The following is a 144179-nucleotide window of genomic DNA, read 5'->3' as shown; positions in this document are numbered from 1 at the left end:
AAATCGAGGGACCGCCGCTGTACCTGTCCAGAACTTATACAGTCAATTATACCTTGCAGCGCATCTCGTTGTTGAGCTGTCAAGGCAACCGGTGCAGCAGGGTCTGTGCCCTTCAATAAGGGGCGTAACTGCTCCAATAGCTGATTGGGGATCCCGACTATCGGTTTTAGCCATTGTAATTCTCCAAGCAGCTTCTGAGCATCATTCAGTGTCCCTATATGAGTAGTGAGTTCCAGCTTCTGAGGCCTAATAGTCTGCTTGGTTAAGGTCCATCCCAAATATCTCCATGGCGCCGATCGCTGAATCTTTTCAGGAGCGATTACAAGATTATGCTGCAGCAGCACTGTACGGATGAAATCCACCTGATGATCCGTAATTGGCTCGGGCTGTGCAAACAAAATATCGTCCATATAATGATAAATCATGCACTGGGGCCATCTCTGGCGCAAAGGCTGTAGCGCAGCGTCCACATACAGTTGACACAAGGTGGGGGAGTTCCGCATGCCTTGCGGAAGGACGGTCCATTCAAAGCGACGATCTGGCCCATGTCGATTGATAGCTGGTAAAGTAAATGCAAACCTTTTTGTATCCTGCGGATGTAGGGCAATTGTGAAAAAACAGTCCTTTAAATCCAGTATCAATAATGGCCAACCCTGGGGAATCATGGCTGGGTTTGGCAGGCCAGGTTGTAAAGCTCCCATAGGTTCCATTTGGTCGTTGACCGCTTGCAAATCATGCAAAAGCCGATATTTCCCGGATTTCTTTTTAATAACAAAGATAGGAGTATTCCATGGACTGGTAGACAGTTTAAGATGTCCCTGTTTAAATTGTTCTTCCACCAATTGATGAGCATGCTCCAGACTTTCCCCTTTTAATGGCCACTGCTTAACCACCACAGGTGTATCAGTCCTCCATGTGAGTGGAATGGGGAAAGTCCAAGCAATGGCGATTACCCCAAAGGGTGTTCGTTGGTCAACACCACCCCTAACTGGGCCAAAATGTCCCGGCCAATAAGGCATTGTACCGTCGGTGGCAAAGTGACCACCGAAAAAACCGTGGTAAGCCGCTGTCCATCCACTCTCACTTGCAAAGGTGGCGTTTTACTGGCCAAGGTGAGGCCCCCTACTCCAGTCAAGGTGTCTGCAGAAGGGTAGAGTGGCCACTGATGAGGCCAATTCTCCGGGCTAATTACACTGGAATCAGCTCCAGTGTCCAGCAGTCCCATAAGGACAATAGTCCGTCCCTGAAACTGTAATTCCACCTTTTTCCGAGGTCTGTCCCCCAAGTTCATAGTTAGCAAGGTGATTCCCGTAGATCCAAACCCTGCGTCTGCTCATGTCCTCCTTTCACGTGGAGAGATGCCAGTAGTAAGTTGTGGCAGTGGTACCAATTGTGCAATGCGCTGGCCTTTTGCAATAGTAACCGGGGGAAAAGGAGTATGTACAATCACCAGGATCTCCCCCGTATAATCAGCATTGATAACCCCTGGTAGCACAAATAGTCCCATCATCGTGACAGACGAGTGCCCCAGCAACAAGGCACCAACAGATTTGTTTTGAATTTGTAATGGTCCGTGAACTCCTGTAGGTATTTTGTGCGGCTGGGTGGTTAAAATAGAAACGTCTACTGCTGCTTCCAGGTCCAGGCCAAGGCTCCCTGCTGTGGCTGGCAGGAGACTGCAGGGGGTGCTGACGTCATGGCGGCGATTTGTGTCTGGGCGCGGCCACACCTCGCGCTCCTCGATCCGTTTCCCGAGCGGCAGCGACAGGCATTTGTATTATGAGTATCCGAGCGGCAACGTTGGCACCAGACACCTGTAGCCTGACAATCTCGGCGAAAATGACCGTTTCTGCCACATCTGTAGCAGTGAGCCGAGCCCTTTTGTGATGCCGAGGCTTGGAGGGGTGCAAGAGCGGCTAAGACCTGATTCCGTGAAACTTGAGCTGTCTCTCTTACTGCCTCTTGTAACCCTACACCAATCTGCTTAAGAGCATCCACTAAAAAAACTTGAGAGCCAGTGGGCAGCAACGCTGTCCTTTCTAAAGCCTCCTCAATAGTCCAATTAGCCCCCAATGTGCTTAGCAGCCTCTGAGTGGCTGGATTACTGTTCTGAAATGCACATTGCTTTAAAAGGGCGCCTTTCATATATTCCGGCACAGCCGCTCTGTCTATAGCCCCCGCAGCTCTATCGATGAACGACCCAAAAGGCTCATCTCTCCCTTGTTTAATACCCATGTAGGTTGGTACCCCTCCCGGTTCTTTCACGCGATCCATAGCGGCTCTTACGAGTCGCATAGCCTCCCTAGTCTTATCCGCGCCTACGAGAAGCTGCGCTTCCGTGCGGGAAAATGCACCGTGGCCCATTAATTCATCGATCGTAATGCCATGCAGGGGGTCCCCAGGAGGATGCTGTACCCCCACGCAGTCATTAACAAGGGCTTGCCAATGAGCATTAAACAGCAACTGCTGGTGCTGGGTGAGAATTAGCCTAACAAGTCCTTTCATGTCATTTACTGTTAACAAGGACATGTTAAAGATATAATCTAACATCTGCCGTGCCGGCTCGCTCTTAAAACCAAACTGGCTAACCGTCGACCGCAGTTGTGACAAAAGTTTCCAGTCTAAAGGGGTATATTCAGCCTGATCCTGGATATGCTGGCCTTGGGCATCATAAACCGGTGTATAAACTACCGGGCAGGCAAGGGTTACAGCATCGAGCATATCGGCATCACCTTTCCCTATCGCCTCACGAGCAAGGGCAGCCCATGCCTCCCGCCTTTGCCTGGCCAGCTCCTCCGCCACGGCAGCCCGCGTCCCAGAAACAGCTGTCGGGACGGCTGTCGGCGTGCCGGCGAGGGGGGTTTGTTGTGGGTTTCGAATTGCCGGCCCGGGGGGGCGAGGGTCCCTGCGCAATGGGGGGGATTCCGGCTGTAGCTGCTCGAGCTCAGAATCAGAGCTACAACATTCCTCTACAAGAGGCGGTGTTGATGGAGGGCAGTCGCCTGAGCCGGCTGTCTCGGCTGCCTCATCCGAGCTGCCTGCGACCTCTGGCTCCTTAGGCAAGATAACCTTTGACACCGAAGGCGCCAGCGGCGTGTAAGGATCGTAAACCGCATTCCGCTTGTGCGCCTCCGTAGCTCGCTCCGCTGCCTTCTTTTCAGCTACAAACTGCAGCAACTCATTATGCACAACTCTCCAAAGTTTCCCTAATTTCTTAGCTGTTTTATCACCCTCCAAAATCTGCTCATACAAGAGGTCCCCGAGCTTACGCCACTCGGTCAGCTCATGGACTGTATGGGGGTTGAAAAACAACCCTCTAGCGTACCCGTAATCTAACAACCCAGGTAAATCCTTTTTCAAGTCTATTCCCTTAATCTGCCTTTTACGCAGAAAATTAGTAAAAAGATCATATGCTGCTTGCCTATCCATATCTAATCAGCGCTGTTGCAAGGCTCTCAGGCTCCGGCAGCACGTAGGCTGGGACTATCTATATAGCTCCCAGGGCCGCGAACTCGCAGTGGTTCGTTTGCCGTCCCACCCCTTGCTTCAGAGGGACCCGCTCCTACTTCTCCGATCCGTGGCAGCCGTGTCCGTCCGTAGTCGTCTTACGGGTCGACGTTGGGGTCAGCCATTTGATGGAGAAGGAAGACTCGCTCACCAGATGATGATCTACAAGTCTCGTCTTTATTCCCGAATCACCAATTATTATACACCCTTTAATTAGCTCATGCATAGTGCAAAATCCCAGCTCACCATTGGCTAATTAGTTATCAGCTATCTACGTGCTGTTTTAGTGCAACTATCACTACTTTCCCAAGCTGCTGCTTTACCACCTGTTCTGTGCATTACCTCATCCCGTGGGACAAGGACACACAGTTTAACTGGAATGGCAACTCCCCTCATTCTCTATCTCGGTCAAATTAATCTCACTGTGACCTTTAGCTCGGAGCCAGCTTGTTACAAAGCTCTCAACACACTTGGCCTGTTATTGAGGCAAAAATAAGGTTTCAAGGCTATTTGTTAGAAAACTGGAGCTCACTAGACAACAGATGTTCCTGGGAACACAGTGTTTCTAATAAGCCCAAGAGGCACGTAAATGCTCAGGTGCCATTAATCAAGCCCAAGGCCTAACAAGCATTCCTGTGATCTTGGTGCAGCCTGAGAAAATGATGGGGCTGATGCACCACTACAGCTGGAAGGGAAAATAGCCAGGACAACTGACTCAAGGTGATCAAAGAGGTATTCCATACCATATGACATTACACTTAGTGTTGTAAACTGGGGTATGGCAATTCAGTGAGGGTGTGGCAATGCTGCCATTTGGGTTTTGCCTTTTTTTCTATGTTCTCTGTATTCTTCGCACATATATTTGTAGCTCTGTAGCCTATTGTACTAGTAGCTAGTTTTCCCAGTACTTTTCTATGTCCTTTCCTTAAGCAGAAAAATAAAACAAATTCCAGAGCTACAAGCACCAGGGGGTACAAGTCTGTGCTGTCTTGGTTCTTCCAGGGAGCCAAGGCCGAGAACAACTCTTTGAGATACATTCTCATGGACAAAGCACAGCTAGTGCTGAGGGGGGGGGACTCCAGAGAAGGGGCTTGACCTGTGGGGGAATTGCATCACCACTTGTCCTCCTAATTGGTGCTTTTTATGAATTATGCTAATTTCCTAAAACCTATAAAAATGTACTCACCCCTGGGAGGGGTAGACTTCTGTGGACATCTTTCCATAACTGCCCCTGAAGGCCTTCAAATAAAGAACCACTCTTATATTACCTTATTACTAAAATTATCTTGAGTTTCATTTCCAGGATGGGAGAAAGGCAACAGCACAGTAGGTTGTGTGGCAGTTTATCGTAGCAGTGAGCCCCTGAACAGGGAATAATTATCATTGACTCCATGATTGCAGAAGGCTGATCAATGGCTTTATTGTACTATACTATATTACTATACTATTAAGAAAAAACATTGGCCTTGCAGGCTCCAACACAGACAGACAGATCCAATTGGTCAATTGAAATCCAAACACCATCACCAGTGTCCAATTAAGAAATCACCCTTTGGTAAACAAATCTCCATAACACATTCCACATGTGCCCAACAAAAGATGCAGCAAGTGGACTTAAGGATTGTTTATCATTCTTTTCTCTGAGCTTTCTTACAGCTTCTCACAGCTTCCCAGGAAAATCCTGGGAGAGAGCTATGTCTCTCTCTGTTCAGAGGATATGTGATTACCACAGCAGTTCACACAGGCAGGATGAGCAGCCACTCCCCTTGTGTGTTAGGTGGCTATGGTCTTTTGACTGGTTGTGGGGTGGTTTTTTCAGCAATGGTTTACAAATGATCAAAAGCCATTGGTGGTGCTGCTGCCAGCAAGACTGTAGTAACCCAAAGAGAATCCCCTAAGAAAGACGCAGCTGTCCAGGTCACTGGCTGCAGGGTGTGTCTGAGCCAGGTGTTATTACCAGAGGACAGTGCAAAAGACACGTTGGGGGTTGGGTTTGTTTGTGGTTTTTTTTTCTGTTCTGATTTGTGGAAAGAAAACATACACAACTTGTAAAAGTTGTAAAGCTGATATGATTTATTTCAGTGCTAGACGCATGCTCCCTAAGGATATGCGCACCCCCGAAAATTCCCGCGTCTACTTTATCCCCTAACCTGTTGCATATGTATAAAAGACATATGCATATGCATTAAACTGCCTTATCAATTTTATGAGCCTGCCCAGCTTTTCAGTCATGTAGTTGTAATGTGGTGTTTGCAACCCAGATGCACTTTTTCTGTCTGCTTCAGCCCCGAGGTGGGTGGGGCCTCTTCTTATCTCTCTTTAGCTTGGATGTTTGCATTCCTAGTCTTGAATTTCCTTTGTTCTCTCTGCAGGCCTTTTTGTGACCACACAAGTTAAAAGACTAAACAAGCAGACTCCAGCTAAATCCAAAATTGGTTTCTACCCTGAGTTAAATTTCCAACCGCCTGTTTCATGTTCCTTACTTGTTATTTGTGGAATTTTGTTCCCATTGAGTTGCTAATTAGCAGTGATGGCACTGTGAAAAACGCCAACCACTTGTTTTTAAAATTTAAAAAAAAATTAATAGTAATAAAATGGTTATAAAAATAGTAATATAATTACAGTAATAAAAATTTGGACAATTAAGATTTAGGACAATACCAGACAATAAAAACAAAGAGTTACAGACGGTCCGGGTACCTCTTTCTGGGCAACAGAAGCCCGAAAAAGGACACACGCTAACAGAGGATTAACCCTTAAAAACAATAGCCTGTTGCATATTCATACACCTCATACATGATGCATAAATTCCATTCAAACAAAGGATTCTGTCTGGTCCGTGTCAACTTCTTCCTCTTAATCCTAATGGCATCTTCAAGGCTGAGCAAGGTAGGAAGAAGTTAGTTTTCTGCTGATAATGGAGCAATAAGTTCTTTTTCTCTGAAAGATTTAGGTGTCCTGTGGCTACTATCTTGGTGCGAGTACCTCATTCCTCTCTTTAAAAAATATCCCACATACATAGTGTTAGGGATATGATAGAAATTCGTGCCAATGGATTATAGATATATGTGTATCAAACATGCTATTAAAGGGGGGACCAAGATTTAATCCTAGAATGACACCTCGGCTAGCTGACAAGGGTGGAACTCGGCATTAACATATGAAGGAAACTCGGCTGCACAGGAGATGGTCGTTCACGGTGGCATGTACCAGAATGCCACCAGATACCAGAGGACGCCCAGTGATGACGGCCCATGAAGATGCACATCTGAGATAACCAGGTCCATCAACACCTTCCACCTGAATACAGGATTCCGGGAATCAGAGGAGGAACATTTGTTTCTTCCTGGACGATGTTTTGTGCAGCTTTGAGTGAAAAAAGAAACCAACATGAATATGATGAACTTTGAAAGGAGACAAAGGGACTCTGCTGAGGGCAAGAAAAAGAGTATAAGAACTGTCCCTGCGAAGCAGCAAGTGTGGACGAAGGGGGGTTCGGTGCGATAGAGGCCGGATCTGCATCCACCCAGCCTGTATCCCTGGGGGTCTGTGCTGTCATTTTTTATTCCTGGTTGTTGGGACTGTAATACGGTCACTAATAAATTTTTTTGTTTTTATTTTTATTACGATTGGGTCAATTTTTATTTTTACTTATAACATAACATAATGTTAAAATAGAAATTATGCTATGTAGTATACATTTTCTTAAGAAAGGACTCGCACCAGATAGCATCCACAGGACACCTAAATCTTTCCGAGAAAGAGAATTTATTGCTCCCTTATCAGCAGAAAACTAATTTCTTCCTGCCTCGTTCAGACATGAAGATGGCATTAGGATTAAGAGGAAGAAGTTGACAATGACCAGACAGAATCCTGTGTTTAAATGGAATTTTGCATCATATATGAGATGTATGAATATGCAACAGGCGATTGTTTTTAAAGGTTAATCCTCTGTTAACGGGTGTCGTTTTTCGGGCTTCTGTTGCCCAGAAAAAGGTACCCGGACGTCAGTATCTCTTTGTTTTTATTGTCTCATATTGTCCTAATCTCAATTGTTCAAATTTTATTACTGTAATTATATTACTATTTTTATAACCATTTTATTACGATTAAACCTTTAAAAATTTTAAAAACAAGTGATTGGCGTTTTTCACACAAGGACCTGGGAAGACCGCGGCTATTGCCATGCAGCTTGTCGGTGTTTGAGAGAAAGCAGGCAGGGAAGTGTAATAAATGTATTAAATCAGTGTTCATATAAATATGTTAAATATATTCACACTTAGGGAAATATATATCAAATCACGCTTTAGAATATGTTACAGAAAGCATCCAGGTTTTTAGAAATTTTACACAAGGGTTGGGAAATCGGTTACCTCACTAGATTGTAGCACACACAGATGTTCACTGAATAAGAGTCCAAATTAGCAAGGGAAGGGAGTAGCTCCTACGGAAATTCTGAGCGAGTCTCGGAGCACCCAAGCCATCATCGGCCAATAACGACCGAGTACAGCTCTGGACTAGCATGTGAATGCTCAGTTCCTGTAACTCGAACTTTATATGTATAATTTTCTGGACGCGGTATTGTTTGTCCCAAAGCAGCTTTGTCGGAGCAGGAGACGGGATTCCTCCAACACCAAGAGAGGACACATGAATATTCGAATCCTTCCCCGGACACTGTTCTGTCTACTCAAAGACAGAATTATTCTAACACCAGACAGGGGATGCGGACGGCATGAATATTCGGAGAAAGAGAAAGCAACAAAGGAAACCTAGCTCCGGGAAAGAAAAACAGTATATAACCGCGGCTCACCAGACGGACTTAGTGAACTCCACAGGTCTGATGCGTGAGGGGATCAGAACTGTGTTCACCCAGTGTCGAGTCCCGGGCTAGACACTGTCCCTTTGATTGTGGCTGACAGACTGTATTTCGATTCGCGAAATAAAATCTATTTCTTTTTTATTTTAATCTGGCTTTCTCAAATTATTGATTTGGCCTGATCTGGTTGTTGCCTATAACAGAAGGGAGATTCCGCGCCGCTGCTAAGGACATTAGTGAAATACCGATTGTGATTTCTGGGTCTGTGCTTGCAACCCCCGGTCCGGAACCCAGACCGTGTTCCCGTTCGCTCGTTCCGAGCGGTTTCTGTTCTCCCGCAACCTCCGTCTGCCCTCGGCTCATCCCCGCCGGGCTCTGCGAACTTGCTGAAAGCAAAGCCGTGCTTGTTACGTTTAAAAATTGCCGCGAAGCCGCCGAGCCCGCCCCGCTTGCACTAGATGCAATTCCACCCGCACCGGGCTGAGTTACTTCCGCATTTTTCACTGTTTGCGGTGGCTGCGCACTTTGCTTAGCCTGATCTGTCTGTGCAGTTCTTGGCTGCGCAGATTGCGTATCTTGCGAGCTTTTCGCGGTTTTAAACTGTTGCGCGCCGGGAAGCGATCTGCCCGCTCTCGGGCTGGTCCCCAGTAAATCAAGGCGTCCCCTGTCTATGGGGAGCGCTTCCGCAGGGTTAAAATGTCCCCTGTCCCTGGGTGGGCTGTGGTGAGCGATTTCTCAGGCTCTGCCGATGCTGCTGGAGCGGGAGCAGGGGGGGGATCCTCCTTCCGCCGCTTTTGGCTGCGCGGGCTGGAGTAAAGGACCTGCCCGTGCAGGCTCGGAGGCTGCACAGTTTGGAGAGGAGGGGCTGCTCCAGGCCGCGGAGTGACGCCCGACCCACTTGGTCTGGGTTCCGCCATTTGTGCCGCGGCCTGAGGCTCAGAGGCGGGAGGGGGCGGGACAAGGCTGACGTATCTTGGGTGCGGGGCCGTCCCTGCTGACCGAGGGGGGTGGAGAGACCCTTCTGACGTCGGTTTTGGGGCATGGACGGGGGTAGGATCTGTAAGTGGACCACCGGGTAACATGGGCGTTGCCACCCAAGCTCCGGAGGCTGGCTCAGCCCATTGGAACTGCCCAAAGGTGTGAAGAGGTATGGAGAAAACGGCCACTTCCCGAGCCCCCCCCCCACTCCTGTGTCCGAGACACGCGCAGATGCAAAGAATCCGAAAAATGCCATGTCTGCTTCGGCCGCCTCCCACACCAACAGTTTCAACTTTGGAAATCCCCCTGGATCCCTTTCGGGCTTTGCCTGGGCTGCATCACCCGCACCGCGCACCTCCCCCGGACCAGTGGGTGACTCCATGCCAGCATTTGCAGGGATAAGACTTCCCTCTTGTAATTCAGGGGGAACGGGGGGGCAGTCTCTCCCCCTGTGGGGGCAGCAGGTTCCTGGTCTCCTGCCTGCGAGGAAACACCCTGCAGCTGCTGAGATGTTTGCAAAGCAGTCTCTGCAAAGGGTGTTTTGCATTTTGCCGCTTGTAAAACTTCATGCACAACTCTACCAACCTAAGGCAGTTTCGCAGCACCCCTGCCCCCACGCTCAACTGCGCAGCAAAGCTTAGCATCCACATCTTCCCACAGATTTGGGTCAAGCAAGTCATTAACAGAGATATTTGGGAACATCTCCCTCAACCAGGGTAGCAGAAGTTCCAGTTCCTGTCTTGAGACTTGAATTGGATACTATTTCATCAATATTTCTAGATTATTTACGACATCTGAGTCAGTTTTTGAGAGGTTACCACCCATCCTGAGTCCTTGTCAGCTTACCCGACCCTAATGGGTCTGTTGCTCTTGAGTCTGGTCTGTCCTGCGACCTTGGAATTGGCTCCTTCCACCGGGTTCTCCGAATGTCCAAACGCTGAGATGTTCATTTGAGGAGGAGGAGTTTTCCTGGGTCCTGGTTTTCTTCAAGGGTTCCTGGCACAGTTTCTTCTTACTGAGCTGCCACTTTTACACAGAGGCACCAGTTATCAGTGTCTCTGGGTCTGGATTGAAGGCACTTGAGACGGTAGTTCATGTTCGGACTCAGGTGTTTATTATTTCTTATCAGTAAAACAGTCTCACAACCATGAGTTAGGCAACTTTTCATTAGAAGGTACAAAATAGCTAAAAATCGCTTGTTACAAGGTCTTTTAAGACTAAACTATCCAATTAAGAAAGGACACCTTGATTATTTTCCCTTTTAACCCAATAACTGTCTGTGTTGGAGCCTGCAATGCGGACTTTTCTGCCCAATTACAGAGTACCACCCAAACACAAGAAGAAGAAGGAAGAAGAAGCATGAAGAAGAAACTCAGGACGACACCCTGCACCCTCCATCTTGCTTCCATCTACAACATGCTAAAAATCCCAAAACCTAAATTTCTCACCTAAGTGATACACCTACACTACTCTCTATAATCTATTTCACACTTTTGTGGATTCTAGTCTATCTTGAAGTCTAGGAAACTTTCTCCATGAATGAGGGTCAAAGTCAGTGCTCCCCTGGGGGTCAGGACACCTCAGAGCAGGGAGAGAAATATTCCTGGTGCCCTAGGTTTCCACAGTAGTGGTGTGCTCTTTGCAAAGCACCATTCAAAATATTCCTGTTGTACTGGTATAACAATTTTTGAGGGGTCCCTAGCATTTAACTGCAAACACCTCAGACGGCATTGGATAATTAACTATGCAATTAGTTCAAAAATAGTAGGTGCTGTCTTTTTAGGTTGGTGGGGCAAAAAGATCTACTCTAACATGTGTAGTGGGTCAGACCACTGTGTGTCCCATTGACCAATAATTCCTGTAGGATGTAAATCAACAATGGCAATAAACACTATAATACAAACTTCAAGACATATCCGTTAAACTTGTTTGTTCATTATGGCCCATTCTACTGTTTCAAGAGCAGTTTTCACCTCTGGAGTTAATTCTCTCAGAGATGTTAACTCAGGGTCACCTTTGAGAATATTGAACAGGGAGTAGTTCCCCTATGCATTCAACTACAGTTTTAATGCTTTGAAGTACAGTTTTTTACAGGCATGGGAATGGATCCTTGAATGAACAGTTGTAAAGCACAGAGAGCTCCCATCCAGCTTCAAATGCTTCCCTCTCAGTTGGTGACTCCCACAATTCTTATCTCAGATGTCCTTTCAGTGTACTCACTAATAATGTAAGGAAATTTAATTTGAAAATTTCTCCTTTTCTATATTGTACAAGATTGAATTCAGCAACTGAAGGCAGTGATCAGAACAAGACACAATACTCTTCAACTGTCAGACTCCAAAAATTTAGACTAATGTTGTGGAAAGGATTGTGAACAGGAGGATAAAAGCTATAGAAATATTAAATCTCTCCTAAAACCTTTTTTTTTTCCTTAGGTATTCCACATTGGTGGGATATAGACTCGATTACTAATAGCTACTGAAAGAAAAGGCATAATTTGGGATTTACGTCAGTGACAGTTTGATTTCTTAGTCTTGTGTCTGAGCCTCAGACTTTTCTGTCTATTTAAATAAACCTGTAACTTGTGTTACTATATATTTTGACTGGTTTTGCTGCAAGAGAAAGTGAACTCATGTAAACTCGGGCTGATAATGAAGGACTCATGGTGCTGACCACCTGAAGCAAACATTTCCTGCTTAGGCTAGATTAATAAGTGCTGGCTTCTTGTGGCTTGTAGGCAGCCATCCACAATGATGTTCCACTGGGACCGTGGTCCATATTACTGATTATCCATGGAACTTGAGCAGTTTACCTGGTCAGATGAATGCTGAAACCACTACAGGGAAGGTCAGGCATTGATGTCAGGTTTGTGAGGAGATTGTGTCCTTGTAGAAATCTGTCAGTACTGAATTCTTTCAATATGTGCTCTCAGTGAAGGCATTTATTGCATGAAGTACTTCTGACTCCTATATTCTTATCCTGTATACAATGTGATGACAGTGAAGAAAGGAAACTGTCTGTATATCTTCCCAGGCCCACTCAGAACATCCTTTATCTGTTTTTCTTCGACAATTCCATCTATCCCTAGTTAGCCCCTCTCCTCCAGTCAGAGTCTTATAGGTCTTCTTCCACCCTCAGGGCAAAGTGTGAAAACACTACCATCCTACATACTACTCAGTGACAGAGCAATTTTCAGCTGCCAGCATCTGTGGACTCTTAGAGCAAGAAGTTAAGCATGTAAATCATCAACCACACGGTACTACATAGAACAACTGCAATATTTATTGGCTGAACATATGTGATATCTGCATGATCTAGCTAATTGGTTTTGGCTGTGACAGGTGGTAATCTTGGTGTCCAGGTGTGCTGGGTTTTGCAAACTTTCTGCTTCTGTAAGACTAGAAACTGTGACTCTTCTCTCAGAATTGTCTTAGAGAGGCAACAGCTTTTTGTCCGTGAAAACTGAATCTTCTACTTTCTAGACAGTTCATCTGGGGTTAGGGGAAAGACATCTTGTTAGCAGAAAAGGAAAAATAAACCTCCAATGTTTGTGGTTTTTGAAAAGCAGGGTAATGATGGATTTGAAGAAGTAGCAAGACTGAGCAGAAATATGGAGGGAATGAGTAGGAGGAGAAGGTTGTAGTGTGATGCCCTGCAGCATCAACAAATTCCCCCTTTTTGTTTTTAAAAATGTAAACACAGCTGCTATGGATTTTTGCCGGGCCCTTTGCAAAAAATCCAAGCAGACAGGGGAAACACAGAACAACAATCACAACCATTAACAAAATCAACATTCCCATTCTTAGTACAATCATTCCTGTCCTTCATCCATCTATAAGTGCTTTTAAATTTCTTAACTACTTTATCCTATAAAACCGTGAACTATAACCACCCTAAAGTGCTCAAAAGGAGCTGCAGGAATACTAGAACAAAGGTTCCAAAAACCTGCATTGTCTTGGTCAGCACAAACCAAAGCCACACAATTAAATTACTATGAAAGCACATGAAGAGTAATGAGATACATATCCTGATTTATATATATAGATATAGCCTTAGCCAGTGTCATCTGCATGTTCTGCTTCAGCTGCGGAGCCATCCATCTTATCCCTGCCTGCACGCTCCAGATAAGGTTTGACACAGCAAGCAGGAACCCATTGAGGACCATTATCTGTCAAAGCTCAAGCATAACCCCTTTCCCAGGTTATTAATTCCACTGGGCCAGACCACATGCCAGTAATTAAATCCTCAACCCATACCTTAATATTTTTAAGGAGATCTGGTTGCTTAGAATTCAAAGAAGAGAAATGGTAAAAAATTGGAGATAACTGTGAGTCAGGTAGAGGACGCTAAAAGTTTAACACATAAACAGCTTTATCTAATCTCACTTGAGGTGACTCCTTTTGCATTCCCCCTTTTTGTTTTTGAACCTGACATTTAAGAAGACCGTGAGCTCTTTCAATAATGGCTTGGCCCGTGGGGACATGTGGAATACCTGTTGAATGCTCAATGCCCCAAGCACGAAAGAATGATTGCATTTTCTGCGAAACATATGCTGGGCCATTATCCATTTTTATGTGACATGGAACACCTAGGATAGAAAAGGCATGATAAAAATGACAAATAGCATCACGAGTTTTCTCTCCTGTGAATGCTGAAGCAATCATTGCATGAGAAAAGGTATCAACTGTAACATGAACATACTTAAAGCGACCAAATTCTGGCATTTTTGTAACATCAGTCTGCCATTCCTCTAAAGCAGAAAGACCCCTAGGGTTGGTACCATAATATTGAGTGACATGAGTCATGTGACAGTCAGGACAAGAAGAAATAATTGATCTTGCTTCACCAGGAGGCAAAATTGCTGCTGTAAAGCTCGAGCACTCTGATGAAAAAATTGATGCAATAAAATTGCCTGCTGCAACACATTAGGTATAGTTTTGATTGTAGCAGCAGCTACTAGAGAATCGACATAGGAATTGCCTTCAACAAAAAATCCTGGTAATGATGTGTGGCTACAAATATGCATGATGAAATAAGGATGTTTTTGAGCACCAATGACTGTCCATAACTTCACTAACATAGTAAACGATGGTTTCTCTTTGATATTATACAACATTGCTTGATCTAATTGCTTAACCAAATTGGCAACATAGATAGAATCAGTAACTATATTTAGAGAATCAGGAAATAAGGTGAAAGCCAAAAGAACAGCACAAAGTTCAACTAATTGAGGAGATCCTTGCTGGATCATTGTCTCATATTCCTAATGATCATCCCTTTTCCAAGCTACAGCTGCTTTTCCGGTTTTCCCGGATCCATATGTAAAAACCGTTATACCTTCCACTGGAACAGGAGAACAAATTTGTTTTCCTTCAAAAGGAATCTCCTTGGTCAGTTTTAGAATTGGATGAGAAGGTAAATGGTATTTTATTTGGCCTGTAAAACAAGAAAAGGCAGACTGCAATTCATGATTATTTTGAAAGCACCATTCAAAATACCAGTTGCACAGGTATCACAATGGTCACAGGGTCGTGTCCCAAAATTTCATGACAATGCCTGCGGCCTTTGATGATAATATCTGCAAAAAGCTCATAAAGTCTTGGAGCTGTTTTCCGAGATCTGAAAGATAAAAATATCCATTCCAAAATATGCAGTTGATCTTCCCAATTATCACTCCATTGACACAGTATTCCACATGGTATTTCAATGTCTTTCAAAATAAACAATTGGACACCAACAGAGGTATCTATTCTGTTAACAAATTTGTGTGCTAAGGCTAATTCAATTTCTTCTAAGGTCTTTTTTGCTGCCGGAGTCAATTGCCTCTCATCAGTGGAGGAAGTGATGCCTGAGAGCAAATCAAACAATGGTTGCATCTGATGATTAGTTATGCCTAAATATGATCAAATCCAACCTATTAAACCAACCAATTTCTGTACATCCGTAACAGTTTTAACATCAATATCTAATTTTACAGGTTGAGGCATAACTTGAGTGTTAGTCACCAACATACCTAGATATTTCCAAGGCATGTGGTCCTGCACTTTCTCTGGGGCAATGATCAGACCAAAAGCTTTCAAATTTGTCATGGTACAGTGTTTAAGAGCTGATAACTGTTGTTTGTTGTCAGATGCCAACAAGATATCATCCGTGTAATGATAACAGTAGTAAGTATTAAATTGCTCCTGCACTTTTGACAAGGCCTGTGCCACAAACCATTGACAAATAGTTGGTGAATTTTTCATGCCTTGGGGGAGTACCCTCCATCGATATCTTTTATTGGGTGCAGCATGATTTGTGGAAGGCACAGTAAAACCAAATTTTTCTTTGTCTTGCTCAGCCAATGGAATCGTAAAGAAACAATCTTTCAAATCAATGACAGTTATCTGCCATTCCTGCAGAATCATTGTGGGTGTAGGAAGGCCTGGTTGTAAAGCTCCCATTGTTGCCATTACAGCATTTATCTGCCGTAAATCATGTAGAAGTCTCCATTTCCCCGATTTCTTTTTTATTACAAAAACAGGGGTATTCCAGGGGCTGAATGATTCCTCAATATGTCCTGCTTGCAATTGTTCTGTGACTAATTCTTGCAGGGCAGTAAGCTTTTCAGTGGTAAGGGGCCACTGGTCAACCCAGACAGGTTTATCTGTCAACCATGTCAAGGCTACAACTGGACGTTCATTGCCCTGCATCACAGTGACCCCTATTAAAAATCCATAGTAATTTTGACACCCCATTGAGATAAACAATTTTGTCCCCATAAACTTTGAGGAGCATCGGCAACATAGGGCCTGATGTTAGCTTGTTGGCCATCAGGATGTTTCACATTAATTACAGTGGCTGACAAACCGCCTGTTGTTGCACCGCCCAATCCCTTAAGTCCAAAACTTGCATGAGTAAAAGGCCACAATTGAGGCCAGCAACGTTGGGAGAGTATTGTGACATCTGCTCCAGTGTCAATTAAACCTGTTACTGATATGGTTCCTGGATGACATCCACTGGCAGTGAGTATACATGTCTTTTCTGGATGGTTCTCCGTTACTTTCACAGTCCAGAACACTTGAGGTACTCCTGTTGATCCAAAACCTCCTATGCCGCGACTTCGGTCAATTGTATTCGGAACAGAACTTACAAAAGGTACAATTTGAGCAATGCAAGTTCCTTTCTGAATAGTGACAGGAGAGTCATCAATAGATACCATAGCATGAATCAGTCCTACATAATCAGCGTCAATCAGTCCTAAATGCACATGAATACCTCTAAGTATAGTACTTGATCTACCTATCAAAAACGCACTCAATCCCCGTCCTATTGGACCAAAGGCATTGATGGGCACTTTGCATATTTCTTTTGTCAAAATGGTTACTGTGCCAGCGGTGGGTATATCAATCCCTGTGGACCCTCTTGTTGCCCCTGAGTATTGCTCGCAAATGGGTAGCTTTGCAGTGCCAGGAAGGCCCGTACCGGCCGCTGTGGTTGTTGGGGTATTTGTATTCCCAAGCACCCCTTCACGCTTTTCTTCCAGTTTCCCAGAAACAGCTGACTATTTGCATGGTATTTCCTCCTGCATTGTTTGGCGTAGTGCCCAAATTTAGCACAACGATTGCACATAACATCATGGCTTGCACTTGGGTTAGGTGCTGTTTTCCGGGTAGTGCACTGTGCCCTTTCCTGCCTTCGTTGTCCACATCTATAGCATTTTGATGAAGGTCTTAAAACTGCAGCAAGAGCTGCCATTTTATGCTCCACGGAACCGACTTTCGAGCAAGCAGTAACAATTTCAGGCAATGTGGGTTCATGCCGAGCTGCTGTCCGAATTTTTTCTCTACTCCCCCGAGCTGGGGAGGAGTCTGCACCGGCTGAACTGTGGCACAGCAGCTGACAGCCGGGGGGGGGCACTGCCCAGATGCGCCGGGGGCGTCTGGGGAGCGCCTCAGCAGGAGGCAGCAGTGATCAGCAGGAAGGCGAAGTAAGAAAAGAGGGACTCTTCTTGGGGGCAAAGTCCAGAGTTTAATGTCCCCAGGGGAGCCAGCCAAGTCGAGACCATGAGGTGGGGGTACAGCTGATTATAAAGGGGGTGGAACATACAACACATCAACCAATGAGGGAGAACTTGGGAGGGAACAAACTCGTGAGAAACATGCCGGCTAGCCAATAGGGAATGTGACAGGGAGGGACTCTGGTTCCCGATCCAATCACCCACCGAAGAGGGGAGAACTTTCTGGAAAGAGGGAAGGGGACAGTGGGTGATGGGCAGGAACTCAGGGAGGGATTGACAGAGGGTAACCAGGGGAACAGGGGAGGAGACAACAGATTGACACTCTCAAAAGGAGGGGTTGCCGGGGGGGGGGGGGGGGGGGGGGCGAAACCCCAGGACCGAACCATTATAACTTTAGGGGGAAACAGAACAAACCAAATGAACCATGCACCACAACAGGTTCCCCAGGTAAAGTATCAATAATCTTTCTGCAATCTGGATTTGCATTTTCCTTAGCCAATTGTATACACAATTTCTGTCGCAAACGTTCATCATCTACCTGTTTTTCAATAGATGCAGCAAGCCTTTCCACAAATTGCATAAATGGTTCTCTCATCCCTTGCTGTATAGTAACATACCTCTGCTTTGGAGCTGACATTTCCATTGTTTTAATTAAAGCATTCATGCCATTTTTCTGAGCTTGTGTCAAAATTGAAGGATCCCACCTTGCCTGTAAATCTGGCTTAGCAAAAGGCCCAGTGCCCAATAAGGCATCAACACCCACAGCATGACGAGGGTCGTGTTGAGGCAGCTGCATATATGTCAAAGCAGTGCGCTCAGCCACTCGCCTCCAAGATTCTTGAAAAACACCGTATTGCACTGGTTGGAATAAAATTGTAGCAAGATGCATGATGTTATAAGGTGCAAGCAGATCTGCATTGATTACACATATTAATTGCATTACCTCAGAGGAATTAATACCATACTGAGCCACCTTTGACTGGAGATCTTGTACCACTCTCCAGGCAAAGACATGATGACTATTATCCTGCCCTGTTCCAGGATCTGCTTTAAAAACTGGAAAAGCCATAGGGTTAGTACAGGCAACAGTTGCATCAGCACTCTTCTCCTGAGGTACTTTTGGAGGACCTAATCTTTCTATTATGTCCCAATTCTTTTCTTCAACTGCTTTTTTTCTAACAAATTCCCAAAACTTCTGAGAATGTCGAGGAAGTACAGTTACTTGACATGGAGGCAAAGTCCATGAGGCAATAGGGCTAGAGCTATTAAAGGGTAAACTGACAAGAGTTCCTTGCCCCAACTCAGGTGTTACTGCAGATGACTCGTCACTTGATTTGATGTCACTGCTAGGTAACGGAGGATACGACCTTGCAGATTGTTCATGCAGTTGAAAGGGGAGCAGGGGGGCAGACGGCTGAACTAGAGCAGAGGGAACCAGGGGGACAGATGACTGGATTTCTTTCTCTGCTAAAGACAGTTCAGCTAACTGGCGTAGTGGTGTAGTATATGCAGGCACCATGGCGAGCTGCTGCACACGTGTGAGATAAAGAGGTTTAGGAGTCTGATAAGGGGACGCCATGGCAGTTTGCACAGAAGCCTTGGCAGTTCTCCCAGAAGCCTTGGCAGCTTTCCCCGAAGCTTTAGCGGCTTTCCCAGAAGCTTTGGCACCCAGCCCAGCAGCTCTGGCAGCTTTCCCGGAAGCTTTGGCAGCCTGCCTGGCAACTTCCATGGCACCTGCACCTTCTTCAAGGATGGTTTCAACAAGTTCCCCATCAGAGGCCCCGTCTGCCTCATCCCCCCTGTCAGTTTCTATTATCAACCCCGATTCTTCGTCCACATCCCGCTCTGCTTCTTTCCACTGTTTTCCATTGTTTCAATGCCTCAAAGAGCGATCCCCAGGTAACAGCTAAGTCGACAACACTTTTATCTCCCGCTTGGATAACTTCCCACAGTCTGTCCCCGGCTTTTTTCCATGCTTTAACACTAAATGCTGTACCAGGGTCAGTGCCAAAACCCTGTGATTTAGCCCACAGCAATACACTTTGAAGGGCATAGTCTGAAATAAAGATTCCCTTATTTCCTAACAAAACTTTCCATGTATCTAAAACAGTCTCTTCCTCTTTAGATAAATGATTTCCCATTATTGCTAGTTGGTGGCTCACCTAATTCCAGGTGTCTTGATAGGAGAAAATCAGGTCCGGACCTCCCTGTGGCTTTCACTGGCCACTCTCAGCTACACCAACGCTGCCTCCCCCACTACGTCCCAGTAGGTCACGGTTGCCAATCACTAGGACCCCATATGAGTCCAAACCAAGTATCTCATTAAGGGTCTTGTGTCACTCGGCAATCACCAGATGTCGCTGTCGAGGCGGTCATGACACGAAGCAGAGACCACAAGCAGTCTCAGATGGCAACTCTTTATTATCGAACATGGCTGACCTTTTATACACTTTCTAATTGTTTATGCTTCTTCTACCCTAACTATTGGACACAATAAATCAACATAACACCATTGGTGAAAAGTTACAGTGACTTAACTAACTTTCTAAAAATACTTTGTGCAGCTGTGAAGTTCTCTTCTTATCTTTCTTCAGTTCCTCAGTTCTCTTGGTCTCCTTGGTTACAGCCTTGGAGAGAGCTCCTTATCAGCTGCTTCTTTCTTCTCAGCTTCTTCTCGCTCCTTTAGCTAACAGGCCCACTGTTAGCCCCTTCCACAGCTGGTGTTATAGATGAGTAATAAGATTATTTGCTCTCGCAATGAAGGGATTAATATTATGTGTATGTTAAAAGAAGTTTTATTGATGTATACTTATGTTATTGTAATATGTTCTCCCCATTGTCCTCTTTCCCCTCCCCCTTTTATTGTTGTCACTGGACAGCCTTGGTAGTTGGGGCATTTGGGGGGAGGGAAGGCTTGTTACTAGTAGGCGTGGCATGGCAACACCTGACCTCCAGTCAAGTTGCAAGAAAGTAGTTTTCCCCAATAGATGGCAAAGAAGAGTTGACTTACAGACTTTGGGAGGGGCTAGGGTTACCTGATGCAATATTAGGAGTATAAAATGTGAAGCAGCCATTTTGTGGTCGAGCATGTGGCAGTTTAGTTCCACACTCCCAGCACTGCTCTATGACTGGGCTATTCCCCTCAGGGCAGAAGCCCAGCGGGGAATGCCGGCCGGCCAGGATAGCTCAACGAGGGTCCAGGATCGCCCAGCGGGGGGGGCTCAGGCAACCCAGGCAAGCTATAGTGATTTGCAGCTCAGCTCTTTAGTGATTTCAGCTCTTTTAGCTCGCCTGGGGCCGTCGGTACCGCCGCCACAGCAGACGCAGAGAGAGAGGGAGCAGCGCTGTGTGGGTTCCGCAGGGTTCTTTTATTGGGGTCTCCGCGAAGGGTCCAGTGACAGCTCTCCTCCCTCGAACCGGGCAGGGTTAGGGGTTTTTATACCTTACAGGGGTATTGAAAACTGTCCAATAGTAAGGGTCAGGGGAAAAGTGACCTATGGATATACAGGGAGATAACAGGGTCCGAAAAGCGGAAGAGAGGGGCTTCTAAAACCTTAGTCATGCTGACTTTGGTATTTCCTAGTTCAGGCTTCTGATCGCCAGGGCCTTGCAGGCCTTGTGCCTGCTACAACTCCACTTTCTGTATTTAGAAAAAAGGCGTTCCCTATGGTTCTTTTAAAACAGTGGACAAGGCATGAGAACATAAGTAACACGATGACAATTACAAGAAAAATCCACAACATTCCCTTAACCAAAGATGCAACCCATCCCCTTAATCCCCATTGACCGAAGAGGTCATTGACCCAATCTGGGGTCTGTTCTACTTTTAAGTCCTTCACAAGTCCCTTCAGTTTCTGGATGTTGGCGTGGATGGATTCCGAGCGTGAAGAGAGATTGAAGCAGCACATCCCTTCGAAGTCCTCGCAGCCATGTCCGTGGGCAAGCAGCAGGAAGTCAATCGCTGCTCGATTTTGGAGTGAGGCGTGTCTTGTGGTTTCTTCTTCCTTTAAGAGATCGCTCAGGGCAGCAGAAGTAGCGTTAGCTTGCTTACTGAGCCAGCACCCAAGGTGATTTATGTCACCCAGGGCCTTAGCTGCAGCTACCCATGGTAGGAATATAGAGACCGCTATCTTTTTAGGTTTGTTCCAATCGTATAATTTGGGATCGCAATTTTCATCAAATGCTGTGTTGGACCTTTTGTGGCTATTTAATTCGCTCTCCTTTTTCCAATTGTGCAACAAGGTGATATTTGGAGTAAGGGTGGAAAGCTTCCCTAGGGTACAGGGACCTCCCTGGAGTCGTGAGGGGATCCCAGCCCATACTCTGTCACCACAGATGAGAAACGTTCCCTTGGGTAGAACTTTGGGATGGAGAGAGGACACAGAGATCACACGAGCAGTGTAATTACACCAATCGTGAGGGTTGTAGGCTTTGTTAATTGGTGATATGTCTTTTCGGTATGTGTTTTTGTTCAGGTCAATTTCAGGCAAATTATTCTTTGGACGTCTAAAGTAAAATTTGACACAGAAGGTGGCCTTAGAGGACCCCAACAAATCCAATTCCTGAGGTTCCTCAAGAGCATTGGGCAGTATTTTTGTCCACTCGTCCCAAGTTTCTACCTGGTGGGGTCGCTTTCCTGTGGTGCGGAGAAGCTCTGAATTATAGGCGGGCCAGTCATCGGCTACGAAAGGAATTCCTACTAGACATGTGGAAAGTGGGTTATCAACACTCCCCATGGATAAGCACATGTTATCCTGTTTTAATGTTCTTGCTAAGGTTACCCAGACATTATGGCTCGGCTGTGGGCCGATCCAACCGACGGCACATGGCACGGTGAGGAACATCCAGGTAGCAGTGAGGACAGCACCAACGGAGATATTTTTCATCTTTGGGCAGGAATGGGGCTTCTGATAGGGAATATAAGCAAAACTTGTTATTTTTATGGTAGGAGGGGAGGGTTAGGGTTCCTTTCTTGTTCCTTTGCTCTGTTCCTTCCACCTCCCCCCTTTATTTTTAGTTTTTTACTGTTTTGTTTTTTTTTTTTTTTTTTTTTTTTCTATGGTGCTAAGGGTGGGGGAGTAGGTAAAAGGTTAGAGGGTTTTGGTAAGGGTTGATAAAAGGGACAATAGGGTTTTTAGGGTAAAAAGGGTAATAACATCTAATTCAGAGAACAGTTTGTTTTCAGGCTGTGCCTGGCCTAGGGCTTGATGCCACAGAATGTTGTTCAGCTGTCTGTTTTGTCTGCTGTCGTGTGATGGGACAGTCGTCTCCTCCACTTGTGGATGTTTGGCGACGTCTTCGTCTCCAGGCCGAGCTGGTCTGGTTTTGAGGAAGTCTTGTGTTTGACTCAGGAGGATTCTTGTCACTGCTTGTGGAAGTGGTATTTGCAGTGCCTAGGTATGGTTTTATGTTTTTTCCTGGGTACCATCTTGGACCAGATGGTAGCAGAACACACGCATATCCTCTTCCCCAGGTAATGAGTTCAAAAGGTCCCAAGACTTTATGTGTTTCTGGGTCCTTCACCAGCAGAGGTGGTTTCTCTGTGAGCTTTGCTTGGGTGGTATTTGCAAAGTGGCGAAGTATTGGTGGATCAGGCTCTGAGGTTGTACAGTTCAGGAAGTTGATGACATAGAGAGCCTTGCAGAGTCTTTCAACTGGAGAGGTGATTTTTGTTCCTCTCTGTTGCTGATTGAGGACTCTTTTGAGAGTTTGATGTGTCCTTTCCACGATGGATTGTCCTGTGGGGTTTGCAGGTATACCTGTCTTGTGTTGTATTCCCCACTCACTGAAGAACTCTTTCAACTTACGAGAGGTATAGGCAGGTCCATTGTCTGTTTTGATCTCCTTTGGTACTCCCAGGGTTGCAAATGCAAGGAGAAAATGTTTTATGGTGTGCTGCGCAGTTTCTCCTGTATGTGTTGATGCAAATACTGCTCCTGAGAATGTATCAACCGATACATGCACATACTTTGACCTTCCAAAAGGTGCAAAGTGGGTTACATCTGTCTGCCACAGCTGGCAGCTGTTTAAACCTCGGGGATTGACTCCCGTCCCCACAGATGGTATCTGGTAGTTTTGACAGTTCGGGCATGTGGCAACAATAGCTTTTGCCTGATCTTTTGAAAGCTTGAACATTCTGATAAGGGCAGGCACATTTTGATGAAAAAATGAGTGTGACAACTTTGCCTGGGCAAAGATGTTAGGGACATTAGCAGTCTCTATTGCCATGGCTAAGGTATCTGCTTTCCTGTTCCCTTCTGCAATGAAACCTGGGAGGTCAGTGTGTGACCTCACATGCATTATATAGTAAGGTTGCTTTCTGTGGGAAATTAAGCGTGTTAATGTGGAAATCAATTGGTATAACTTTGGATTGGAAACCTCTTTGAGAAGAGCATGTTCTGCTCTCATAGCTATGCCAGCAACATAAGCTGAATCTGTGACCAGATTAAAAGGTTCGTCTTTGAATTTCTCAAAGGCTCTGACAACAGCTGCTAACTCCGCAATCTGTGGAGATCCCTCCACTATTTTTATGTCAGATTCCCAATTTTGGGTCTCAGGGTCTCTCCATGTCATTACCAACTTGTGGGATGACCCTGAGCCATCTGTAAAGATGGTTAGAGCTTTGAGAGGTGTCCTACTTTGGACTAATTTTGGGGTCAGATGAAATGTTACATCACGATTAAAAAGCTTATGTTTTGGGATATGCACTGAAATTTGGCCTGTATAGCTATCTAAGGCATACTGGAGACTCTCATTGGTCTGGAGCAAATGTTCCAGGTCCCCAGTGGTCATTGGCAAATATATGCATGTGAACTCACACCCTGCAAGGGAGCGGAGGCGAGTTCTAGCTTTTTTTATTAAATGTGCCATAATTTCTTGGAAGGTGGTAATTGTTTTTGTGGGTTGGTTATTTGTAAAGATCCACTCCAGGATTAGTAGAGGGTCTCGAAGTTGAGTGTCCCATTGGAAAATCAGTCCATAGAACCTAGGTGCTTTTCCCAGAATGACGAACTGGAAAGGCAGGCTGGGCTCGAAGCGATGGGCTTTGCGTGAAGACAGGGCTTCCTGGACCTTGGTGATGGCATCTCGGGCCTCTGGTGTTAGAGTGCATGGAGAGTCCAGATTCTCCTTGCCCCGAAGAAGGCTGAACAGTGGAGCAAGGTCCTCTGTTGAAATTCCTAGCAGTGGACGTACCCAGTTGATGGATCCACACAGACTGTGTAAGTCTCTCAGGGTTTTTGGGTCGTCTCGGATGGCGAGCTGTTGGGGTACGATGGTCCGTTCCCGGATCTGGAGTCCAAGGTAAGTCCATGGATTGGTGTACTGTATTTTGTCCTCACGGATCTCAAATCCTGCCTTTTCTATGGTTTCAATAGTCCTTTTAACTGCTTTGTCCAAGTACGTTTTTTCTGGTGCACAGACCAGGATATCGTCCATATAGTGATGGATGATCGCATCTGGGAATAGGTTCCGAACAGGAGACAGGATGTGAGCAACATACCACTGGCATATACTGGGACTGCACTTTAGTCCTTGAGGAAGAAAACGCCAGTGATATCTCTTGAGTGGAGCCTCTCTGTTAAGAGAGGGAACGGAGAAGACAAACCGTGGAGCGTCCTGGGGATGCAGCGGGATGCTGAAGAAACAGTCTTTAATATCAATGATAGCAAGTGTCCAGTCTCTAGGCAGCATCGATGGTGATGGCAGGCCAGGCTGAAGGGGACCCATGTCCTCGATGACCTCGTTGATTTTGCGAAGATCGTGGAGGAGCCTCCACCTGTCCGTTCCAGGCTTTTGTAGTACGAAGACTGGAGAATTCCAAGGGCTGGTGGTCTCTACGATGTGGCCTTTGGCGAGCTGTTCGTCCACAAGGGCATGTAGTGCGCGCAGTTTGACTTTAGAGAGGGGCCACTGATCAATCCAGATCGGGTCATGGCATTTCCAGGTGAGACGAGGAGTGTCTGGCAGTGCGCGCTCCTCAGTGGCCCCAATTAGAAATCCGGACTGGGAATACGTAGGGAGGCTCCCCACTGACATAAAATGTCCCGTCCATACAAGGTGATGGGGGCCCTTACCACAAATGGGCGGATGGTTGCCAACTTGCCTTCAGGCCCTTCGACGAGGATGTTGTTCTTGCTCCGCATGGAAACTGTAGCTCCACCGATCCCTGTAATCATGCCTGCCACAGGTTGTAGCTCCCAGTGTGCTGGCCATTCTGAGCAGGCGATGATGGTCACGTCTGCACGGGTGTCCAGCATCCCTGGTAGGTGGAACTTCTCTCCTCTGCAGGTAAGACCGCACTCGATGACAGGCTTACTCGGTCCCACAACTTGTATCCACATTGCTGTGGGGTTGAGTGGAAGCTGTTCCCTGTGATTCTTAGGGAGTAGAAAGGCTTGTGCGAATGGGGTACCCTTTGGAAGAAAATATGGTAAGTCTGTGCAGTACACCTGGACAGAGATTTCTTGTCCCGGGTACACTGTTTGTACTTCTGGAACAACAAATATTTCCTTTGGGCTATGGAGAGAATCACCTATAATTAGGATGTTAGAAGGACCTCCTTTTGGCCCACGTTTACCTGTGGGAACACGATAAACATTGTCATTTTTAAAGTCAATGGATAGTGCAGTTACCAGCTGACGGCGCGTTCCCTTTGGTATCGCTCCATGTGTTGGATCCTCCTCATGTGGTCTGGAATCTCCTGGGATGGTGCGTGACTGGGTCTGGATGGCCTTTGATTTGGTGTCCTTGCGTGGGGCCCCACCACGCTCCGATGGAAGTTTCCCGGACACGGCTGATAGTACTGCTGGTTTTGGGGCCTTTGGTGGAAATTGCGAGGGTACCTGGGAGGTGACCTCTCTGGACAGTCCTTTATAAAATGTCCAAAGTCTCCGCAGTGGTAGCAGCGGACCTGATCTTTAGAAGCTATTACTGCATATGCACTAGAAACTCCTTCTGCAACACCCTTAGTTACTGCTTGGGCCACTGTATCTTCAGTGGACAGGTGGCGTGTGCAGCTTTCCAGCATTTGCTCTATGGTAGGTTCTGTGTCTAAGGGTAAGGCTCTCAGAATTGCTTTACATTTTTCATTCGAATTACTCAAGGCAAGTTTACACAACAGTTCTTTTCTTGCCTCTGTGCTCTCTATCTGTTTTTCCAGAGCATCCTTAATTCTATCCACAAATTTGATAAAGCTTTCATCTATTCCTTGTTTAATAGTAGAAAAGTGTTGGGTAGGAATAGAGTCATCAGGGGTAAGAAGTAAGGAGGTTTTTGCTGCTATAGCCACGTCTTGTAATGTTGCCTTAGGTAAAGTATCAGCTTGGTCAGAGGGTTTTTGCAAATCCCCTTCACCAGCCAGCTGTTCGAGTGTAAAATTTGACTTATCAGCATCTGCAGCGTAGTTATTTGATAATGTTTTTAATTGCTTTTTCCAATGCCTTTCCCAAAGCATGTACTCGGCGGGAGAAAGGAGGCACTGGGCAATATTTTTAATATCGTGGGGTACCAGAACATGTGCTGAGAACGTAGCTTCTAGGAAATTTCTAAAAATATGTGAACTTCTACCATGTTCTGTGGCTGTATTTCTTAATTGCACAAATTCTTTATTTGTAATAGGTTCCCATGTCTTTCTAGTAGTGGCACCTCCTCTTTTTCCCTTTTTATAATCTACTGGAAAGGCAGTAATTCTCTGAGCTAATTGCCAGTCCCCTGCCTGTGTGGCTTCCATTTTTATTTTCGCCCAAGGATCTACATATTCTATTTCCAAATCAGAATCGCTGTCACTGCTGTCATCAGATGACGGCAAGTGAGAGCTGCCTTATGTTTCTTATGGCAGGCTGGAGCACCATTTGGCAGAGGTGCATGTGGCTGGGCAGGGTATAAGGCAGCACATGGCAGAACGTGGCTACAGGGAGGCAGCATGGCCGGGGTGGCCGTGCAATGCGTGATACAGCAGGCACAGGATTGGGGGGCGTGGGGAGGGGGGGGCAGAACTGAGGGAAGTCTGGGGGGTCCCAACTGGGGGCTGCGGAGCGTGGGTATGGGGGCAGGGGGTGTGCGGGATGGAGGAGGCGGCGGGACTGGAAGAGGGTGCGGCGGGTACAGGGTGGCTTGGGTCTGGGGCCGATACGTGAGCGGGCACGATTCCGGCGGCAGGCAAAGGCGCGGTGGTGGTGGGGGGCGCGGGTACGCAGGCGGGCTGGTCCGGTGCCGCAGCAGGGATGATGCCGGGGGCAGGGAAAGACGCGATGGTAGCGGGGGGGGGGGCGAGGGCGGGGGAGGGAGTGGGGGCGGGCGCGGCAGGGACAGGAGGGACGGAAAAGGGGGTGGGGGGGGGCCCCAGCAGGGTCGGGGGGAACAGGGGGAGGGGTGGGGTTTGGGTCCGTCCCGGCGGGAACTGGCGCAGATGCTCTCGGAGATAACACAGAGCAGGGAGGCGCGCAGGGTGTGTCTCCCGGGGGGAAGGCTGGGGGGAGGAGGGGGTGGGGAGGGGCCGTGGGCGCAGCGGGGTCAGGGGGGTGCGGCGCAGACGGCGGGACCCTAGGACCCAGAGGAGTGCTGGATTCCAGGGTGGAGGGGGTGTTATCTCCTCCATTAGCATTTGAAATAGGCGCTTCTGTTGAGGCAGATAAGAACTTTCCGTTTCGTTCGATAGAATTTAGCCCTGAAGTTACAATCTTTTTGTTAGTTTTTTCTACAGCTTTAGTGATAGCGTGAAACATAGGTAAAAACCGGGTTACAGAAAAGTCTTGGTTAGTTTGAAACTTATATATCGTGGTCCCAATTGTATCCCAAAAGGAGTCTAAGGTAATAGTCTGTGTATTAGTATCTGGGAAGTGGCAGAGAATCCACTTTATAAATTTTTTCAGGTTAGTTTTTGAAAGGTTACCTTTAGAAAAAGTTGTTAGAAGATAGGATTTCTAGGATTAGGGAATATAAATCTCTCTCGTTCTGGGATCGCTTAAACGTACTAAGCTTTGATCCCATTTTTCAGTTCCCACCAGCAGAAAAAAGAGAAAAAAAAGAAAAAAACTGAAAAAAAAGGACCCAAGGAAAAATATTTTTGCGCGCAAGAGAGGCTGTGTTAAACTTACACTTTTCAGCCTGTTGTGGGTCAAAGGTCTGCTGGGGGTCGTCTGCACGTCAGCCTCCACGGACACTAGCGTGCCCAGGTGTCGGGGTGCGGGTCGGCTGACCTCCTGTTCAGAAGAGTCCTTCTAAAACGGAGAGCTTCTCCTTCCAGGATTTCTGGCGAGCGGAGGCAGTGACAATTTCACGAAGAAATGCTGCTCCTCTGAAATGCCAGGTCTGGCATTGAGTTCCGCGGCCAGGGATCACGGCGGTTCAGATGTTGGCCCAGGGGCCCCTCGCTGTTCGGGCGTCCACTATGTTCGGTGCGCCAGCTATGACTGGGCTATTCCCCTCAGGGCAGAAGCCCAGCGGGGGGAATGCCGGCCGGCCAGGATAGCTCAACGAGGGTCCAGGATCGCCCAGCGGGGGGGGCTCAGGCAACCCAGGCAAGCTATAGTGATTTGCAGCTCAGCTCTTTAGTGATTTCAGCTCTTTTAGCTCGCCTGGGGCCGTCGGTACCGCCGCCACAGCAGACGCAGAGAGAGAGAGGGAGCAGCGCTGTGTGGGTTCCGCAGGGTTCTTTTATTGGGGTCTCCGCGAAGGGTCCAGTGACAGCTCTCCTCCCTCGAACCGGGCAGGGTTAGGGGTTTTTATACCTTACAGGGGTATTGAAAACTGTCCAATAGTAAGGGTCAGGGGAAAAGTGACCTATGGATATACAGGGAGATAACAGGGTCCGAAAAGCGGAAGAGAGGGGCTTCTAAAACCTTAGTCATGCTGACTTTGGTATTTCCTAGTTCAGGCTTCTGATCGCCAGGGCCTTGCAGGCCTTGTGCCTGCTACACTGCTCTTTATCCTTATTCAGTCTTTTGTTGTATTTTGTTAAGGTTTAATAAACCTTTAAAATTTTAAAAATGAGCATCATTTCTTACATTGGGAATTGGTTAGCTGCTTTCTGTGTGTGATTCTCTGCTCTCGTTTCTTCCCTTCCTGCGCTCTCTGCTCTTTGTGTGTTCCTTTGTTTTTTTATTTTACTTTGTACTTCTTTCTCCAGCTTCTTGAGCATGTAATGATTGTTGGCAAGAAGTGTGCTGTTTACCTGGGCCTGACCAATAGATTCCAGATGGTTGTGGATGAAGGGCCCAAGGGTGGGCAGTCTGTCTATCACATACTGGGAGACACTGTGTGGGTTGCTTGCTTGAAACATTTCAGGTACCTGTGTGTGGGGAAATGAGAGTTTGAGCCTTGCTCTGGGGAGGCGATACCCTCCCTGCATACCTTTCCCCCCAGCCCATATTCCAGCTCTGCAGTGATCACCAATCACTGGTACACTGAAGGCAATGCTACAGACCCCGCCTCTGGAGTCCCTAGCCCAGCTCCTAAGTGTCCAGATGACCAGAAGTCCCACGTGGTGGAAGGGCCCAGGAAAAGTGAAAGGGTACTTAAACGAGACACGAGGGAAGCACGTCTTGACCCTATGTCCTCTTGGAATTTCTATCAGCTGAACACCGCTGGAACCAGGACTGGCAGCTATGTTTGTTCTTTTCTCTTTTTCTCTTTCTTCTTAATTCCCTCTTCTTAGGATTTTGAGTAATTTAAAATTGGGTGGACTTAGAATTTATTAAGTTAAATGGGCTAAGTTACTGCATTGAGAAGTGCTATATGTTCCTTGTATGCTGCTCTAAACCTTTTGCCAACATTCTTTGATTTTCTAAAGCTGCCAGTAAAGGGGTTTTTTTGTTTTGACTTCTTGAGAATATCTTGTCTGTATTTCTCCTGTGCGCCTAGCTCAGAGTACATGAAACATGATAAGGATTTTTAAGTGTCTCATTGAGTGAGTTTTGTGGCCTTACATTTTAATTGGCACGGTTGAGCAAAGTACTCTTGGGGTGACCAAGAGGTATTTTATTTGGATAAAACTGCTCATCACAGATTAAAGGAGAAATTAATTTTTGGTCAAAACTGATATTCTCCAGCAGAAAGGTCATGGAATCCCGAGTAAAATCTGACCTGAATTTCTCTCCACTTATAGAATTGCTAAAAGTTTATAAAGATTGTCCAGACCCAAGCAGAGAGATGTGGGCTGTGAGGAATTGGCACAATCTTCAGTTGTTTGCTGAGAAAATAAAATATTTGCCAACAGAAAATCAAACAAAAAAACTTTGTAAAGGGAAAAATTTGGTTTGTGCATTGCTGGAGGTGCCTTTAATGGCTGCCCAGAAAGAGATGCACAGCTGCCAAGCAACAGGACAGATGTGATTGCCTCATTGACTGAGCTAACTAAAACATTAGAAACTAGCCTGAAGGCAGAGACCACTACCCAAGTATGGAGAAGATACAGAATGCTGAAAGGAGGGTTGTGAACCTGAGAAACTGGCTGTCTTTCCAAGGAGAGAGAATTGCAATTGCAAATTGCCCGTGTGGCTGGAGACCTGGACAATGAGGTGGGATTTTCTAGCCTCAGTAAAGAGGTGGATCTTCTTAATCCTGATGTCACCTCCCTCCACTCTCCAGAGGAGGGGTTTTACTTTGTAAGGACAACCCTCCCCTCACCTTACCTCATGCTCCTGATGCCTTGTGAAGGTTGACGTGCAACAAAGATTAGATGGAGTTAAAGAATAAAGTAGGTATTTATTAGAAGGCCTCAATGGATACACCTTGGGCAGTACAAGAATCCAGCCAGGGCTACACCCAAGATGAACCCAAAATGGTCACAAATTGGACAACTGGTCAAGGGGTCTGACAGTTTTATAAGTTTTGGTCCATTTGCATATTGGGGTTAATTGTCCAAATATAGCTTTAGATTATGAAGTCCCATCCTTCTTGTTTTTCTCTCTTCAGTCTGCTGTTGTTTATGCTCTTGGGCCTGAGATTTGGATCCTTCATCCTTGGTCCCCAGCTAGAGAAGGAATTGTTTTTTCTACTTAGTCTGTGAAGAGATCTTAATATTCCCTAATATGAATCTCAGAACTACACACTAAAGCAGTACAGAATCTGAAAAATATAAAAGCTAAAACCTGAGGCATCATTTCTCTCCTTTAGAGGTTCGACAAGGCCTTTACCTTACGGGGTCTCTCTTCTAAATATTTACTAAAAATAGGTATTTAATAACAGATAAATATCTAACAATAACAAACAACCATTAACATAAACATCTAATAATAAACATATAATAACATATAAATATCTAATAGTAAATAAACATCTAATACTGGATAAATATGTAATAACAGCAAATATATAACAGCAACTGTCTAATAATACATAAATATCTAATAATATTAATACTAAACAATAATAGTAATAAACATCTAACAACAGCAATGCTTTGCCCAGTCAGGTATCATGCAAAGAAGAATAATGATTATTGTGAGCAGTTCTTTGGACACAGAAGGGGAATCATTTAAAACAGGTTTCCATCTGCATCAGTCTCTATTTTTACAGTTGTTTCAGGAGAAACTTTCTTAACTCTGGAGTAGTGAACCCAGGGTCTTTTGCTAGTGACTTTGACTTTGGTGAGGGTGGTTAGCAGAACTTGGAATGGTCCTCTCTACTTAGCTTGTAGAGGATCACTATCCAACTACTTAACATAGACCCAGTCTTTAGGTTGGAAGAGATGTGTAGGTGTGTCTAGTCTTATGGGTTTGGATAGTATAATGTAAATCTGGAGCTTCTGTAATGTGGAACTTAAAGCTATTAGATACTTCTGCAAATCAAGTTTCCCCTTCATGTGAATTTCACCTGGAATATGTGGAATCTGATATGGCCTGCCATAAACTATTTCATAGGGACTGATGTTATCTCTTTGCCTCAGTTGTATGCAGATTCTCAGTAAAGCTATAGACAAGGCTTGAATCCATGCCATGGATATTTCTTGACAAATTTTGCTAATTTGTGTTTTGAGAGTCCTATTCATACACTCAACTTTACTACTCGCTTGGGGTCTATAAGGTGTATGTATATTCTAAGAAATTCTCAAGACCTGGCTAACTTCTTTAACCACTGTTGCAACAATGTGTTCTCCTGTCTGATGCCATCCTCAAGGGAACTTTGAACCTTGGAATTATATGATTGAGCAAAACTTTCACCACTTCCTTGGCTGTGTTAGTGTGACAGGTAAGCTTATGGTTATCTACTAAAGGTGTCAACTAATGCCAGTACCAGTATGTACCAGTATCCCTCTTTGCGTGGTAACTCCACAAAATCTATTTGCCAGTAATCTCCAGGAAGATCTCCTGTTTTTGTTACTCTTAATGCAACTCTTTTTCTCATGTCAGGGTTCTTTTTACAGCAGATTTCATATTTGCTCGCAACTGATTGTATAATATCAGTTATTCTTTTTCTTATTATTACATTTTTTAGATGTTTCAGAAGATTTTCTACCCTGAAATGTGTGTTTACATGTTCTCTCTGAGCTAGCTCCCAAAGGATCAGGGGTGGGACTACCACCTGGTTTGCTGGTGTAACAGCCCATCCACTTTCTGTGATCTCAGCTTTTAGAAACTTAATTAGTTTGTGGTCTGCTTGTTCATATTTGGGGTGAACTCTGACAAATCAATCTCTTTTTGTGGAATTTTTGTGAGAATACCATTTTCTGAAATCCCTCTTGTTGCTTTATGAGCAAAGTGATTTCCTAATTCTGGAGTGGTTTTCCTTTTTTGCTAACCTCTACAATGCATGATAGCTACTTCTGCAGGTTTTTTAATGCTCTGTAAGAGGGCAAGTATTTGTTCAGCATGTTTGATTTGATTACCTTGAGCATTCAGAAGTCCTCTCTCCTTCCAGATGGCTCTATCGGTGTGGATAAAACTAAATGCATCTTTAGAGTCAGTCTATATATTTACATATATTATATGTAAATATAAATATTTTTCTATTTTTATATATATTATGAGGTGCTGTGCTAGTACTCCCAGAGCCACATTCAGTCTGTCATGTGTGAAAAGTTCAAAACGTTCAGTTAAGTCTGGCAGCCTCAGTGCTGGAGCAGACATTACAGATTGTTTCAGCTATTTAAAAGCTGCTTTAGGTTGTAAAGACTGAATTTGTATATCAAGGGGAAGATGAGGATGTTAAAAATAGGTTAGAAACTGTTGTAAAATAGTTGATAGATTGTTAAGCATATACTGTTTGTTTGGTTATGGTAAAAGGGGTTAAAAGGGTAGTTATAAGAAATACGATACTCAAGGTACCATAATACACCTAAGTAAAGTGCACCACCCCCCAAGCGAAACCAGCCAGCCTGGACAGAACTGTAATGGGCCAATCAAGCCCCTTAAACCTTCATGCAAATGAAGGATCCAAAAAGAAACCAGTCCAAAGGGACAAAAAACAGGATAAAAAGGGGCATCTGACCCACTGAATTTGTGCAGCTCCACCTGGAACATTGGGGACATCTCTACAGAAGAAGACCCAGCGCTGGCACTGCAGCATCCTCAACGGGAAGGCTCCTGCTCGGCCTGCAGGCTCCCATGCTTTAGGCCTTTCTTTTAATTAGAATAAATGCTGAAATCACATTTAGTACCAGGAGTCTGGTCCCATTTTTAACAAGGAGGCAGAGCCCACTGTAACAACTAAACATCACCTTACAGCACTGTGGAGCTGGCTAACCTGCAAGAAAAATATAGTCAATATGCAAAACAAACTGAAATGGAGTCGGTTTCAAGAATTTTGCTCACAGGTGAAGGTAGGATGAGGCTTTTGGAGGAGGAGTTCCACAACTTTTCAGGCCCTGGTATATTTTTAACAATGCACATAGCAGAGAGCCTTGGTCTCTCACTCAAAGGGCAGCATATTGGGTGGGAGACCTGTCTGAGAGCGGAGAACCCATCTCTATCCCCACTCCAACATTGGGTAAACTCACTGAAAGTGTGCAAAAGGCTGGTTGCCTCCAATTAATACACGATAGGCAGCTAGTAGCCTGTCAGATGCCCCCTCCCCCCCATGTTGTTGCTCGCTAACCCAGATAGGAAGAATCCCCTCATCAAAGGTCTGCCTGACTTGTTGTTTTGCCTTGAAAGTAAACTGGTGGGAGAAATGAACCCTGCTCAATTACCTTTGGAGAGATTTCTGATCGGAGTTCCAATTTAATAAAAAAGATTACAATAAATGCAACGATACACAGAAAACTGGCTTAAACCCTTAAAGTCAGAGTACAACCTTGCACCGTGTTGGTCAGGGTGGTGGCTGCAGTCCTGTTTAAGTGATGGATGCAGTTGAAAGCTGTGGTCTTGTGGAAGTTCTGGTCCTCCTCTGGATCTGTCCAGTGGTGAAGATGGTGTCCCAAGCCTCCAATTATATATACTTAGGCTCAGGGAGGAATGCTCAGTACCTTTCCCAGGGTGGGGAGTTTCACAATGTAATGATGTAATCTTATGAGTCATAGGATATTTTTGTGAGTTCTTGATGGTCTAAGCTGTTGCAGCTGCCCATTATGCTGGTGCCATTGAGTCCATTATGGCCTATTAGCAGAGATGACCTCCTCAGGATGGGTGGGACTGTGCTGATGCTTTCCTAGAGGGGACTTATCACAGCTGAGTCATTGGTGTGAAGTAAAAGAAACACCACCCTGCCTATCAGGGTTTGCCTCTTCTTCCTTATCTAATTTAACATCCAGCTTGTATCCTGAGAAGTCAGGTGTGCACTGGGCAGCTACTGCAAATGACCCATCATTAACAGTTGGTCAGAAATTATGTTGAGGGGAGTAGAATACATAGTTTGTTTGTGCCCACATTGGCATTCTCCTTTTGTAACCAGGACACTCATTAAAGCTTTATGTCAACCAATTGCAAGAGCTGCTCATACAGCACAAAGGGGACCTGATCTTATGTTGTAGGGTGTGGCAGGACGTTCCCCCTAACACAGAAGGTCTTATCTGTTCTGTCCATCAGCTGGTGCGATAATTCCAGGCATTCTCCCCCTTCACATGAATGGGTGAATTAACCCAGGCCAGAAGCCTCTGGAGAAGGAGTTATCTCTGACACCAGAGAGATGGGATACAATAAACACCCCCACTGACAAGGAACAGCTTGCTTTGAGAACAAGATGTGGGGAGACAAACTGGAATTTCTGACTGACAGACACTTCACTTTACAAACTATAAAAGCTACACAAACTTTCATAGAGGCAGAAGTCTCCTACATACACCCTGGAAATGTGTAGGACTTCTCCCCGATGTCTGGATGCAAATTTCCCGGTTACTTTTCTGAAATTGAAGGAAAAGACTTTATGTGTACTCCATCATCAATTAGGTGGTAAGTTACATTAACTCCTAATCTATACTATTTCTTTGCTAGCTGTAATATAAGTACCTTTTATCGTGCACTGTATTTGTATTTTTTTATCTCCTAGTAGTTATTTTTGTTTTATCCTGTGTAGTAAGTAGTCTGTTTAAAGTCTTCTGTCTATTAATCTTGTGTCTATTCAATAAATAATTCATTTTGTAACAGACCTTGGGAGTGAGAGCCATTTGGGGGGCAGCCTGCCTCAAAGAGTTACTGACAGAAATCTGAGTCAAAGACAGGACTTGTCTAATCTCTCACCCCATTCGTAAAAGGGGAAAATAGCAGAGGAGTTGGTAACTTATTGAAGGCAGGTGGCATTTATTGGAAATGAAGTGAAAAAACAGCCTACTGTCTGGACAGCAGAGCTGAGGGGAAACCTTCTTGATTCAAAGAGCAGGACCAAGGAAGCAAACTCTTAAGAAGCCACCTGTGGAGGGAGGGATTGGAAAATGGTATCCCTCAGGAACTGATGGATAAACAGCCAATCCAGAATTTATAAATATTGGTAAAAATGTAGAGGCAAAAGGATAAGAGCCCCCGGAAGGGAGGCTGTCCTGCTCTAATACCTTAAAAGTCAGTGGTCCTTACAGCTCCATTAGGAGAGCCAAATACAGCTTGTGCTGAGATGTTGGTGTGAAAAATGCGGTTCACTCTTGAAATAAATGGGCAGGAGATCTTTCTCCTTTTTAATGCCTTTATTAAGAAGAATCAGCTCAGGTGGGGAGAAATCGACGGGTTGCGCCCTCGCCGCCGTTGCTCCCAGGCGTGGCACGAAGGAGGAGGATGACGCAGTTTTGTCCGCTGGTCTGCAGACAGAACTGGGGACTCTGTCCTCACGGGAGAGCCGTGGAGTCCTTGGCTTGTTTGTTTAAAAACCCGGGGGGGGTCTCTTTAATCAGTTTCTTTTCAGGTTAGGGTGAGAAATAAAAAGATCCAAGCAGGTACGGGACTATGCTCCCATCCTTAGACGTCACTTTAAGTCACTTGTTGGCTCGTGATTTTAGGGGTTTTTCTTATAAGAACTGTAAAACTGTAAAAACCCAGGGTGCACTGCATTTCTTATTTGCATACTGGCTCCGATGTCACTCCTATTTTCTTTACCTCGGAGGGGTCTGTCCTGGCAAGTGGCCAGCATCAGGGAAACAATCAGTTAATCACCGGCCATTAACAGGTATTCGAAGAGCTTTTCTTCGGCAGCGAAACCAAAGGAGTCTGACCCGGTCTGGCTTGGTTTTTTTAACTCTGAAACTTAAAAAAAATACAACTTTCTATTCATAACAACTCTCCTGGTAAAACTTGAAAGTTTACTAAAGGACAATAGGATATACAAATAAAGCAAAGTTTAACAGTTCGGTGTTTGGTATTCAGCCAAGAGCACACTCGCTATTTATTTTACCTTTTCTATTGCATCAGCCTATTGCATAATCGTAAACAGTTATGAATATTTAAACTTTTCCTCAAACTAGTTTATATGTTTCAAGAACTGTTTAGCATGGCTCCTCCTTGGGTCTGCCTTTTTAGAGCATGTGCATTTCTTGGCTGTGGTTTTAGTCCATTCTTGCTATCACCTCCAGCTTGGGCTTTGGCCCATACTTTCTACAAATGATAGGTGCTGATAGTTGGCATGTCAGTTGCAGGGGTCTTCATCATACGTTCATTGGATGTTATTCCAACCAAGCAGGCAGTTGAATTACCACAAGCATAACTATATCAGCTATTTCACTACTATGTCTAAGTTTAGTTAACAGCAGAAATAAAAAATATATCTTTATTGCAAAGTTACTTTAACATTATACATATAGCATCCATTTTAATATTTGTAAAAAGCCAATATTATAATATGTATTTATAACAATCCCCCCTCTCCTTTTTTATAAATAATTTGGCTTGAGCAATAATTCTTCTTTTCCAACCTCTATTATTTGCTCATTTTTTGCACAAATCAATTTTGCTTCTTTAAAGGGGTCTTCTATATTATTTTGTTTCTTTAACACCATGATCTTTTGTGCCATTCTGGATGTAGCCAATTTTGTGTCCATAGGCATTGTTACCACTTGCATGCCTTGGACTATGCTGGTGATTAGCTGAATAAAACAGGGGATCAAGCAAGGAAGAAATATCAAACCTGCTGTAGCACATAAAAGGAAGAAGCCTAGCTTCTTCCACCATTCTATTCCAAATACTCTATCTCACTAGCTAGTTTTTAACATTGATTCCCATTTTTGGACTGGTACATGGGCTATTTTTCTGATATTCTTGGCTATATAAAGGATGGCTTCCCCGTTTCCATCTATTTTCAAACAGCAATCTGATGTATTAAATTTTCTACAAACACCCCCTTCTTCAGCTAATAAATAGTCTAAAGCAAACCTATTCTGATACACTGCAGCTCTCATTTGGCTTTGTTGTCTTGATATTAATTCTATTGCCTGAGCAGTTTTCTTTGTCATTATCTCGATAACTGCTTGGAGTCTTATGATTCATCATATAAATTAGGCTTTGATATCCCCAACTCCCATTGTGTGCCCAGGTGACTGGCCCATATATTTCCACTATGCATTCGGGGGGGCCATTCCTCATCTCCCCATTTTTGAAATCCTCCAATCAATTCCATTTTATTTCTTTTTAGGTCCTCATAAACTGGTACTCCTAATTGATCTCTATCTGGTCCTGTGTCTTAGTTTGGAAAGACAGGTGTCTGCTAAGGAAGGCAGGAACCTCCCCTGAAATGGAAAATGTAAACCCCCTCCCTCCGAATTGTTATAATTTTGAAATTAAGGGGGGCTCTCAGGCAAAGATATGGGAGCAGGAATAACAGTTCTTTATTGGGGAAGAAAATTTTAAAAAAAATAAACAATGCAGTAATACAAAACAACACTGACAGAGTCAGAATATGACCTGACACCCTGTTGGTCAGGGTGTTGGTAGCAGTCCAATTTAAATGGTGGCTGCAGTCCTCCTGGAGTGTCAGGTGTGGCTCTGTTGAAGCAGTGATCCTGTAGAAAGGGTGTAGTCTGCCTCTGAAGATCCAGTGGTGGTGTAGATGGGCCTGGTCTTCCTCTGGGAATCCAGTGGAAAAGGCAGCTGCTCCTCTGGGAATCCAGAGGAAAGGATGTCTTGGTGTCTCAAAATCTCAGATTATACCTAGGTAGGAATGCTTGGTTCCTCCCCCTGGGCAGAGCATCTAGCAGTGGGATGATGAATTTTTATCAGTCATGCAGTGGGACTCAATGGCCCATTAACAGAAGGTATCTCCCCGGAGGGAGGATTGGTTTGTGGAAGAGATAAAGAAAACTGCCCAATTAACAGAAGATAACTGCCACACCTCTAAGAGATGGCAATTAGAATACACACATTACCTTGCAATCTAGGACAATGTTGTTCTTCCACCTTCAGGAGTCCAACTGCAGAAGGATTGTCTGACAGTCTAGGCAAGGTGTTTAATTGCTGAATGCACTCTGCCTCCATAGCAGCTATCCCAAAAGCCCACCTGAGCCTTTTTGAGTCTTTGAAATAGCCGTTCCAGAGGAAGTCTACGCCCAGAATACACAGGGCCTCTGAATCAGTCACAATCAGATGTTTCTACCACTCCTTCCCAGTCAGGCTCACCTCGGATTCCAACATGGTCAACTGCTACAATCCCCCTGTCACATCAGCAACAGAAATGAGTTCTGCTCCCACATGTCCCAATGGCATTGGGGTACACTGCGCACCAGTATCGACTAAAGCTTCATATTTCTCTGGCTCTGATGTGCCAGGTCATTGGATCCACACCATCCAAAAGACACTGTGGCATTCACATTCTCTGAAAAAATTCCTTTGCCCAGGATTTTTCTCCTGGGAAGCTGAGAGGCCTGAGAGAAAAGGAAAACAATTCTTATCTCATTTGCTTCTCCTGTGTTGTGCTCATGTGTGGAATGTATTTGGAGATTGTTTAACCACAGGTGATTGTTTGATTGGTCTCTGGTGTGAGTTGTTTTGACTCATTGGCCAAGCTGTGTCAGGACTCTGGAAAGAGTAATGAGTTTTCATTATTAACTTTTTAGCATTGAGTAAGTATCTTTTCTGTATTCTTTAGTATAGTATAGTATAGTATAGTATAGTATAGTATAGTATAGTATAGTATAGTATAGTATAGTATTCTTTAATATAATATAGTATAATAAAGTAATAAATTAGCCTTCTCAGAACATGGAGTCAGATGCATCATTCCTGCCTTTGTCAGGCTGCCCTGCAAATACAATAAGACACGATTTTCCCATGCCTCTACTTGGCTAGACACAGGGACCCTCTAGCCCTGGTTATCTTTTCCTCCCTGGGCATACATTCTAGAATTGCCTTCAAAGGGATCTAACATATCGTCCTCCCTTCTGTTATACCTGGCAGCTCAGTAATGGGAGGCTGAGGCTACCTTCACTTTAGCGGAACTCCTTTGGTTAGTGTTTTTGTCCTTGAGTTGACGCACCCATGCTGCCAGGACAGAAGTGGGTTTTCCATCCCACCTTCTCCTGTCTTCCCCATGGTCTCACAGGAAGAATCAAAGGTCAGTCCATGGGGTGTACCCCCTTTCCCTAGCTGGGGGACATGGGGCTCTGACTTTGGGGCCTGTGACTTGCACTGGTGCTACATGGGAACTAATCCACTGTCTCTTGGTTGTCCTCAGCATTAATTGTTGCAATGAAGGTGATATATTTGGATGGCCCTAGATTTGCCAAGTTCTACATTTGCCCTATGCACCTGACTTTGTCAGGGTCATTATCATGCCGTCTGTTCCTTCCAAAAAGTATCTCTAGTACTACTACTTCTCTCAGCTGTTTGATCCCGTCCTTAATGGTCTTTCAGTGCATTCTATGATGATACTCCTGTATTCTGTCTCTGTGAACAAACTTCTCTCTTAGACTCGTTAGAAGCCACTCCCAGAGAGAAAGAGGCCCTGGCTTCCTCACAAATATCTGATCAATCCCTACATTTGATCAACACTCGCATCCTGGGTCAAGGACCCCAAATTCCTTGCCTTGCCACTATCCAGTTGCACACCTGGACCCACAAGGTCCCAAGCCCAAAGTAACCAGGTTGAGTAAGCCTTGCCCTCCTGTTTCACAGTCTTTTTGCAGATTATGGAGACTATCATACGACAGGGACTCAGTGACCATTTCAGTCTCCAGCTCTCCTGCTGGTTGTGAGGCCCCTGCTACCTCATCCTCATTAACTGGGCATACTGATTTGGTCTTATACTTCCTTCTCTACACAGGGGTGACTGCTGCTGGCTGTGACTGCCCTTGTGGTTCAGCTGGAACCTGGATGGTTGTAATGTTCGTGGGTTCCACTGCTGCACCATCAGACTCTCCCTCTTTGAGGCAGGGACAAGGTTTCCCACCAGCTGGGAAAGTGTATTCTCTCAGCTTCTGGCATATTTCCTCCAATACCCCTATCCAATCCCACTGGTTCATTTCTGAGGTGGGCTGTGGGGCAGTGTCAGGCTCTAGGACAGCATCCCTAGTTGCTGAGGTAGACATGAGAGTAGTTACCCAAGACAATCTCACCTTATCTCTTAATGCTAAAAAGAATAGGCCTATCAGCAACAACAGCCACTGTATGATATCATTAGCATTTAGAGATTTGAACCCTTCGAAAGCTGTTGGAGTAGGCTTAAAGAAATGAGTGAAAGGTTGGTGTTGGAACCCTCTATGCTGAGAATTTTAGACTTTCTGTGCTGACAGGCACTGGCCCCCAGGAGAGCACTGCATTTGACCTGAGGCTGTGGAACCAGCTTCCAAAATTGATTGATAGAACTGGGATTATGGGTGTGTAGTCTGAATAGAAGTGTGTAATATCACAGGGTGGAAAACTTAGAGTTTGGGGTTTTAGAATATACTAATAAATATGAAGCAAGATGGAGGTTTTACGGTAGAAACAGGTTGTTCTTCTTTACCTTCTTCCTTCTTCTCCACCTTCTTCCTTCTTCTTCATGGGTTTGGGTGGTTTTATGTAACTGGACAGAAAAGTCCCCAGTATGGACTTCGAAGGATTAGTTATTGGGTTAAAAGGAAAATTAATTTAGATATAATTTCTTAATTGGATAGTTTAGACCTTGTAACAAGAGATAGTCAGCCATTTTGTGCCTCGCTAATGAAAGACTGCAGAACTCACTGCTGTGAGACTGTAACATTGATAAGAAATAATAAACACCTGAATCTGAATGAGAACTATCATCTCAAGTGCCTTCAATCCCAACCTCCACAGCGGTAGAAAAAGGAAGCCGAAAACCAGCAGGTTGGGAGAAAGCTTCCCAGGGTGTTACTTCCTCACAATGGGTACGATTACTGATGAAACCCCAAAAACATACACTTAGTCTGTGTTAGCCATGTAGCCATGTGCCTGCTTTCCAGAGTGTGTTGGTTTTGCACAGCCTGGTTTTTGGTAGTGGGAGAGGGCCACAGAGGTGGCTTCTGCAAGGAGCTGCTGGAAGCTTCCACCATGTCCGGCAGAGCCAATTCCTGATGGCTCTGAAGATGGACATGCTGATGGCCAAGTCTGGGGCAATTAGCATGGTGGTAACATCTATGTAATAACATATTTAGGAAGAAAATCAAAACAAAGTACACACTCAGTTTTAATTCCATCTAGAGAAGAGGAGGAGGTGAGGACATGTGAGGGAAAACAACATGGCAACTGCAAGAGCAGCGGAGAAGGAGGCGGAGGAGGAGCTCCAGGTGCCAAAACCAAGATACCTCTGCAGGCTGTGGTAAAGCCCATGGTGAAGCAGGTTGCCCCCCTGTAACCCATGGAGATCCACTGGGGGATGAAAAGATCCACCCACAGCCTGTGGGGGAGGTGCCCACACTGGAGCGGGTAGATGCCTGGAGGAGGCTGTGATCTAGTGGGAGACTCAGTTGAGAGAGGGGGGCGCTGCTTCCAGGCTAGAGCAGCCTGTCCTTGGAGGACTGCACCCTGTGGAAGTGACCCACGCTGCAGCAGTTTGGGAGGACTGTCTGCCCATGGGAGGGACTCACATTGCCACAGTTTTGGGAGAACTGCTGCTCGTGAGATAAGACACATGCTGGAGAAGTTCACAGAGAACTGTCTCCCATGGGAGGGACCCCACGGTCTCACAAGGAAGGACTCCTCTCCCTGTACTGTGGAAGAAAATCTCGGTGATGAACTGACCAAAACCCCCATGCCCTGTCTTCCTGCGCTGTCGGTGGGAAGGAGGGAGGGGTTGGGGGAAGAAAAGGTGTTTTAAGGGCTTATTTTACTTCTCATTATCCTAGTCTGATTTTGTTCACAATAAACTCACTTTGAACCTCTAAGGTGAGCCAGTTCTGCCCTTGGAGTGTTTTCTCCCAGTCCTTAACTCATGAGGCCTTTATTTAAAATTTTTTTTTCCTCTCCTCTGCCCAGCTGTTGCAGGGGAGGGTGAGGGAGCGACTTTAGTGGGTTCCTGGTATTCGACCAGTGTATCAAACCACAATAAAGGAAAAATCCGTTCATTCCTCACTTTATTGACCCATTGTGCAAATTGGATAACAGCTACAGTAGCCTTAGTCATAGGACTCGTGTATTGATAAGGAACAGCAAATGGGAAAAATATAGCCGCAACCATGTGCCACCCGAAACAGGGTAAACTAGATCACATGGTGACGCCTAATGAGGTTTCTATATTCAGCACACAAAAATTAAGTTATCCAGGAACTGTTATTCCTTTTTCACCCTTTCCTCTCGATGCCCTCAGGCCCCACCATTGGGCACCAAAATCTGTCTTGGTTTGAAAGACAGGTGTTTGCCAAGGAAGGTGGGAACCTCCCTTGGTATGGAAAAGTATGACCTCTACCCTCCTAATTATTACAACATTTAGAAATTAAGGGGCTTTCAGGCAAAGATATGGGAAAAGGAATAACAGTTCTTTACTAGTATGTGTATGTATAACAAGGCAAACAAACAACAATAATGACAACAACAACAAACAAAACCAGAAAAACCCAAAATACAGTCTCTTAGTGCTGTTTAAGCAATTTCCCATTGGTTTAGTTATGGTCACAGCCGGCAGGGGCGCTGGTGGGCTCCTGGCCAGGCAGGGCAGGTGCAATGATTCCCCCCAGCTACAGGGGGCGTGTGGCACCACCTCTGAGACCACATGGTTAATTGCTGGGCTACTGTGCAGAGGCGACCCATATGGGGACCCCACATGTTGTCTCTGGACCTCCTCAAACGGCCACAAAAGAAAAAAAAAAAAAATTAAGCAGTCTTGCAGCACAGGAAAACTGCAGCAGAGTGGGATCTCAGAGTGCAACACATGTAAGTGGCCACAGCAACGCCTTGCGGGCAGAGGGTCCGGCGAGAGCCAGTCCTGATGTTTTGGCACCACATGCACTGTTCCTGAGCTCCGAGCGGTCAGGCAGCAGGGAAAATGGCAAACACTTTCCTCCCCTGATCCTGGAAACTGGACTCCCCAAAAGCCCAGCTAAACCTCTGGGGTAGTCCCCTCACCTTTTTTTCTCCCATTATCACCTGCAACCTGCCCCCAACCAGGGCCATTTCAATGGAATGTTGTGACACCCAGCTACATATTTTGTTTCCTAATTGCCTCCATTTGACTCTCAAGAAATGCATTGTCCTTCTTCCAGATAAGTAGGTGGGAGAAAATTCACTGCAAAAACCTAATGCCCGAAAGATAGGCTGGAAATATATCCTCATAGATGACATCTATAAAGCAGGTATTTGTTTATTGCAGCGCTGGTGGTGAGGGGTGTTATAAATGACAATATTGTATTGGTTTTTGCATTTATGTATTAGCTTTTGCATATTATTATTAATCACAAAAATGTTGATATGGTACAATTTATATTTCCTTGTAACTGCTTTTTAGTACAGTATAATCTGTGAGTTTATGTATGCACCATACAGCTTATATAAATAGTAAATAGTAAAATGATAAATATATCTTAGATTGTAGCACAATATTAGAAACTATGTGATGTTAAAATGTTTTTATGTAACTAACTCAGAGACTGGTGTAAGATAATTAAGTAGTTCCTTGCATTTGTACACTATCTGAGTAATAATATAATGGTGACAAAAACCAGAACCCAATGTAATGACTTCTTGTTATCAGGGAGTGTAAAAACAATAGGATGAAACCATGAGAAGAAATAAAATACATTGATTTAATCTGAAAGATGGCGTGCAGACAAGTCAAAGGTTAAAACCAAGCAAAAATTCATGGAACACCTAAGCTCACAAGAATGTTTGAATATGTATAAACTCTTATGAATATGCATGTACACTCTGTAATATAACAGTATATAGAGGACATTGTTTTAAGCTAACAGTGTGCTTTTGGCAGATAGCCAAGCACACCAGCGCTGAATTTTACCCCTTTTATCCCTTATTAAACTTTTAAAAAAATTTCTAAAGAGTGAAACTTGGTTTTCACAAGGGGATAGTTCCACCTAACTCATCCACCTTTGTCAAGTGCTGTGGTTTATTTATACAGTAAGTATTGCTTAGTGTTACTATGTCACTATAACATTATCATATAAATGCTGGAACTAATTTACGTAGTATGATCTCGGTTATTAAATAAGTTTTTTTGCACTGCGTTTGCACCTTCCCAATTTGGGGGTCATCGGTGAAATAAATGGGCAGGAGATGTTTCTCCTTTTTAATGCCTTTATTAAGAAGAATCAGCTCAGGTGGGGAGAAATTGACATGTCGCGCCCACGCCGCCGCTGCTCCCAGGCGTGTCACGGAGAAGGAGGATGATGCAGCTTTGTCCACTGGTCTGCAGACAGAGCTCCGGATTCTGTCCTCACGGGAGAGTAGCAGATTCCTGGCTTTTTTGTCTAACACCCCGGGGCGTCTCTTTAATCAGCATCTTTTCAGGTTAGGGTGAGAAGCAAAAAGGATCCAAGCAGGTACGGGACTACGCTCCCATCCTTAGACGTAGCTTAGGTCACTTGTTGGCTCATAATTTTAGGGGTTTTTCCTGTAAAAACTGTAAAAATTCGGGGTGCAATGCATTTCTCATCTGCATACTGGCTCTGATGTCACTCCTATTCTCCTCGTACCTCGAGGGTCTGTCCTGGTGTCCCTCCCTGGCAAGCGGCCAGCATCAGGGGGACAATGGTTAATCACCAGCCATTAACAGGTAATTGAAGAACTTTTCTTTGGCAGTGAAACTGACTTACAACAACTGGTCTGACTTGTTTTTAACTCTGCCACCTAAAAAAAAAATAGATAGCTTTCTATTCATAACAATTGGGGGTCTTTGATGAAGGCTTCCAAGATCTTTGCGTTTGAACTTTTCAGCTCTGTCTTCAGAGTGAAATGGAGGTTTTGGGGGTTCACTTAAGTTAGCAATATGAATTAAGCATTTAAATTTTAGCTTGTAGAATTATGTGTTTAACTTTTTACTTAAGAAACCTCTGCCATGGTACAAAGGGCATAGGAAAATGCAAATTTCTGAAGCTTCCTGCAATAAAGAACAATACCAGGAGAAGACCAAGGAATGCAGAAACCCAGATAAAGGGGCTCCTCTGTCTCCAAGCTGATCAAAATCAACAGATGTACTCAGATAAGCACCAAGGGAACAAAGCGCATGCACAAAGGAGAAAGTTCAAAAGTTCAAACATGAGGAAGACCATGGCCTTCAGCCTCAGAGACCGCCAAAGACCCCCATGAGACCACCACTGTAGACAAAAAAACACATCAGAAGGGCGTGGATCTAATTACCATGTGAAGTGAGGACAGGTGGGGTCAGGGGTTGAATATGCATGGTAAGGTTGTGCAATGTAATGTATATGGAACACCTTTGTGAATAAAGATGTGGCTCAGACCAGGGCTTGGGGCACAAGTTTTCACCAGAGCTATCTCGCTTGTGCCGGGTGGGCGCTGACAATACATACCCACTTCATAACTATATCAGGTTGTGGAGTCTATTTATTCTGCGTATCCCTTCAAGAGCATGCACAGTTACAGTTTTCCTTGGTCTTTCTGGTCCTAACCGGTCTAAATTCTTTATTTTGTGGCTAATTGGCTTTGCACTTGCCAATTTTTCATTAGTACTATACTTATCGATCTCTAAAGCTATCTACCTGGCAAGGTTTTTTTCTTCTTTTTTTGTGTCTATTCAGCATTAAGCAACTAGTTAACCATATATTAGCCATTAGATTGTATAAAAAGTTATTTTTATCAGGTAATATATAGGTATAAAAAGCTATGATTCGGGTTATATAGGTATCAGGTTATATAGATATCTTATAACTCAACCTATATAAGCACCTTGTGACTTTGACCTAAGTCATGTAGGCATCAAACCAAACCAAGAACAGTGGAGAGGACCATTCCAAGTCCTGACTACCCTTACCAAAACTGAAGTTGCTGGCAGAGAACCCTGAATTCACTGCTCCAGAGTTAAGAAGACCTCTGCTCCTGAAACAACTGGAAAACAGAAACCAAGACAATTCAAGATAATGTGATTTAAATTGTTCTTTTTGTGCCTGTTATCTGCACAGTTGGTAACCATGATTCAGGTTTGGCCCCAAAATTTGCATGTGGCTTTAGTCCAAAATGTATCCAAAAGCTCTTCATAAGAATGGCATGTCAAGGTGGTATTGGATATGTGAACATGAGGCCTGGTAAGTTTTGCCCCTAGATAAAGATTGGGTCTGTGCCCTTGGGGCTGTAATTCCAGACATAATAATATTTGATAATATTGAGGATTATTGAACATATTGAAAAGAAAATTTCAGATGCAATTTCAGCCTTACAAGAAGAAATCCATTATTTATCTGGTATATTTTTACAAAATAGAATGGCTTTCAATTTCCTACTAGCTGCACAATCATTAGTACTAGTTGTTCTTATGCAGATCAGAGTCAAAGTATTAATAAGGATTTGGCTGATGTTTGGAAGCAAACTCAAATTCTACATCAGGTAACTTTCAAAAGGCTCATTGAACTTTGAATATACCTTCCATACACTCACTTCATGGTTACCGAACTGGGCCTGGATACAAGGAACTGTTCATACTACTGGTATCTGTAGTTAGTCTTTGCATAATAGCTGGCTATATGATGCAATGCTGTGGTTCAATGTAAAGAGTAGAGACTAGACAACACTAAAAGGGGGAAATGCTGCCAGAATTATTTTTGCTTATATATTCTCTATAGTCTTTACACACATATTCTAGCTCTATTGTTGTGTAGTTATATAGTTCCTAGCTAGCCCCAGTACTTTTTCCAACCCTGATAGGCAGAAAGGCAAATCACATAGGTCCCAATCCTATCTTGGTTATTCCTGGGAACCAAGGTTGAGACCATCTCTTTGAGACACATTTTCATAAACAAAGTTTATTTCCCATCTGAGTGGGGAGAATTTAGGAGGGACTTGAACCAGGGGGAAATTGCCTAACCACTTATGTCTCTAATTGGTGATTTTTGTCAATTATGATAATTTGCTAAAGTTATAAAACTGTATTCACCCTGTGTGGAGGTGGGGATTTTGTGGACATTTTCCATATCTACCCCTGGAGGCCTCCAATAAAGACCAACCTTTATATTACCTCCTATACTAATATTATCTCAAAAGTGTGTTGTTTCATTTCTAGGTTCTTTAAGGCATTGATATGCATAAGTAAAACTAAAAATTTATTGTTAGTGTAATTGAAAACTTGAGAGTCTAATCATTATTAGTCTGGATCTAATTGTTACATGAAAAGAAAGAATCATGTATTTCAAATTGCAATACACACACCCCCACCCCCACCCTTCTTAGTTTCTGTTCCTTTCCCTGGTGTTATGCTTGCTCTTTTACTGCTCTCCATGGCCATGAGGAATATGATGCTCATGTTGATGGCTTCTTTGGTTGTTTTCTTCCTCACTCTAGGATTCAATTTGGGTCACGTTTATGTCTGCTAATACCCTTTTACAACTTTCTCTTTGTTGGTGAATGAAACATGCAAGTAACCTTCATGCATAGCAGATGACCACACCCCTGTCTTTACTGCATTTTGTTATCTGTTAACCAAATTACAAATGCTTGAAGTGCAAGTTATTAGCCACACAACTCCTTTTATTGTTTTACTGTATTGCCACTGATAGTTATACAGGGCCTAAAACATAGGAAAAGAACAATTTAAAATAGTTTCTGAAAGTTTTCCTGCCCCCAAATCCAAAACAAACAATACTTCATAAACTTTTCATGAATAACACACCGCCAAATAAAGAAAAAAGAACTAAGAAAGAATTAAGACAGTCACCTGTTTGGTAGTTATGCTTGCTTTCCCTTTAAGGCCTTAAATGCTTATACCCAGAAATCTCACTTTGTCAGTGCTGATATAAAATTCTGTCACAGCACAAATTAAACAAAAATAGTTTGCAAAAGAAAAAAAAAAGCTGTAAATCAAGTAGTTTGCTAATCGAAGGAAGATGTATTACTGTTTGAACATTAAAGTGAGATCAGTTTTTTGTTTGCAACAGAAACAAAGCAATACAAAAGCAGAAAACTTGAGTATACCAAATTTGCAAATAGGTTTTTCAACAAGTAACACTTTTAAAGCTTGAGATAAAATTGCTGTCTTGCTCCTTCCACCTTTCCATTTCAAGGCACACTCATACATAGGCACAATCCCACTTTGCACTTGGTCAGTTTACACTGAAGTTTAATATTCAGTAGCTATTGATGAATGAGATTATGCTCATGTTAAAGCTGAGTGGTAAAATGGTTGACAAAATAGTTTGTGTAGGCTCAGTTTAAAACTTGAGGTTCAGAAAGAAAGTCATCCTAATCAAAAATTGGCAGCTTCTGTTTAAACTCCAAAGATAATTCAGAGTCCCAAGACATTTGGAAGCTCAGTTTTTAACCCTTTGTAGTGTTTCAAACAAAAGAATTAGCTTTCATTGGCTCCTTCTTTATTTTCAAATTATACAATGTGCAGCATAAAATTTGATTATTATGAGTATTGGGAAATATTGGAAATTATAGAATAAGCTACTAGACCAATATACAGATTTTTTTTTTTTACTTTGCTTTTGTCTAGTTATTCCACTATGGGTAAATTTATCCACCAGTATATAAATACTTTAACTTGTTTAGAAGTATATTGAATTGCATCAAGATTTAGATATATTGCTATTTACCCCATAAATACTCAAGGTTATTCATAAGATTAATTACCTTCCACACTAAGCAGACACTAACAAGATCATCCATCTCCCTACTGAAATGTAATGGCTGCTTTGAATTCTCTCCAAGTTTCATGGTACTCCATGTTATTCACAAAAAGTTCCATAAATTAACCTATTTCCAGAGACAAAGTGACCTAAAATGTACAAATACCTAAGTGAATAGAAGTGCTTCAAAGGAAGGTAACATTTCTCATAATAGCTTTAGAAAGAATTCATATGTTGCATTGATTATGCCCCAGGACAGGATAGAACGATGGTAATTCAGATGGACTCCTCTGAAAAGATGCATCAATTTTTTATCACGTTCTAGCCATATTGTCACAAAAACTCTTGAAAAAGACTGAAATTCGCCACCAATTTGAGATTGCATGCGAGTTTTTACAACATTCATTGGGAAAAATAAGGATCCCAGTATGGCACCCAACAGCCCACCACAGATAAAGTCATTGACCAAGTGAGTGCTATAAGAAGTTGCTTCAGGCAGACAATGTTTGATAGGTCCTCGTAGGCCAAAGAAGAGGATATTACTGCTTCCATTCCGGAGCAGAATAGGCACCAAACCCCGATAATATTCTCTAATCCCATAGACTTTTAGTACCTTGAAAGCCTGGTAAGTGTTTGTAAATTTGTCATGATGTTTGTAGTCTTGAAGCAAAGTCTGGACTCGTTCAAAAGGTGTAAGAAGGGCTTCTGTGGTCCCTGCAAGCACTGCTGCCATGCTGCAAGTTAGAAGTTCAGGTGCACTTGTGTGACTATGGAGCAAGGAGGAGAAATCTTCATACAAGCCAAACATTAGAGCCAGGGTAGTTGTTTTTTGCATTAATGGAGGAAGGATTCCACGATAGAGATTTCGAATTCCATCTTTCTGTAGCTGATGTAATGCATCCTTTGTTTTCAAGCCATACAACTGTTGTCGAAAGAGGACCTTCTGGATGGGAAAGGTGACTACTATATTGGTGAAGGCTGCACAATAGCCACAAAGATAATGTTTACCAGCGTTACCCTTTATGTGATGGCTCATATCTTGTTTTGAATTTGTTGGGACACAATCTTGTGAATCCATCTTTTTTTTCCCCCTCAATATATATATTAGATTTCTTTTCCTATGTCAAAAAAAGAAAAAAAGAATGTGAACAAAATGGCATGTGACACAGTTTTTTTAGTTTACACACACACATCATGTGCACACTGTTCAACATCACACTGTGCAGCATTTTATATCCTGAAGAAAATTCATCAAATTCAGTGGAACAGTGTGACAAACTGTGCAAAACGCACAATTTTCTGCACTACATCCAAGGGCCTGAAAAACTAGATATTTTTCCTCCCTTTATGTTTTGTTGATTAGAACCAAACTAAATTAAAACAAATAGACATATGAACCCCTCCAGTGCTGCCTTACAACTGAAAATGTTAGAGAGAAATAGGAAGTTTACACATTAAGTTGCCAGTACAGTATGCCAATTAATTCAAACACTGAATGATCTATTCTAACACTAGTAAGATACAATACAAGTTACCAAACTTTTGGAAAACACACACACTACACACAGCTCAGCATTACAAATTCTGATCATTCCTGCCTGTATTTCCCTGTGGCAGACAGCAATGAATAATTTAAATAGGAATTTAATAATCAGCATTTGTTTACTATAGAGTAGTAAAATAAAATAGAAATGCTAAAGAATATGTTGAGCTCTGCTAGAGCTAAGGTCCTGAAGGATACAGTGAAAAGAGTTTCATTAAATAAAACTGAGAATTAGTCCTTAATAGGTGATACACGATCTGCCACTTGCATAATATTACACTCTTCAATGTTTTCCAAGGAACAGTACCATAGAAGTCATTTACAATGGTTAAGTATTTTATCCTGATATGAAGTCATACCAGTAGTGAGGAATTCACATTAGGGAGGTTGTACCACTTCATCTATACTAATATATATTGTTCCTAGGATCAACTTAGTTCTATCTGCATATAGTAAAATAGCCACACCCACAACTAAGCCACAGTCTTATCTGGCACCCCACTTTTATTTTAAGAATTATGCCAACTCTGGATAAATGTGTCATTCAGTAATACATCTAAACCACAGGATTCATAAGACTTTTGACTAGTCACCAGTTGTGTTGGCAATAGCAACCTCTGTCCAATATAACTTCTGATTTCTCTTTGAGGAAAAAAAGAAGAGCTCTAACTCAGTTTTATAAGGTACATATTTTCTCATGTAGTTTAAGTAAGTTGTCATGATTATGATTTGAGAACTTGTAACGATCAGGCAATGCAATTTTTCTCAGATGTGTTTATGACATAACCTTTGCTTTCAGATTTAATTTCGCAAGGCCAAGCTGTGTCACTGCACTGGTTTTGGCTGGGATACAGTTAAACTGGGAGGGAACACAGGTGGGACATCTGACTTCAACTGATCAAAGGGATATTCCATACCATATGACATCATGCTTAGGATATAAAGCTGATGGGAAGTAGTGAATGAATTCCTTGCTTTGCTTGCATGGCTTTTGATTTACCATAGAGCACAAGAACCAGCAATCCCCAGGAGCAAGAAATCAGACAATGAAGGCAAGAGACTGGCATGGCTGAGTAAAAGCAAAGGGAAGAAGCAAATGCACAGGCAGTGGAAACAAGGACAGGTAACCTGGAAAGAGTATAAAGTTTGGTTGTGTAGGGATGGGGTGAGGAAGGCCAAGGCAAAGTTGGAACCAAACCTGGCAAGGGACACAAAGAATAGCAGGAAGGGCTTCTACTGGTACATTAATCAGACTATGTAAATGAGCAGCTGTAGTGAATGGAGGAGGTCCCTGGGGAGGGATGAGGAGCTGACTAGGAGTTTATAGGTCAGGATTAAAGGGAGGGCAGGGACAGGTGACATTATCGTGGGGGACTGCTACATGCATTAATCAGAAAAGGAAGGTCAAAGAAGGTGTAATGATAAACGGTACTAGAAAACTCATAACAACGGATGAGGAGAAGGCTGAGGTGCTTAACTTCATTGCCTCAGTTTTTGATGGCAACTTCTCTCCCCACACCTCTTGATGGACAGCAGGATGGGGACTGGGGGAGCAAAGTCCCTCCCACTCTAAGAGAAGACCAGGGTCATGGCTACCTGAGGAACCTGAATGTACATAAGTCTGTGGGACTAGATAAGATGCATCCCATAGTCATTGGCTGATGGAGTTTCCAGGACACTCTCCATGATATTCAAAAAGTCATGGCAGTCAGGTAAAGTCCCAGGTGACTGGAAAAATGGAAACATTGTCCCCATCTTTAGAAAGAGAAGAAAGGAGGACCCTGGGAACTAGCAACCTGTCAGACTCACCTCTGTGCTTGGGAAGATCATGGAGCAGATCCTCTGGGAAGCTCTGCTGAAGCACATGGAGGACAGGAGGTGATCTGAGACAGCCAGCACAACTTCACCAAGGGCAAGTCCTGCCTGACCAATCTAGTGGCCGCCTATGATGGAGACACTCCATCAGTGGGCAAGGGAAGGGCTACAGATGTAATTTATCTGGATTTCTCTAAAGCCTTTGACATGGTCCCCCACAACATCCTTCTCTCTAAATTGGAGAGAGATGGATTGGATAGGTGGACTTAAATGGATAAGAATGTGGTTTGACAGTCACATCCAGAAGGCAGTGGTCAATGGCTCAGAGTCCAGATGGAGATCAGTGACAAGTGGTGTCCCTCAGGGGTCTGTATTGGGACCAGTGCTATTTAATATTTTCATCAATGCCATAGACAAAGGGGATCGAGTGCACCCTTGGGAAATTTGCAGATGACACCAAGCTGAGTAGTTCAGTTGAGACACCTGAAGGTTGGGATGCCATACAGAGGGACCTGGACAAGGTTGAGGAGTGGGCCCATGGGAACCTCATGAGGTTTAATAAGACCAAGTGCAAAGCACTGCACCTGGGTTGGGGCAACTCCTGGTATTAATCCCGGCTGGGGGATGAACAGATTGAGAGCAGCCCTGCTGAGTAAGACTTGGGGGTGCTAGTGGATGAGAGGCTGGACATCAGCCAGCAATGTGTGCTCACAGCCCAGAAAGCAAATCATGCCATAGGCTGCATCCAAAGCACTGTGGCCAGCAGGGTGAGGGAGGGAATTCTACCCCTCTACTTTGATGAGACCCCATCTGAAGTGTTGCATCTAGCCCTGGGGTCCTCAGCACAGGAAGAATGCGGAGCTCTTAGAGCAAGTCCAGAGGAGGCCACCAAGATGATTAGAGGGATGGAGCACCTCTGCTATGAGGAAACGCTGAGAGAATTAGGATTGTTCAGCCTGGAAAAGAGAAGGCTTCAAGGTGACCTAATTGCAGCCTTCCAGTACCTGAAGAGAGTCTACAAGAAAGATGGAGAGAAACTTTTTCCAAGGGCATGTGGTGATAGGACAAGGGGGAATAGCTTCAAACTGACAGAGAGTAGGTTTAGATTAGATGCTAAGAAGAAAATCTTTACTGTGAGAGTGGTGAGATGTGGTATTCACATGCCCTCTGAACAGAGAGGGATTAGCTTTCTCAGGATTCTCCTGAGAAAGGCTGTGAGAGAAGCAGAGAAAAGAATGATCAAAACAATTCTTATCTCATTTACTGCTCCTGTGTTTGTACCCATGTAGAATGTGTTCTAGAGATTATTTACCCAAAGTGATTGCTTAATTAGATTCTAGTGATAGTGTTTGTCCTGGCTTGTAAAATAAGCATGTATTCTATTTTGCCATCTGTTGGGGGTTAAGCAGTTTTTTCTTATCTCTTTCAAGAACAATGACACTGCCTGGAAGATAATCTCCTGCTAATGGGCTATATAATGTCCTGGCTTGTAAAATAAGCATGTATTCTTTTTTGCCATCTGTTGGGGGTTAGGCAGTTTTTCTTATCTCTTTCAAGAACAATGACACTGCCAGGAAGATAATGTCCTGCTAATGGCCTATTGAATTACTCACTGTGGCTGGTAAGATTAGTTACATCATCCCATTGGGAGATGCTCCACCCAGAGGGAGGAGCCAAGCATCCCTGCCACCATAAAACAAGCATTTCTGAGACCACAGACAGCCTTCTTCACTGGATTTCGGAGAGGAATCAGGAACCAAGGCCCAGCTGCTCCTTCGCCGCATTTTTGGAAGGGATCTACACCCTTCTGCAGATCGCCGCTCCAGGAGGAGCAGCCACCATTTGGCTGGACTGCTATCAGCACCCTGACTTCTCAGGGTGTCAGGTTTTTTCTCACTTTGCCAGTGGTTGTTTTGCTTGTACTAAATTACATTGTTATTTAGTTTTTTTTCTTCCTAGTAAAGAACTGTTATTCCCGTTCCCATATCTTTGCCTGAGAGCCCTTTTTAATTCTGAAGTTGTGATAATTCGGAGGGAGGGGGTTTACCTTCTCCATTTCACAGGAGGCTTTTGCCTTCCTTCACAGGCTCCTGTCTTTTCAAACCAAGACATGTTTTAGATTCATTAACTAATTAGATCCACGTGTGTGTGTCAGAACTCTCAAGCAGAGAGTCACAGGTTTTCTAGTTAGTGATAGTTCTTGTTAGTGTAATATAGTTATAGTATAATAAAGTAATTAATTAACCTTCTGATATCATGGAGTTCTGCACATCATTCTTCTTGCCTGTTGGGCATCATAGCACCGATAGTGAGGCACTGGTACAGGTTGTCCAGAGAAATTGTGGATGCCCCTTCCCTAGAGGTGTTCAGGGCTGGGTTGGATGGGGTCTGAGTGACCTGATCTAGTGGAAGGTTCCCTGCCCATGGCAGAGGGACTGGAACTAGATGATCTTTAAGGTCCCTTCCAACCCAAGCCGTTGTATGATTCTATGATTAAACTGTCTTTATCTCAACCCACAAGTTTTCCCACTTTTACTCTTCTGATTCTCCCCCCATCCCACTCAGTGGGTCAGTGAGCAAATGGCTGCATGGTGCTTGAATGCTGGCTGGGGTTAAACCATGACAGCCCTTTTTGGTGCCCAACGAGGGGCTCAAAGGGTTCAGGATAATGATGGATTTGATTGGGATGTGATAGATGGAATTTATATCTGTTAATGCCAATGCCTTAAGTTTTAGCTTTCATATTTTTCAGATTCTGTGCTGCTTTAGTGTGTAGCTCTGAGCTTCATATCAAGTGTTAGCAAGTTCTCTTCACAGGGTAGACAAAACAATCCTTTTCCAGCTTGACCAAGGACAACTGTTACAAGCTCCAGACCCAAAAAGTATAAACAACGATGAATTGAAGAGAGAAAAACAAGGAGGATAGAACTTCATAACCTAAAGCTATAATTGGACAATTAATTCCAATATGCAAATGGACCAAAACTTATACAAGTGTGAGACCTTGTGACCGGTTGTCCATTTTGTGACCATTTTGGGTCCATCTTGGGTGTAGCCCTGGCTGGGCTCTTGTATCCATCCCAAGGTGTATCCATTGAGGCCTTTTAATAAATACCTACTTTATTCTTTAACTCTTTCTAGCCTCTGTTCTTGGTCACCCTTCTCAAGGTATTGGTTCTGGCACCCTGCAAAGGGACAGAAGGCATTTGTAAAACCACCTGGACTAGAGGAACACCCAGCTCCTGCCAGCACTCCCGGGGGGGGGCGCCCAGCTGTAGTCCAGAAGGTATCAGAGCCCAAGAACTCTTGGACCTAACACAGAGGAACAAGAGTAATTGAATAAAAGGGATATTCTGTTTAAGCACCTAAGTTAGGTGTTAAGAGATCTCTTGTAAATTTGTTTAGTGTGGAAGGACCCTAGGGGTCCAGGCAGAGTTGCTGGTGCTCTCCATCTCAGGACGCTCTCTGAAAAGCGGGGTTAGATTGCAGTGCTGTTGGCCTGAGGCCAGCAGTGGCACAGTGGGATAGTTCCCACGCTGCAACTCCGAAGGGTGGGGGTAAGAATCCCGACTCTTGCTTGCTCTCTCTCCCTGGTTCTTTTAATTTCTACAGGTTCTCTTACTCATAGCTGTTAAGATATGGGGTGTATATTCTCTTGCGAGTGTTGTAATAATAATGTTCCAAGAGATTCTCCCTTAGAGTTAGTACTGAAAAACTGGGGAGAATTAACTGGTGGGAAGTCATTGATTTTAAATCCAAACTTATCAGACTCTCAGAAAAGATCTGGCCGACTTATGAACTCAATTAATGATGAGACTTGGCCAAAATTTGGTAGTTTTTATAAGAGATTAATATAAAGTTTGATTTCCTGTATATATGAAGACCGATACCTCTATGAGTTAGAATATGCTAGGCTTTTTATGATCTTAACATGTCAACAAAGCCCAGCAGCAAACAAAAAGGAAGAGCATTTCTTGGTCTTAAAGAAAAAAGAGGGGAAAAGTAAAAAAGAAGAGCCAATATTGAGCAACAAAAGTAAAAGCAAGGAGGGGGCAGAGTTAGATCTACTCGCCCCCACCTTGAGGGCAGGGCCAGTCGCGCTGGCGGCGGGCCTGGGCCCGGGCCCGGGTGCGGCCCCTCAACCCCCTCCGTTCGGGCCCTCGCTGCCCCCACCCCCGCTGTCGTCACGGCAAGGGGGGGCGGGGGGAGGTGCGGCTCTGGCAGGAGCCCAGTCAGTGAAGGAGGAGAAAAGCAGGCCTTGGCAGGCGTGGACCCCGCTGCTGTCACCGCCGTGGGGGAGAGGACGGCTGGTGTGTGCAGCCCACAGCACCGCCCTGAGAGGAGTAGCCAGGGGGCAGAGCCTTCTACAAAGAGGGCAGAGAAGGAACCTCCCATGGGGGGAGTGATCTCTCCGCTTTCAGGCCTGTGAGTTACCATAGCAACTCCGAACACCAGGGAGCTACCTCAGGAGATGACGTCATCGATGCGCGCAGACATGCAGCCCAGGTTAAGAGGCACAGTAAATCCTGCATAGTGCTTTCTAGGATCGGGACTAGTCGAAGTAGATTATATGCTACAACAGAATCAGCTGAATCAGACAGCTCTTGCTCAAGTAGTTCCGAGGAGGATAAAATTGATGAGATCATTGAGGCCTGAGCAAGCGAAGGAGGGGAAAGATAGTGAGAAAAGCCATCAAAGAGCGCTGCCCAATAGTGAAATGTACTAGATCAAAAAAGGAAAAAGAAAAATAACTGGTTTTACAATCCGCATTACGACAAGCAGTTGGCAAACAGGGGCAGATATATATAAAGGTTCCACACTCCTGTATCAAGTTACAGCAGTGGAAAGCTACTGTAGGGAAATATAAAGAGAATCCAGATAAGGTAGCAACATTAATAGAAAGGACAATTAACTCACAAAACCCTGACTGGGCTGGTTTGAACTCTGTTATACACATGACTTGATCCCACTGAGAGACGAATGGTCAATAAGGCCATCACAACATCTGTCAAAGCGAGCATAGCTAATGGATTGCTTCAAGGCACTGTCACACAAATATTTCCCCTTGAAAATCCTGGATGGGATCCAAATATACCAGAACATATGGCAAGGTTCAAGTGATATCAAAGCCTTGTGGTACATGGGTTAAACATGGTGTCCCTAAAGGTATAAACTGGTCAAACATTTGCAAAGTAAAACAAAATTATGATGAATCACCCACTGGTTTTTTTAAACAGGCTAAGAGAAACTGCCATCAAATATACAGATTTAGCTCCTGAATCAGCCAACAGTAAAGCACATCTAGTACTTTTGTTTATGGGTCAAGCTTCAAATGATATAAAAAGCTGCATAAGATAGAGGAAGTTCGTGACATAGATAAATTTCTAGAGGTTGCCTGGAAGATGTTTTGAGATAGGGGCCCAACTGAAAAAGTTAAATCCCAACCTAGTAAGAAGGCTACTTAGGAAAAGTCATCCAAGAAAACTTCCCCTACAGAGAAGGACCAGTGTGCATACTGTAAGAAGTGGGGACATTGGAAGAATGACTGTCCAGCACTGAAAGAAAAATCCTCAGTTCCCCAACTCCCAGTAGTACAAACCTCAAGTTGTTATGAGTGATGGGGACCGAAGGCTACAGCCCCAGGAGAGCCTTCGGTTTCTAGCTAAGCTGGGGAAAGATGGCATAGAGTTTTAAGTAGATACTGGAGCGGCATATTCTGTGTTAAATACCTTGGGAGGGAAACTGAGTCACAATACTATGCATGTTCTTGGGGCGACCAGGGTAAGCAAAACACAGCCTTTCTTCAAACCTTTAAAATTTAAACTGGGGGAGCACTGGTGTCCTAGGGTGAAGTTATGATGCTTGTATCCCCAATTGAGTGTTCTGTTTATGCTAGATATTATATTCTGTGCCTTCAAGATGGGCTCTGAGACCAAAGGCGGGGAGAAGAAGAAGCACAGAGTTTTATTATCAGCCTACTCTTAGTCCTCCACTGTGGTGTCTGGGCACAGACAGGGCAGAACACAGCACTCTGTTGTTTTTTAGTTAGTTTAGCTAGCTGAGGCAGAGAAGTTCCCCTGGACTGTTTTTCTTTCCCTTTTTTTTAAAACCATTTGAACCTGCTCCGGACTGGGACCCGGGGAAACACTGAGAGCTCGCGCTTTGCAGCCTGCTGGGGCCTACTCTGGGCAACAGCCTTTCCCAGCGCTGGAGGGACTGATAACAGAGTGACCGCCTACCGGAGAGATTTTCTGAATTTGTCATCTCTTCAGAACAATGAATGAATTTTGTCATCTGGTATTGTTCATTTTTTTTGTGCTGGGGAGTGCTTTGCCTGTTAAATAAACAGGTTTTTTCCACTTCTCTCAAAAAAAATTCTTCCTGAACCAGTTGGGGGGAGGGGCTGTGTGGGTTTGCTTTCTAAGGGAGCCCCTTTTAGAAGTTTTCTCCCAAATTTACCCTACACCAAGACAAATTTTGGTGCCCAACGTAGGGCTTGAGAGAGTGGAAAAAAAACTGTTTTAACTGTATTTTGGTTGTAATTACTCTGTGTTAGTATAGAACAGTTAGTAGCCATGTTGTTTGAATTCATAATGTCTCTTGGGGTGGAGGCTTGCATGTGTTTCTAGTCCCTAGGTTTTTCTGAAGTCTTACTACATTCTATGGTCCCTAGGTTTATTTTCTTATCCAGAAATAGCTCTGGTATTGTCCCTAATACGTACTTTTTACAGTAGAGGGGCACAGATTGGAATATCTATTGGGCTGGGTTTCGTGGAAAGGTGCTAGAGTCTGTTCCAGGTATGTATAGTTCATGGTTATAGTTATGCACCCAGTTTGTTAGAGGAGGAGCAGGGGATGAGGCTTTTCAGCCTTTGCTTTCCTTTTTCTCCTCTGAATCTGTTACATCCCTATTGGAGAATGTTCAGTTTCCCCTGAATGTTAAAGAGACCATCTTTCTGGTATTTAATCTGGTAAGCTTCTTCTATACAGTCTGCAGCTTCTCTAGAATGAGGGCTGAGATTTCTAGATGGGCTGATGAGACCCCTGACCCAGGAGTAGACCCAGGTGTAGAAAATCCTGAGTAGTGTGGGAAATGGGAGGATATAGACCAAATCCTGAAGAAATTTTCTGACACTATAGTCTGGGATTTTCCACATGAACAGATTCAGAACCCAGCTGAGGTGGGGAAATACCTGAAAGAGAAGTACTATAATGACCCTAAGGAGAAAAAAATAATTGCAATAAGCTGAGCCCTAGCATATGTTTATCGCACACTGCTAAATACTGTAGAGCAACAAAGAAAAAGAGGCAGGGAGATAAATCGACAACTATTCTAGTCACTCAAGCTGCAGCCAACACCCCAGTTACGAAACCAATAGCTAAACCAGACAGTAAGCCTCAACCAATGGCTGTTGCTACTAGCATGAGAAGCAAAAAGGACACAGACAAAACCAATCAACCAGTAGATAATGATTATAATGCAGAAGAAAGACCCTCAGTGCTTCCTGACATAAAATTAGGAGTGAAAACAACTGGCACAAGATCAAAAAACAATACTGAGTTCTTTTCCCTGAAGGACCTTCCTAGCCTAAAGAAAGATTACACTCAATGACCTGATGAATTCATAATTAGTTGGTTAGTCTGTCTTTGGGATGCTGCAGGTGAGGCTATGATTCTGGATGGCACTGAAGCGAGGCATTTAGGATCCCTGTCACATGATCCTGTCATCGACCAAGGAATGATAAAAGGGGCTAACCCTCACAGCCTCTGGGCATGGGTCCTGGAAAGTGTAACACAAAGATACCTGTGTGCAGATGATCTCTATATGCAGCAAACCCAGTAGAAGACTATAGAACAAGAAATCCAATGTCTAAGAGAAATAACAGTAGCAGAGATTATCTTCTCAGACGACATAACAACTAAGAATCCAGACTTAGTACCATGTATATCTGTAATGTAGCAAAAACTTATATGACTTGGGCCACACGAATATACTTCTGCTTTAGCAATAATAAAGTGGGATGACAGAAATGAAACTGTGCTTAATATAGCGAAAGAACTCCAAACATATACAGATGCTGTACATAGCCCAACACCTGTTGTGGTGCATGGTTCATTTGGTTTGTTCTGTTTCCCCCTGAAGTTATAATGGTTCGGTCCTGGGGTTCCCTCCCCCCCCCCCCCCCCCCCCCCCCGGCAACCCCTCCTTTTGAGAGTGTCAATTTGTTGTCTCCTCCACTGTTTCCCTGGTTACCCTCTGTCAATCCCTCCCTGAGTTCCTGCCCATCACCCACTGTCCCCTTCCCTCTTTCCAGAAAGTTCTCCCCTCTTCGGTGGGTGATTGGATCGGGAACCAGAGTCCCTCCCTGTCACATTCCCTATTGGCTAGCCGGCATGTTTCTCATGAGTTCATTCCCTCCCAAGTTCTCCCTCATTGGTTGATGTGTTGTATGTTCCGCCCCCTTTATAATCGGCTGTATCCCCACCTCGTGGTCTTTTCTTGGCTGGACTCCCCTGGAGACAATAAACTTCTGGACTTTGCCCCCGAGAAGAGTCCCTCTTTTCTTACTTCGCCTTCCTGCTGCTCACTGCTGCCTCCTGCTGAGGCGCTCCCTGGACGCCCCCGGCGCATCTGGGTAGTGCCCCCCCGCTGTCAGCTGCTGTGCCACAGCTCAGCCGGTGCGGACTCCTCCCCTGCTTGGCGGAGTAGAGAAAAACTCGGACAGCATCTCGGCACAACACCTGCCAAAATCATAGTGGTGGAAACACGTCTGTCGGAACCCAGGGCATCTCTCTGGATGCCCTAGATATCTCAAAGCCCTGGCAGGGGCTCGGAGACCCTGGCAGGAAGCCAAAGACACCTGGAAATTCGATCTTAATTCATGGAGCAAATTGCCAACCTTATATGAAGAATTGCAGGCCACAAAAGTTTAAGTAGCATAGTAGTAGCAATCACAGGGTGAAGGGAAAAATTTTGGAGCACTGTACAGGGGGGTTTTGAACCTTGTACAGGGGGGTTTGGAATCCTGTACATGTGGGTCACGAGTCCCAAGATGGAGGGATTTGGGCGTGCCCTGTCCTTCTTCTTTCTTCTCCTTGGCATCCATGTTCAGGATGATGTTGGCACGTGTGGATTGGTTCATGGTGAAGGTGCACTTGCCAACAAGGGTGAAAAGTATTGGAAATAGAAGGTAAATATCTTATACGTAGTTTTCACTATAAAAGAGACAACCGGGAGAGAGTGCCCTTGGCTGTCTTGCTGATCAGACCTCGGCTGGACAGACAGAAAAACTCTGTAGATAAGGAACAATAAACACAACTGAAGACAGAAAAAGGAAGAGTCCAGACTCCTTCTTCAAAGCGCGGCTTGCCCAGAACCACCTTTTCCCGTGTTGGGGCAGAGACAAGTAACAGCCGACCCCGACACACGTCTACAGAAATTAGAAGACAAGATAGAGAAGAAACTCAGGAAACTCAGGAAAGAGATTAAAGAAGACCTTCTCCAAATCTCAGCAGTACAGATCAGAAATTCTAGTATTGTCCCAGAGTGCAAGGCAAGATGTATTCTATTTGCCATCTGTATGGCAGTTATCTTCTGTTAAGTGAGCAGTTTTTCTTATCTCTTCCACACTCACTCCTCCCTCTGGGGGGGGAGGGAACATCTGCTGATGATAGGCTATTGAATGTCACTGTGTGACTGATAAGAACTATAGCATCCCATTGTAAGATGTTCTGCCCAGAGGGAGGAATCAAGCATTCTACCCAGATATAATCTGGAGATTTCTGGAATACCAACACAGCTTCTCCACTGGATTTCCCGGAGGAACAGCAGCTGCCTCTTCTTCCACTGGATCTTCAGAGGAAGACTACACCCTTTTGTACAGGATCCCTGCTCCAGCAGAGCCACAGCTGACACTCCAGGAGGACTACAGCCACATTTCCAATTGGACAGCTACCAACACCCTGACCAACAGGGTGTCAGGTTGTGTTCTGATTCTGTCAGTATTGTTTTAGTTTACTGCATTGTTTATTTTATCCCTTTATTTTCTTCCCTATTAAAGAAATGTTATTTCCTGCTCCCATATTTTTTGCCTGAGAGCCCCTTAATTTAAAACTGATAGCATTTCGGAGGAGGGGGGTGATTCACATTCTCCATTTCAGGGGAGGCTCCTGCCTTCCTCAGCATACACTTGTCTTTCCAAACCAAGAGAAGTATCCAACACAGAAGTTCCCCAGATGAGGAGAGAAAGTACACCCCACGAGCTGAGCTGTGGTTCTTCCTGCGTAATTGCAGAGAAAACATGAAGAGATGGGATGGAAAATCTACTGCTGCTCTAGCACAACGGGTGCATAAATAAAAAAAGAAAAAAAAACCAAGACTCAGAGAAGAAGTTCCACCAAAAAGAAAGCAGCTCCAGTTGCCCATAGCCGAACTATCAAGTATGATGATGACAATGACATGTCCGATCCCCTTAAAAGAACCTCCAAGACATATGCCCAAGGAAAGAAGGATAACTAGGCTTAAAGAGATCCTGCCTCCAGTCAGGTAGAGGCTAGAGAGAACTGTGTTTTTTAGATTGTAAATTCATTAGCCTGGCACATCAGAACCACAAAAATATAAAGCTTTAGTCGATACTGGTGTTCAATACACATTAATCCCATTGAGACATGTGGGGGCAGAATCTGTCTCTATCGCTAGCGTAACAGGAAGATCACAAGATTTTACTTTAGTAGAAGCTGATGTGAGCCTGACTAGAAATGAGTAGAAGAAACACCCTATTGTGACTAGCCCAGAAGCCCCATGCATTTTAGGCAAAGATTACCTCCAAAGTAAGCATTTCAAAAACCCAAAAGTACTCAGGTGGGCATTTGGGATAGCGGCTGTAGTGACAGAGGGTGTCCAACAATTGAACACCTTGCCTGGACTGTCCGAAAATCTATTTACGGTAAGACTTCTAAAGGGAGAAGAACAACAAATACCAATTGCCACTTCAACAGTGCATCACCAACAATATAAAACAACTCAAGATACTATAATTCCCATCCTTAAGATGATCTGAGAACTAAAGAACCAAAGGGTGGTCAGCAAAACCCACTCACCCTTCAACAGCCCCATTTAGCCTGTGCGTAAATCTGAAGGAGAATGTAGATTAACAGTAGACTACCATACATTAAATAAAGTAATTCCACCATTAAGCGATGCTGTGCCAGACATATTAGAGCTCCAATATGAGCTTGAATCCAAAGCAGCAAAGTGGTATGCCACTACCGATATTACCAATACATTTTTCTCCATTCCTCTGGCAGCAGAATGCAAGCCTCAATTTGCCTTCACGTAGAAAAGCGTGCAGTATACCTAGAACCGACTGCCCCAGGGGTGGAAGCACAGTCCTACCATCTACCATAGACCGATCCAGGCTATACTAGAAAAGGGTGAAGCTCCAGAACATCTACAGTATATTGATGACATCATTGTGTAAGAGAACACAGCAGCCAAAGTGTTTAAAGAAAGAGAGAAAATAATCCAAATCCTTCTGGAAACTAGTTTTGCCATCAAAAAGAGCAAAGTTAAGAAACCAGCTCATTAAATCCATGTCCTGGGAATAGAGTAACAAGATAAACAGCATCAGATTGCTACAGATGTCATCAACAAGATCACAGCTATGTCTCCACAACCCAATAAGAAAAAAACACAGGCTTTCCTAAGTGCCATAAGTTTTTAGAAAATGCATATTCCTGAATACAGTCAGATTGTAAGCCCTCTTTATCTAGTCACCCACAAAAAGAACGATTTCCACTAAAACCCTGAGCAGCAACAAGCTTTTATCCAGACTAAGCAAGAGATCACTCATACAGTAGCTCTTAACCCAATTAACACAAGAGCAGATATGAAAAACATACTCTACTCTGCAGCCGGGAGTCATGGTTTGTCCTAGAGCTTTTAGCAGAAAGTGCCTAGGGAGACTCAAAGCTGACCACTAAAATTTTAAAGTCGAAGCTACAGAAGGTCTGAAACCAACTAGACCCCAACAAAAAAGAAATCTTAGCTTCCTATGAAGGAGTCCAAGCCACCTCAGAAGTAATTAGTACAAAAACACAACTCCTCCTGGCACCTCGACTACCAGTACTAGAGTAGATGTTCAAGAAAAAGTTTCTCTCCACCCACCATGTTGCCAGTACTACATGGAGCAAGTGGATTGCTCTTATCACACAGTGCACCCATATTAGTAAACTAAATCGCCCTGAGATTTTAGAAGTAATTACAAATTGACCCAAAAGTAAAAATTTTAGTGTCACAAATGAAAAACAAGAACAAATTACATGGGCTGAAGACGCTCCACCATACAACCAACTGCCAGAAGAGGAAACACGCTACACTCTTTTTACTAACAGTTCCTGTTGCATCATAAAAATTATTCAAAAGTAAAAAAAACCAACTATATAGAGCCCCACACGACAGGTCACAAAAGCCACTAAAAGAAAAAGTAGATCAAGCCAACTTGCTGAACTCAAAGCTGTTCAACTGGCCCTAGACATTACAGAAAGAGAGAAGTGGCCAAAGCTCTACCTCTAGACTAATTCATAGACAATAACCAATACTCTGTAGAGATGGCTAGAGAATTAGAAAGAAGCTAATTAGCAATGTAAAAGAAAAACCAATTTAGACTACTGAAGAGTAGAAAGACATCACTACCAAAGTAGGGAGGCTACCTGTGAAAGTCCACAGATGCCCATATCCCCAAGAGTAGAGTTAATGAAAAACACCAAAACAATAAACGAGTAGACCAAGCTGCAAAAATAGAAGTGTCAAAAATAAACCTAGATTAGGAACACAAGGGAGAGTTATTCCTAACTCAATGAGCCCATGATACCTCAAACCATCAGAGTAAAGATGCCACCTCTAAGTAAACACGAAACCAAAAAGTAAATTTAACCATAAACAGTATTTCACAAGTTATCCATGTCTGTAAAACGTGTGCTACCATCAAACAAGCCAAGCAACTGAAGCCCCTATAATATAGTAAGCAGTAGTCCAAATACAAGTATAAAGAAGCCTCACAGATTAACTACATCACACTGCCCCAAACACACCAAAACAAGCGCTATGTGCGCACAATAGTAAAAACCACCACAAAATAGTTAGAAACCTACCCTGTGCCTCATGCTACTACCCATAACACCATCCTGAGACTTAAAAAGCAAGTCCTTTAGAAGCATAATACCCCTGAAAAGATTAAGTCAAACAACACCTGAGCCAGAGAACATGGCATTGAGTGGGTGTACCATATCCCCTACCACACACCAACTACAAGCAAAGAAATACAATAAACTGTTAAAAACCCAGTTGAAAACATTAGGTGAGAGATCTTTCAAAAATTAAGAACAACATTTAGCAAAAAACAGCTAGTTTCACCGAAGTTCCACCAACTGAGCAAGTACTACCCAGTCTGAGTCCCTGAATATAGTAAACAGAAATAAAGTCCCAGTAATACATGTCAGAAGTTTGTTAAAGAAGACACTGTAAATCAATTCTACCTAAAATACAGAAAAACCCATTCATAAAGTTGTCTTTTCTCAGAAACCAAATTACACATAGTAAATACAAAAAAATAAAACAACACAATGTATACCTCAAAGAAATCTGATTGTAGAGTGAGACTCATATGCAAATATCACTATTTACTAGATGTTACTACCATTGTCTATACATTAAACCACACAGACATGAAATAAAACAAAATGTATAAGTACCAAAAGTCTGAACAAGTAAAAAATATAGTTTTGAGTAAGTAAAATGAAAGTAGAGAATCCTACAGCTCTGTAGTCTAGAGCCTAAATTCAGTAATCTAGTGTAAGGACACGACAGAAACATAATGAGTATTGCTTATAATTTTTTGAGTAGAACAAATAAAAGTTTTACGCAAATAAAATACATAATGTTTAGTAGTAAGTTAAAAATATAGAGATAAGAAATAGAATGTCCTAAAGTAATGCTATGATGCTTGTATCCCCAATTGAGCATTCTATTTATGCTAGATATTATATTCTTTGCCTTCAAGACTAACTCTAAGAGCGAAAGAGGAGAAAAGAAGAAGCAGAGTTTTATTATCAGCCTACTCTCAGTCCTCCACTGTAGTGTCTAAACACAAACAGACCAGAATACAGTGCTCTGTTGTTTTTTAGTTAGTTTAGCTAGCTAAAGCAAAGAAGTTCCCTAGAGTGTTTTTCATTCCCTTATTTAAAAACTGTTCAAACCTACTCTGGACTGGGACCCAGGGAAACACTGAGAGCTCACACTTTGTAACCAGCTGGGGCCTACTCTAGGCAACAGCCTTTCCCAGCGCCAGAGGGACTGATAACAGAGCAACCACCCACCAGAGATATTTTCTGAATTTGTCATCTCTTCAAAACGGCAAATGAGTTTTGTCATCTAATATTGTTCAATTTTTGTGCTAGAGAGTACTTTGCCTGCTAAATAAACAGGTTTTTTCCACTTCTCTCAAACAAAATTCTTCCTGAACTGGTTGAGGGGCCATGTGAATTTGCTTTCTAAAGGAGTCCCTTGTAGAAGTTTTCTCCCAAATTTACCCTAAACCAGGACAACTGGGTAACCCATCAATTTCTCTATATGCCTAACTCCTCTAAACCGTTCCTGGGGAGGGATTTGCTAGAAAAGTTGGAAGCAGAAATTAAATTCAAAAAGGGGAAGGGTGTACGAGTTGTAATTCCTGAATCTAAATTTGTCCAAGTTGCTGCACTTTTTATGCAGGAAAAATGTGGTGAAATTCCTGCTGAAGTTGAAAATTCAGTCAATCCAATACTGTGTGCCAGTGATATCCCAGGAAGATCCAAACTGGCTGAACTAGTGAATACTGCATTCAAACCAGGAACCACACGGGTAAGGCAAAAACAATACCTTTTGAAATTAGAGAACTGTAAGGGACAGGTATCTGTAATTGAAAAATTCTTACAACATGGTTTATGAGTGCAATGTGAGTCCAAATACATCACCCCCATTGTCGCCCCGATTTTTTAAAGATTTTCTAAGTCTTCTGATGTTTACATTCTTGTAGCAAACTTTTTCACCCACTTTCTCTACACAACTTATTGTTTTGCATTCTTTTATGGAGGAGGAAAAATTTGATGGACTGTTGGTTTGTCCAGTGTCATTGGAAAGGTGGCACTTTCACCCTCCAATCCACTGTCACCTTTGGAAATCTATAAATGTTGGAGTCAGAAAATAAACTTCCCTTTTCTACCTTAAGAACAGCAGTGTATTCGCATTGTTTTGTTTAGTGTCCTATAGCGACACCCCATATCAGCTGTTAAAAAAGCAGATGGCAAGAGTTATCAATTAGCACAAGATTTGAAGGCAATTAACAAAATTACAGACGATATACACCCAGTGAGTAGCGAATCCTTACACCCTTTTGACCACACTGACAGACAAATTAGGGTGGTTTACTGTTGTAGACCTGAAGGATGCCTTTTTCTCCATTCTTGTGCACAAAAACAGCCAAGAGCTTTTTGCTTTGGGTGGGAAAATCCCGAAACAGGGAGGAAAAGTCAACTCCCTTGGGCAGTTTTATCCCAAGGTTTCAAGAACATCCCATCAATATTTGGGAACCAGCTAGCAAAGGAATTAGAGGATTGGAAAAGAAAGGAGCCAGAAGGAGATATTTTTCAATATGTGGATGACATCCTGATTGCAGCCAGAACCAGAGATGATTGTATATGACTTCCTGTAAGTTTATTAAACTTCTTGGGACTGAGTGGGTACAGAGTTTCTAAAGAACAAGCACAGATTGCTAAAGAAGCAGTAGTTTACTTGGGTCTTGAGATCTTCTGTGGACACCGACAGCTCAGCAAAGAATGGAAAGAAGCTATCTGTCAACTCCCTGAGCCCCATACTGTGAGAGTGAAGCAAGCTTTCCTGGGAATGGTAGGTTGGTGTAGTTTGTGAATAGCAAATTATGGACTCCTGGTAAAATGCCTATATGGAACATTAAACCAGCTGAAAATGTAGTTATAATATGGACTGAAAACACTAGAGCAGCTTTTAAATAGCCGAAACACTCTCTAATATCAGCTCCAGCACTGGGACTCCCAGACTTCACTAAACCTTTTGAACTTTTCACATACGAGAGACTGAATGTGGCTTTGGGAGTACTAGCACAGCACCTCAGGAACCAATGGAGGTCTGTGGCCTACTTTTCTAAACAGCTAGACAATGTTGCCCAAGGCTGGCCAGGGTGCCTGAAGACTGTGGCAGCCACTGTCATCTTGATCCAGGAGGCCCAAAAACTCACCACTGGGTGACACATTGTAGTGTATGTACCCCATGCTGTAGCAGCTGTATGTGAACAAAAGGGGGGACATTGGATGTCCAGCAACCGGATGCTTAAATACCAATCACTGTTATTAGAGCAGAATGATGTTACCTTGAAAACAACTTCTGTTGTTAACCCTGCCATGTTTTTGTCCCTCACATTAATTGACAATGAGCCTGAACATGACTGTTTACAGACAATTGAAGAGGTTTATTCCAGCTGACCAGACCTGAAAGACGTGTCCCTGGAAAATCCAGATTGGAAGCTTTTTACAGATGGAAGCAGCTTTATGGAAAATGGCAAAAGCATGACAAGCTCTGCAGTGACCACACAGGATAAGGTGATGGAGACAAAGGCCCTGCCAGCAGATTTCTCATAACAGAAAGCTGAACTGATTGCACTAACCTGAGCGAAGGGAAAAAGGTAAATATATGGACTGACTCTAAATATGCATTTAGTGTTGTCCACGCCCATGGAGGCATCTGGAAGGAGAGAGGACTTCTGAATGCTCAAGGTAATCAAATAAAACATGCTGAACAAATACTTGCCCCCTTAGAGAGCATTAAAAACCCTGCAGAAGTAGCTATCATGCATTGTAAATGTCACTAAAAAGGGAAAACCACTCCAGAATTGAGAAATCACTTTGCTGATAAAGCAGCATGAGGAATTGCAGAAAAAGGGATACTCACAGCAATTCCACAAAAAGAGATGGATTTGCCAGTGATCACCCCAAAATATGACCAAGCAGACCACAAACTAATCAAATTTCTTAAAGCTGAGATCACAGAGAGTGGATGGGCTGTTGCACCAGCAAACCAGGTGGTAGTCCCATCCCTGATCCTTCGGGAGCTAGCTCAGAGAGAACATGAAAACACACATTTCAGGGTAGAAAATCTTCTGAAACATCCGAAAAAGGTAGTAATAGGAAAATGACTGACTGATATTGTTCAATCAGTAGTGAGCAAATGTAAAATCTGCTGTAAAAACCACCCTGACATGAGGAAAAGAGTTGTGTTAGGAGTAACAAAAGCAGGGGATCTTCCTGGAGATTACTGGCAAATAGATTTTGCAGAGTGACCACGTAAAGAGGGATACTGGTACATACTGGTATTAGTTGACACCTTCAGTGGATGGCTGGAAGCTTACCCCTGTTGCACTTACACAGCCAAGGAAGTGGCGAAAGTTTTGCTCCATCATATAATTCCAAGATTTGGGGTTCCCTTGGGGATGTCATCAGACAGGGGACCACACTTGGTGGCAACAGTGGTTAAATTGGTTAGTTGGATTTTGGGAATTACTTTGGATCTGCATTCACCTTATATACCCCAAGTGAGTGGTACAGTTGAGTGTATGAATGGGACTCTCAAAACACAATTTAGCAAAATTTGTCAGGAAACATCCATGACATGGGTTCAGGCCTTGCCTATAGCTTTACTGAGAATCTGCATACAACCAAGGCAAAGGGATAACATCAGTCCCTATGAAATACTGTATGGCAGACCATATCAGATTCCACATATTCCAGGTGAAATTCACATGAAAGGGAAACTTGATTTGCAAAGATATCTGATGTCTTTGTGTTCCACTTTGCAGAAGCTCCAGAATTACATCATGCTATCCAGACCCATAGGACTGGACACACCTACACATCCCTTCCAACCTGGAGACTGGGTCTATGTTAAGTGGTGGGACAGTGATCCTCTACAAGCCAAGTGGAGAGGACCATTCCAAGTTCTATTGACCACCCTCGTCACAGTCAAAGTTGCTGGCAAAGTACCCTGGATTCACTACTCTAGAGTTAAGAAAGTTTCTGCTCCTGAAACAACTGTAAAAACATACTGATGCATACGAAAACATGTTTTAAATTATTTGTCTTTTGTGCCTAAAGAATTGTTCATAATAATCATTATTCTTCTTTGCATGATACCTGACTGTGCAAGACATTACTACTGTTAGATGTGTATTACTGTTTATTATTATTGTTGTTAGATATTTATATATTATTAGATATTTATTGTTATTAGATATTTATCTAGTGTTAGATATTTATTTGCAATTAGATATTTATCTGTTGCTAGATGTTTATTCTTTAGATGTTTATTATTGTTAGTTGTTTACTATTGTTAGATCCTCTCTGTTATTAAATACCTATTATAAGTATATATTTAAAATAGAGACTCAACAACGTAAAGGCCTTGTCGAGCCTCTAAAGGGGGGAAATTATGCCTTACATTTTAGCTTTCATATTTTTCAGATTCTGTGCTGCTTTAGTGTGTAGCTCTGAGCTTCATATCAAGTGTTAGCAAGTTCTCTTCACAGGGTAGGTAGACAAAATAATCCCTTTCCAGCTTGACCAAGGACAACTGTTACAAGCTCCAGGCCCAAAAAGTATAAACAACGATGAATTGAAGAGAGAAAAACAAGGAGGATAGAACTTCATAACCTAAAGCTATAATTGGACAATTAATTCCAATATGCAAATGGACCAAAACTTATACAAGTGTGAGACCTTGTGACCGGTTGTCCATTTTGTGACCATTTTGGGTCCATCTTGGGTGTAGCCCTGGCTGGGCTCTTGTATCCATCCCAAGGTGTATCCATTGAGGCCTTTTAATAAATACCTACTTTATTCTTTAACTCTTTCTAGCCTCTGTTCTTGGTCAGCCTTCTCAAGGCATCGGTGGTCTTTAGCTTTCAATGGGCAGGCTCTTGTACTTGCCATGGGGCTTGCTTGTCTAACTGTATATTAGTCTATTGCTCATGGCTGCTTTCTGCTGCTTGGTGTGCTGCTCATCTGCTCATCTTACTCTGCTGTGCCTGGGAACATTTTGATAACAGCAATAGCCATGTGCATGTGCTGGCAGATGGCCTGGGCATCATTGCTGTTTCTGTGCTGCTGTACTGGACAGGCTAGAACTCCGGTGTGAATTCAAGTTCAAGGGACTGTGGATGAGTCCACACAGGAACAGGACATCCTGTAGTATCTGTGGCCAGGGATAAATCCATACCAGAGCTGGAAAATATCAAAGCATATGTGTCTGTGGTTATGTCTGTGCCATAGCAGGTACATCTTGAAACATCAGTGGCTGTGCATGAGGTCATACTAGAGGACCTCAAAATGTGTGGCCATGAATAAGCCCATGACAGAGCAGGTACACCCCTGGAGGGACTGCAGCCTGGGCCTTTTAAATTATTATTTGATTTTTGGTTGAGCTGGGTACTTTAGATGGTAGTTGGGGGAGGTGGCTTGTGTTTAATTAGTTAGGCTAGAACTTAGTAGTAGTACGCCGGGATTGCGGGGGGGGGGGGCGGGGGTGGTGGGGTGGTCTTTTTTTTTATTTATTTTTGATGGTTGTGGGTAACTTCTACAGGGTAAAATGCCGGTTCCGACCCGGGGCTGCTCCTGGGGTGCAGCTGGGTTTCGGGCTGGGGAGTTGTAGAAAGTAGTTAGATGTTAGTAAGGTTGGTTTTATCGCGCACGCGGCACCCTCTCTCCCTGCCTGGGAGTAGATGGGGGAAGGGAGGGGGAATCGGCAGGCGGCCCAGGGAAAGGGGGCCCAGCCCCGTGGCAGGGCCGGTGAGCCTGGCCCGGGATGGGGCCCGCCCAGCCGTGTTACGTCGCTCCTGACTGGGAGGGAAAGTTCCCGGGTTTTTTTGTTTTTAACGTGTCTTTCACAGAGCCGTGTCTAGTTCCTTAGTGATTTAATAGATTGTCAGTTATACAAAAAGCTTCTGCATCACTTCCTTAAATTTCCCTCCTATTCTAAACCACGACACTCTACCTCTCGCTTCTGTGAAATATACATGCTAAAGAATTATTATTAAAATTACATTCCATGTATAACTTCTATCTAGAACAATAAAACTAACTAAATTAAGTAAAAAAGGGAAAAAAATTACACTAACCCCCACTCCTAGATTTTTACCATAGTTAATTACAATAAAAATTTTTCCCTATCATTCTACTTAATTTTATGATTTAATATGTGCTTCACTGTTTATTTCTCTGAATAAATTCTCCATCTCACAGCATTTATTAATTGCCTATATTTTTTACTAAAAGATGTGGTGATTTCAGTTTGAAACTGGGCAAAAACACCAATTTTGTCTAGTGGTTTTTGTTTGTTAATTTTAGATTTCTTTAATTTTGAGATTTTTCAATTAATGTGTTGATGAGTGTAGTGGGTTTTAGTGTTGGATAATTATTAAGGTATTTCTTGTTGTGAGATAGGATTAGGAGAAAGGTAAAGTAAGTTCAAAACTTTAAAAGGGTATAAAGAAAATTTTATTGAAAGTAATTAAAAGGAAAAAAGTAGTAAGAATTAAAATAAACTCTTTAGAATACTTTTTCTCCCTTTATAACTTTTTTCTTTTACTGATGATGTAAAGAAACTAAATCTAAGGTTTCTAGTTAGTTTACTACATTTTAAATAGTTTTCTTTTTAGTTTACTTAGGGAGAGAAGTCTCTCTTGTTAAGGTTATGAAGACTTCTTTACAAGAGGGAAAAATAATTTTTCTGTGGTTCTTAATTTTGTTACAAATAACAGCTGTTTGGGGAACCTTGCTATTGTGAAGTTTTTCTTATTTTTATAAGCCTTCTCACAGCTTGTTGATGGGCCATGTTATAGGTGGATAATGAGATGATTTGCTCTCTCAATTAAGGGATGAATATTGTGTGAATATTAAGAGAAGCTTTAGTGATGTATAGTTATGTTATTGTAGTTTAGATGACCTCTGTTCTCCCCATAGTTCCCTTTTCCACCCCCTCTGTATTGTTGCCATCAGACAGCCTGAATTGTCTAGGACAGGTAGAAAGAAGGCGTGCACATGTGTCCCTTACCTGGGGCAGTTGGGAATGGAAAAGCTTGTTGCTAGGAGTGCATGGCCTGACAACACCTGACCCTCCAATCAAGTTACAAGAAAACAGTCTCCACCGATAAACGGCAAAGAAGAGCTGACTGACAGATTTGGGAGGGGCCAGGGTTGGCTGATGCAACCCCCAGGGGTATAAGAGACTGAGCATCCATCTTGAAGATGAACTGGCCATGTGGTAGGCAGCCACAAAGGCAGTTCTCAGTGCTGCAACTTTTTCCTTATTTAGTCCTTTTGCTGTATTTTTGTTAAGGTTTAATAAACCTTTTAAAATTTTCAAAGTGAGCAGTTGTCTCTCATAGCCATGTTGACTTATGGGGTATTGTTTTAAAGATAAGTTGTTTAAAGGTAAAAGTTTTTATTATTTATCTTTAAAATCATCTTTATTTCTGGGAACGTAAATTTTCTTTTCCTGGAAGTACAGGACTACTTTTTTTTTTTTTTTTATGTTTAAACTTTTCATGGGATTACAGCTATTTTAACATCTACTTATTTTAGTATGGAGGCTTTTCTTCTGTATTAATTGGAACACTTTCATTTCCCCATAGTTTTATGTGTTATAGGAAAAAAGGAGTCTTTTCTCTGTAGTTTATAAGAGGATTTCAGTTTTAAAAATAAGGTAATTTTTTATTCTTTTTATCTGGGGTTTAACTTCTTTTTTACTGATTTTGATATTTTTTGTTGTTCTTTTACATGTTTGTATCTTGTTTTTTCTTTTACTTGAGGGAAGATTGATGTACTGAAAGGGTTAATATTACACCTGGGCCCTTTAAATGGTTATTTGATCCTTGATTGAGTTGGGTACTTTAGATGGTAGTTGGGGGAAGTGGCTTGGATTTAATTAGGCTAGAATTTAGTAGTAGTACACCAGGATTGAGGGGTGAGGAGATAGTATTTTTTTTTTTAATATTTAATAGTTATAAGTAACTTCTACAGAGTAAAATCCCGGTACCAACCCAGGACTGCTCCCGGGGTGTAACAAGTACAGCTAGGTTTCGGATTAAGGAGTTGTAAAAAATTCTTAGATGTTAATAAAGTTAGTTCTATCTAGCCCACAACACCCCCCCTCTCTACCTAAAAGTAAATAAAAGACAGGAAAGGGAACCAGCAAGCAACCCAAAGAAAAAGAACTCAACCCCGCAACAAGACCAGTAAACCCAGCCCAAAACAGAACCCGCCCAACCATATTACTTCACTCTTAACCAAAAAAAAAAAAATCCCAAGTTTTTTTATTTTTAACAGATATCTTTCACAAAAACATATCTAATTCCTTAATAATTTAATAAATTACCAATTATATAAAAAACATCTACATAATTTCCTTAAATTTTCCTCCTATTCTAAACCACAACACATGGGTAAGGCCATGTTGGAAAAGGTTTACTTCCAAAGGGACTGTGGCAGCGGGTAACGCCATACTGGAGCAGGTGCACCTCAAAGTGACTGTAGTCTGTGGATAAATCTAAGCCAGAGGAATTACTATAGCAGGAACCCCCCAAACCAGTGGAGAAAAAGTCTTACAAGAAGCAGTTGCAGTGCAGCAGTGATCCTACCTGAGCTGCATTTGGTGCCCAGTAACTCCACACAACACACCACCTCTCTTATCCTGAGTGACCACCAGAACAGGTGGACTAAATGAGCACAGTGGACATTTTGTGGATGTTTTGTGGACATTTTATGGACATTTTACAGGGGTGGGTCATAGACCACAAGTGGTGGAGTACATGAGCTGCTTCCCAATTAAAGTTTATTACAAGGGAATCAGTTCTTAGAAGCTTTGGATTACCTGTGTTCCCAATATGCACAAATTTCTGCAGTCATTAAAATAGTCAATTTCTGTGCAGAAGTCCACCCCGCTTCCCCCCCACCCCCCAGTTTCAGAACACACTACAAGAGGACATAGACAATTCTATTTTTGACATGTAACAACAAGATCATCTAGACCAGTGGTCTTCAAATTTTTTAATCATGCACCCCATCGTAAAGTCTTTTGAACATGCACCCTGAATATATGTATATTTATTTATAAATTATACACATGTACTATTGTATTATTATATTATGTGTTATAAACATGCACAAAAATAGAAATTAAAAAGTATGATATAAAGATGTAGTAAATACTGTATTAAAATAATTTTTATTTAACACTCCCAAAATATTCTCTTCCCATACCACAATGGATTGTCTTGCACATCGACTTTAGAGACCACTGATCTAGACTGTAGTTGTGCTGTCCTTAGTAATCTAGCCAGAGACTGAACAAAAGTCCAGAATATTCCCTGATCCAAGGTCCATCCTTTCAGGTTCCTATCACTTCCATACCATCCTATGGTATATAATATCTAGTCCTTCTAAGAAGACTAAGAGTTCAGCAAAATTACCTGCCTAAATTACCATGGTTTTCAGAATGGCAAAATTCTAGCCATAAGGAAATAAAATATTTTGTACCAAACATCCCTTTATCTCTCTGTATTCATAACACTGGTGTCAGATGTTATGCTGTGTGGTAAAAAGCTTATCTACATAACACAAAAAAGAACAGAGAAAAAATGGCAGGTGGAGGAGCTTAAATAATATCCTACCCTGGCTCCTCCCAGGTCCATCACAGGAGAGCTTTCAGCCTATCAAAGACCCAGCTCCACAAGCCCAGAAGAGTGCAGAGGCACAAAGGCAGGTGAGCAACCTGAATTAGGGACTCAGAAACAGGCACCCTGTCTGGGTCCCTCCCAGGACTGTACCAGGAGAGCCTCAGCTCCAGTATCCAGATGCAATATCCATCAAGATGAGTACAGGTAACAGAGGCAGCAAACAGATGCAGCAGTTTGCACAGCAGTCTCTGGGTTCTGCTTTGGGAGCTTCTGAGGACAGGGTCCAGGATCATTGCGGAGATCCTGGGAACCCTCTGAGAAACTTGAGGATGCCTGCTGCTATCAAATAAGGACAAGTTAAGGGAAGCTATGAGGATGTGGGCCCAAGGAAGCTCTAACAGCTTATAAAAGCATAGTCAGCTACCCCTGACACGGTGCCTAGAGCCTTTGTTAGTTACCTGCTGATTAGAGAGGGTCAAACTCTTAGCTGGTGCTAGGGAAAGGCCTATAAAGGAGCCAGGCCTGGAGTACAGCTTCCCAAAGGCAACAGCTGTTGCAGAGGAGAATCTTCATCACATTTCAAACCAGCCAATATGTTCTCAGGTATGGTGGTGACATGTCATAGGGCATATTTCTCAGCAGGTATTAGATCCAGCTATCCCTGCCAGATAGAGCTTTAGATGGTGAATACTGTCTCTTAAGTATAGGCTGTAGGGAGTGCCTGGGGCCTTTCCCCAAGGATGGAAGAGGTGGCCTTCTTTAGTCATCGAGTGGAGGAGTTAGACAACAAAGTCAGCAAGCTGTGCAGCATCACATATAGAATCAGGATCTTCTCAGAGACACAACAGCTTTAAGAGCCCTGGACCCCAGCTGCAGTGGAAACACAGGCAAGAGTCTGTCCCTAGCAGGAATGTCAGGTGCAGCCTCAGGGAAAGGTGAAAAATTACTTCTGGCAACAAGGAGAAGGCTACCAGCTCCACCAGAAGGCTTGTAACTATGGAACAGATTCACTGCCCTCAAAACTGAGGAGGAGTTATGTGTGCTTTCAAGCAAATTACCTAGCCAACTGACACTAAACCATGCAAGATCTACCAGGAGGTAGTGCTGAGTGGTGGTAGTGAGTGACTCCCTGCTGCAAGGGATGGAGACAACAATCTGCTGACCTGATGGTCATATAGAGAGGTTTGCTGCTTGCTGGAGGTGTGAATCTGAGATGCAATGGAGAAACTGCTAAAGCTTGTCAGACCCTTTGACTATTATCCCTTTCATAGAATCATAGAAAGGCTTGAGTTGGAAGGGACTTTAATGATCATTGAGTTCCACGTCCCCTGCCATGGATAGGGAAGTCACCCACTAGATTAGGTTGCTCAGAGACCCATTCAGCCTGGCCTTGAACACTTCCAGGCATGGGGCATCTACAACCTCTCTGGACAACCTGTTCCAGTGCTTTACCACTCTCACAGTAAAGAATTTCTTCTTAACTTCTAATCTTATTCTCTCCTCATTTATTTTAAAATTGTTCCCTCTTGTCCTATCACTATCTGCCCATATAAAAAGTCACTCTCCCTCTTTTTTATAAGCCCCCTTTAAGTACCAGAAGACTGCAATGAGGTCTTCCTGAAGCCTTCTCTTCTCCAGGCTAAACAGCCCCAACTCTCTCATCCTGTCTTCATAGGAGAGGTGCCCCAGCTCTCTGATCATCTTTGCAGCCCTCCTCTGGACTTGTTCTGTCTTGTGCTGAGGGCCCCAGAGCTGAATACAGTACTTCAGGTAGAGTGTCACAAGGGCAGAGTAGAGAAGAATTACCTCCCTCGACCTGCTGGCTACACCTCTTTTGACGTAGCTCAGGGTGCAGTTGGCCGCCTGAGCTGCAAACGCACATTACTGGCTCATGCCCAGCTTTTCATCCACCAGCACCCCTAAGTCCTTCTCTGCAAGGATGCTCTCAATGAGTTTATTTCCCAGTTTGTACTCATGTCTGGGGTTGTTCCAACCCAGGTGCAGCACCTTGCACTTGGACTTGTTGAACCTCAAGAGGTTCTCATGGGCCCACTTCTCAAGTTTATCCAGGTCTGTATGGATGGCATCCCTTCCTTGTTGTGTCGCTTGTACTTGTCAGCTTCATGCCACCTGCAAACTTGATGAGGGTGCACTCAATCCCACTGTCTATGTCATTGATGAAGATATTGAAGACCACCAGTCCCAAGACAGAGCCCTGAGGGACACCACTCATCACCAGCCTCCACCTGGACATAGAACCATTGACCAAAACTCTCTGGCTGTGTCCATCCAGCCAATTACTTTTTTACCGAAGAGTTCACTCTTCAAACTCACGTCTCTCCAATTTGGAGATAAGAATGTTATGGGGGACCGTGTCAAAGGCTTTACAGAAATCTAGGTAGATGACATTGATCAGTCTTCCCTTGTCAACCTTTGCAGTCACTCCATCATAGAAGGCCATCTGATTGGTCAGGCACAATTTGCCCTTGGTGAAGCTGTGCTGGCTGTCTCAGATCACCTCCTCGTCTTATATGTGCCTTAACATTGCTTCCATGAGGATCTGCTCCGTGATCCTCCCAGGCACAGATGTGAGGCTCAACCATCTGCAGTTCCCTGGATCTTCTTTTCTCCCCTTTTTAAAAACAGGAGGAATGTTTCCCTTTTTCCAGTCACCAGGGACTTCACCTGACTGCCATGACTTTTCAAATATGGTGGAGATTGGCTTGGTTACTACATCAGCCAGTTCCCTCAGGACCCTGGGATGCATCTCATCATAGACTTGTGGTTTTTCAGTTTCATCAAGTGGAAGTTCCTGTACACTAATGCATGCAGTATAAGGAATAAACATGATGAGATAGAGATCTGTGTGCAGTTGTAAGGCTGTGATCTTGTTGGGATTGTGGAGATGTGGTGGTACAGCTCCTGTGTTTGGAATGTTGCAATGGAGGGAAACACTCTTTACGAAAGACAGGCTGGGAAAACAAGTGTAGCCATGATATTTTATGAAAAATCCTTTCCTAGGATTTTTCCTGTCCTGAGGAGCTGAGAGCCTCAGGAAAGAAATGTAAACAATAACTATCTGCTGCTGTGGAATGCAACAGGTGCATCTTCCATTGGTCCATGTGGATTGTTTTCAATTAGTGACCAATCACAGCCACCTGTGCCGAGGCTGTGAGCAGTCACAGGATTTTGTTATGCATTCTATTCTATTCTTGTTCTTTGTAGCCTTCTGATCCTTCTTCTCTCTCTGTTCTTTAGTATAGTTTTAATGTAGTATTTTAATATAATATATAACATAATAAATCATCCTTCTGAGGAAAATGGAGTCAAGCCTGGTGTCCTCACACATGGAGCATTCACCACAACAAACAAGGAAAGTTGCCTTTTATGTAAGAGAGCATCTGGAATTCATGGAGTTCTGCCTGGGGATGGATGATGAGCCAACTGCAAACTTATGGGTAAGGATTAAAGAGAAGACAGGTAAAGATGACATTATAGTGGGTGTCTGATACAAGCTGCCTGACCAGGAAGAACAAGCAGATGAGGCATTCTACAGACATCTAGAAGTAGCCTCAATTTTGCAGGTTCTGGTCTGCATGGGCAACTTGAGCCACCTTAATATCTGCTGGAGAGACAGCACATCAGGGCACAAGCAATCCAGGACGTTCCTGAAGAACATCAATAACAGCTTCTCAACCCAAGTGATAGAGGAGTCAATGAGGAGAGGTGCCTTGATGGACCTCATATTCACAGAAAAAGAGGGTCTCATTGGGGATATGAAGGTAAAAAGCAACTTTGGCTGCAGTGACCATGAAATAGTGGAGTTCAGGATATTCAAGGGGATTGAGTGGGGCAAAAAACCACGATCACAACCCTGGACTTCAGGAGAGAAGACTGGTCTCTTCAGAGATCTGCTTGGAAGAGTCCCATGGGATAAGGCCCTGGAGGGGAGAGGGGGCCAAGAAAGTTGGTTGATGATATTCAAGAATCACCACCTCCAAGATCTAGACTAGTCCATCCCAACAAACAGGAAGTCAGGTGAAAATGCCAGGAGGTCTGTGTGGGTGAACAAGGAGCTCCTGGACATACTCAAACACAAAAAGGAAGCCTACAGAGGGTGGAAGCAGGGACAGACAACCTGGGAGGAATAAAGACACACCATTCAAGCATGCAGAGACATGTTAGGAAAGCTAAAGCCCAAAAGGAATTTAATCTGGCCAGGGATGTTAAAGACAACAAGAAGGGCTTATATAAGTACATAGGTGACAGAAGGAAGACTACAGAGAATGTGGGCTAGGGCTGAATGTGGATGGGGCCCTGGTGACCCAGAACATGGAAAAATCTGAGGTACTATCTTCTACACCCCAGTCTTTACTAGCAAGACCACCCTTCAGGGATCGTAGGTCCCACAGACAGGGAAAAAAAGATGGAGCAAGGAAGACTTACCTGTAGTGGAAGACAATCAGATTAGGGAATACTTAAGCAAACTGGACACACATAAGTCCATGGGTCCTGTTGAAATACACCCATGAGTGCTGTGAGCTGGCTGATGTCATTGCGAGGCCAGTCTCAATAATCTTTGATTAATCATGGCAATTGGGAGAGGTGCCTGAGGACTGGAGGAAAGTAAATATCAGTCCTATCTTCAAAAAAGGCAAGACGGAGGACCCAGGGAACTACAGGCTGGTCAGCCTCACCTTGATACCTGGGAAGATGTGACAGGACTTTTTACCTCGATACAGCAAAACCTTATCTTCCCATCACATATGGCTAAAATCAGACTGGAATGGTTTGTCATGTGACGAATTATCTCAGCTGAGAACCTCCTTTGTCAGCAATACACATCCTGACTTGAATGGTGAGAAAGGAAAACCTAAAATTAGTGACTGCAGAACACAAGCATTTTTACAACTATAAAGGACCACTATGAGTGTGTAGAGAATTCTCCTTGATGACGAAGACGTTCACATCTGTGGAGACCCTGGGGGGCATTCCCTGGTTTAGGGAGATACAAGAAGCTTCCCTCAAAAAGCTGTTAAGACCCCATTGGCTCATTATTCTGTTCCTATGTCCCTTAGCCACTCCCTCCTTATTCCCTGATTGGCCCTTATCTTTGTACTGCCCGAGACCAGGTTCACCCCCGGGGTCCCTCGGGGGAGAGAAACCTGGAGCCTCCACTTGTGTGTACTTGGGGACTCTGAACATCTCACCACGCGGCTGAATTAAACATCTGTGGATATTATGCAAAGGCCCTTTTTGCTTCCTTACCCTGGACTTTACAACAGCAATTCAAGTTGCAACACACATCGAGTTACTTCCCCAGGGGATTGAGAGAAGTTAGGAGATTCTCTGCACACTGCTATCATTCATTGGTAAGTGACATTGACTCCTAATCTATATTATTTCTTTGCTAGCTGTAACATAAGGTACCTTTATTATTATTGTGCACTGTATGTTTATCTACTAGTAGCTCTTTTTGTTTTATTCCTGTGTAGTAAGTAAATCTGTTTAAGTCTTACATCTGTTTTCTTTGGTCTCCTCAATAAATAATTCATGTTGTAGTAGGCCTGATCAGTCATTATTAAGAACTTGTGAGCAAGAGTGGGTCTTGGGGTGCTGGCCACCTCAGTAAAGCTGCTATCCCCTGACAGAAACCTGGAAAGGCAGGGATTTGTCTAAGCTCTCCCCTCTCCATTCCTAACAGAAGATGATGGAGCAGCTCATCTTGGAAATGACTTCGAGGCACCTGAAGACCAAGAAAATCATCAGGAGTAGTGAGCATGGATTCGCTAAGGGGAAATCATGCTTGACCAACTGAATACATTTCTACAATGAAACTACTAGCTTGGCAAAGGGACAGCAGTGGGTATTGTCTACATAGACTTCAGTAGGGCTTGTGACACCATCTCCCACATGATTCTCATAGGGAAGCTGTTGAAGTATGGGCTGAATGAGCAGACACTGTAGTGAAATGAAATCTGGCTGAACAGCCCTGCCTAGAGGGTGGTGATCAGTTGCACAAAGATTAGTTGGAGACCAATAACTAGTGGTGTACCCCAGGGGTCAATACTGGGCCTGATCTTGTTCAACATCTTCATTAATGACCTGGATGACTGGGCAAAGTGTACCCTCAGTTTACAGATAACCCAAAAGTGGAAGAAGTGGATGACACACCATTGTGCTGCCATCCAGAGGGACCTCAACAGGCTGGAAAACCAGACTGACAGGAACCTCATGCAGTTCAGCAAGAAGTGTCACACCCAGCACCTGTGAAGGAACAACCCCAGGCACCAGTACAGGCTGAGGACTGAGCAGCTGGAATGCAGTTCTGCAGAGAAGACCCTGGGGGTCCTAGTAGACATCAAGTTGGACATGAGCCAACAATGTGCCCTTGCAGCAAAGAAGGCTAATTGTCTTCTGGGCTGCATGAAGAGAATTATTGTCAGCAGGTCAAGGGATGTGAACCCTCCCCTTTATTCAGCCCACTGAGGCCATACCTGGAGTACTCCGTCAAGTTCTGGGCTTCCTTAGTACAAGATTGTACTGGTTTTGGCTGGGATAGTTAATTTTCTTCATAGTAGCTTTTATGGTTCTAAATTTTGGATTTGTGATGAAAACAATGTTGATAATGCAGTGATGATTTACGTATTGCTGAGCAGTGCTTACACAGAGTCAAAGCCTTTTCTGCTTTTCACACTGCCCCACCAGTGAGTAGGCTAGAGGTGCACAAGAAACTGTGAGGGAACACAGATGGGACAGATGACCCCAACTGACCAAAGGGACATTCCATATGACATGACATCATACTCAGCAATAAAACCTAGGGGAGAGGTTTGCTGGAGTGGCCATTTCTGAGACCAGCTAGACATCAGTTGCCTGGTGGTGAGCAATTGTTGGGTTTTTTTGTCACTTGTTTTTCCTTTTCTTTGTTTGTTTGGGTTTTTTTTCTTATGAAACTGTCATATGAACCCACATGTTTCTACACTTCTACCCTTCTGATTCTCTTCCCCATCCCACTGACAGTTCATTTTGGTGCCCAACATGGGGCTTCAAGGGTTTGCGATAACGACAGATTTGATCTAAGTGCATTGAAGGGAACTTATAATTATTATATCTGTTTAACGGGTGCTGGTCATGATGCTGGCTTATCTGTTCTCAACAGTGGTTTATCTAATCCATGCAATGCTCCCTTTTTTACTGTACATTAAATTTGAGAGCTTGTTAAAGGCTGGTTTTAGCTTTTACAGTTTGCAGTGCTTAGTGGTGTTTTGCCTGGAAGCATTAAGATAAAAGCACTGGCCTTGAGCCTAATCTGGTATTTGGGCCTTGAACTGATGCCTTACCTGTACTTCAGGAACCATCTCATGGAGACAATTAACAAAAATTACACTTTTTCCCTTTTCTCCTCTGAGAGGCATTTGGTGTAGGAAACACATAATGGCACCTTCCTCTTCTATGGGGTAGATGTTTTCTCCCTTTTTACAATAACTCTTTGCTATCTTGAACATCCATAACCAAAATACTCCTATCAATACTTCTCAAGATTTTTTTTATTTTTCTAAAGCTAACCAACTATTTAGGACTATCACTCAGGGATATGCCCCAAGGCAGTACAGTTATGGGTGGCAAGGAGTGTGGGAGAATATGGGCAGGTACCTAGAACAGTTGTCACTGATGGTCTGGAACTTCACTCCTGAACAAGTATGAGATCTGGATAAAGTGACAGAATGTTTGAAAAGAGGATGCCCTGGCCCTGGCTATGCCAGAGACACAACTTCTTGCACTGTGCTGGGGCCTAGCCTATGTTTACTGAGCACTATTCAGCACTATTCAGAATCCTCAAGGACAAGAGAGGGTCTCTGGATGAAGACATACAAATAGACTTTGTGGCTAAACCAGATACTCAGCCATCAACTATATCTGTTGCTCAGATAGTCAAGAAGAAATAATAGAAATGGAGGTCAACTCATTTAGTAAGGGAAGAAGAAGCTTTTACTAAGAGGAAGGGGGAGAAAGAATCAGACGAGGCAGCCTGTTCTGCAACAGAGCAGTCACAAGAAAAAGAGGAGGAAGAGACTGAAATCATAAATGCGTCAGTAACCACCTGATCCCTATTCTTGAGTGAACTGTGAGATCTGTAAAAAGATTTTAGCCATCAATCAGGCAAGCAAATTATCAGCTGGTTGCTCTGATGCTGAGATATTGAGGCCAACAGTCAGGAATCAGAAGGTAAGGAAGCCCAGCAGTTGGGATTCCTTGCTAAGGATAAGGCCATTGGCAAAGGAATTGGAAAAAAAGGCAGGAGTCCTCAGCCTCTGGAGGCGCCTCCTGTTGAGTGTGTAGGACATGTATCCCTTCAAGGAAGAACTTGTAAATTCCAGAGGCAAGCAGACCACCACCAAGGAAATCAAGGCATGGTGGAGGTGATCTATAGTGAGAGGAATGATGGATTTGTCTTTACAAACAAGCTCTGGGTCTGCTGGTAGATAAAACTAGCACTGAGAGATAAAAGAAACAATGGGAAGGATTCCACTGATTGATGAATGGAAAAAGATATTTGCTTTTACAAATAAACTTTAGGTTTGCTGAGAAATCAAATTGGACACTGAAAGATGAAAGAAACAATGAGGAAAAACCCTAAATTCCATAAGAATTAAAAATTAAAAGGGAGGGTTATACATTAGAGGGAAATCTTCAGTATCAGGCGTATCAGGAAGTCTGTACCTCTCAAGTACCTCAGCCAATGGGGAAAGAGAGAAGGGAAATGTGGCCAGGAAATTAGGATAAAAAGCAGGTTGCATCTTCCAAAAATTTGAGAGACCCCAGGGGAATGCTCCATGGCCTCTCCCTTTATTCGAATAAAGTAAAAGGACTCCTCTGTTTCCTTTTTGGACATAAACTTCTGATGTTTGTGAATTAATTTTCTTGGCAATAGCAACCAGGTCAATAACCAGACATACAATGACCCAGATTAAATCCAGTACAGGCAGTCCATATGGTGAAAGTTTGTACAAAGTGCACCACCATACACCAGCACCCTAGCAATAATGAGCTAGACAGATATGAAGTTACGAACTGTCTGGACTGGCCAGCCAACTCCAGCAATTTGAAGAGAATCTCTCTTCCTTCCTACGGGCCTGCATCTCGGCTGTGGTGAGACTGTTCCAACAGTTCCAGCAATTCAAAGAGACTATGCATTTTTCCTCATTGTGAAAAACACACGTTCACTCTCCTGTGAAAATTAAAAATGTTTAATAAAGGACAAGAGGAGACAAGGACCATAGAGCAAAGGTTATTCCAGGGTGCATCTTGGCACTCAGCCAAGAGCACACCGGGGATACCCCTTAAATACCTTTTCCCTTACATCAGCCTGTTGCATATTCATAGACCCTTATGCGTATCTATAAACTAGTTTACATTTTCCAGGAACTGTTTTACATGGCCCCTCCTTGGGTCTGCCTTTTTAGAGCATGCGTGGTTTTTGGCTGTGGTTTTGGCTCCTTCTCTTTATCACTTCCAGTTTGGGCCTTAGTCCATGCTTTGTTCAGATGGTGAGTGCTGATAGTTGGCATATCTGTAGCAGGTGTCCTCATCCTATGTTCATTGGATGTTATCCCATCCAAGCAGGCATTTTAACACAAGCATAGCTGTTATGAATAAAAAGTTATCTATTTTTTTAAGGTTGCAGAGTTAAAACAAATTGGACCAGTGCTGTTAAGTTAGCTTCATTGTTAAGAGTTCTTCTTCAATTACCTGTTAATGGTTGGTGATTAACCATTGTCCCCCTGATGCTTGCCAGGGAATGACACCAAACCCTGCAGGTACCAGGAGAATGGGAGTGGCATCAGAGCTAGTATGCAGATGAGAAATGCATTGCAACCAAATTTTGCAGTTTTCCAGGAAAAACCCTAAAAATTACGAGCCAACATAGAACTAAGTGACCTAGGTGATGTCTAAGGATGGGAGTGTAGTCCAGTACCTGCTTAGATCCTTTTTGCTTCTCACCCTAACCTGAAAAGATGTTAACTAGAGAGACGACCCAGGGTGTTGGACCGAAAAAGCGGAATCTCCTAATCTCTCTCATGAGGATTGGAATCCCCAGCTCTGCCTGCAGACCAGCGGACAAAGCTGCATCACCCTCCTGCTCTGTGCCACTCCTGGGAGCACTGGTGGCATGGGCGCTGCCTGTCGATTTCTCCCCACCTGAGCTGATTCTTTTTAATAAAGGCATTAAAAAGGAGAAAGATCTCCTGCCCATTTATTTCAATAGCTATTTCACTACTATGTCTAAGCTTAATTAACAACAGAAATAAAAACTATATATTTATAACAAAGTTACTTTAACATCACACATATAAAATCCATTTTAATATTTGTGAAAAGCCAATATTATAATATGTATCTATAACACTCATCCATACTGAACTGTCAGCCTTTTTCTGCTCAAGGGAAATAGTATCAGTGGCACACACCATGTGCCACCCTGTGGTTCTATCTGTGCAACCAGAGAAGGACATGAGGAAGTGGGATGGTGAATCTACCTGGACACTAGAAGATTGGGTATGGGAATTGCAGTAACAAAAACAACAGCCAAAAGGCATCCACCCAGGAAATTTACTGCTCCAATTTTTATGAAGCAGAGTAGAAGCGAAGATTTTACTTTAAAACCTAATAAAGGGATTTCTGGTTTGCAGTTACAAAAATCAAGTAATGAATACTCTGTCCAGGAATAAAAGGGCCCTGCCCCTAGCCAGGTGGAGGAAAGGGAAGAGTGGGTCTACTGGACTGTGTGGGTTTGATGGTCTGACACATCAGACCCACAGGAGTATCAGGCTCTGTTCGGCATTGGTGTACAGTATACCCTAGTGCCATCAGATTACAAAGGGGCAGAACCAATCTGTATTTCTGTAGTGATAGGAAGATCTCAACAGTTTGTGTAGGAGGCTGAGGTGATTCTAACAGGGTGTTTGGGTTTAGGATATGTCCTTTTGTTCCTTTCTCTCATGGAATTTTGGTCCATAGGTTGCTAGGAAACAATAACTATCAATACTTAAAGAGAGACAAAGGAAGTTGCCTCGGGAAGGGTGCGGCTGGCTGCTCTCTTATCTGAGGTTTTTCTCTTTGAGGGGCACAGATACCACGAGATTTTGGCTGGGGGAAAAAGGGCTAGGCACAGCTTCTAGGCTCACTTGCACTCTCGGCATTCAGAGAGGAAGGAGGCTGCAGTCGCTGTGGGAAGAATTCATCACCACTGCGGGGTTTTGTCTTCTGCTGCTTTCTACCGTGAGTGGAGGTCCACTCCTAAGAGCAGCCGTTGCACTGGGACCTTATTAATACCATACCTCACTAAAAAAGAACTTTCACCATCTGCTCAGATGCCTCAGGGGAAAACCCCGGGATCCCGACCCTTTTCCCCTCCCAGGGAGACTTTCCTTTGCCATGCTGGGGAGCCTGGCTGTCTCTGCCCCACCCCCGCCGTTTTTTGCCACTGCTCCGAGTTTTCTTTGTTACACTGTAATTCGCACCCCCGCGGTTCAGCTACAGCTGCCTAGTTTCTGATACATCTCATCTACCACTCCGGGACTTTGCTCATCCCTTCCTTCCCAGCTTGCTACTCCGAGGTCCCTCCTACAGCTCCTTTTGCTATCCAGAGGGGGCACCTGGATCGGCTGCCCCTGGGGGTTCGTAAAGGAAGCCCCCTTCCCATACCTTCTGCCGAGCCCGTCCGCCATTGTCCACGTGGAGAGAGAAGGTCGAAACTCGTGCCACAGCGCCTCCTGCAGCCGTCGGGGAGCCATCACACCTACCCTGTCAGCTGTGACCGTAACTACACCAAAGGGGAAATTGCTTAAAGAATGGGAAGAGACTGTTTATTGGGTTTTCTGTTCTTGTTTGTTGTTGTTACCATTGCTGTTGTTTGTTTGGCTTGTTATACATAAACACACTGGTAAAGAAATGTTATTCCTTTACCCATATCTCTGCCTGAAAGCCCCCTGTAATAGAGACATAATATTGGCTTTTCACAAATATTAAAATGGATTTTATATGTAAACTAGTTCATGGATATGCATATGGGTCTATGAATATGCAACAGGCTGATGTAATGGAAAAGGTGTTTAAGGTGTATCCCCGGAGGTGACTGGTGTGGTCTTGGCTGAGTGCCAAGATGCACCCAGCTGTAATAACCTTTGCTCTATGGTCTTTGTCTCCTATTGTCCTTTATTAAACTTTTTAAATTTTCACAGGAGAGTGAACATGTTTTTCACACCCCCTTAATTTCAAAGTTATACTAATTTGGAGGGAGGGGGGGTAATATTCTCCATTCAAAAGGAGGTTCCTGCCTTCCTTTGCAGACACCTGTCTTTCAAACCAAGACACAGGGAATTTGTAGCATACTATTGTCACTTGCCCAGTGGCCCCATGTATCCTTAGCATAGACTACCTCAGGAGAGGATACTTCAAAGAACCAAAGGGGTACCAAGTGGGCTTTTGATAAAGCTGCCTCGAGTACAGAGAAGATTAAAGGGATGTCTAGCTTGGTTGGTCTTGCAGATGATCCTTCTGTTGTGGAGCTGCTAAAAGGTTGTAGAAAGATACCAATTGCTACCATGGCAGTGCACCAGCAACAATATTGCACTAACTGAGACTCTGGTTCCCATCTATATGCTGTTTTAAAGACTGAAGATCCAAGGAATAATCAGCAAGACTCACTCAACCTTTAATAGTCCAATATGGCCAGTGAAAAAATGTAATGGAGAGTGGAGGCTAACAGTGGACTCCTGTGGCCTGAGCAAAGTCATGCCACCACTGAGTGCTGCTATACTGTATGTGTTAGAGCTCCAGTGTGAATTGGAGTTGAAGAGAGCCAAGTGATATGCCACAATTGATATCACTAATGCATTTTTCTTGATCTAGATCTGGCAGCAGAGTGCAGGCCAGTTTTCTTTCATGCAGAGGAATATCCAATACACCTGGAATCAACTGCCCCAGTGGTGAAAACAGTGCTACCATGTGCCATGGACTGATCCAGACTGCACTGGAACAGGGTGAAGCCCCTGAACATCTGCAATGCATCGATGACCTCATTGTGTGTGGCAACAGAGAGGCAGAAGTGTTTGAGAAAGGGAAAAGAGTAATTCAGATTCTCTGGAAAGCTGGTTTGGCCATAAAACAAAGTAAGGTCAAAGGACCTGCACAGAGCATCCAGTTTTTAAGAATAAAATGTCAGGATGGTTGTTGTCATGTTCCTATGGATATAATCAATAAAATAACTACTTTGTCTCCACCAACTAACAAAAAAGAAACATCAGCTTTCTTAGGTGTTGTGGGTTTTTGGAGAAAACATATTCCAGGTTTTAGTTTGATCTTAAGCCCTCTCTCTTGGGTGACACAGAAGAATAATTGTTTTGAATAGGGCCCTGAGCAGTGACAGACCTTTGAACAAATTAAATGGGGGAGAGTTCATACGCTGGCCCTTGGGCCAGTCCAGACAGTATAATATATGAAAAACATGCTTTACACTGTAGCCAGAGACCTTGGTCCCACCTGGAGCCTGTAGCAGAAAGCACCTGGAGAGATTTGAGGTCAACGTCTAGGGTTTTAGAGCTGGGGATATAGAGGATCATCTGAGGCCCACTACACTCCAACTGAAAAAAAAAAAAAATATTAGCAGCATATGAAGAGGTTTGAGCTGCTTTAGAAGTAGTTGGTACTGAAGCACAGCTCTTCTTGGCACCACAATTTCCTTTGCTCAGATGGATGTTCAAAGGGACGGTCATGCAACTGATGCTACATGGAATAAGTGGGTTGCACTGATCACGCAACAGGCTCAAATGGGAAACCCTGACCACCCAGGGGTCTTGGGAATTATCGTAGACTGGCCAAAAGACAGAAACTCCACTGTTGTCAGAGGGGACTCATGTTGAAGAGGCCCCACTGTATAAGAAATTACAAGAAAATGAGAAGCAATATACCCTGTTTACTTATGGCTGGCTTTAGATACTGCTGAACGAGAAAAATGGCCAGTATTCTGTCTATATTGAGTCATGGATGGTGTCAAATGTCCTGTGGCGGTGGTTGCAGCAATGGAAGCAGAATAACTGCCAGTGCAGATGAAAACCCATCTGGGCTACCATACTGTAGCAAGGTAGCACTGCTTGAGTAGAGAAACTGGTTGTAAAAGTACATCACTCTTGTTTAGGCATCCCCTTGTGTGAGGACACGAGGCTTGACTCCATTTTCCTCAGAAGGCTGATTTATTATGTTATATATTATATTAAAATGCTACATTAAAACTATACTAAAAGAACAGAGAGAGAAAGATCAGAAGGCTACAAAGACAAGAATAGAATAGGAACAGAATCTATAACAAAATCCTGTCACTGCTCACAGCCTCGGCACAGGTGGCTGTGATTGGTCACTAATTGAAAACAATCCACATGGACCAATGAAAGATGCACCTGTGGCCTTCCACAGCAGCAGATAGTTATTGTTTACATTTCTTTCCTGAGGCTCTCAGCTCCTCAGGACAGGAAAAATCCTAGCAGAGGATTTTTCACTAAAATATCATGGCTGTACATCACATAGATGCTCACATACCCAAGAGTCAGGTCACTGAGGAACATCAAAACAATGAGCAGGTGGATCAGGCTGCTAGAATTGAAGTGGCTCAGGTAGATCTGGACTGATAATAAAGGTGAGTGATTCAAAGCTCGATGACACATCAGGATATTTAGGAGGGGATGTGACATACAGATAGGCTCATGACTGAGGGGTGGATTTGGCTAATGATGCCATTGCACATGAATGTCAAATGTGTGTATAGAAGCCTGGGCAGTAAGGAGTTAATGCATTGCTATGCCTCAAACACCAATGACCATTCAAGTGGGAAAGTTAAAATAGGATGTGCCTGGAAAGGTGGGGGAAGGGGGGGTTGTACAAAGGTAGGGCAGCACCTTTCTGGAGCAAATTTTCCTGTTCAGGTCCATGGTGGCCACACAGTATGCAGCACAAGCACACAAGTGGAGTCAAGGAGCAAGCAAGACCAATAGAAGGGGATCAAGACCACCAAAGACCCCAAAGCACTCACAGGCTATGTTACTCCTTCCTTGGGAAAAGGTAAACTCATTGATGGGATTACTTTTGCTCGAGGACCTGGCTGCACTTGGTGGCAATGCAGAAGGATGGGGAATTCCAACATGTACCTCAAGGAGCTGTAATCTTGGGTGAAAATAACTCATGATTTGAATTGTATGATGCCATTGCTGTATGATGCCAGTGTTATATGATGCTGTATGTTGCCACTGCTGTGGCTGCCACATGTCAAAGGTGGTATAACAGGACTTAACCAATGAAGACTGAATCTCATGAGGAACAAGTCAAGTGCGGGGATGACACAACGTGAAATGGCTTCAGTGTGCAGCAATCCAACACAGCACACTATCTCTCCTTTCCTAAGTGATCCCCATAATAGATGGAGCCTGAAGTCATGGACTAAATTAATTCAATGGATATCTTATGGGGCATTTTATGAACACTTTAGAGGGCTGCCCATAGACTAAGGGAATGATATCAGTGTATATCTCAAAGGATGGGAAAGGAGGTTGTTGCAGTCAGGTAGAAGAATTATAAAAGAAAGGACTCATAAAATCAGGCCTGCTCTGTTAGATAGATGGCTGGCCTGTCATTTCTTCTAAGTGCAGCTAGCACTTTGCAAGTTCCCATGTGAAAATAATCCTGGTATGAATACTTTGTAAACATAACAACCTATTCCTGGATGAAAAACAACTAGCACCTGCATAAACATTAAAACTATCCCATGAAAATCAGTGAAGAAAATATGTAAACAATTTAAGAATATAGAGATTTGATGGACAAATAAAATACCTTTACTAACCAATTGAGTAATTGTCAAGAAAGCTATTAACCAATTAAAGTTGCACATGAGTTCTGTAAACTGTATAAAAATGAGTTGTGTGAATAAAGAATTGGCTTTTCCTGCATGAAGAAAATGGAGTCTTGCCTGGTTCATTCCAATAGGGGATGGAGGTTAATGATGATGTATTGGATACTATGGGACCTGAGCATGATGGAAATTATATGGAATAAGGGCTGGAGAATGTGCTGGTTTCTGCTGGAAAGCATCTTATTAAGGGCATTGTCCAAATGCCTCTTAAACACTGACAGGCTGGGGGCATCAACCACCTCTCTAGGAAGCCTGTTCCAGTGTCTGATCACCCTATCAGAAAAGAAATGCTTCATAATATCAAGTCTGAACCTCCCCTAAAACAGCTTTGAACCATTCCCACATGTCCTGTCATTGGATACCAGAGACAATAGATCAGCACCTTCCTCTCTACTTCTGTCCTCAGGAAGCTGTAGATAGAAATTAGGTCCCTCCTACAGGCTCCTTCTCTCCAGTCTAGACAAACCCCAAGTCCTCCTCATTGGACATGCCTTCCAGCCCTTTCACCAGCTTTGTTGCCCTCCTCTGGATGCAGACCTGTTGGAATCTGAAACACAAGGAACTCTGAGAACTTTGGGCCTGTAAGCCAAAGCTTAGAATTAAACACAGGATTTTTTCTGAGACCTTGGAAAAGGCTTCCAAACTTAGGTGCTAGAAGCGAGAATGTGGATTTATAGTTTAAATCAGAGATACGTTAAGCTAAGTAAAAGAAAATTTAGAGTTTTAGAGTTTAAGATATAAAAAAAAAATAAAAGTAGTTACAGAGGAAAACAAGGAGTTTAGAATGCAGTACTGTAGGTTTGTGTGCCGTAACATGATTGGCTAAGAAAGCTTACACTGTAGCATGGGTCCAGAAGACAAAATATTTAAGGTTTGGGTCAAAAACATAAATATCCTTGCTGCCAGTGTTTTATTGGTCAATAACTCCTTAAAATGTCTTGAAACTAAGGGTCTTGTGACCTTCTGAACCATGCTGTAATAATGTGAGCTGAATTCACCCTTCCTGCCTTATACAAAAGATAAGAAAAACAAACCGCATCATCAAAAACAATTCAGACATCCCATCTCAAATTCCTTCCAAAATTCCCCACAAGTGAATTATCACACAGATCAGAGATTGTCTGCAGCCCATGGTGAAGACCAGTGTTCAAGGTCAGGTTGGATGGGGCTTTGAGCCTACCATCAACCAGCACTCCCAGATCCCTTTCTGCAGGGCTGCTCCCCAGCCATTTCTCTCCCAATCTATACTTCTGTCTGGCATTGCTCCATCCCAGGTGAAGAATCCAGCATTTTATCTTGTTAAATTTCATGTTACTGATGATTGCCCAATGCTCCAATCTATCCAGATCCCTCTGCAAGGCCTCTTGTCCCTTAAGACCGTCAACAGCACTTCCCAGTTTGGTATCATCAGCAAACTTGCTAAGGGTGTATTCAATTCCTGCATGCAGATCACTGATAAAAATATTGACCAGAATGGGCCCTAGAATTGAGTCCCAAGGAACACCGCTGGTGATTGATTACCAGCTAGATGTATTCCATTGCTACAACCCTTTGAATCCTGCCCTTCAGCCAGTTTTTCATCCAGTGCACTGCGTACCCACTCATGTCATAGTTGGACAGCTTGTCCAGAAGGATGCTGTGAGGGACAGCATCAAAAACTTTACTAAAATCCAAAAAAACTACATCTGCTGCCTTCCCTTCATCCACTAGGCAGGTGATATTATTGTAGAAGGATGTTAAATCAGCTAGGCAGGATCCTTTTTGAACCCATGTTGATTGTGCCTGATGATTTGTATTGTCCTTTAAATGCCTTTCAATAACACCCAGTATGATCTTCTCCATAAATTTTCCAGGTATTGAGGTTAGTCTAACAGCTCTCTAGTTTCCTGGGTCTTCTCTCACACTCTTCTTGTAAATTGGAATACTGTTGGCTAGCTCTGAGTCAGCAGGGACCTTGCCAGACTTTGTTTTGGATTTGTGAAGAAAACATTGCTGATAACACATTGGTGTTTTTGTTAGTGATGAGCAGAGACATGGACTTGAGGCCTTTTCTGCTTCTCACACCTCTCCCCCAACAAGTAAGCTGGGGGTGCACAAGAAGGTTGGAGGGGACACAGCTGGGACATCTGACCCCAACTGACCAAAGGGATATTCCATATCATATGATGTTGTGTTCAGCAATAAAACCCAGGTGAGGGGAAAGTGTGCTGGGGCTGCCATTGTTCATGAACTGGCTGTGCATCAGTCAGCTGGTGTTGAGCAATTGGGATTTTTTTCAGCACTTGTTTTTCTTGATTTTGCTTTCCCCCCCCCCTTTTTTATTTTCTTATTAAACTGTCTTTATCTCAATCTATAAGTTTTTGCACTTTTACCCTTTCGATTCTCTCCCCCATCCCACTGAGGGACTGAGCAAGCGGCTGTGTAGTGCTTAGTTGCCTATCGGGGTTAAATCACCACAGACACGGGCATACTAGAAAAAGTCCAATGAAGTGCCACAAAGATAATTAAGGGACTGGAACATCTTTCATATGAGGAAAGGCTAAGACAGCTGGGACTTTATACCCTGGAAAAGGGAAGGCTCAGAAGGATCTTATCAATGTATATACCTGAGCAGAGGGTGCAAAGCAGACAGAGCCAAGCTCTTTTGAGTGGTGCCCAGTGACAGGACCAGAGGCACAAGCTGAAACACACCAGATTCTTTCTGAACATAAAGAAACGCTTCTTTACTGTGAGGGCTGTTATGAATAGAAAAGTTGTCCATTTTTTTAAGTTGCAGAGTTAACAAGTTAAATCAATTGCTGCTAAGTTGGAGTTTTAACTATTTGTTGTTAATAACTTCATGTTGTAATCACCTGTTGTTAATAGTTTTTCTTTAATTACCTGTTGATGATTGCTAATACCTCTCCTGTTGGGTGTCCCCCTGCTGCTTCCCGGAGGATGACACCTGAGACTGTGGGAGGGGAGGTGACGTCAGAGCTGGTAGGCAGATGAGGAAGCACCTCACCAAATGTAGCAATAAAAACCCCTAAAACAACGTGCCACCATGGAATTAAGAGATCTAAGTGATGACTAAAGGTGAGGAACTTAATCCAGTATCTGCTAAGATCCTTTTTACCTTTCACCCTAACCTAAAAGGATGTTGGCTAGAAAGAGGATCTCGAATGTCAAACTGAAAAATCAGAATCCCCTGGTGCTCTCATGAGGACAGAAGCCCCAGCTCTGCCTGCATACCAGTGGACACAGCTGCACTCATCCTCCTCCTCCGTGCCACTCCTGGGAGCAGCGACGGCATGTGCACAACCCGTCAGTTCTCCCCACCCGAGCTGATTTTTAATAAAGGCATTAAAAAAGGAAAAAGATCTCCTGCCCTATTTATTTCAAGGGCGACCAAACAGTGGAACAGATTTCCCAGAGAAGCTGTGGAGTCTGCCTCCTTGAAAATATTCAAAAGCCATCTGGACATGGTCCTGGGCATCTTGCTCTCAGTGGCCCTGTTTGAGCAGGGGGGTTGGACAAGATGATCTCCTGAGGTCCCTTCTGTGAAAAATGCGTATTTTATTATTGGCTTTTCGCAAATATTAAAATAAATATTATATGTGTTATGTTAGAAAGTTATGCTGCATTACTTTTTTTAAGTAGTGTGTTAAATATAGTGTTAGATTATAAAATAATATCAAAATAGAAACTATGCTATGTAAGATTTTTTTTTAAAGAGAGGAATGAGGTACTCACACTGAGAGAGAAGCCACAGGACACCTAAATCTTTCAGAGGAAAAGAATTTATTGCTCTCTTATCAGAAGAAAGTAACTTCTTCTTGCCTTGCTCAGTCCTGAAGACGCCATCAGGATTGAGAGGAAGAAGTTGACACTGACCAGACAGAATCCTTTGTTTGAATGGAATTTATGCATCATGTATGAGGTGTATGAATATGCAACAGGCTATTGCTTTTAAGGGTTAATCCTCTGTTAAAGTGTGTCCTTTTTCGGGCTTATTTTACCCAGAAAAAGGTACCCGGCCTGTCCGTATCTCTTTGTTTTTATTGTCTCATATTGTCCTAATCCAAATTGTCCAAATTTTTATTACTCTAAATTTATTACTATTTTTATAACCATTTTATCACCATTAAACTTTTAAAATTTTAAAAACAAGTGATTGGCATTTTTCACATCTTCCACCCTCAACCCTCTTGTGAATCAACGGCAGCTCCCCCAAGCACCTTTCACCCTGAGGGTGGTAACTGTGATAGTATATTCCATACCACTTGGGATGCAGGGGAAGAGCCTTTTGGGATTGTACAAGACTTATGGGATGTTTAGGGGAGGAACCAAAGGTGGAGAATGAAAGGGATCTAGGAGACTTGGGGAGGAACAAGTCTGGGGAAAAAAGGCCAATTGTGTCTAAGCAGGTGAACAGTTGGTATGTTTGTCTGGCAATGCCTTGTGTCTGACCAACTGTGGTGGGTTGATCTTGGCTAGACCCCAGGTGCCCACCAAGCCACTCTATCACTCCCCCTTCTTAGCTGGACAAGGGAGAGAAAATAAGATGGAAGACAACTCGTAGGTTGAGATAAGGCAGTTTACTAAAGCAAATGCAAAAGTTTGCATGCACACAAGCAAAATGGAAAAAAAAATCCCTACTTGCCATCAGTGAGAGATGTCCAGCCACTTCCCAAGAAGCAGGGCTTCAGCACATGCAGCAGTTGCTCTGGAAGGCAAACATTGTAAATAACAAATGCTCCCCATTCCTCTTCCTTCCCTTAGCTTTTATACCTGAGCTGATGTCATATGGTGTGGAATACCCCTTTGGTCAGTTTGGGTCAGCTGGCCTAGTTGTGTCCCCTCCCAGGATCTTGCACACCCCCAGCCCCCTTGATGGGGGGGGCAGAATGTTAAGAGAGACAGTGCTGATGCTGTGCCAGCACTGGACAGCAGTAGCCAAAACACTGGTGTGTTATCATCACCTTTCCAGCTACCAATGCAAAGCAGGGCACTGTGAGGGCTGCTATGGGGAAATGAACTCCATCTCAGCTGTCACCCTGATTTTTTAAGATTTTCTAAGCCTTCTGATGTTTACATTCTTGTAACGCACTTTCTCACACACTTTCTGTAAATAACTTATTGTTTTGCATTCTTTTATGGAGGAGGAAAAATTGGATGGACTGTTGCTTTGTCCAGTGTCATTGGAGAGGTGGCACTTTCACCATCCAATCCACTGTCACTTTTGGAAATCTCTAAATGTTGGAGTCAGAAAATAAACTGCCCTTTTTTACCTTGAGAGCAGCAGCATGTCCGCATCGTGTTATTTCGTGTCTTATAGTGACACTCAGCTAGACACAATACACTAACTCATCCTGTCCTGTCTTGTCATTCAATTCCATTTCTAACTAATTTCTTGGGTGAGGGACTCTCAATTCTGTGTGTGTGTACAAAGATTTAAGTGTCACCAACTGCAGTGGGGATCACAAGCCATGCGTCTGTGGTGCCAGCAACTGGAGAGAGAGAGAGAGAGAGAGAGAGAGAGAGAGTGAGTGAGTGTATGTCAGTGCATGATTGCTAGCAACTATCAAATCAGAATAGAAAGCAAGTAGGTGAAGTAGCTTGGGAGCTGGGTATGCATGTGTCTCTAAGGATGAGGCATCTGGAAGAACTGGGTATCAGAGGGACCAGGGGATCCAAGCCAACTGCCTGTAGCAGGGCATCTCCCCCTGCCACAGGAGAGCTTGTCTGTTGCTTGTTAGCCGGTGCAATAACTCAGGGCATCTTGCTCTCACATGAGCCTCACATGAGCCTTGGAGTAAGTCAATCAGGACAGTCTGCCTGGTAGTGAGTTATTTAGGCGCCATGGAATTAATGCTTTCCACTGACAGTAAACATCTTGCTGTGGAAGCGAGATGTGGAAAGATAAGCTGGAATTTCTGACTGACAGACACTTCACAAACTATGAAAGTGATACCATACTTTCACAAAGCAGAAATCTTCTGCTCATTCCTTGAAATGTGTGGAGTTTTCTCCCCAAAGTCATGATGCTGCCTTTTGTGGTTACTCTCTCAGGGCTTGAGTGAAAGGACTCTGTGTACAGTATAGTCAATTTGGTGGTAAGTTGCATTAATTCCTAATCTATATTATTTCTTTGCTAGCTTGAATATAGGCACCTTAATGTCGTGCACTGTTTTATGTAATCTAGTAATAGTTCTTTTGTTTTATACTGTGTAGTAAGTAACTCTGTTTAAGGCCTTTTGTCTGTTACCTTCTGTCTATTCAATAAATAACTCATAATAGACCTAATTGGCCATTCTTAAGAACTTGCAAGCCAGAGCAATTTAGATGTGGGTCACCTAAGTAGAGCTGCTGCCAAAAATCTGCACCTTAGGCAGGGCTTATCTAAAGCTCTCACTCGATTCATAACACTGCCAAAGAGCCTGTGGGGTCTGGGGATGGACTAAGAGACTTATTTACATATGTGTGTTGTGTTTCTGTGGAAGTCAACTGGGGGGACTGAGGGTGATCCAGGGGCCAGCTACTAGATAGATTGTCTAAGCCCAGCTACTGGGGAATCCAGTGTATGTATGTGTGAATTACTTTTGTGAATGTGTCGCTCAAAGCACAAGAATTAAAGATAGTAAGCTATTACATGAATATTTCTGTTAATGAACAAAGCATCCTAGTGATGCTGTGCTGATTTTTGCCTTTTTTCCTTTTCTATATATTCTCTGTACTCTTTACACATATATTTGTAGCTCTGTAGCCTGTTACTGTAACTTAGCTTCAGTATTTCCTAGGCAGAAAGACAAAACACATTCCAAGAGCCCCTGTGCTATCTTGGTTCTCCTTAGAAACCAAGGTTGAAAAACAGCTCTCCAAGACACATTTTCATAAACAAAGTTCAGTTTCCACCTGAGGGGAGAGGATTTAGAGAGGGGGAAATTACCTCACTTCTTATGTCTCTAATTAGTGATTTTTGTCAATTATGCTAATTTGCTAAACTTAAAAAAACTGTATTCACCCCGTGGGTAGGAGGGCATTTTGTGGACATTTTCCATATCTGTCCCTGGAGGCCTCCAATAAAGACTAAACTTTGAATTACTTCCTATACTAATATTATATCAAAAGTGTGATGTTTAATTTCCAGGCTCCTTAAGGCATCACTAGGCTAATTTAATTTAATTCTACAAGCAATATTAAAGTCGAGGTCTTACACATGAGCATTTTTAAAGTAAAAAGATTTGTTTGGGACATGTATATTATGTGCTAGGCACATGCAACATTCAGCAAAATGCTTTAATACTTCAAGTTATTAAATATGTGCAATGCAGCTAAGTCAATAACAAGATTATATTTTTGAAAGGCTTAGTTTGATACATTGTCTGATTTTTCCTTTTTGGTTCGGTGATACTTCACCTTTCAGCAACAGCTGTCAAGAAAGATTCCCTTGAAGTGCTTGCAGTATATCTATACTTAGCATAAATGGCAAGTTTTTGGTAGAATGGGTCTGCAAGATTGATTTGATTTGTTCATAGGCCATGAACTGTCCTGTGCTAGTCACAGCTGGTGTCCTGGTTCAGGGCAAATTTGGGAGATAACCCCCAAAGGAGCTCCTCTAGAAAAGCAGATTTAATTGGCCCCTCCCCCCAACCGGTTCAGGAGAGAGTATCTCCTTGGAGAAAAGTGGAAAGAAACCTGTTTATTAAACAATAAAACCCAAACAATATTAAACAATAAAACCTCTTGCTACTCCAAAAATGAGATGGCAAACTCAGAAAAGTCCCCTCCCCGGGTTGCAGCTTGGCTCACTCAGTCTCTTATCAGTGTCTCCAGCGCTGGAAATGCCGCGGCCCAGGCCCGGCCTGGTGGGCCACAGGTGAAGCTGCCACTGCTCTTCTGAGTGTTCAGTCTAGAGCAGGTTTGAACAGGTCCAAGAAAAAGAAAAACCACAGTCCAGGGAACTTCTTTGCCTCAGCTAGCTAAAACTAACTAAAAGCAAAGGAGAGCTCTGTCCTGCTGTCTGTCTATCCACAGACAACAACAGTCCAGGAGGAGGAATGTGGAGGAGTGAGTGCAGTGTCTGAAAACAAACTGTGCGCTTCTTCCCTCTCCCCTTCACTCTCTGGAACAAGTCTTAAAGGTGTAAAACTTATTATTCAGTATAAACAGAAAAGATGATTGGGGACAAAAGCATCATATAGTCAACCCAGGACAGCTGGTTACAAGTAGGTAGTGCAGCAACTGATGAAAGCAACCCACCACATAGCAAAACTTCAACTGCACAAACATATTTAACAAAGAGTGGTAGCAGCTAGGGACAGGACACAGGAAGGGGGCATGAGGACCGGTGAAGAAAGACACAAGGAAAGGGACACTGTTGGGGACACAGCTGGAGACACTCTCAGAAGATGTTCCATGTCAGAGGAGGTGGTATGTCTCTGAGGGGACTAGGGGACTACAGCCCATGGATAATCCAGAACAAAGCAGGTATACCCCCAAAAGGGGCTGCAGCCTGTAAATAAGCCCATGCCAGAACAGAGGAAATTAATAAAAAGCCAGGAGCAGTGTAAGAAAAACACTGTGCATTGTTCCAAACATCCTGCACTGCCTTGCCTTACTGAAGGGACTGAGTGTAATGCATGGCAAAAATAAGGGCAGTGGAGACTAGGGAGGGGGGAAGAGAGGTATCTGGACTGAAGTTGACACTGGGAAAGGGAGAAGAAAGGTATTTTCTATAAGTGTTTAATTATTTGTCTTCTTTGTTTCTCAATACCTGAATTAATAACGAAATATTTTTAAAGTTAAATTCTCTGAGTCAACACCATCTTGGCATAACAATATCCCAACCATTCCCCTACCAAATGACTAGAAGGCATGCGTTTCAGCTATGTGGTGGTGCCTGCCTAGCAATGAGGGACACCCATTTTGGCCACATAACATACGCTTCCAATTGTGTGATAAGTTGCTTAGGTAGCCACTCTCTGCAGTCTTTATAAGGTCTCAAACCATTTTCCAATCTTGGGGATCCAGGAAATGCTAGATTAACTCTTCTGGAGAGTCAGATATAATCAGTGGGTAGCAAATTAGACCTCACTGGTATAAACAGCTGTGAGGAAAGAGCAAAGCCTGACATTGCAGAAAATTCCTGGGAACCACGAGAGAAAGCAGATTGCACACAATCTGAGAACAGGAAAGGTGTCCTCTTTCTTCAAAGCTTGCAAACCTCAAGAAAACTAATAAACTGTCAGGCCAATGGATTTATTACAGGCCTGCAACCGGCTTGCGTGTGAAGGACTGAACAGAGATTCCCACACTAAGTGTATAAGTACTATCTTAACTCTGCAATAAACAAATTCATTTTGCTCTCAGCTTGTGAGTCTCACATTCATACACCAACAAATGGCACCTGATTTACAGGGACTTCATTACTACTGACATGATCCAGTCTGATGGTGTACTCTGACTGAATCAAGCATGCGTGTGTTCAGCTGATCTATAGCTGGCTATAGAACAAGTTAGCCTTTTGTGGACAGTTGGGCAGCATTTCTTATAATGGGGCAAGGCGCAACGAAATCCCCAAAACTGCATAAAGACTGTCTGTTGAGCATCACCAGGGAACAGGCTAAAAAACTCCAACCCCAAAGCCTCATCCAATTACTTATATGGGTCAAACAATTTTGTCCCTGGTATCCATCAGATGGTTCCTATGATCTTACTCACTGGTGAAAGGTTGGTGAATGTTTACAAACCCACCAAATTTCTCATCACAGTGTCCACCCTGATGATATTATTACTTGGTGTGTGGCTTTTCAACTATTAAGGAAGCAGATCATGTCCTTGCGGATGCTCCACTTGCATTGTCATCAGATACTGTTGTTTTTATTAATGAAACATCACCTGTGGATAATGATCTGGAGAAAAAGGATCCATTTGATCCCAGTTCTGTTGATTCTGGACAAGAACCAGATTTATATCCTCCTTAGGCCCAGTACGTGCTATGGCCACAGGTGCTTCTAGCATGGAAGAAATACTACAAACATCAGGCAAAAAGGCTGCAGCAAATGTTTCATGTATTTCATCACTGTCTTATTGTGGCAGTGCGTGTTAGTAGGAGTTTTGAAGCTCCTGTTGCAATGAGTTTGGGTATGTTTGGTCCCCTGACTGTCTGGTTGGGATGGCAGTTTGAAGGTGTTTGGTCTAGGTTTTGGGTTGTCTAGCCATGGCAGTTAGAATAATTTATGCCCTGAGTCTGGAAAGTTCCCTGTCATTAAAGGTTATTTTTCTTTAGTATTGGTTTGTCTTTCGCTTTTAGTTCATGACCCTTCCCCCCACCGATTTCCCACTCTCTTTGGCTTAAAAGCTGCCACTTTTCCCTGCTCCCCGGTTCTTTTGTCAGTGTTTCTCCTTGGGTCCCATCACTCCTGCGTCCTGCCCGGTGCAGCGCCAAAGCCAGCAGCCCCGACCCAACCCACTGCTGCGAGAGAGAAGAAAGCCAGCAGCCCCGACCCGCTGCTGCGAGAGAGAAGACAGCCTGCAGAGCGCAGTACAGCTGTCGTCCCAGCAACGGCAAGCCCCGCTGCCGCCCACACCGTTGCTCCGCACTGCCGCTCCAGCTATACATGCTGCTGCTGCCCGTTTGGCTCCTGCTCAGGAGAGGGACTGCCACCGCTGGCTCTGCTGCTGCCTGTGAGATTGCGTCACCTCTCTCACCTCAGAGCTGCTCCACAGCGGTGGGAAACAACAACTGATCTTACGCGGTGCCACCCTGGCTCCGCAGATTGCGCAGGAGAGAAATAAAGGCAACTCGGAAAATAACACACAAAAGACACATTCTTCCCCCTTTACTTCTGTCTTTAGACGCCAGATCCATGTTTGTTAGGATCTGTGCCAGTGGCTGAACCGCATTTCCTGCTTGCCCGCGGAAGAGCCAGACCACAGCCAATCCCTGGTGCGCGTCTGCGGTAAGCGAAAGGAGTTAGGTTCACGTCAGTGACCGGTGTCCCTGCTCCTCCCGCAACCACGGCGCGGGGTCATCTTATACCTTGTCCTATTCATTTAGTGACTTTGATGAGGAAAGAATATCACCTATAGGACCTGAGCCAGAAAGGTGAATACAGAAATGCCGGAGGTGAGCATTGGAGGAGGGCCCTATCGATTTTTTTCAAGCTATGCCTGTTGTATATCATAATCAAAACCCACATCACCAATAATTGTCATATGAGATGATAAAGGAACTGAGGAGATCGGTGAAAGAAAATTGTTTACATTCCTCCTTTACTATGAATTTATTGGATGCAATTGCAGAAGGACATACTATGTTACCAGTGGATTGGAAATCTCTTTTTAAGACAATTTTGACAGGAGGACAATACTCTGTCTGGTGGACAGAATTTGTAGATTTGGCTCAAACTCAGGCATTGAACAATGATAATCAACAACCACCCATTAATATCACTGCGTCACAGCTATCTGGCACAGATGTATATGCTACTGTTCAGGCTGAAGACTCCTCCCCCAAGAGTGGGATCAGTCTACTGTTACTGCCATGCAGGTACTACAAAAGGTACCTGATACAAAAAAGTTGGAGTCTGGTTTTGCTGCTGTGAGGGAAGGGCCTCAGGAACCATATATTACCTTTACTGATCAATTACAGTCTGCCATTAGATGGCAAATTGAAATGCAGGAAGTGGCTGATGCTGTCTTAAAATTTCTTGCTTATGAAAATGCTAACAATGACTGTAAAAAAGCCCTGGACCCAATTCATAATTGTGATAATTTTGAACGTTCTGATTATATCAAAGGATGTGCTAATATTGGCTCAGAACAATTTAAAGCAGAACTAATTGCTACTGCAATAGCCCAATAATTGCAAGCGGCCAGAGCAGCTATTAAGTGCTTTGAATGCGGGGAACAAGGACATACTAGGTAACAGTGTCCAAAGGGACAAAGCGGCAATAAAAAGCCCAGTAAACCTTGTCCTCGCTGCCAAAAAGGGTTTCATTGGAGCAATCAATGCTGGTCTAAATATGACAAACATGGCAACCTTCTCCCACAAAAGGGAAACTCGAAGGGGGGCACACTGGAGTCCAGTGCCCCTCAATCCAACAAGACCCCACTCAATCTGACACAAATACAAGCACAAGCCTTACAAGGGATACCCCTGGGAGTGCCAGTCTGGATGTGGCCATCAGCACTACTACAACCCTGGATGATACCTCGGTTCCCCTGCTACCCACCTCCGTGTGCAGGCCACTGCCTTTTCAAATACATGCTTTACTCCTGGGATGCTCCTCTACCACCCGCACAAGACTATTTATATAACCAGGAATCATTGATGCTGACTATAAAGGGGAAATTAAAATTATGGCTTGGACACCTAATCCTCCCTCTACTGTGGCACAGGGGAGCAGACTGGCACAATTAATACCGCTGCCAGCAATTCCCTGTTGTCCCAGGGTGATGTTATGATGTTTGTATCCCCAGTCGGGTGTTCTGTTTATGCTGGATATTATATTCTGTGCCTTCAAGACTGGCTGAGAGCGAAGACAGGGAGAAGAAGAAGCAGAGTTTTGTTATCAAGAATAGACTCACTCCTCCACAGTCTGCTGGAACACTGCTGTTGTCTGGGCACGGAAGGGGCAGAACACTGCACTCACTTTGCTTTTTAGTTAGTTAGTTAGTTTTGCTAGCTGAGGCAGTCTGAGTTTTCCCTGGACTGTTTTTCTCTCCCTTTTCTTAGAACTATTCAAACCTGCTCCAGACTGGGACCCGGGGAAGCACTGAGAGCCTGCACTTGGTAGCTTACCAGGCCTACTCTGGGCAGCGGCCTTTTCCAGTGCCGGAGGGACTGATAACAGAGCGACCACCCACGAGAGACTTTCTGAATTTGTCATCTCTTCAGAGCAGCAAATTAGTTTTGTCATCCAGTATTATTCATTTTGTGTGCTGGGGAGTGCTTTGCCTGTTAAATAAACAGGTTTTTTCACTTCTCTCCGAGGAAATCCTTCCCAAACCGGTTGGGGGGAGGGGCTGTGTGGGTTTGCTTTCTGGAGGGCCCCCTTTTGGAGGTTTTTCTCCCAAATTTGCCCTAAACCAGGACACCTGTTCAGCACTGATCTTACAGCAACAACGAGATGCAGGAGGATTTGGGAACACAGGCACCCTGCAAATATTTTGGTCAAAAATCATAGGGGTACAACAACCATTATTCACTTGTCAAATAGAATCTAAGTCTTTTACAGGTTTGGTTGACACTGGAGCAGATGTTTCCATCATATCCCAAAAGGACTGGCCCTCGGAGTGGCCCCTGGCCCCCTCAGCTGTGATCATAGCAGGCATTGGAAGTCAGCAGATTTCCTGGCAGTCTACAAAGGAACTGAAAATCATCAGACCAGAGGGCAAGACTGACACCCTGTGACTGTATGTACTCCTGATCCCAGCCACTCTGTGGGAGTGGGACCTGATGACACAATGGGGTTTGATAATTTCAACGTATTTTTGATAGGGGCCATTGATGAAAAGCTACTTGTTAAACTGACTTGGCTTTCAAACAGGCTGATCTGGATAAGCCAATGGCCCCTGAAAAATGAGCGGCTTCAGCAAGCCTGGATCCTTGTGCAAGAACAATTAAGAACATAATTCCTTCCATCAGCCCCTGGAATACACCTATTTTTGTTATCCCTAAGAAATCGGGAAAGCTGAGGCTTTTACAGGATCTCAGGGCAATCAATGCAGTCATTTCACCTATGGGGGCATTGCAGCCAGGAATACCTAACCCCACAATGATTCCAGAACACTGGGAATTAGTGATAATTGACTTGAAAGACTGCTTTTTAAAATTCCTTTGCATCCTGATGACACATCTAAATTTGCCTTTTCTTTACACTCTGTCAATCATGAGATCCCCATGGAACAATATCACTGGGTGGTACTAGCTCAGGGTATGAAATAGAGTCCTACTATCTGTCAATTCATTGTTCACTCAGCAATACAATCAGTATGGCAAAAATATCTATCTGTTTTGCTGTATCACTACATGGACAATATTTTAGTTGCTTCTGACAACTCCCCATTATTGCATGATTGTCTTGCTACTTTAAAGGTAACGCTTGCCAGCAGAGGCTTGTGCGTAGCCACAGAAAAAATCCAAACAGAACCTCCCTGGAAATACCTGGGTTTCAAATTATTGGAGACAAGTCACCCCACAGCCAGTGACCCTAAAAACCAACATACATACATTGAAGGATTTGCAAAAGTTGTTAGGCACTATGTCCTGGTTTACAAGACAGGTGTCTGCTAGGGAAGGCAGAAAAAGCCTCCCTTGGAAAGGAGAATGTAAATCCCCTCCTTCCGAATTATTAGAATCATGAAATTAAGGGGGCTCTTGGGCAAAGATAGGGGAATAGGAATAACAGTTCTTTACTAGTGTGTATAATAAAGCAAACAAACAACAACTATGGCATTAACAACAACCAGAACCAGGAACCCAATAACGGCCTTTTGATTGAAGCACTTTCCCCTTTGGTGTAGTTACGGTCACAGCAGGCAGGGGTGCTGGCAAGCTCCTGGTGGGCAGGGCAGATGCAGTGATCCCCACATGGCTGCAGGGGGCACTCTGGACTGGGCTCGGGGAGCAGGTGGCAATGGCAGATTTTGTCTGAAGATGGGAAGGGGTGGAAGAGAGGCTTCGCTTCACAAACCCCAGGGGCAGCTGATCCCAGTGTGAGAAACAGCTACTCACTTTTCATAGTTTAGGAAGGTTTATTAAACCTTATCAAAAATACAACAGAAGACTGAATAAAGAAAAAAAGTTACGGCGCCGGGAGCAAAAGATTTTCCCCGCCATGTGCTCAGCCCCCTCACAATGGAGGTTTCCCCTTTTAATCCTTTAACCCCTTCTAAAGTTCTGTCTATCAACTCCTTCTTCGCTGTCCAGTGGTGGAGATCTCTTCTTCAAATCCTGATTGGAGGTCAGATGTTGCCATAGTGAAAAGCCAGCCCTTCCAGATGTCCCAACTCCAGCTGTCCCTTGATAACCATGCGAGGGGGTAAAACATAACTATAAATCTATAAAATTTTCTTAACCTATATACATGATATTTGTCTATTAATTGTGAAAGTCAATCATCACATTACTCATCTATCACACCAGTACCCCCAGCAGGGCTCTCGGGCAGCAGCAAGCTGGGCTGACAGGATGTCTTGACAGGCAGTGTTATGAAGAAAAAGTTATCTATTTTTTTAAGGTTGCAGAGTAAAACAAGTTAGACAAGTGCTGTTAAGTTAGCTTCATTGTTAAGAGTTCTTCTTCAATTACCTGTTAATGGTTGGTGATTAACCATTGTCCCCCTGATGTTTGCCAGGGACCCTGCAGGTACCAGGAGAATGGGAGTGGCATCAGAGCTAGTATGCAGATGAGAAATGCATTGCACCAAATTTTGCAGTTTTCCAGGAAAAACCCTAAAAATAACGAGCCAACATAGAACTAGGGGACCTAAGTGATGTCTAAGGATGGGAGCGTAGTCCAGTGCCTGCTTGGATCCTCTTTGCTTCTCACCCTAACCTGAAAAGATGTTGACTAGAGAGACGACCCAAGATGTTGGACCAAAAAGGTGGAATCTCCTAATCACCCGTGAGGACGGAATCCCCAGCTCTGCCTGCAGACCAGCGGACAAAGCTGCATCACCCTCCTTCTCCATGCCACTCCTGGGAGCAACAGCGGCGTGGGCACGACCCATCGATTTCTCCCCACCTGAGCTGATTCTTTTTAATAAAGGCATTAAAAAGGAGAAAGATCTCCTGCCCATTTATTTCAGGCAGGGGGTGAGGGGCTCCCAGCAGGGCAGGGAGAGCCGAGCTCAGGATCCCGGGCAACCGAGCAGATGGTGATAGGTCTCTCTTTTAGTGAGGTAATTGTTAATAACGTCCCAGTTCAGTGGCTGTTCTCATGAGCAGAGGCTCACCCCAAGGCAGAAGAAGCAGGTCTGGGCCCGGCTCAGGCAGCAGCAGTAGAATTCCTTTCCCCAAGAGCAGTGACTCTGACCATCCTCCTCCAAAGCTGAAAGAGGGCTAGGAGCTGCAACCAGCCCCTTTCCCCAGCCCGAATCCCCCCCGTATCTCCCTCTGCCCCTTCCCCCCCCCCTCAGAAAACTCCCAAAAACCCAGAGGAGTTCCCCCTTTGTCTCAAGCACCCAGCAATCAGTTTCCATTAGCAACTCAATGGGAAGTAGTTCTACAGGTGATAAGGAACAAACAGAAAAGAAAACTCAACCCCCAACACACTATTAATTGAATTTGCCCTTTATTGGCAATCACCACAGAGGAATTATCCCCTTTATTTCAATTGTTAGAAGGGGACCCAGATCTCTCTTCCCCTAGGCAGGTGACAAAAACTGTCCCAAAGTCTTAAGAGACTGTAAGTGATAAAATCAATAAGTCCTTTGCCACACAACAAAACCCAAATTTGACTTTGCGACTGTGATTCTGCAATCTTTCTAATCCTATGCTCTTATTGGTCAATGTGATGTACAAGAACATAGTCTCTGGCTATTAGAATGGGGTTTTCTGCCACACACCTTTTCAAAAACTATAACCACTCAGCTTGACATGCTTATTCAGCTGCTATTGATGGGACGACTCCAATGCCAGAGCCTGATAGGATATGATCTGGCAGTAATACATCTCCCTATTACTGCAGCAGAAATGGAGAATCTGTTCAGGGATTCACTGTCATTTCAAATTGCTCTTGCAGACTATAATGGACAATTTTTTCACACAATGCCTCGACATGCCCTGCTATAATCCTTCAAGGAACTCCCCTTTCAACAACTACAAATGAAAACTCCAATCCCTGATGCAAAGACCCTTTTCACTGATGGATCAGGAAAGACACACAGAGCTGTCACTCTGTGGAGAAATTATAAGAGACAGTGGGAGCATTCGATAACCTTTCAGCCTGGATCTACCCAGCTAGTTGAACTGGCAGATGTGGTAGAAGCATTATGCCTTTTTTCACAGGAACCTATTAACATTGTTCATGATTATGCTACAGAAATCATTGAGAGAATTGAGCACTCATTCCTGAAGGAAGTCTCTAACAAAAATCTTTTTGTGTTATTAACCAGTCTGTACAACTTTTTACTTCACAGGTCTCATGAATATTACATCCTGCACCTTAGGTCACTCACCACTCTGCCTAGACCTATAGTGGAAGGTAATGCGAGGGTGGATGCCCTTAACCATGACAGTCACTATACCACAAAAGTTAGGGCAGGCAAACCTTTCTCATTATTTCTATCATCAAAATGTCCAAGCACTGGCAAAACAATTCCATCTAAATTTGCCACAAGCAGGGGATGTAGTGAATACTTACAATGTCAGCAGACTCTGCCACAAACATGAGGTACAAACCCACAAAGGTTGAAACCTAATGACATTTGGGAAAGAGATGTAATACACATATCTGGCTTTGGGACTTTTAAATATGTCCATGTTTCTACTGATACCTTTTCAGGATTCATAGTAGCAACAGCACACAAGGATGAGAAATCAAGAGATGCCACCCGACACCGACTCTGTGCCTTCAGCACGATGGGTGTCCCTCAACAGATAAAGACAGATAAGGGACCTGCATATACATCTCATAAAATACAAGAATTTTTCCACACTTGGGGTATCAAATATGTCACGGGTATTGCCCATTCCCCAACAGGGCAAGCCATAGTGGAAAGGGCACATTACACATTGAAAAACATGCTGCAAAAACAAAAGAGAAGGAACCCAATAGGAATGCTCCCTCAAGAGCAGCTTGACAAAGCAACCTATATTTTAAATTTTTTGAATTTCTCCTCTAGAGACAACTTGACCACACATAAAAGGCTCCTGAGTCAGACTGCTGATGGAGGAGGTTACCCAGAAGTTACATACAAGGATGTACATAGCAGTCAGTGGAAAGGTCCAGTTCCACTGTTAGCTTGGGGGACAGGTTATGGGTGTGTTTCTTTACCTGCAAGACCATATTGGCTCCCGGCAAGATACATCAAACCCAGCCAAGAACAACAAAGAACCTTGTTGTCTTTCTTCTGCTATACTGCCATCAAAGTGGTGGAAGGGAGAATTTATGGGGCCCACATCATTTAACCACCACTGTTTTGGCCTCTGACTTGGTGGGATCCAGAGCCTCCCCTCAGCAACAAAGGAACAGAATGGGTAGGAAGAACTTGGCTTCCTCCCCTGGATCGGGATATTGTAGATACATATAGTATTAACACTACTTTTGTTACTGATTTACTGCCTATATGCTTAACATAGAATCAAACAAGTACCTCTTTACCTTGTGCTAACTTTTCCATGCAATTGCATTAAATATATGTACACTCAGAGAATGCAAGAAAATTGACTGCTATTACATTGCCATCCATTCTGTCCACCTCAAACAAATCTGTGGATGCCACTCCACCTCATTTCCCCAAATGTTATTTTACACCCATCTCCAATATACGGCATTTGGAATAGACATCATGTATAGGACAACAGCTGCAACAACAATTCTTACAGTATGGGAGGGCAATTGATTGGGGACCACATGGTATCTGTAAATAAAGTGGAACCAATGCAACCATTCTCCCGTCCCAAAAGGTGTGGAGGATTTTGTGAACAGCTGGCTAGCTGACAAAGGTCACACTGACATAATACCGTTAGTTAAGCAAGAAGGAGACGAGGATAGGAGTCAGCAGTCAGTGTCCAAACCTGGCAAGGGCACTGTGCCCTTGGTGCAACATCAGGATGGGGGAGAGGATCGTTAGTTAGAAACATGAAGAAAATATGTGAACAGCTGCAACATAGTAGCCTCAAGAATGATAAGGTAGGTGTAGTTAGCTGATAAGTAACTAACCAATAATGAGCTCACCTTTTGCAATATGTATTAGCCTCATTAACACCAATATAAATGTATGTGCCTATCAATAAAGTTTTGAGATTTGCTGATCACTCATATTGAGTGCCGCATTTCTTCCGCCGATTACCACAAATGGTGACCCCGGACGTTAAATCGGTAACGGCAACCACGGTGGATCGGTGAACGAGTTCGGGTCCTACAGCAGCAAGGACGGCGAATAAGCACTGCTGAAAAAGCGAAAAGTGCCGCGCCCTGGGTGACCTTATAGAAGAGCCCGGCCGATACGTGCTGCCGAGACCTTGAAGGGCTGCAAAAACGTCGACGTTCTCAAAAATGGAAATGGAAATGGAAAGGCAAGCAGCATATGATTTATTTACTTGCTTTTTAAAAAAGCGTCAGGTTAAGCACATAGACTTGCAGAAAGAGCTCCCACAGTTGTTAGCTTACGGGTATGCACAAGGAGTTTCTCAAAATCCTTATACAGTACATTAATTGACAGAGTGGCGTAAGTTCGGGACCAGGAGGGCGACGAGGGGCGCGGGAGAGCCCGGGGCAGACACGGCAGCGAGAACGCGTGTGGCAGTGGTGGCATGCTCGGTGCCCGCGGCGGTTACGCGCACCGCGGGTCCAGTGACGCGCACGGTGACAAAAACTCGCACGGCAGCTGTCCGTGGAGAAAGCGCACAGATCGTGAGGGAAGTGCCAGCCGGGGCCGGGCCGGCCAAAGCGAGACGCGGCAGCCGAATAGGTGCTAGCGGCGGCGGACGCGCACCAGTAACGCAAAACCCGAAAGCTGGAGCTGGGAGGGCTTTTTCACTTTTTGCAAGCGCACAAAAGCACCAGCGGTGCGGGACATGCCCCCGCTGGCTGCGGGTGTTGGCGCAGAGCCAGGGGGAACCAGCCCGAGCGGAGATCCAGGCAGAGCGGAGCCCAAAGGAGATCGGGGCTGCGCGGGTTCGGGCGAGGGCGTTCCTTTCCGCACCCCCGGGATAGCGCATTCTGAGGCTCTGCCGGAGCAGGCAGGAGATGGGCGCGGGCTGACATTCCTCAAAGCACCGCCCTGTCACAGCTGCCTGGCAACCACAGCAGCCAGCCGATCGCAGCAATTCAAACAAGTGTCTGAGAAAAAACAGGTCAGGAATTTTCTTCAAGATCAGGATGAAAAACTTCTGAAAATTCACACAGTGCTTCATCCAGATGTTATACGGGGCATTTTACCCAACTGTTCCACAGGCTTTACAGTTTGTTTACCAGTTTGGTTTTTTTTTTGTAAATGTGTTTGCTTTTTTAAAAGTGATAGAGTATTTGGGTTTGATTGCTTAAAGTTTGATGACTTCATTGCCTTTCCCTTACCTGAGGCAGGAACAACCTTTTAAGGGAACAGAATCTAAATAAACTTCCTAGTTTCTGTTTGGACTACATGTGAGAAGATTTAAACTGTAATATTTCTGTATACTATGGTCTTTATGGTCTTTGCTCTCTTCTATTCATTAAGAGATGGCATTAGATAAATGGATGTAAATGTGCTAATTGTTTTTGTACTGTCCTTATTTTAAGTGAAATTATTTGTGTTTGAAATTATCTGTCATCTTTCTCAGTTTTGTTTTAAAATATCTATGCAAACTGTCCAGCCTTACCAGCCTGTTATCCTTCAGTTAATGATTGTTGTCAATCAGTAAGAAATCTCAGTGTAACAAAATGCCAGCTGGATTAATCAAAAAAAAAAAAAAAAAAAAAAAGGAACTGCTTTTATTGTAAAAAATTATTCCCAGGGAAACAAAATGTCGTGTAAAGATGAAAGTATTAGTAAAGATTTAATTACCCAAGGTGTCTTGGAAGACAAAGCATTTGGGAAAGGTCAATCAGACCCTGTTGTGGGGTCATCAGTCGATTCCCCAATGATTCAAAGTTTTAAGAATTATTTATATTGAGTTTATAACCTTTGTTATTTTCGGTTTTTGTAAGTAATGCTGATAGATAGTGATTGTTGTTAATACTAGATGAATACTTTGGAAAGGTTGTCTTAACCCCTTCAAGCACTTCTTGTTAGGGAGTTTTCAGATTTTTGTGATGAGAGTTGTTGTTGGTGTGTTGTTGTGGTGTTTGCAGCCAGCTTTCATGTGTTTTTCTATTTTTTTTGTGTGATCACCTGCAAGACACGTGTCTCTTCAGGATCCTGTCTTTTATTTCCTAACTATTTAGATGTTTTTGAGGGTTTTTATCCAAATTGCCAGTTTTGTAGTTCTTTTAATTATTATTACAGGAATACTCCAGCAGAGAATTCAAGAAGTTTGCTGTGTTTGGAAAATCTCTGTCTTGACAGAAACTTCAGAAAGATTCAATTGTTTGATAGTTTAATTGGTTTGTAACCCTAAAGTTTCTTGTTTATAAGGATTGTTTTTAAAAGTCCTGTTTTAAAAGTATGTTAAGTGACACACACCAATTAGAGTTCGGGCTCTGGCCAAGCTCTAGCTCTATTTGGATGGAGTGATTGACAATCAACCCAGATGTTTTCTGCATCAAAAAGTATTCAAGTCCTTTTGACTTGGCAATTTGACCATCTATGACGGCTGAGCCATTTTCAGAGGTAATTTGGAGAACCATGAATCCAGACATGATTTCTCCAATTCTCTGTCATTTTAAGGTTTATCAGCTGTCGCAGACTCTGGGATAAGAGTTCAGTGTTGTAGTGTTTGGTAATTTTCTGATTTTGTATGTGTTGTTGATTGTGTGTATTATCTGAATTTATTCCTAATTACTCTTATCTTAACATTTCTCTATGTAACATTGCAAAATGAAACCAGGACCCATTCTTCACCTCTAGGATTTTGAGAAAATTCTTCAGTCCTGCGGGGACGTGGGATTTGTTTGTGTTTTAACAGGTGCAAAGTCCAGATGAATTTCAATGAAGAATGTGAAACTCTATCAAGAGCAAGAGAAACGTTGACCATTCAACAAGCAAAGAAGACAGACAGATACTGGACTGTGTGACACAGGGCAGTGTCCGGAGATGAGACCTTAACCTCCCTATACAGCTGACAGTTTGGTGTGGAACTAAATACTTACTAGGTGCACTTACTCAGCAAAACAGAAAAACGGGGGAGGTGTGGGCCTTGGAATGGATATCTCCTCCACTTCAACAGCATAAAACCCTTCTTCAAAAAATTGAAATTTTGGCTGATTTGCTAAAGAAGGGTCGTGAACGGACACTGCAGATCATGGGAAAGGAGCCTGATCAGATACGGGTACCAATGAAGAAAGATACATTGACCTGGTACCTGTTAAACAGTGTGGAATTACAAGAGGCACTGTTAGGAGCCGGAAATGTGATTGCCACTGATGATATCCCCAATATACCGTTGAATTGGATAGGGCAATGGGGTTGGATTCAATGCCCAAAAAGGTCACAGAAACCCCTGTCGGATGCTATAACAGCCTACACGGATGCGGGAAGAAAATCCAGAATTGCTGCAGTAACCTGGCAGGAAAAGGGACAATGGCACCATCAGATTCTCCAGACCTCCGAATTGGATACTTTACAAACGATGGAGTTATTGGCTGTTGTTTGGGCCATGATGCATTTTTCTGGGCCCCTCAATATAGTGACAGATTCTTTGTATGTTGCTGGAGTATGCGAGCAAATAGAAGATGCCTCTATAAAAGAAGTTCAAAACAACAGGTTACATGAGCTGTTTATACAGTTACAGAGGGCAATTAAACTGAGGAAGTATCCTTTCTCTGTCATTCATATCAGAAGTCATAAGTGGGATATTGGTCTGGGAGAGGGTAATGCACGAGCAGATAAGCTAGTCTCAATCACACATGTGACTCCAATTCCCAGGCAGACTATGGCCAGAGAGGCACACTCCATGTTTCACCAAAATGCAAAAGGCTTCCATAGAGAATTTCAGATATCTATGGAAGAGGCACAGGCAATAGTCAAAGCCTGTCCCATATGTAGTCATCATAATGGGGGCTGCGGGTTAGGTCTAGGAGTTAACCCCAGAGGGCTGAATACAAATGAGACCTGGCAAATGGATGTCACATTGCTGAGTTTGGAAGGATAAAGTATGTGCATGTTACTATAGACACCTATAGTCATTTTATATGGGCCACAGCACAGACCGGTGAGAAAACAGGGCAGGTGGAGAGGCATCTTAGTAGCTGCTTTGCAGTAATGGGAGTGCCACGGAGTATTAAGACAAACAATGGGCCTGCCTACTGCAGCAAAAGAATAAAACAGTTCATGCAAATGTGGGGGATTGAACACGTGACAGGCATCCCTAATTCCCCGACAGGACAAGCGATTGTAGAAAGAGCTAATGGTACCTTGAAAAAATATCTAGGTAAATACAAAGATATTAGAGAGCCGCAAGAGAGGTTGCTAAAATGTCTATTTATCTTAAATCACCTGTGTGTTTTTGGGGAAAGCAAAGTTCCTGCTGTAATTCGTCATTATGTAATAGAGAAAGATAGTGTGAAGCAGGACGTATGGATAAAATATAGAGATCCCAAGACAGGACAATGGCAAGGTCCTGCTAAGGTATTATACTGGGGCTGCGGATATCTTTGTGTTTCTACCCCTACAGGATCCTTGTGGGTACCTGCTAAATGGACCCGAGCAGCTGTGTTAGATGGAACCAGACTTCAGACAACTGAGCGAGGAGGACCGTCGGCGAGTGGAGGCAAAGCTGCTGATCACCATTCGACCGATACTTCTCAAGCTGAAGGACAGTGTAGCTTTGCCATTGACCGAGCGATTGATCGGTGTCAATCTCTGGACAGTATACTAAGCCTGATTCCAGCACTTCATACGTTTTATCATAAAGGGCCTAAGAGATTAGCTTGTATTAAGTGTCAAAATACTCAGTGTGCTGCATGGATATTGGTTTTTTTTTGCGGGGGGTGTCAGCAAACTAAGTGGGTGCATCAGTCCCAATTACCTGAGCTGTGGTGCAGAAGCTGTGCATTTTATTGGCAGCAGGATTCCTGGCAAGCAGAACTCCAGGCCTTTACAGGGTTACCTGGCCGCCAAGGGTTACAGTTGTATGAGTCCCCAGAACAGAAAATTCTTGCATGGCTTAGGTGGGAAACCCAGCACTTTGCCAGACGCGCTTTAGGGCAATCTCAGTCGTGTATCTTACAGTCTAAGTGTGGTCGGGGTATTCCCCTCTCCCAGTTAGATGTAGTAGGTCCGATTCTGGGGGATCAAGATCCTAACCAAGCGTGGGACGATTGTTTAAGGGCCCTAAAAAGATTAAGTCTGGGCGGCTCAAGAAAGAAAAGGGGGAGAGGAAAGAAGAGACATTCTTAATTTCCCAAATGTCTGGATGGTTCAAAACAGTGCCCAGGAAAATCAGGGTGATGTGGCAGACTTATGCTGCTGTTTTACTCGTATTTGCCCTCTTAATAGACAGCCCAGACATTGCCAAAGGAGTGGGAACCCACCAAGCATGGGCCCCACCTCAGCCCAAGACTAATATCTGGATCACCATGGCAAATTTAACTAACCAGGAGGCTATTTGCTTGTCATTATCTACTCCCGGTAATCCATTTACAACCTGTTTGGTTGGACTGCCGGCAGATCCCTGGCCATGCCCATCAAAAATACCCACCTGCAAAACCAATGACGCCAGGGTCAGTATAGATAACTGGGACCAATGGATTTCTCATTTTCCTATAGCACCGCAGGAACCCCAAGAATTGGAACTGTTAGGCTCAGTGATGGCGGATGCATGCCTTAGGTTTAAGCATAAAAGTCAGCTGCCAGCCAAAAACTATTCTACTATTGTAACCTCCAGCATGGCCATTTACCGTAATGCAACAACCTGGTGCAATTATACCACAAAGAGGGTGTCGATCTCATCAAATGACCCTATTCAATTACCAGCAGGTTACTTTTTAATATGTGGGGATCGTGCTTGGCCCGGTGTCCCATCGATGCTGAGCGGGGGGCCATGTACAATTGGACGGTTGTCTCTATTCACACCCAATACGTCCATGATCTTGAATATGAGCCGCCGCTATCACAGAATTAAAAGAATGGCCCATGCGTTTACTGCTGACTGCAAAGATGATGTAAAATTTTGGTCTCCAGGGGCCATAGTGGCAGCATCCTTTTTGGCTCCAGGGGTATCAGCAGCAGGTGCCCATGCCATTTTAAACAAGCTAGGATGCTGGCTTGCTAAACAAACTAATGCCACCTCTTTAGCACTTTCTAGCCTTTTGCTTGATGTTGATTCTATTCGCCATGCAACGCTTCAGAATAGAGCTGCAATTAATTTCCTTTTACTGGCACAAGGCCATGGTTGTGAAGAATTTGAGGGCATGTGTTGCATGAACCTCTCTGATCATTCCCAGTCAATTCACTCCCAGCTCTCTGAGCTGCGAAGGTTAACTGGAAATTTACAGGTAGAATCGGGCTCTGGTATTGATGAGTGGCTCAAATCTTTAGGCTTGGGATCATGGTTGCGCTCTATTGTTAGAGTCATCATTATAGTAGGCATTATAGCTTTGTTAGTAGTGTTAGTTTTGCCTTGTTTTTGCATGTGCTTACAGAACATGGTTCAAAGAATGATATTTGCTGCATCTAATCAGACTATGCTTGTGCAACAGAAAAACAGGGGAAGTGTGGAGGATTTTGTGAACATCTGGCTAGCTGACAAAGGTCACACTGACATAATACCGTTAGTTAAGCAAGAAGGAGACGAGGATAGGAGTCAGCAGTCAGTGTCCAAACCTGGCAAGGGCACTGTGCCCTTGGTGCAACATCAGGATGGGGGAGAGGATCGTTAGTTAGAAACATGAAGAAAATATGTGAACAGCTGCAACATAGTAGCCTCAAGAATGATAAGGTAGGTGTAGTTAGCTGATAAGTAACTAACCAATAATGAGCTCACCTTTTGCAATATGTATTAGCCTCATTAATACCAATATAAATGTATGTGCCTATCAATAAAGTTTTGAGATTTGCTGATCACTCATATTGAGTGCCGCATTTCTTCCGCCGATTACCACAAAAAGGCAAACCACAGTATTGTTTAACGTGATGGTGGGATGGCCAGATCATTAATTCAGTATTATTTAGGTAATAATCACTCCTGCGTGCACAAACATTTGTGGAAAATATTGTCACCTGCTTTGGGCAATAGGATATACCAAGTAAAATTAGATAAGAATGCTACAATTGCTAATTTAAATATGCTAGAGGAACAATTACTAATTACTTATATGTCACACCCATATATTTTTGCTTTAGCTAATGATTTTTTGATCAATTATAGAAATGGTTTGTATTTTTTATCCACTGATTCTTTTGTTTTCAAATAATGTATAACCTATGAAGATATGTGTAACTATTCTGTCCTTTTTCCATTTAAAAGATGATCTGAAATTTGGGTACCTGTAAATCTGACTGGGGCTTGGGAAGGACAGGATGGTCTCTTGCAATTGGCTCGAATAGTCCAAGAGGAAATCCAAACAAGTAAGAAAGGAGTTTGCAAATTTTTGGGTTGGTTAATCCTTGCTATTGTTTCTGCAGTAATAATATTAACCACAGACTCTGTGGCTGTCGCTGCCTTAACTCATTCAATTCAAACTGCCAATACCATGGGATGGGCTTTGACTTAAATATCACAAAATAATTAAAAACACAAGAAAACATTGATAAAGAAATAATGGCTAGATTAGACGCTTTGGAAAGTCCTCTTATATGGGTAGGTGAGAGAGTTGAGGCCCAAAAAACTCATCTATCCCTGTACTGTGATTTGGAACATATCCATAATTCTTTATGTGTCACTCCTCTTCCATGGAATGACATGGAACAGAATTGGGAGACAGTTAAAAACCACCTCCAAAGGGGCCTTTGATAAATCCTTACAACAGAATATGCAGTCACTTTACACTCAATTAAAACATCAACTCAGACCTTTACAAACTCTGGAGGAACAGAAGGTGTTGACAGATCTGAAAAGTGATGTTTCTTGGCTAAATTCGAAAAATTGTTTTTTTGGGATAAATTTACAGGTTTGGGTTTTCATTGGACTGGGTTGTCTGGCAACGATATCTTTTTTAATCTTCTGTCTTGCCCTTTTTGACATAATCAGAGCTGTTAAAAGCACACAAAACCAAGTCATGGTTACCTTAGCCTTATCTATGGCCCCAATAAAAAGAAAAAAAGGGGGAGATGTGAGGAAACAGCAAAGCCTGACATTGCAGAAAATTCCTGGAAAGCACGAGAGAAAGCAGATTACACATAATCTGAGAACAGGAAAGGTGTCCTCTTTTTTTGAAGCCTGCAAACCTTGAGAAAACTACCAGTCAGGCTGCCGGATTTATTACAGGCCTGCAACTGGCTTGCGTATGAAGGGCTGAACAGAGATTCTCACACTAAGGGTATAAGTACTGTCTTAACTCTGCAATAAACAGATTCATTTTGCTCTCAGCTTGTGAGTCTTGCATTCATATGCCAACAAACAGCAGACATTCAGTTCAATTGTCTTTCAATAAACCTCAGGAAAGGGAACAGTCTAGTACTGTAACTACACAAATCACTAAAAGTAAAAACATAATACACAAATTGCTTGCCTACAAATATTTTATAACTATAGAAATTTTCAGGGTTGTGGAAATGTTAAGGGCAAAATATGAAGAAAAACTATAAAATCCTGAATGGAGAAGAAAATGGTTCTCTCTCTCCTAAGACTGGGGGCTATGGAATGAAACTAGCAGGTTCAGAACAAAAGGAAGCACTTTTTCACAATATGTAGTTAAGCTACAAAACTTGTTACCACATCCAAGTTCCTGTAGGTTCAAAGGCAACTACATTCATTCATGGAAGAAAAATCTGCTAAGGACTATGAACTACTCAGACACTACCTCTGCCTTGGAAGTCACTAACACTGAAATTACTGGAGGATTTGTTCCACATATTTGTTGTCATGGCTTATAACTCTACAATTCACTTTGATATCTCCTGAAAGAAATTTAGGACACCTTTTTTTCAAATGCCAGAATGATTTATTCTCAAGAATAAGAGGATGAGCATTTTTTCACTTAATATTTTGATTATAAACTTGAAAGAACCATTAATATAGGGTGTGTTTAGTAAATGTTTGAATTGCTGACTTATAACACCATTTACTACTGGTGAGCAAGCATCCTTACAATACAGAAAGAAATACAGTATGATTTTCTGAAACTAATAATTTTTATTTATATAGATTATAAAAACTACAAAGAGTAAATGGAAGTGTTTTGATTTCCTAGGAGAACAAGATGGAATCTCACCAGCTGTTCATCCATCTCGCTTCAGTTTTTAACTTCCGAGTCTCTTGGCCAATCCAAACCAAATTTAACAGAGGGTTAAGTAGATACTGAATTCCTAGAAGGTTTGTTGAAGTTGGTAGCTGGGTACAGAAGGAGCCAAATTTATAACTACCTTCTCGGAGTCTTAACTGAAACCTTTATTCTCTTACAAAGGGTGGTAGTGCGTGGAATAGTCAATTTGCACACATGTAGCTAAGAACTAGCCACTCTATATATTTCCACCTGCCCAACAAGACGTTGTCCCACTTAAAAAAGCACACATGCGAGTGTACTTGCAGTGAAAACACATTGGGATCAAAACCTTTTGTTACTTGTAAAACAAAATCATCACTATCAAGTTATGTGGAATATAGTAGTTTTTGATTGTGATTCACCACTTTATTACTCTTCCCAGTAATAAAGTATTAAAAATGGTTTACATGACAATGCAATTTAAAAAAACCTCACCAAGCAACACCTAAATAAGCCTCCAAATTCTTCCCTCTCACAAAAGCTTGCTTAAAGTTCACTGTAACTTCTTTCTTTCATTGGTTTTATGATGTAATCAAAATCTAGTATGCTTCAAATATTCCTTTAAGTAGAATAAATGAAAAAAATAACATACTAATATATTTAGTTTAAAAATAATCAAATTTAGTTTTTTCCTTACCAGATAAATTTAACACAATTTACTATTTGCACTTTAACATCCCCTCCCAACAGTAACAAGTTATATTTAGGTGTATTTGACATTGTATTGTGTTTACATGGCAAGGTTTCAGTAGTGGAGGGGGGATGCAGGGGTGTTTTTTTTGAGAAGACACCAGAAGCTGCCCCCATGTCCAACAGCTACTTCATTTCAGCCACCGCTGGCAAAAGCTGAGCCATTCGGCAATACTGGTAGTACCTCTGTAATAACCTATTTGAGGAAGGATAAAAAAAATGGCTGTGCAACAGCAGCTGGAGAGAGACGAGTGAGAATATGAGGGAGAAAAAACCTTGCAGACACCAAGGTCAGGGAAGAAGGAGGGGGAGGAGGTGCTCCAGGCACTGGAGCTGAGATTCCCCTGCTGCCTGAGGTGAAGACCATGGTGATGCAGGTTGTTCCCCTGCAGCCCATGGAAGTCCATGGTGGAGCAGATGCCTATCCTGCACCCCAGGGAAGACCCCATGCCAGAGCAGTTGATGTGCCCTGAAGGAAGCTACAGCCTGTAGATAGTTGAAACAGGAATAGGCTCCTAGCAGGACCTGTCGCTCTGTGGAGAGGAGCCCACACAAAAGTAGGTTTTCTGGCAGGACCTATGACCCCATGGGGGACCCAAGATGGAGAAGTTTGTGAAGAACTGCAGCCCATGGGAAAGACCCACACTGGAGAAGGTCGTGGCTTGGAAGCCTGGTATGAATGCGTCTCTAAAGGTAGGGCACCTGGAGGAATTGGCTAGCAGAGGGTCCAAGACAACTGCCAATGAGACTCTGGGGTCTGGGAGTGGAATAAGAAACTCATTTATGTGTGTGTTTCTGTGGGGGGCAGCTGGGGAGACTGAGGGGACCTAGGAGCCAGCTACTATGTAGATCAAGTGTAGCTACTATATAGATCAAGTGTCTAAGCCCAGCTAGCGTGTGCATGTGAGGGGGGTCTATACTAGCAACTGGAGTGGGGCTATGAGCCTTGGAGGCTCATGTGCCCATGTGTGAGCAACTAGGGAGACATGGGGATCCAGAGGCCAGATACTAGATAGACTGAGTGTCTAAATCCAGTTACCGGATGGATCCGCATTGCATATACATATATATTTACCACTAATGAACCTTCATCCTGATCAGCCAGAGAGGGGAACAGGATAAGGCCATTATTGCTGCTTGTCTGAGTGCTGAGTGTTTCTGTCTGTGTTCTGTGTTGTTGGCCATATGTATATGTACATTATATATATACGTATTTGTGTACCTACTGGGAATACATTCTCAGCCTTGCTACTGGTTGGATGTGGGAATATTGAGCTGTGGCAGACTTGTTTCTATGGTGCTGCCAGATTCAGCAATTCACTAACAGGCGATCAGGATGTTTCCCATCTTGATTTAACTACTGAGCACTATAGGGTGTGTAGGGTGTGTACCACTGAAAAGGCCTGATGGCTTTCAGGTCACAGGTTATTCAATTAGTTAACCAGAACAATACTGCAAACTGGTAGACCTGTACCACCAAATATGGGAAATGCTGGTCCTATCTATTTAGTTTTTATCCCCATCCTAATGCCAAGCACAAGCATGACAATTAAAGTAAAAGGTTTTATGGGGTTTTGTTTATTTTTCAGGTTTGATAACTTATCACTAGGACAGTGTCTAATTACTGCCTGCTAGCTCTTGAGTTGGTAATTATTAATCAATATCAACCAACTTCAAACAGGAACAATACAATATTTTTCAAAACCTGACTACAGATGGTTTCTAACTATCTGCATTAACCTTCAAGTCTGACAGTTTTCAAGATATAGCTATGCATGTAAATAAGAAATTCTTCAGTCTTGGTAGCTCATTATAATAGAAGAATCCTTAATACTTCTTATAGGTACTGGTGAAGGCCTGTTAAGTAAGACCTATTAGTTGCACTATAGTATTTTGCACAAGTAGTCAACACACTGAAGAATCATTATAATTATTTTGGTGTTAAAGGAAAAAGGGCTAAGTAAAACCAGAAGTGGATGAGTGACTTGTTAGTGCCAAAATGGCTGCATAGTTACTGCTTACTTTGAACTAAAATATGGCAAATTTTTTAAAAAGCACAAAGCTATTTGAACTACTTAACAAAAGACACTAAAATTTGAAGTGAACTCTTCCTCCCTCACCCTCCCGGTAACTTTGCATATCCATACAGGGGAAAATAAATAGCAATATTATGTAATGTTCTTTAACCTGTTTCTCCACAGATCGCTCTCCATACAACCAATAGTTACCACGAGCTGACAGGTTTATGATATTTCACAGAATCATATAATTGCTATGGCTGGAAAAGACTTCTAAGATCATCAAATCCAGACTTCTCGATTGTATGATTTAATCAGAAATTAAATATAATAAAGGAAATTAATTTGATTGCCCAGTTTGTTTTTATTTTCCAAGATATATATCTTTGTTTCCATTTGGTCTCAATTTCCAAAGAATACCCTCACAACTAACAGGAACTGAACGAGATCAAAGCAGAGGCTAACAAGCGTGATATTGTGGCAGGAGTCTGTTACAGACAGGGTAAGGAAGCAGACAAAGCCTTCTTAAAGCAACTTGAGGAAGTCTACCAACCACAGATTAAGGGCAACAAGAGCTTCTACTACCACTTTAATAGTAAAAGACTGAATAAGGAGAAGGTGGGCTTATTGCTGAATGGGATGGGTGATCTAGTGACAGTGGACATAGATGAGGCTGAGGCACTCAATGCCTTCTTGGCCTCAAATCCTCACTGGTGGTCTCCCAGGCCTCTGTGCTTAGAGACAGGGTTCAAGGAAAACTACCAACAGTGGAAGAGGATTGAATCAAGGGTTATTTCAAGGAACTTCATCTGTGCAAATCCATGGGACCAGATGGGCTGCATCCAAGTATGCTGAGAGGACTGTCTGGTTTCATAGTGAGGCTATTCTCTTATCAGCTTTGAAAAGTCATGAAGTTCAGGGGAATTCCCTGATGACTAGAGAAGGAAAAATGTTGCATTCATCTTAAAACAAACAAAACCAAAGTTTCAACCCAGGGAACTTCAGTTCCTCAGAAAATCATAGAGAAAGTCCTCTTGGAACATGTTTTTTGAGCATGTGAAGGAGGTGGTGATTTGGAACAGTCAGCATGCACCAAGGGATTATCATGCCTGAACAACCTAATTGCCTTCTGTGATAAAATGTCAGGATTTGTGGATGGAGAGCACTGGATGCCATTTACCTCGATTTTAGCAGGGCTTTCAATACTGTATCCTCCAATATTCTCGTATCCAAGTTGGGATATTATAGTCTGGATCGGTAGACAACTAGATCGGTTTAAAAACTAGTTGCATGACTGAGCTCAGAGCGGTGGTTAATGGGTTGCAGTCTGCTGGGATGCCTGTGACTAGTGGGGCACTGCAGGCAACTATTCTGGGACCTGTCCTGTTTAAAATCTTATCAAACACCTGGAGGAGGTGATGCCTCTTCCTCTTGACAAGTTTGCAGGAGTTGGGAGGATGAAGTAAATACACTCAAAGGCAGGACTGCCTCCAGAGAGATCTAAACAGGTTGGAGAAATGGGCTGACACAAACTTAATTTAATTCAACAAGGACAAATGTCAAGTCCTGCACCTAGGGAAGAAGAACCCCTGGCATCAATACCATCTGCAGACTGGCTGGGGAGCAGCTCTGCTGAAAAGGACCTGAGGATCTTGGAAAATGGCATGCTGAATATGAGCTAGACCCATGCCCTGTCAGCAAAGGCGGTTAGCTGTATCCTGAGCTATATTACTGGGACCATAGCTAGTAGATTGGGGGAAGTGATTATCCTCCTTTACTCAGTGCTCATTAGATCACATCTAAAATGATGTGTCAAATTTTGGGCACCCCAATACAAGAAAGTAATTGATAAAGAGGATCAGCAGAGGGCCACCAAGATGTCAGGGCAATGGAGTACTTGCACTATGAGGAGAGGCTGAGGGAACTGTGCTTGTTCAGCCTGGAGGAAGGAAGGCTGCAGGGGCACCTAATAGGAGGCTATCAAGAAGACAGAGCCAGGCTCTTCACAGTGTTGTATAGTGGGAAGATGACACAATAGGCACAGATTGAAACAAGCAAGGTTCACATTGACTATAAGGAAACTGGTTTTCACCATGACAGTCAAGCAGTGGAACAGGGGCCCTGAGAAGTTGTGCAGTCTCCAGTCTCGGAGGTTTTCAAGCCCTGACCAGAGGAAACCCTGAGCAAACTGGTCTGACTTAGGTGTTGACCCTACTTTAAGCAAGGAGGTTGGACTAGACATCTCCAGAAGTCCCTTCCATCCTGAATTGTTAATTGTTCTCTTTTCTTTTTCTTTTTTTTTTTTTTTTGTCTTCTAGCCTGAGAAGAGGGTCTCTGAAAATAAGTGGAACCGCCAAAAGTAAAGACACCTAAACACAATGTTGAGTTTGGAAAGCAGCAGCCACTTCATTCTCTTGTTTAGCCTTAACCTTTTCCCAGTGCCTGCATCAGGAACAATGCAGGGATTTAGAGAAGCATTCTGAGAGTGTTTGTGTCCTGAGCAGGATCAGGCTTTCAAGCTCTGCCACTAGCTCCTCAGCAGCAGGTACTGCAGAGCTCACTACCTGCGTGGATGAAAGTGACTAAGGGATCAGCAGCTAGGATTCCAGGCGGCTTGCAGAAAATTGCCGCGTGCTATTGTTATTCTCCCTACTCATGTCCAGTGTTCACCTATTGCGCAGCATGGCGGAACGTCTCTCCAGCGTTTCCCACTGAGTAGCGTGTCCCAAGACGCCACTCCCAGTCTGGAGCGCGGGGACGAATTGATGCAGCCCGGCTACCGTACACTACCACCTCCCTGCCTTTTCCGGGTGCTCCCCACCCCCCTCCACGCTGCTGTGACAGTCTAGGACGTTCATGCTCCTGAGGCAGCAGCGGTCTAGCCCGGCGCAACCTTCACCATCGACGGGAATCCTTATGATAGAGGAATAAGGGACGAGAGAGAGAGGCTGCACAAAACGGTCCCGCCACAGTAGAGAGAGAGATGCGAGCAGTAGTACATCCTCTCCCCAGTGACTCACCTGTTGCGTCTTCCATGACACCTGAAAACGCAGTTTAGAGATAAAAGTTGCCACTGCCGCCAACCAAACTGGATGCTGCGTTCACCACCTCACATTTTCGATGACGTAGCAAGTGCAGTACGGAAACACGACTCGCGTCAACTACACGTGACCAAGAAAAAGTGCAGCTGGGAGGAGTAAACCCCACCCCTTCTCCCTTTTCCTCAGCTAATCACAGAGCTGCCTGGATACGGCCTCGCTCCAGAAGGCCATCGTGAGTGTCATAAATACTCCTCATGCATGGTGAGCTGTGCTTGTGATAGAATATATAGCAGGGTAAAATGTGCTGCGCAGCAGCAGCTGGGAGAGAGAGGAGTGAAAAAGGGTGAGAGAAACAACCCTGCAGACGCCAAGGTCAGTGGAAAAGGAGGGGGAGGATGTGCTCCAGGCACACAAGCCCGAAAAAGGACACCCGTTAACAGAGGATTAACCCTTAAAAACAATAGCCTGTTGCATATTCATACATCTCATACATGATGCATAAATTCCATTCAAACACAGGATTCTGTCTGGTCACTGTCAACTTCTTCCTCTTAATCCTCATGCTGTCTTCCTGTCTGAGCGAGGTGGGAAGAAGTTAGTTTTCTGCTGATAAGGGAGCAATACATTCCCTTTCTCTGAAAGATTTAGGTATCCTGTGGCTTCTATCTGGTGCGAGTCCTTTCTTAAACAAATATCTTGCATTGCATAGTTTCTATTTTAACATTATGTTATAACCTAAAACTATATTTAATACACTACTTAAGAAAATTAATATATCATAACTTTCTAGCATAATACAATATTCATTTTAATACTTGCGAAAAGCCAATCATAAAATATGCATTTTTCACAATCCCCCCTCTTATTCTTTGTAAATCATTTGGCTTGAGCAATATTCCTTGTTTCCTTGCATCTTCTGGTCTATGCTGGCAAAATAAAACAAGGGATTACACAAGGAAGACATATCAAAACAGTTGTAACACATAGAAGGAAAAAAATCTTAATTTCTTTTATCATCCCATCTCTAATGCATTACTGCACCAGCTAGGTTTTGACATTGTTTTTGTGATATCCTTCACTTCTCCTAGAATGACTTTTCTGTGGTCCTCAATTTTCATCAATCTGATATATCAAACTTTCCACAAACACTCCTTTCTTTAGCCAATAGATAGTCTAAAGCAAACCTATTCTGATACATGGCAGTTCTTGTTGCCTTTATATTAATTCCATTACCTTACTAGTTGCTTTACCAGTTTTGTTCGTTATTATCCCTACAGCAACTTGGAGTCTTATAATTCAATTTAGCATCTTGTGCTTAGGTGGCTGGCCCATATGTTTCTAAGATACGTTCAGGGGCCATTCCTCATCTCCCCATTTTTGGAATCCTCCAATCAAATCCCTTTTGTTTCTATTCAGATTCTCTTAAACTGATATCCCTAATTGATCTCCATCAGGTCCTGGCAAAAGAAAAAATCCTGGTTGTATGATTTCCAGAGTGCAGCTCTCTTTCCACTGAGAGGGAAGTTTTGGGTATGCTCTTTTTCCACATATCCAAAATAGGCCATCTGGAGCTTTCCAATAGTCAAACTTTTGCTGATCTATATGTTCCCAGAATTTGGAAATTTCTGGGATGCCAAAGTAAGGATTTTTTCCTGTATCATTACATTGAAAAAGTCTGATTTTATTATCATACTTACAATTTCCCTTTTTAACTTTTTCCTGGGTCCAGTACATGGTTGGTTCTTCTGGGATCCACCATACAGAAATTCTATTACTAACCTTATATCTTTTACAAGGAATTTTTCTTAATTCATGAAGGAACTCTTTTCTAGTGTGCCACAGACATTCTAGACATTCTTCCCCTATGACTACTGAACTCAAAATCGACCCCTCTGGTAGGTTTTCTCCGCTTACTCTTGTTTAGTTACACTTAAGGACCTCAGTTGGGCCTAAGCTGCTGCCTTTACATGGCAATTCTTCTGACATCAAAGCCCCTCTACAGACCAAACAATTGGTTATGTTGAGTTCTCTACTTATTCTTTCCTCCAATTCCACAAACTGACTTTTAATTTTTTTTTTTTGTCCATTCTTGAGATATCTATTTCTTTTTCTAATTCCTGTTTCAGTTTCATATACAAATCGTCAATTGAGATCGGCACAGGTTTAGGTGGTTGTAGTGGCTTAGCCTTTGTGTTTATCAATTGCTCTTTTACTAAATCTCGTGCCCTGTTCCCAATAACGCAGGTGAAACAAATCCATCTCTCCTCTTTTGGGCATTGGCTTTTCATCCTATTACCACTTGTTCCTAAGTTCTCCACAATCCAATACTTTTTCCCATTGTGTATGCAATTGCCTAATTTGGATGGGTTGTAACAGTGACTGTTGACATGAGTGTGAGAAATAAAAAAAGAACTTCGATGTCTTTACATATATAGCTTGCGTTAACATTTATGGCATGGTCTTATTGATATCCCAAAAGGGAAAAAACAACAAATGAGTGACAGAAACAGGAAGAACAGAGGTCCGGTATGGCTTATACTCCCACCTCCCATGCCTATGGGGTTGCAACCCACAGCAGGTGTATTTGATTTTCTTGGTGGCGAATACAGAGGCCAATCTGGTCTTGCCCTCTATTTCCTTGTCACTTTCTCTTAGCTAATTTCCAAGCAAATAGTTTTTCACATTCCTTAACTGTGGTTTCCCACCATTCCTCAGGTATCTCCCATTCAACAGGCACTAATAATTCCCATCCACAAAACGAAGTTCTTACTTTAACACTTCTTGCAACAAGAGCATAAATTTTGTGAACTACAATACTAATTATTCCCACAATTCAAACATTTACTTATAACCAACTATCATATCCAGTATCAGGATGAATCAAATAAAGTTTACAGTATGGTACTGATGGAAATTGGATAACTCAGCTAGATTGAGGGTAAAATTTTAACCAAGAGTATCCAGGGTTGGATAGCACAGCTTGATGGAGGGATGAAAATATTTTTCCCAAGAGCATCCAGGGTTGGACAACACAGCCAGAAAAAAAAAAAATAGAAATGACTAAGAGCATCTGAGTTGTACCACATAGCTGGATTGAGGGGAAAAATGCCCAAGAGCATCTGGGGTTGGACTGCACCACTGGATTGAGGTATAAAATTCCCAAGAGCATCGGGGGTTGGACAGCACAGCTGGATTGAGGGATATCCAATAGCACCGGGACTGGCCAGTAACACCTAAAATTGTAATAGGTGCTTTGAAAGTAAAAGGTACCTTATTGTTGTCTTGTTGTGTGTGGGACCTGCACATAGGCCATTGTCTCCCGGGCAGGTGGGAACTCTGGCTAAGGAATAAGTGACCTGCACATGGGCCATTGTCTCCCGGGCAGCTGGGAGCTGTGGCTAAGGTATAAGTGACCTGCACCTGCACACGGGCCATTGTCTCCCGGGCAGCTGGGAGCTGTGGCTAAGGTATAAGTGACCTGCAAACGAGCCACTGTTCTCCCTGGCGTGTGGAGGGGGCTGTGGCTAAAGAGAGTAAGGGACATGTAGACAGCCTCACAAGGGAACTGGCACCCAAGGCACCAGAACCAGAGCCCTTCCAGGAGGCCCGGCGATACTGCAACCCCGAGGCCAAACCAAAAGTGAAAAGGGGGGGGCACAGGGACCCGTGATTCTCTCGAGATAGAGATTCACTTTGGGTGTGAGTCGTTGAAAGAAAAGAGGTGGTTAAGCTGTTAGTGAGAGTGAGAAATAGAGGCAGAGGATGAATAGATAAGATCTTGAAAATGGAATAGAAAACTACTAAGTTAGGTACAAGAAAAAGGGGGAATAGAAGCATACTAGCAGAGATACCCCAAGATAGCCCTTTGGGAGTTAAGGTAGCTAACAGAAATACAACTCCTTGCAAAAGGAGAAAATACAGCATATGCAGTAGTTGATAGGAAAAAAAACTGCAAGCATGAAAACTGTTGAAATAGAAAAATTACCATCAACTGGTCATCTCAAACCTGTGAATTATATGCTCTAAAAGAGCATTGGAATATTTAGCACCAAAAAGGAAATATATATATATACTGATCCAAGGTATACCTTTGGAGTAGTACATACCTTTGGAAAAATTTGGGAAGAAGAACTACTTAATTCAAGAGGAAACAGATTATTACGTAAGGGGCTCATTTTAGAAATTTTAGAGGCATCAAAATTACCTGAAGAGGTAGCTATAGTACCCATTAAAGAACACAAAAAAAGGTAAAGATCACGGAAATAAGAGGAAATAATTTGGCAGATCAGGAATCTAAGGATGCAGTAGAAAATGGAGCTGAAAGAGTTATGTTAATATTCATTCCAAATGAAAAAAAAAAATGGAAATTTCAAAGTTTAGGGAGGCAGAAAAAAAGAAATTAAACAAGATAGGTGGTGAATAAGATGAATCAGAGAAATAGAAACTTCCTGATGGAAGACAATTAGTTAATAAAATGCTTACTAGGGAATATTAGAAGACATGCATCAGAAAACCCACTGGTCTACTCAAGCTTTGTGTGATCATTTTTTTTTAGAAACGGTGGGTACATTGGGATCTTTAGAGCAGCAAAGCAAGTAACTGAAAAATATATAATTTGCAAAAGGATAAATAAAAAAGTGATGAGAAAAACAACATGAGGACGTAGTAAGTTAGCTTGTTGACCATTTCGAAGTATCCAAGCAGAAGTTTGGATTTGTTAAGCTCTGGATTTATTTGAAAAAAAAAAAAGTTTGGGCTGGGGAAGGAAATAGGGAAGGATTAAATATTGACCCGTAAGGGTTCCAACTGTGAGAGAAGATTGTCCCATACCACATCCCATATCTTTAGAAAGATGGGAAAATTTTAAGTTAATAATAATAATAAAAAAAACCCCAAAACTTTATATGCCTTCTCATAATACCCCTATTCTCTCTGTAAAGAAGCCAAATAAAAACTATTTTTTTGAGAAACCAAAAGTTGATATTCGAGAAGCTATTATAGAACTTTTGAATTTTCTAGAGGAAAAAGGATTAAAGGTATCAACAGGGAAACTATCATTTGTAGAACCAGAGGTAAAATATCTTAGACAATAAAGGTAGCTAGAAACTCAACCATGAGATAATTGCAGGAATTTTATCCCTTCCCCCTCCCTCTTCAAAGAGGGAGATCAGAAAACTACTTAGACTATAGAGATATTGTAGATTATGGATTGAGGGGTACACACAAGCAGTAAAAATTTTTTTATGAAAAATGGACCAAGGAAGGTAAAGTTAGAAGACTTGAAGTTAAAAACTAGACTAAGTAACAGCTTTAAGCTTATCATTGTTAAGAAAACCCTTTTCATCTGTATGTAAATGTAGAAAATGGAGTAGCTCATAAAATTTTAATTCAGGAGTGGGAAAGAGTAAAGAAACTAGTAGCTTATTTATCAAAGATGTTAGATCCAGTAAGCCACAGCTAGCCATTATGTATTTAAGCTATAACAGCTACTGCAATCCTAGTAAAAGAAAGTTGTAAGCTTACTTTTGGAAGTAAACTAGTTGTGTGTACACCTTGCACAGTTGGGAGTGTGTTGAATCAAAGAAGAGAAAAAAGATAAAGAAAGAAAAAGAAAGCAAGAAGAGAAGAGAGAAATTGAAGAAGGGGAGGGGTGGTTAGCAGACTCTGGGATGTTGGAATGTGGAGTGGTAATGTTTTGATGCTAGAAGAGAGCAGAAGTGTGAATGAGGTTTCTGCATAAAGAGCAGGGAAGTGTCTTAACACATGGTTGTTACGAGATTGCTCAATACCGAACTGGGGTCAGGAAAACTTTAGCAGAATGGGCCCTCCTTGAAGGGGAAAGAGGATATGTTGGCTAAGGAAAGAAAAAGAATGTCGGAAGCACCTGGAGATACCAAGTTTGGAGCTGTCAAGGTTGAGAGGTGTTTAACCACTCCTGTACGAGCGGCAGGGCCTCAGGCGCTGCGGCAGGGACCAATTCACAGAGGGGACCCGGCGGCGGTGCTGGGACCAGATCACACAGGTTTGCCGGCCAGGAGCGGGCTGGCTCAGTAGCGGAACTGCCAGAGTGGCTCCCAGACTATCGGGGTCCCGAGTCCAGGATGGCAGCATTGGCCCCGGCAAATGGGTCGAGAGAGAGAGAGAGAAAGAGAGAGAAGGGGAGGGGGCGAAAGAGACCCAAGGCATGCCCCCAAGGTCCCCAGGCTCATGGCTATCTGTAAGTTCTCCCCTGCTCCCGCAGGCTAAGCCCCTGCAGTGAAGTGGCAGCAGCAGGGGAAGGGCGAAGAACAGCTTGGACAGCAATGCTGTGAAAAAGAGGGGGAGGAGGCCAGCACTAAAGGAGATAAAATCAGGACAGAGATTTTGCTGACTCCAAACCTCACAAAGTGGTTTAATTTTTTTTAAGTAAGGGTGTGGTCTTTGTGAGAGGGTGGTGGCCCCTCTTTTTGCCCGTTGAATGTATAATCTACTGTGCAGGAACCGGCTGCTCAAGCATGATTAGCTGAGCTGACCATAACCACAGATGCCTATTTTAAGCGATATTAACCACAGATGCCTGTTTTAAGCGATATTAACCACGGGTGCCTTAAATAAGCCAAAGGGATACGAGCGAGGAAGACGACGAGCCTTCATTGAACGACCACCAGAAGGCAGATGAAGACCCCCTAGCAACAAGGAGAACATGCGCAGATCCACCACAGATTCACTGGAAGGATGACTTGAAACCCGGAAAAGGAGCTGTTCAAAAGGGGGAACGGGACTCAGGCTCGGGTGCGGCAGTTGGTGGAGCAGTGACTCCCCTGTCGCCCAGCGCTGTGCTTTGCTTCTTTATCCTCTATTAAACATTTTATTGATTGGCATTATGACCCATTGTGTTCATTTCATAACAAATTTGGTGCTGTGACTCGGATCGTGGACTTGCGGCGAACTCCCACTTGGGAAGGCACGCCCCCGCCTGTTTGGCGGGTCCTGAGTTCTCGGAGTCCGCCTCTAAACACGACCGACGAACCTGGTAACGAGAGGAGAAAGAAACAAACCAAAAACCGAGCCCAGGGGTAGGTGGACCCCTTAAAAGATCTGTGCACAGAGTCCGGACAAAGACGCAGGACGCGTAAGTATAAACGGGATCCGTTCGGGCGGGGTCGGGATCCCGGAGTGCGGCGAAAGGTGTGTGTGTGAGAGGGGGACTGGCAGCCAGATTCCCTAAGCGAGTGTGGACCCTTAGTAGTGCGGTTCTCACGTCCCGCGAGGGAGTGAGCCACGAACCAGGGGAAGCGACTGGTGTTTGTGAATTGATTGAAGGCACTCCGGAAGAATGGGGCAGGGGAAGAGTAAACCCTCTGCAGGAATCCCTCTGCAGGAATGGGGCAGGGGAAGAGTAAACCCTCTGCAGGGATGGGGCGGGGGAAGAGTATACCCCCTTCAGGAATCAAGTTGCCACCTATCCCCAGGGATAGTCCCCTGGGATTTTTGCTAGAGAATTGGAAACACTTTCCAGGGACATCAGGGAAAGATAAGGCAGAGATGATACACTACAGTATGGAAGTATGGAGGGGGAAAGAGATTTCCCTAGGAGTATTTTGGCCAGTGTTCGGATCATCAGAAGACTGGGTAAAAGATTTTCTAAATGTGTGAGATGGGGCAGGCGGTATTGAAGGTACACTTTGTTTCAAAATCATGGGAGGATATTAGGAAGAAGATACAAAAGTTAGGGGATTGATAGATTGGACGAGTTGTTACGAGAGGCTCAGAAGGTATATGTTAGGAGAGAGGAAGAGAGTCATAAACGGTAGGTTAGAATGATGGTTACGGCAGGTTAGAATGATGGTTACGGCAGGTTAGAATGATGGTTGCTGCGGTACGAGAGGACGGGAGACAGGATCAGGAACAGATGACGAAGCGGCCCCCCCTCCGGGAGTGTGGGAAAGTGAGAGATTTGAAGGAAAGTGCAGAGTCGGATTCGGATGAGAGATGAGAAAGAATTTAAGGAAGAATAGGGGGGGGGTCAGGGGCTCTACCTAATGGGGACCCGGAAACAGCAAAATGAGCCCTTGATAAAATTAAAGGTGGGTCCCCATGGCCAGGAAGTTACATTCCTGGTCGACACGGGTGCAGAAAGATCTACTATTCAATTCCTAATTCCTACCTAAAGGGTGCACCCTATCCAAGGAAACGGCTACAGTAGTTGGGGCAAAGGGGGAACCCTTTGAAGTAAAAATAATTAAGGATCAGAACTTAGAATAGGGGTAGGAGATTTTTTGTTAGTATCTGAATCAGATTATAATTTGTTGGGTAGAGATATGATTGTGGAATTAGGTATCCAAATAGAAGTAGTGGAAAGAGAACTACAGATTAGGCTTTGGCAAACTGGGACCTGACAATCTGTGGTATAGTGTAATAGATTTGAAAGATGCCTTTTGGGCTTGTCCCTTGGATGAAACCAGCAGGGATTATTTTGCATTTGAGTGGGAAGACCCTGACACTGGGCGGAGGCAACAACTTAGGTGGACTGTGCTGCCCCAAGGATTTACAGAGTCTCCAGGGGTGACTTTGACACAGTATGTGGATGACCTGTTGCTGGCAGGTAGATGTGAGGAAGATGTGAGAAAAGAAAGTATTAGGTTACTAAATTTCTTGGGACTGAAGGGGTTAAAAGTTTCAAAAGCTAAACTCCAATTTGTGGAGGAAGAAGTCAAATACCTCGGACACTACCTAAAGAAAAGGGGAAAAGAGGATAGATCCTGAGAGGATCCGAGCCATTCTGTCATTACCAATACCGAGGAATAAGAGGCTAAAGGAGAGTCTGGTGCACGCTCCGGTCTTGAGCCTCCCTGATTTAAAAAGACAATTTTATTTATTTGTAAATATAGAAGAGGGCATTGCATTTGGAGTATTGACCCAAGACTGGGCAGGGAAAAAGAAGCCAGTTGCATATTTATCAAAAATACTAGATCCTGTAAGTAGAGGATGGCCCGTATGTTTACAAATTGTAGCAGGTTGTGCGATATTGGTGGAAGAGGCTTGAAAGATTACCTTTAACGGTAGCCTTAAAGTGCTATCCCCTCATGATATTCGAAGCATGATGCAACAGAAAGCGGACAAATGGATCTCTGATGCCAGACTCCTAAAATATGAGGGAATTTTATTAGAGGCACCCGATTTCACTCTGGAGACTACCACCTTACAAAACCCAGCTGCATTCTTATATGGGGGGCCTGAGGACGGACCTCTAATTCACGATTGTGTAGCTACCATCGAGGAACAAACCAAGATCCGCCCTGATTTAGAAGAGGAAGAGTCAGAGAAGGGTGAAAGACTGTTTGTAGATGGATCCTCTAGGGTGGTAGAAGGAAGGAGGAAATCGGGGTACGCGATTGTAGGGGGTTCAGATTTATGAACAATAGAAGCCGGCCCCTTAGAAAAATCCTGGTCCGCACAGGCATGTGAGCTATATGCTATATTGAGGGCCCTACAACTACTTAAGGGTAAGGAGGGGACAATATATACTGATTCCAAATATGGATTTGGGGTAGTACACACCTTTGGGAAATTATGGGAAGAAAGGGGCTTGATTAATTCACAAGGGAGAGATCTGATACATCAAAAGTTAATAGTGGAAATATTACGGGCCTTGAGAGGGCCTAAGAAAGTGGCTGTTGTCCATCTTAGGGACCATCAAAGAGGGTTAGATTTCAAAGGTATGGGAAACAACGCAGCAGGCCGGGAGGCAAAACAAGCAGCAATGAGAGAAATGGTTCTAAAAGAAATGGAGGGGCAAAAGAGACAATGGAAAATGTAATGAGACTACCCCAGACCCGGTTTTCACAAATGAGGAATAAGAAAAACTGAAAAGATGGGAGTAAGAGAAGAGTTAGGAAAATGGATATTGGAGGATGGACGGGAGGTTCTGCCCAAGGCAGTCGCACAACGCACACTACACAAGATACACCAGAAAATACATTGGGGAGCATAAGGGCTAGTGGACCATTTTGCCACAAAATATATGAGTATTGGACTTCATGATATGGCCAAACATGTTACGAAGGGATGCCCTACTTGTTTGCGGGTAAACCGAAGCAACTTGAGAAAGCTGCCTTATGGGGGAAGACCATTAGCAAAAAGACCCTTTTCAAACCTACAAATAGATTTCACTGAATTGCCAAAGATGGGAAGAATTAAATACCTCCTAGTAATAGTGGACCAGAGACTATCGATTCTGACAAAGGTCCACACTTCACATCTAGAATAATGAAAGAATTGGCAAGGTCACTAGGGATAAGATGGGAACACCATACTCCCTGGCACCCCCAAAGTTCTGGCAGAGTAGAACGAATCATGGGTAAAATGTATTCCACTAGCCTTATTAAATATTCGAACCCAACCGCGGGCTGATGTGGGACTATCTCCTTTTGAAATGCTCTATGGTATGCCATACAATTTGGAAGGGGTACAGACTAACCCAAATATCGGTGATCAATGCATCAATAAGTATTTAACAACTTTGATGAAATTTAGGAAGCAATTGGGAGAAAAAGGAATTTGGGCTCAGAGACCACCGTTAGATCTTGTATTACATCAGGTACAGCCCGGAGACTGGGTATTGATCCGAAGTTGGAAGGAAAATCCGATAACACCTAAATGGGAAGGACCTTATTTGGTGCTACTTACAACTGACTCAGATGTGCGCACCGCGGAGAAGGGATGGACACATGCGAGCCGAATAAAAGGACCAGTGGACCCCTCTAAATTCACCCAAGACTCTGGGTGGGAGGTGAAGGGCACGGCGGGTGACTTGAAACTAACCCTGAGAAGAAAACAGTCTTGAGGTTAAATGAACTCTGGGGAAATTTGGGTGGGGGATAACTGGATATTGCAGAAGGAGCTGATAGGGCATTCACAAGCTCCTGGGTACTGCAAATATCTAGAAGATTGGGCTCAACAACCTTATTATTGACGCATTAGGTTGGAATATAGGTCTAAATTGTGGAATGGGGAAGGGCATGTAAACGGCCAAGAGGTGCGGGTTAAGTGCAGCTGGCTAGACTGTCCCTGTTATCCCTTTGTATGTATTTCTTGCAAGATTTGTAAGGAAGTGTGGTGGATTCACTGCCAGAGAGGGAGGGTTCCCCGAGGTCTATGCCCACCCTGTTGGGGAAAGCAGCGGAATCTAACCGACCGAGTTTTGAAATATAAAGTGGCCACCCGGGAACTGAAGGAGGGATCCCCTGCGTGGTGGAAAATCTACTCTAAAGGAATCAATCCAGAGTTTTACTGTTATCACCCTAACGAGCCCTTTGTTCCGTTTGCTGTCGATATTTTGTGGGTCGAGTGCCGGAAGGACGTGAAAGAACTCAGGTGTTGTATCCCACCGATAAAAGAAAAGAATTGGGAGTCAAAAAGGCGAAAGTGGGAGAGAGGAGTTGAACCCATCCCCGAAGAATATTCTTGCTGCCGAGAAGATGGGTTACCCCGTAGCTCGAAGCAACCGAGTTGACGGGCTAGGCAGAGGAATAATTCATGGGGAGGGGCGACTCCTACGCGGCACCAGAAATAGAGACCACAATCTGACAATAATGGAACTGGGCGAGGGGGATAACAGAGGGGAGATGACAGGGCAAGGAATTAAGAAAATAAACCATTCTGGCAGTGAGTACTTCCACTTTTCCAGGTAGAATTGGAGTGTATGGATAATGCTAATGGTATCAGAGGCAATAGCCAATGTATCACATGAACCCTTCAAATGGTCACTCATCAAGTGGGAGAATCAACGGGTCATTGCAGAGACTATAACTTCAGGAGCCCCCTCCTTTAATTGTCAACTGTGTGACATTATCTCGACTCAGCCCTGTTTAAATAGGATAGGATTTTATATGTGCCCAGCATCAAATCCCGGAAAGTCATACTGCAACTACCCCGGAGAATTTTACTGTGGATATTGGGGGTGTGAAACTATAGCTTATGGATTTGTTTCAGGAGGAGGGAGGGACCCATATATAACAGTCGGTTGGCACCCATGGTCCTGCACTCCTCCCCAATTTGACTTTGGTGGCGGGGTAACAAATCCTGGGAATTGTAAAAGCATTCAGATTAATGTGACCCAGGAAAAAATTGATGATCCAGCTTGGGTTATAGGGAAAACCTGGGGAGCTAGATTATGGGAACGGGGAAAAGATCGAGGAGGACACTTTCTGATAAAGAGGGAGCCAATTCCTCATGATCCACACCCTATAGGACCTAATCCTGTGATAGGATCTGCAGGGATTGAGGGAGCCAAAAAGGAAAACACCACTGATAACACCCCTGCCAATCAGACGGATAACAAAACCCTTCGGAAAGTGATGCAGGCTACATTTACAGTCTTAAATCATACATACCCAAATCTTACAGATGGGTGCTGGCTATGTTATCTGGTTAACCCACCTTTCTACGAAGCCATAGGGTCACCTGCGAAAGCGAGAAGAGCAAATGGGTCGAACCCTAGAGAATGCTTGTGGAAAGTAAATCCACAAGAGGGCTCTCCTGGGCTATCATTGGCTCAAGTAAGCGGGAGAGGCAGGTGTATAGGGAATGTCCCCGAGGATAAAGAGCATCTGTGCCAGAACAAGACAAGTCTTAGAAACCCCTCTAAACCAGCTAAATGGCTCATTCCTGCAGTCAATACCAAATGGATTTGTAATAAACTTGGAGTAACCCCGTGCATTAACATAGAAAAATTTAATGAAACAACAGAATTTTGTGTACAGGCATTAATCGTACCCCGAATATCATATCATCCCAAGGAGTATGTATATGAAAATCAAATCACTCCAGAGCACCATCTGATCAAAAGAGAGCCAGTCACTGCACTCACGGTTGCGGTACTATTGACTATTGGGGGAGCAGGAGTGGGAACAGGAGTAGCTTCACTAGTACACCAACAATTAGGAATGAAGGACCTGAGAATGTCAGTAGATGAGGATTTAAGTAGGATTGAAAAGGCTATAGATGGCCTAGTGAAATCAGTTAGATCCTTGTCAGAAGTAGTATTACAAAACCGAAGGGGATTAGATTTGTTGTTTTTACAACAAGGAGGATTGTGTGTAGCTCTAAGGGAAGAGTGTTGAACCTATGCTGACCATACCGGAATCGTCATCAATACGATGGCGGAGTTGCGCAAACAAATAGAGCAAAGGAAGAAAGAACGAGAGGCGCAACAAAGCTGGTATGAATCCTGGTTTACGCACTCCCCCTGGTTGACCACCCTTTTGTCCACCATAGCAGGACCACTATTGTTGCTTATTTTAACGCTTACATTTGGGCCTTGCATTCTTAACAGATTAATTGCTATTGTAAGAGGGAGATTAGAAGCAGCCCACCTAATGCTTATAAGAGCGCGATATGAACCATTGGCAGAGGGAGGAATGGAAGAAATTTTAGAGCTTAGTAGAAAAGAACTAGCTAGGTTCAACGGACAAAAAGATTGATAAAAGCAAAAGGGGGGATTGTGAGAGGGTGGTGGCCCCTCTTTTTGCCCGTTGAATGTATAATCTACTGTGCAGGAACCGGCTGCTCAAGCATGATTAGCTGAGCTGACCATAACCACAGATGCCTATTTTAAGTGATATTAACCACAGATGCCTGTTTTAAGCGATATTAACCACGGGTGCCTTAAATAAGCCAAAGGGATACGAGCGAGGAAGACGACGAGCCTTCATCGAACGACCACCAGAAGGCAGATGAAGACCCCCTAGCAACAAGGAGAACATGCGCAGATCCACCACAGATTCACCGGAAGGATGACTTGAAACCCGGAAAAGGAGCTGTTCAAAAGGGGGAACGGGACTCAGGCTCGGGTGCGGCAGTTGGTGGAGCGGTGACTCCCCTGTCGCCCAGCGCTGTGCTTTGCTTCTTTATCCTCTATTAAACATTTTATTGATTGGCATTATGACCCATTGTGTTCATTTCATAACAGTCTTCTTTGGTGGTTTTGTGTTTTTTTGCTTTTTGTTTGCTTTTTTGTTTTGTTTGCTGTTAAAAAGAGGAGACTTTTGTTCTGAGGAATAGAATGTGTCTGTAAGGCTAAAACAGTTAAATAGTAAAAAAAAAAAAGTAAAAAGGCAATAGATGTGATACATCTCGGGTTAAAATCGGTCTGGCCTTTCTTATTTAACTAACTGTAGTTCACAGAAAGAAGAATTTGCTTCTGCAGCTATTAGCACAGCTGGATACAAGAAGATGAGGCGGCTGTGGAGAAAGCTTTTAGCTAAACCCAGAAAGTTATGAAGAAAGCTAATGGTAAAAGTTAATGCAGTATTGTCTTTCTTTTATTACTATGCTGTTAAGAAGTCCTTTCCAGGTACTACCGAAACAGCAATCCGAACCACGGAAAGAAGCTGAATTCATGCCAGCAAAATCAAAAGACTTGTGAAGGAACCTGAAGAATGGACTATCACATTTAACCCGGGTGATACCAAATTGACTTTCAAATGGGGATTGAGTGGTAACGTTTTGGGGAAAACCCACATGACCCAAGAAATGTACAAAGAATAACACCTAATTAAGAAAGAAGGCAAAGCTTACATCACTGGGTTCAAGCACTACCTGAATAAAATATCTCCTTGGAGAGGGATATTTCAGACAGAAGAATCAGGACTGTTTTGGTCAAAGAATTCTTATATTGTGACCTTAGCCTGTTAATTGTATAGGGAAGAAGGGAAATTACCATTTCCATCAGTACCATACTGTAAACTTTATTTGATTCATCCCGATACTGGATATGATAGTTGGTTATAAGTAAATGTTTGAATTGTGGGAATAATTAGTATTGTAGTTCACAAAATTTATGCTCTTGTTGCAAGAAGTGTTAAAGTAAGAACTTCGTTTTGTGGATGGGAATTATTAGTGCCTGTTGAATGGGAGATACCTGAGGAATGGTGGGAAACCACAGTTAAGGAATGTGAAAAACTATTTGCTTGGAAATTAGCTAAGAGAAAGTGACAAGGAAATAGAGGGCAAGACCAGATTGGCCTCTGTATTCGCCACCAAGAAAATCAAATACACCTGCTGTGGGTTGCAACCCCATAGGCATGGGAGGTGGGAGTATAAGCCATACTGGACCTCTGTTCTTCCTGTTTCTGTCACTCATTTGTTGTTTTTTCCCTTTTGGGATATCAATAAGACCATGCCATAAATGTTAACGCAAGCTATATATGTAAAGACATCGAAGTTCTTTTTTTATTTCTCACACTCATGTCAACAGTCACTGTTACAACCCATCCAAATTAGGCAATTGCATACACAATGGGAAAAAGTATTGGATTGTGGAGAACTTAGGAACAAGTGGTAATAGGATGAAAAGCCAATGCCCAAAAGAGGAGAGATGGATTTGTTTCACCTGCGTTATTGGGAACAGGGCACGAGATTTAGTAAAAGAGCAATTGATAAACACAAAGGCTAAGCCACTACAACCACCTAAACCTGCGCCGATCTCAATTGACGATTTGTATATGAAACTGAAACAGGAATTAGAAAAAGAAATAGATATCTCAAGAATGGACAAAAAAAAAAAAATTAAAAGTCAGTTTGTGGAATTGGAGGAAAGAATAAGTAGAGAACTCAACATAACCAATTGTTTGGTCTGTAGAGGGGCTTTGATGTCAGAAGAATTGCCATGTAAAGGCAGCAGCTTAGGCCCAACTGAGGTCCTTAAGTGTAACTAAACAAGAGTAAGCGGAGAAAACCTACCAGAGGGGTCGATTTTGAGTTCAGTAGTCATAGGGGAAGAATGTCTAGAATGTCTGTGGCACACTAGAAAAGAGTTCCTTCATGAATTAAGAAAAATTCCTTGTAAAAGATATAAGGTTAGTAATAGAATTTCTGTATGGTGGATCCCAGAAGAACCAACCATGTACTGGACCCAGGAAAAAGTTAAAAAGGGAAATTGTAAGTATGATAATAAAATCAGACTTTTTCAATGTAATGATACAGGAAAAAATCCTTACTTTGGCATCCCAGAAATTTCCAAATTCTGGGAACATATAGATCAGCAAAAGTTTGACTATTGGAAAGCTCCAGATGGCCTATTTTGGATATGTGGAAAAAGAGCATACCCAAAACTTCCCTCTCAGTGGAAAGAGAGCTGCACTCTGGAAATCATACAACCAGGATTTTTTCTTTTGCCAGGACCTGATGGAGATCAATTAGGGATACCAGTTTAAGAGAATCTGAATAGAAACAAAAGGGATTTGATTGGAGGATTCCAAAAATGGGGAGATGAGGAATGGCCCCTGAACGTATCTTAGAAACGTATGGGCCAGCCACCTAAGCACAAGATGCTAAATTGAATTATAAGACTCCAAGTTGCCGTAGGGATAATAACGAACAAAACTGGTAAAGCAACTAGTAAGGTAATGGAATTAATATAAAGGCAACAAGAACTGCCATGTATCAGAATAGGTTTGCTTTAGACTATCTATTGGCTAAAGAAAGGAGTGTTTGTGGAAAGTTTGATATATCAGATTGATGAAAATTGAGGACCACAGAAAAGTCATTCTAGGAGAAGTGAAGGATATCACAAAAACAATGTCAAAACCTAGCTGGTGCAGTAATGCATTAGAGATGGGATGATAAAAGAAATTAAGATTTTTTTCCTTCTATGTGTTACAACTGTTTTGATATGTCTTCCTTGTGTAATCCCTTGTTTTATTTTGCCAGCATAGACCAGAAGATGCAAGGAAACAAGGAATATTGCTCAAGCCAAATGATTTACAAAGAATAAGAGGGGGGATTGTGAAAAATGCATATTTTATGATTGGCTTTTCGCAAGTATTAAAATGAATATTGTATTATGCTAGAAAGTTATGATATATTAATTTTCTTAAGTAGTGTATTAAATATAGTTTTAGGTTATAACATAATGTTAAAATAGAAACTATGCAATGCAAGATATTTGTTTAAGAAAGGACTCGCACCAGATAGAAGCCACAGGATACCTAAATCTTTCAGAGAAAGGGAATGTATTGCTCCCTTATCAGCAGAAAACTAACTTCTTCCCACCTCGCTCAGACAGGAAGACAGCATGAGGATTAAGAGGAAGAAGTTGACAGTGACCAGACAGAATCCTGTGTTTGAATGGAATTTATACATCATGTATGAGATGTATGAATATGCAACAGGCTATTGTTTTTAAGGGTTAATCCTCTGTTAACGGGTGTCCTTTTTCGGGCTTGTGTTGCCCAGAAAAAGGTACCCGGAAATCCGTATCTCTTTGTTTTTAATGTCTCATATTGTCC

General features: G+C 43.4%; 1 protein-coding gene across 12 annotated transcripts; it reads right to left on the bottom strand.

Annotated features, from left to right (window-relative positions):
* Window positions 1–49548: 49548 nt before the first annotated feature.
* Window positions 49549–127183, bottom strand: LOC135288966 (mitochondrial nicotinamide adenine dinucleotide transporter SLC25A51-like). Of its 12 annotated transcripts, none has more exons than XM_064402308.1 (4): window positions 126889–127183; window positions 98215–98433; window positions 97583–97649; window positions 49549–50945 (listed from the first exon to the last, which is right to left on the bottom strand). In XM_064402308.1, exons 2-4 carry the CDS (start codon window positions 98237–98239, stop codon window positions 50033–50035), a joined length of 1005 nt encoding a protein of 334 aa, XP_064258378.1. In that variant the 5' UTR covers window positions 98240–98433; window positions 126889–127183; the 3' UTR covers window positions 49549–50032. The 12 variants fall into 12 exon arrangements, with proteins under 12 accessions (XP_064258378.1, XP_064258382.1, XP_064258386.1 ...); XM_064402312.1 differs by lacking the exon at window positions 98215–98433 and adding an exon at window positions 95825–95894; XM_064402316.1 differs by having other exon boundaries at window positions 97587–97649; window positions 126889–127178.
* Between the last annotated feature and the right edge of the window lie 16996 nt (window positions 127184–144179).

The sequence above is a fragment of the Passer domesticus genome, chromosome W, assembly GCF_036417665.1.
Source record: "Passer domesticus isolate bPasDom1 chromosome W, bPasDom1.hap1, whole genome shotgun sequence".
Lineage (NCBI taxonomy): Eukaryota > Metazoa > Chordata > Aves > Passeriformes > Passeridae > Passer > Passer domesticus.
Note: the sequence above shows the minus strand (reverse complement) of the source record. Positions and strands in the feature narration are given on the sequence as shown.

Coding starts and splice junctions, on each gene's coding strand:
- LOC135288966 (XM_064402308.1), bottom strand. CDS start 98,239: ATGCGGACATGCTGCTGCTCTCAAG. Junction 97,650..98,214: donor GACATGCTGCTGCTCTCAAG/GTAAAAAAGGGC, acceptor TTTGCCTTCCAG/AGCAACTGCTGCATGTGCTG. Junction 50,946..97,582: donor ACATCTCTCACTGATGGCAA/GTAGGGATTTTT, acceptor TTTTTGACATAG/GAAAAGAAATCTAATATATA.